Source organism: Hyla sarda, chromosome 5, assembly GCF_029499605.1.
Source record: "Hyla sarda isolate aHylSar1 chromosome 5, aHylSar1.hap1, whole genome shotgun sequence".
In the NCBI taxonomy this organism is placed as follows: domain Eukaryota; kingdom Metazoa; phylum Chordata; class Amphibia; order Anura; family Hylidae; genus Hyla; species Hyla sarda.
Window position 1 is genome coordinate 188,316,369 of NC_079193.1, and position 144,179 is coordinate 188,460,547.

The window sequence follows — 144,179 nt, forward strand, 5'->3', positions numbered from 1 at the left end:
ACATGAATTGTTCGCCACTATTTACCATTTATATATTTTTTATCTTGGTTTGTTAAAGTGAAAACAGTTCTTTTTTTTTTTTTTTTATTAGTGAAAATTATTTTAACTGATATTTAGGCATGTTAGATGTACAATATAATACCAGAAACTCCTACACCTCCCTGTGTGGCTTCCATTGTAGAACTGTAAGCATATCTGATGGAAAGACTAATTATTCTATGAGCATCTGTGATCCACAACATACTGAGCGCACTGAGTCATACCTCTAGAGGAGCCAAGAACCCATTGGAAGCCTTGCATAAAAACAACATTAAATAGAGACTGTGGAAAATGAAAGGTACTCCTGAATTAAGTATAATGGAGAAAGACATACAGATTATTATTCTGTGCTACTGTGGTTAACAGTGCATCCAAAGCAATTTGTGTAGACCTCAGATATACTGTACAGTAGTCTTTAAAGAGCTTTTTGCCTGAAAAAGGAAACATTTGGACATGACACATAATTTTTCAACAAAATATTGTGCATTTATGTATTAATTGTTTTTAGTTTTTATTTACTGTTGTAATCCTTGACATCTGTAAATTCAAAACATGTGGACCAATCATCTAGTATATGAATGTTCACATGCATTATGCTTGTATTTTTTTTTTTACTATTTATAACATATATCTATACCTAGAGCAACAAGAGAACAAATAAGCGTATGTAGATTGAAAATATTAAAATTTTTATTGAACATAAATGTATTAAGACATGACATTTAACCCCTTAAGGACTGAGCCCTTTTTCACCTTAAGGACTCGGCCATTTTTTGCAAATCTGACCACTGTCACTTTAAACATTAATAACTCTGGAATGCTTTTAGTTATCATTCTGATTCCGAGATATTTACCTAAAATGCTTGGTTTCCCTAAAGTTTTACATTTTTAAAAAGGGTAATAGCAGAAAATATCCTCCAAAATATGAAGCCCAATTTCTCCCGATTCAGAAAACACCCCATATGGGGGTGAAAAGTGCTCTGCTGGCGCACTACAGGTCTCAGAAGAGAAGGAGTCACATTTGGCTTTTTTGAAGGAAATTTTGCTCTGGGGGCATGCCGCATTTAGGAAGCCCCTATGGTGCCAGGACAGCAAAAAAAAAACACATGGCATACCATTTTGGAAACTAGACCCCTCGGGGAACGTAACAAGGGGTAAAGTGAACCTTAATACCCTACAGGTGTTTCCCGACTTTTGCATATGTAAAAAAAAATTAAAAAATGTACCTAAAATGCTTGGTTTCCCAAAAAATTTACATTTATACAAAGGGTTAAAGCAGAAAATACCCACCAAAATTTGAAGCCCAATTTCTCCCGATTCAGAAAACACCCCATATGGGGGTGAAAAGTGCTCTGTTGGCGCACTACAGGTCTCAGAAGAGAAGGAGTCACATTTGGCTTTTTGAAAGCAAATTTTGCTCTGGGGGCATGCCGAATTTAGGAAGCCCCTATGGTGCCAGGACCGCAAAAAAAAACCACATGGCATACCATTTTGGAAACTAGAGCCCTCGGGGAATGTAACAAGGGGTTAAGTGAACCTTAATACCCCACAGGCGTTTCACGACTATTGCATATGTAAAAAAAATAAAAACATTTTTACCTAAAATGCTTCTTTTCCCAAAAACGTTCCATTTTTAAAAAGGGTAAAAGCAGAAAATACCCCACAAAATTTGAAGCCCAATTTCTCCCGAGTACGGCGATACCCCATATGTGACCCTTAACTGTTGCCTTGAAATACGACAGGGCTCCAAAGTGAGAGCGCCATGCGCATTTGAGGCCTAAATTAGGGATTGCATAGGGGTGGACATAGGGGTATTCTACGCCAGTGATTCCCAAACATTGTGCCTCCAGCTGTTGCAAAACTCCCAGCATGCCTGGACAGTCAACGGCTGTCCGACAATACTGGGAGTTGTTGTTTTGCAACAGCTGGAGGCTCCATTTTGGAAACCGTGGCGTACCAGACGTTTTTCATTTTTATTGGGGAGGGGGGCTGTGTAGGGGTATGTGTATATGTAGTGTTTTTTTACTTTTTATTTTATTTTTTGTGTTAGTGTAGTGTAGTGTTTTTAGGGTACAGTCGCACGGGCGGGGGTTCACAGTAGTTTCTCGCTGGCAGTTTGAGCTGTTGCAGAAAATTTGCTGCAGCTCAAACTTGCAGCCCGATACTTACTGTAAACCTCCGCCCATGTGAGTGTACCCTGTACATTCACATTGGGGGGGGGACATCCAGCTGTTGCAAAACTACAACTCCCAGCATGCGCTGACAGACTGTACATGCTGAGAGTTTTAGTTTTGCAACAGCTGTAGGCACACTGGTTATGTATCACGGAGTTTGTGACCTTACTCAGTGTTTCAAAACCAATGTGCCTCCAGCTGTTGCAAAACTACAACTCCCAGCATGTACGGTGCATGGTGTAAGGTGACTGCTGGGAGTTGTAGTTTGCAACAGCTGGAGGCACACCGGTCGTGAAACACTGAGTTAGGTAAAAAAAAAACTCTAAGTTTCACAACCAGTGTGCCTTCAGCTGTAGCAAAACTACAACTCTCAGCAGTCACCGACAGCCAACGGGCATGCTGGGAGTTGTAGTTATGCAACCAGCAGATGCACCACTACAACTCCCAGCATGCACTTTAGCTGTTTGTGCAAGCTGGGAGTTGTAGTTATACAACAGCTGAAGGTACACTTTTCCATAGAAAAAATGTGCCTCCAGCTGTTGCAAAACCATAAGTCCCAGCATGCCCATAAGGGAATGCTGGGAGTTGTGGTGGTCTGCCTCCTGCTGTTGCATAACTACAGCTCCCAGCATGCCCATTTTGCATGCTGGGAGCTGTTGCTAAGCAACAGCAGGAGGCTGTAACTCACCTCCTGCTGCTGCTCCATCGCAGACTGTCCCTCACCGCCGCCGTCGCTCCTGGGGCCCCGATCCCAACATGGACGCCGGGGATCGGGGTCCCCAGCACCCGGGGTCGTCTTCCCGCACCCGCTCACGCCCTCCAGAAGAGGGGCGGAGCGGGTGCGGGAGTGACACCCGCAGCAGGCGCCCTGATTGGTCGGCCGGTAATCCGGCCGACGAATCAGGGCGATCGTGAGGTGGCACCAGTGCCACCTCACCCCTGCAGGCTCTGGCTGTTCGGGGCCGTCAGAGACGGCCCCGAACAGCCAGTAATTCCGGGTCACCGGGTCATTGGAGACCCGATTGACCCGGAATTGCCGCAGATCGCTGGACTGAATTGTCCAGCGATCTGCGACGATCGCCGACATGGGGGGGCATAATGACCCCCCTGGGCGATATGCCGGGATGCCTGCTGAACGATTTCAGCAGGCATCCGGCTCCGGTCCCCAACCGACTAGCGGTGGGGACCGGAATTCCCACGGGCGTATGGATACGCCCTGCATCCTTAAGGACTCGGAATGCAGGGCGTATCCATACGCCCTGCATCCTTAAGAGGTTAAAATCCCTAAAAGATATAACTATATCAGGTAAATCATAGACGGAGACTACTCCATCAGGTACAGTGCAGGAGGTCTAGGAAACATGTATAACAAACAATGTATAAGCTGGATAAAACATGCGACAAAAGAACACGTGAAAGAGGTACCCTATGTACTGCTAGCAACTAAGTCATTAGTAGTAGAGAATTTACAGCATTAAGATATATACAAGTATCACCTAGTGGGAGCACAACAAGACCTCCAGCATCGCCCAACGTTTTGCTTAATATGCTTCGTCCGGGGCGTCGGCACGCCCCGGACGAAGCAGATTAAGCGAAACGTTGGGTAATGCTGGAGGTCTTGTTGTGCTCCCACTAGGTGATACTTGTATGAACCTTAATGCTGTAAATTCTCTACTATTAATGACTTTGTTACTTGCAGTATATAGGGTACCTCTTTCACTTGTTCTTTTGTCGCATGTTTTATCCAGCTTATACATTGTTTGTTATACATGTTTCCTAGACCTCCTGCACTGTACCTGATAGAGTAGACTCTGTCTATGATTTACCTTATATAGTTATGTGGTAGCTTGGGTGGTGTATAGTGAATAGGGTGTAGCTGTGCAGTGATGAAAAGGTGTTGCATTAACCCTTAACTGTCGTGACCGCCACCCATCCCAGGAACGATAGGGAGGAATAAAGTATTGTCCACAGCCGGCATTGTAGTAAACTGGAAATAACTTTACTGCTAATTTTATGCAGGATGAAATCAGCAAACAGTCTTTACAAGAGGACTGGTAATTAGGCTCCTCACAGATTGGTTGGGACTTTGTAGGGAATAAGCTTTGAGGCTTGCTTTACACTGTTCCACTGAATTTAGGGGTTTGATTTAGGTTAAGTAGTCACGTAGAATTAGCTGAATTGGAGTTAGATAGACTCATGGTTATCAAGAAGCTGAAGAGATAGGCTTCAGGCTTAATTAGTCTTGTAGATTTGCACAGAGCTCCGCTCGCTTTCATATCCTGGGGGAAAGAGAGCGATGATTGGGTAACAGCGCCCTTATATCTGAAGGGGCAGGCTCAAAGCTTATTGGTTCCCCAAACCTGTCAGTCCTATCACAAAGGATTGTGGTACATCACATGACTCAATCACATGATCTGAAAGGTCCTTAACTTTAGCATAACACATTTACTATAGATCACATGACCTAAGGTCCTGTAAGTAACCTTTATATTATTAAATATATTAAATATATACAACAAATTTAATTTTTATGAGGTGACTGAGGGTTATCCCACTAAGAGAATCCTGACAGCACGGAGGAACTCAGACTATGGGGACTTACGACACAAGGTACAGGACCATGTCCAGTACCGGAACACCACAGTTATATCTTTTAGTGATTTTAAATGTCATGTCTTAATGCATTCATGTTCAATAAAATGTAAATATTTTCGATCTACATACGCTTATTTGTTCTCTTGTTGCTCCGTGTTACATGTGTAGGATCCTTTATAGTTGGCACTTTTTGTTTGCATATATTTACACCTGTTGGTCCAACTGCAAGTTCAGCTATGCTGCTTTCATAATATACTATGACGGATGCCACAGGTTTAAGACCATTGTGTTTTACTTTTTTGGCTATTTTATAGCAGAGGTAATCAAGGAATAAATGTCCTGGATATATATATATATATATATATATATATATATATATATATATATATATATATATATATAAACTATAGGCTTAGACACAGGAATTGTAAGCAAAGACACAGGAACATAGAAAAAAATAGAAGACATGATATCAAGAAGAGCTTGGCAGAAGCAGGGCTCGGGAGCAGGCTAGGTCAGAATCAGAAAACAACTTGGAAACAGACAGGAACAAACTAAAAAACAGACTTTGAACAAGTTAAAGGGGTATTCCAGGATTTTTTTTTTTATTTGACTATGCTACAAGGGCTGTAAAGTTAGTGTAGTTCATAATATGTATTATAGTATCTGTACCTTTGTGTGATGGTTTTCTCATAATTCTTCTGTGATTTTAACCCCAATATTTATTTTTAACAGCATACAAAATTACTGTTGTCTCAGATTTTTCCCAGGTTGCAATGCGGCCGAGACCTCACTCACTAGTCAGCTGATGACAGGGAGCCTGTCTGCTTCAATGGGTGGAGTGATCGCTTGGTGGCAGAGAGATCAATCTGCAACTAATGCAACAGCTGTAGGCACCCTGATTGAAAACCACAGGTCTTTTGAATGGCTGCAGCTCATTTATGTTTCAATGAGTGGGGTGGCTGATGTGTGGGAGGGAGGAAAATGGAATTATGGGATTTGTAGGCAAAAAAATAAAAACTCAAACAGGAAATACCAGTTCACAAAAAGCTAGCCACAGTGTTATGGTAATCTCACAACATAGACATTTAGCCCCAAGACAAGTGCAGATCCTTCCTAAGCATGTCCATTACTGTCTGCCAGGTACGGACTAAAATCACCTTATGGTGGATAACCCCTTTAACTTGAAGCAGAGTCATGGGATCAGACAAAGACTATACTTTTCTGACACTAAAGCAAAGACTGGTAGCAGTAACTTGGTAATAACATGAATGATCACTCCATTAGAACCATAAGAAGTAGATTCCACCTGTGGCGAATGTCCTTTATACTTGACCTATGCCAGCTGCAACAGCTTTGTTAGTTCGGGTAAAATATGCAGAAGAGTGGGAGCAAATCTCACAGCCTTGTTTCAGCATATGCCAAACATATTTAATGGGGTTACAGTCCGGTGAGTTTAACCCCTTTAGGACGGACCCATTTTTTACCTTAAGGGTACATTCACACATACAGGATTCTGCGCAGATTTGATGTGCAGGATTTGTAACTGTCGATTAGAAGCTGTGCTCAGTCATTTAGTTAACAATGAAATCTGCAGCAGAAAATACGGTACATCAAATCTGCGTACGTGGGAACTTACAGGGGTACTCCAGCCCTAAACATCTTATCCCCTATCAAAAGGATAGGGGATAAGATGTTAGATCACGGGAATTCCACCGCTGAAGACCCCCTGCAATCTCTCCTGCAGCACCCCCGTTTTTCTACTGCAAAGAGCATGGATCGCTCTGTGGCTGATGACGGGTGGTGCAGGGGATGGAGTATTGTGACGTTACGGGTGGACGCCCTCGTGATGTCACGCCCCCTCCCATAGACTTGCATTGAGGGGGCGGGGAGTGACTTCACGATACTCCGTCCCCTGCACCGCCCGTCATCAGCCACAGAGCGATCCTCGCAGCTAAAAAAACGGAATTCCCCTTTAATGACCAGGCTCTTTTTTTTACCTGACATGTGTTTTTTTAAATGGTAATAACTAGGGATGTCCCGATACTGATACTGGTATCGGTATCGGGGCCGATAATAGCTATTTGTATGTTATCGGGGACTCGTTTAATGTCCCCGATACCATGCCCGATACCTGCTGCCGTTCCACTGTCCCGTTCTTCCTTCCTCCGGGCCGCATCATGTCGTCCTATGGAGGAGCATGTGACACACACGTCACTCCGCCTCCTCCCTTGCGCCCGGCGTAACGCTACGGAGGAAGCAGAGTGACGTATATGTCACATGCTTCTCCATAGGACGACATGATGCGGACCAGGAGGACGGAAGAACGGGGCAGTGGAGCGGCAGCACCCGATCCGAGGAGGTGAGCTGCCTGCAAGGAGGGGGGCTTCTACTAGTGTCTACCGGGGCCTGCTGCTGTTTAAATGGGGGCCCCTGCTGCTGTCTAAACGGGGGGCCCCTGCTGCTGTCTAAAGGGGGGGCCCTGCTGCTGTCTAAAGGGGGGCCCCTGCTTCTGTCTAAAGGGGGGCCCCTGCTGCTGTCTAAATGGAGGAGGGCCCTGCTGCTGTCTAAATGGGGGAGGGCCCTGCTGCTGTCTAAAGGGGGGCCCCTGCTGCTGTCTAAGGGGGGGCCTGCTGCTTTCTAAAGGGGGGGGCCCGGCTGCTGTCTAAAGGGGGGGGGGGGCCCTGCTGCTGTCTAAAGGGGGAGCCCTGTTGCTGTCAAAAGGGGGGGCTGCTGCTGTCTAAAGGGGGGCCCTGCTGCTGTCTAAAGGGGGCCCTGCTGCTGTCTAAATGGGGAGGGCCCTGCTGCTGTCTAAAGGGGGGGCTGCTGCTGTCTAAAGGGGGGCCCACTGTCTAAAGGGGGGCTGTGGTCTACAGGGGGGCTGCTTTCTACAAGGGGGCTGCTGCTAATGTCTGCAAGGGGATACTACCTACTATTAAAGACAATCTTACAGCAGAGTCACCTGCACTAACTTGAATTTATAGGTAGATAGTGTAGGTGACCCGGTTTCTACCGCTGCTCACCATGTGGTCATAGGTCTCACCGCCAATGCAAATTCCCTGTTCTGTCCAATGGAGAAGAGAGAAATCTTGGCTCATATTACAGCAGCCGCCTCCATTGTACACAACAAGGACCCACATATCAGCAAGGTAAACAGCGCCAGAAACCGCGTCACCATGCTGTCAGATTCCCTTTAAAATTTAAGTACTCGTACTTGGTATCGGCGAGTACAAGAATTAAAGTATCGGTACTCGTGCTTGGTCTTAAAAAAATTGTATCGGGACATCCCTAGTAATAACTTTAGAACGCTTTTTCTGAGCAGAGTTATTCTGAGATTGTTGTTTCATGACATATTGTACTTTATAAAAGTGGTGCATTTTTGTTGACACATGAAGCATTTTTTGTGAAAAACTCCAAAATATTGTGAAAAACTGGAAAATTTCTGGTGTTTTTTTTTTCTTTTATGGTGATCACTGTGCGGTAAAAGTGATGTTATATTTATTCTGTGGGTCGGTACGATTATGGAGATACCCATTTTATATAGCTTGTTATGTTCTTTTTCCTCTTTCTGAGCAAAGTTCTTTTTTTCTCTTTTTTATGTTATCATGTTCGAACAGCCGTAACTTTTTTTATTTTTTATCCGACGCCAATGAGTGAGGGCTTATTTTTTGTGGGACAAGCTGTACTTTTTAGTGGTATCACTTTTGTGATACATGCTACCTTTTGTTCATTCTGCTATTTATATTAAAATTGGCAAATTTCTCGCTTTTTTTGTTGTTTTTTTACAGCGTTCCCTGTGCAGGATAATTTACATTATAGTTTCATAGTACACGTCATTATGGACATGGCAATACCTAATATGTATATGATTTGTGTTTTTGGCTTTTATGATAATACAAGGCTTTTACTGGGAAAGGGGCATGTTTTGTTTCTTTTACTTCATACTTTTATTGACAAACTTTTTTTCCCCCTTTTTCTTACATTTCAATTTTTTTTTTACATTTTACATTTTTACAATATGACCTGATGAGCTGCACACACTACAGCCTGTGTGATTCAGCCTCTGGCTGGATCTCACAGGCTTCCTTAGCAGGCAGACAGGAGGTCATTATCTGACCTCCTGCTGCCATAGCAATCAACGGAGACCCGCGATCGGTGAACTGGGGGAGCTCCCTCTCTCTGTCACCTGCAATCGGTGCTGCGGTCAGAATGACTGCAGCACTGAAGGGGTTAACTGTCAGGATTGGAGCTCCGCTCCTGACAGCTGCCCCTGCGAAGAGTGCTGGATCAGGCAGTAGATGAGCGTGAAGAGGAAGAGTTGTGGACACCATTACCACCAGAAACAGCCTTATCAGCATCGCTTGCTGGACCTGCGGCATCGCTGGAAGAGGATTGTGAGGAAGAGGAGTCAGAGGAGGAATGTGGCTTTGAAGAGGAGGAGGAAGACCAACCACAGCAGGCATCCCAGGGTGCTCCTTGTCACCTATCTGGTTCCCGTGGTGTTGTACGTGGCTGGGGGGAAGAAGATTATATCTTCCCTGACATCAGTGAGGACGAGGAAGGGGACATGAGTAGTTCAGCATCTGTTCTTGTGCAAATGGGGTCTTTCATGCTGTCGTGCCTGTTGAGGGACCCTCGTATAAAAAGGATGAAGGAGAACGACCTGTACTGGGTGTCCATGCTACTAGACCCCCGATATAAACATAAAGTGCCTGACATGTTACCGCATTACAGCAAGGCGGAAAGGATTCAGCAGGTCCAAAATAAATTAAGAAGTATGCTGTACACAGCGTATAAGGGTCATGTCACAGCACAACAGGGATCTAACAGGGGAAGAGGTGAAAGTAATCCTCCTCCTCCTCCCACGAACACGCCGGCAAGGACAGGCATGCTGTTGATGGAGGACATGCGGAGCTTTTTAAGTCCTACGCATCGCCACAGCCCTTCGGGTCCACCATCAGAGAACGACTTGACCGACAGGTAGCAGACTACCTGGCCTTAACCGCAGATATCGACACTCTGAGGAGCGATGAACCCCTTGACTACTGGGTGTGCTGGCTTGACCTGTGGCCTGAGCTATCCCAATTTGCGCTCAAACTTCTGGCCTGTCCTGCTTCAAGTGTCCTGTCAGAAAGGACCTTAGGTGCAGCAGGAGGTATTGTCACTGAGAAGAGGAGTCGCCTTGGTCAAAAAAGTCTGGATTACCTCACCTTTATCAAGATGAATGAGAGATGGATCCCGAAGGGACTGACACTGGGCGATACATTTGACTGAACAAGGCCTGATCAGATGAGCTGCCTTGGGCTAAAAATGGTCCACACGCTGCTGTATTTGAACTCTGAATGCCGCATGACTTGCGTGACTTATCTGCCACCAAGTAGGGTTCAAGCCGCAATGTTTTAGGGCACTTTCTGCATGGCAAAACAAACAGAAATTTTTCTGGCCACTGCTACAGCAGCGGCTGCGACAATACCAAATTTTCATCCATGTGTACATGCCTAATTTTTCTGGCCTCTGCTGCTGCACTTGTTATGGTGCTGCAATTTTTCTGGCCGCTGCTACAGCTGCGGCTACAACAATACTCAATTTTTCATAATCCATGTGTACATGCCTAATATTTCTGGCCTCTGCTGCTGCACTTGTTATGGTGCTGCAATTTTTCTGGCCACTGCTACAGCTGCGACAATACCAAATTTTCCAGCCAGGTGTACATGCCTAATTTTTCTGGCCTCTGCGGCTGCACTTTTTCTGGTGCTGCAATTTTTCTGGCCGCTGCTACAGATGCGGCTGCGACAATACCAAATTTTTCATCCATGTGTACATGCCAAATTTTTATGGCCTCTGCTGCTGCACTTGTTATGGTGCTGCAATTTTTCTGGCCGCTGCTGCGGCTGCGACAATACCCAATTTTTCATCATCCATGTGTACATGCCTAATTTTTCTGCCCTCTGCTGCTGCACTTGTTATGGTGCTGCAATTTTTATGGCCGCTGCTACAGAAGCGGCTGCAACAATACCAAATTTTTCAGGCATGTGTACATGCCTAATTTTTCTGGTACTCTCTGCTGACATCTCTGTCCATTTTAGCAACCGTGGGTATTAGATGTATGCTAATGGTAGCATGGTGGCTCAGAGGTTAGCACTGCTGCCTTGCAGCACTGGGGCCTTGGGTTCAAATCCCACTATGTGCTACCTCAAGGGGGGCTCTAACTATGTGCTGCCTAACATGGGGGAATCTTATGTGCTGCCTAAAGGGTAGCTCTAACTATGTGATGCCTAAAGGGTGCTAAAGCACATTATGCCAAACCATTTGGGAATGTTAGGTGATTTATGCCCTTTATGGATTAAAACCAGACTCAGCATCAACTATGTAATTTTCCATGGGAGTTTTGACATGGATCCCACTCCGGCACGCCACAGTCCAGGTGTTAGTCCCCTTGAAACAACTTGTAAATCACTATTGTGGCCAGAAAGAGTCCCTGTGGGTTTTAAAATTTGCCTGCCCATTGAAGTCTATGGCGTTTCGCCCGGTTTGCCGGTTCGCAAACTTTTGCGGAAAATGTTATGTTCGCGACATCACTGCCTATGACTGACTGCTGTACAGAGTAGAGGTCAACACATTTATTGATAGACATGTGGAATTCGTTTTGGCACGAATATCTAATTTACCGAATTTTACCGTTTTCGGGCATTCGGACCGATCCGAATGCACAAAAAGATATTTTGAACATTCCCGAATAGCCACGATAATATGAATAGCAAAATAACGAATGCATTCATTATTTACCGAATGCATGCGTTAAATAACGAATGCATTTGTTATCCGTAAACGGATTAATTCTAATTAAAGTAAAGAATTAATTCTAATTTTTTTATTGGTCCTTGCGCTAACACTGTTGCACTACACGCTTTCTGTTACTGTTACCAGGGTGCCTCCAGCTGCCAAATGCCAAATGCTGTCTGGGCATGCTGGGAGTTGCAGTTTTTTCATTCATAAAACCGCAGACTTAATTGGATAATTGCCTTTTAGAACGTTTGGGGTCCCAACGTTCTAAATGGCAATTATCCAATTAAGCCTGCGGTTTTATGAATGAAAAATGATCCCACGGCAATTACTATGCATGTCATTGACCTACTAACCCATTTCTGAAAAAAGCGAGCGGAATTTGAAAATGAATTAAAAAGCTTTGCGCTTGTTTGCCAAAGTGTGCCTCCAGCTGTTGCAAAACTGCAACTCCCAGCATGCCCAGACAGCCTTTTGCTGTCAGGGCATGCTGGGTGGGTGTTGTAGTTTTGCAACAGCTGGAGGCACCCTGGTAACAGTAACAGTGTTAGCGCAAGTGACATGACATGTTATACATAAATCACCTGACAATCAAACACATCGATTAAACACATCAATAATTCATACAGCATTCATTCATTCAACATTTCATTATGTATTAATAATAAATCACATAAAATTATATTATCTTACCTGTCTTCCAATGTTCCGATCTCTGCGGCTGCCCTCTTTTCCTGCACTTACACGCTCCCGATAATGGTCCCCTGCTTAAAAAAGATTTACCCGAATGTACCCGAATACCAAATGTATCCGAAAGAAAATAAAAATCTGAATACCGAATGTATCCGAAAAATCAAACCGAACACCCGAATACCGAATGTATCTGAAAAATCTAAACCGAAAATATTATCGAACCGAAAATTTTATCCAAAACAAAAAAACTAAACTAAAATTTTTCTTGTGCACAAGTCTATTTATTGACAGCTGATCATGATGCAGCCACCACAGGGCATTGCATTATTGTTCACAATATCTCAGGCACCAGCTGTTCCTAATACAGTGATTATTCAGTGTTTGTGGTCAGAGCTCATGACTCGTTGTGCGTACCTACCTCCCCTATAGCAAACCATAATTACCAAACCCCTTATCCTAACTATGCAGTCTGAATTGTGCCATAACTGCCGTGTATAGGATATACCTGAAAAAAGAGGGCATACCCTGTAAGTGAGTAACTAATAAATGTTTTGGGGAGGGCGGGCGGGAATGAAGAACCTGCGGTGTCATGGTGGTAGCTGCCGCGGGTTCTTATAGTCATCCCGCTCCTCCCACAAACTCAGGCAGACTACGTCTGCCTTACCACTTGTGGTCAGAGCTCATGACTCGTTGTGCGTACCTACCTCCCCTATAGCAAACCATAATTACCAAACCCCTTATCCTAACTATGCAGTCTGAATTGTGCCATAACTGCCGTGTATAGGATATACCTGAAAAAAGAGGGCAAAACCTGTATGTAAACAAAGATTTGTTTATTGCAACATTTTACATAACTAAGGATTGAAATGCATTTACCATCTCTTTGCGAGGGTTTGGAATATATCTCATGTAGCACCCAGATTTCCATCGTCCCATTTTCTTGATAACATGTGCTGGAACTTCGTTCTGAGAAGCGGCCGTAGCGGCACCAATTCTGAAAGAGTGCCCTTAAGGGCAGATGGATCACCTCCTAAAGGTCTAATGAGAATACGAAGATATTTAATAAACAGTGATGTGGTTAATGCTTCGTGCTTGAAAATTAATAGAGGTGCCTCAGGGCTACGACCTGAACCTACATTCATCAATGTATCAAACACTTTAACTGGACACCACTTATGAGATGTAGCAAAATACCATACGGTCACAATCTGTCCTGTCCGAGACGTTTTCGTATTAATAACGATAATTCATAATACTCTGCTACCTTCGTTAATTGTTTAACCTTCAGGTAAGGTCCATTAATGGTTCTGGCAGTAAATTTCCCCGGTCGTAAGAAACCATAATATGCCAGATATATGGCTACCTTCAAAGATAAACTATCGTGGAAGCCAAATGGGGATGTGTCTAGAACGTCTGATAATTTCCTAAAATGTTCCCCTGAAATAGGTTGCCTTACCGTGTTTCGTGGAACCTCACCTTTCTGAACACCCTTCAATACTGCCTTAATGAGAAGAAAACAATGAATGACTGTTAGGCAGAGTTAAGGATAACTTATGCTGAATGCCTGCTAAGTAACTCTTTATGGTATTGTAAGTAAGGTGCATTGTAGAGTGGCAAAACCCTATATATGCCAGTATGAAAGAAATTGAATGCCTCTTCCCTTCAGGATGATTAGCTTGAAATTTTTTGAATGAATTCCAAGCTACATCATAAATTCTCCGGGTATTAATCGATAATGAGTTAGTGATCAGATGTTATGCCGCATGGAAGTGTTCATTTAGTTCAGGATCAGAGAATGGTATGGGGGAACCTGAGCTCCCGTGATATCGGCCTCTGGGATCATCTGAAATAAACGTGAAAAGTTTTGTCTAGATGATGCGTCGGCAGCAATATTTTGAATTCCACTGATATGGGCACATGTGAAATTAAAGGAATATCGTAGTGATATCCACACTAAGCGTCTCGCTAGTGACATGATTATCGGGCATCTAGATATACCTTTTAAAAGAATTTCTACGGTAGCCATGTTATCAGAAACAAATAGTACTGTAGATTTCTGCCACGCTTGACCCCACAACTGAGCTGCAGCCACTATGGGGTACAATTCAAATAGTGTAGAGTTTTGTCTGAAACCTTCCAACTGCAAGATTTCTGGTGGCCAAGGACTGGAAAACCAATGCGTGCCCCATATTGCTGCGAAACCCAGTGTAGAGGCTGCGTCCGAGAAAACCATGGGTGACTGATCACACACTTTTGGAATAAAAAATGATATTCCATTCCAGTTGTCTAGAAAGGACTCCCACATTGCTAAGTCTGCCATTGCCTGTTGATCTAAGAAAATCATGCTATTTTGTTCAGGTGCTGATGGTAACAGACTTAGCATGCGGGAAATGAAGGTGCGTCCTTGTGGGATAATGCACATTGCAAAATTCAACATCCCTAATATGGATTGCAATTCTACTTTGGGAACGTGCGGATTATCCCTCAGCCTATGGATTGCTGCTTTGATTCTTTCCAATTTAACCTCTGGAAGTCTTGCCTCCATTTTTTGTGAGTCAAGCACAACTCCAAGGAAGGTGATGACTTTCGATGGGCCTTCCGTTTTAGTAGGAGAAACTGGGACCTTCAGTTGTTGGAAAACTGCCAGTAACAGGTCCAGATCTCTAGGCACTGAATGAGTTGGCTCAATCAACAAAAAATCGTCAAGGTAGTGTATAACAGGATGACAATTGAACCTATTTTCTAAGATCCAATGCAATGACTGGGCGAAACGATTGAACAGCCATGGGCTGCTGCGGGCCCCGAATGTCAATTTTATGGCAAAATAATACAAGTTCTGCTAGCAAATGCCATGCCACCTCCAGAGCTGAGGCAAGATAGGAAGGAGCTTGAAGGCATCTGATATGTCTGCCTTAGATAACCAAGCTCCTTGCCCCAAGCTGAGAATAATGGCTATGGCTTCGTCCACAGAAGAGTATTTTAAGGATAATTCATCTGCTGGAATTAATGAATTCAGGCTTTCAGGCTCGGAACTGCGGAAGAATGCGGGGCAGACAGGTCATACACCAGACGTTTTTTATTATTGAACTTTCCTGTGACTAAACCAATAGGACTCACTCTCCATGTATCAAAAGGGGAGTCAGAGAACGGACCAATAACAAATCCCTTCTCTACCTCCGCTTGCAAGAGGGATGACGCTGTTTCTGGATCTGCTGAGGCTGACAACAAATTACGGCATTCGTAGGTTACCTCTGGCAGGGTCACCAAGCCAACATGAAAACCAGATTTGAATCCGGAAATAAGAAACTGGACAAAATGTTGGTTCCGGGTGATCCTGCAGAAAAAGACCCAAGAAATCTGTGTCAATTACATCTAGTCAGGATTTTTCAGTTTTTTGAGAACAAGCTGTTTTGGGATGTGCTCTAAAGCAAATGGCGCAAATATGTAATAACCAGCATTGATTGAAGTTACAGGATGTAAAATTGAAATTATTACATATTTGGGATTTACCTTAGTAGCGTATGGGTCTCCCTAATTTATCCACCATACGGGAGACTTTTGGAACTTTAGCTTGACTGACCCCAGAAGTACTGGGGGTACTAGCGGCAGCTTCAGCGTTTAACGAAATGCACCATTCTGTGGTGTGGGAAGCAGACTGACATTTGGCGCAAACGGGAGTCTTTAGACCCGCAAAGTGATTGCAATAAATTTCAGTGTCTACTATGGCCCAGTTGATAGAATAGTTGAATTGACTTAAGGCCGCTGCCGCTTTGGCAGAAAAGGGCTTATGGTACTCATAAAATGAGTGTCCACCAAACTTATGGTATAATTCAGTAATCTTGTAAAGATATAGATCCAATTCTTCCCTTCTATCAGGTCTGGCCGTGCAGATGATATCGCGGTAAATGCTGAATGCCATTATGAATTCAGATAGAGACATTTTCCTATTCAATCGAACGTCCTTATATTTAAGTACCACCGATACATCACCACAAGCTATCGTTTTGTTCTCACTAAGATCATGTGTAGCAATGAGCAATGAGGCTAAATTAATATCTTTGCCATCCAATATATCTTTTTTATATGTGCCGTAATAAAATGAGCCGGTGCTATATTGGGAATGACTGAAGAAATACCTGGCATTCTCACTTGCGGCGTAGGTGGAAGTGACGTAGCTGGGGGTAATGTAGCTGGAGGTGATGTAGCTGGAGGTGATGTAACTGGAGGTGCCGCCACTGCAGAGTTCCTACTCTCCATGGCCTACATCCTAGACTGCATATTCGTCATATTAGATGTTAAGTTATTAATCATGGCATGTAGCTGTGTCAACGAGGTCTGTATGGTAGACATTGACACTTCTTCATTGTCAAGACCTGAAGAGTCAGCTGTAAGTAGCCTAAATAATTCTGCCTTTTGGGCCGATGCAGGAAAGGGAATTCCCCTCTTAACTAGTTCCGCTGTAAGTTTAGGCACCGTCCACGTTCTCAGAGAAGGGACACTCGCTTGATCGGATGTCCTTGCCACATTTTCCAAAACCGAGGCGGAGTCCTCTATGTCTGAGGCATGGGACATTCTGGAAAACAATCCAAACCAAGACCCATATAAGCCTAACCAAACCTTTATACCTAATACCTTAACTAACCGACTAATTGACCACCTTAAAAACACCCTTGACTCACCTTATGCTACTTACCTATGCACCTGGAAACAACAAATTGAAGCAACAGACATCCGAAGACGTGTTGGATATACATGACCTGTAAGCGTGACAGGCCTTGATCGACTACCGTGCCTGTGAGTTGTGCAACACAATGACTACCTAATATCCCAACATCTCCATGTACCACTTACTGAGTACGTGACTTATTTAACGTGATTCAGGTGCACCGATAAAATAAGTAATCACAACCTGAAGACGTGTCAGGTTCATGAGGTGATTACTTATCGTAAACAATATCTCTCTTACCCGGCAACTGGTGTGCTGTCCTATCCTGGAACTAGAATATGAAAATCCATCGTTTACCATAATAATATGACACTAACCACCTAAAATACTACCACCATGTCAAGAACATACCTTGCTGAGAACACACTACCAAGCTACAGCGGAGCTTAGAAAAGGATACTATCCGTACCACAATGTACCAGCTATAAAGAAATTAAATAATTAGCAAACTTAAGCGTATGCAGAATTTTTGCAAATTCTAGCCGTACCTACTGTCAGGATCCGGACTGGTATGCAGAGAGGACACTGGAGGTGGATCCTCTGTGTCAGTGAGGTGAACCAGGGAAACGTAATCTAAGGGGTTACTGGTTTTCACCAGAACCCGCAAAGCGGGATGGACTTGCGGCGGCAGGTAACCCCCAGGTTGTTCCACCCGATAGCGACTCAACCCCACTGACAGGCGCGGTACACAGCGACAAGGCAAGAGCAAGGTCGGACGTAGCAGAAGGTCAGGGCAGGCAGCAATGGGTCGTAGTCAAGGGCAACGGCAAGGGTCTGGATACACAGGCTTAGGATACACAAAACGCTTTCTCAGGGCACTAGGGAAACAAGATCCGGCAAGGACAGGAAGGGGAAGTGGGTTTTTATAGGAATGGGAGTGATTGACAACTGATTGGGCCAGGCACCAATTAGTGGTGCACTGGCCCTTTAAATTTCAGAGAGCCGGCGCGTGTGCGCCCTAGAGAGCGGGGCCGCGCGCGGGGACGTGACAGCCGGGGAACGGGACAGGTGAGAGGATTGGGATGCGACCCGCGGGCTGGCGCATCCCGCTACGCGGATCGCATCCCCGCCGGCAGTAACAGTGCAGCGCTCCCGGTCAGCGGGTCTGACCGGGGCGCTGCAGACAGGAGAACGCCGCGAGCGCTCCGGGGAGGAGCAGGGAACCGGAGCGCTCGGCGTAATAGTACCCCCCCTTAGGTCTCCCCCTCTTTTTGGAGCCCAGGAATCTGCGGACAAGCTCCTTGTCAAAAATGTTGGCCTCAGGTTCCCAGGACCTCTCTTCAGGGCCACAATTCTCCCAATCAATTAAAAAAAATATTTTACCTCGGACGATCTTGGAGGCAAGGATCTCTTTAACAGCGAAGACATCAGAGGAGCCAGAAACAGGAGCGGGAACAGTAACCTTGGGAGAAAAGAGGTTAAGCACAAGAGGTTTGAGAAGCGACACATGGAAAGAGTTAGGAATGCGAAGAGAAGAAGGAAGATGACGTTTGTAAGAGACGGAATTAATTTGATTCTTGATTTTAAAAGGACCGAGGTAGCGAGGACCCAATTTGTAGCTAGGGACATGAAAGCATATGTATTTGGCAGAGAGCCACACTTTGTCCCCAGGGAGAAAGACAGGAGGAGTTCTTCTCTTTTTGTCTGCATGTCTCTTCATTCGAGACGAGGACAGTAGGAGCGACTTTTGAGTCTCCTTCCAGATAGCGGAGAAGTCCCGGGTTCCTTTATACACGGCAGGAACTCCAGAAGAAGTGGGAATGGGGAGGGGGGGCAGAGGGTGACGGCCGTACACCACAAAGAATGGGGATTTGGTGGAGGATTCAGAGTCTTTGAAATTGTACGAGAATTCAGCCCAGGGCAGAAGGTCGACCCAATCATCTTGGCGGGAGGAGACAAAATGTCGCAAGTAATCACCAAGAATCAGATTTACTCTTTCCACTTGTCCATTGGATTGGGGGTGATAGGAGGACGAGAAATTTTATTTGATCTTTAATTGATTACAGAGAGCTCTCCAAAATTTTTACACAAATTGAACGCCTCTATCCGAGACGATATGCGTGGGAAGCCCGTGAAGATGAAAAATCTGCAGAAAAAATTGCTTTGCCAACTGTGTCGCAGAAGGAAGGCCTGGAAGCGGAATGAAGTGAGCCATTTTCGAGAAACGGTCAACGACCACCCAGATGACAGTGTTGCCATGGGATACGGGAAGATCTGTAATGAAATCCATGGCAATTTGGGACCATGGTTGCTCAGGGACAGGCAAAGGATGGAGGAGTCCAGCAGGCTTCTGGCGAGGAGTTTTATCCCGGGCACAAATAGTACAAGCCCGAACAAAATCAGTGACGTCACCCTCCAGTGTAGGCCACCAATACAGACGGGAGAGTAGCTGTAAGGACTTTTTAATGCCAGCATGACCAGCCAGGTGAGAAGAATGCCCCCATTTGAGAATCCTGAAGCGAAGGTGTGGAGGAACAAAAGTCTTTCCAGGGGGGGTTTGCCCCAGTGAGGCAGGAGCAGAGGAGACCAGGCACTAAGGTGGTATAATATGCTGCAGAGGGACTTCAGACTCGGAGGCATCAGAGGAACGAGAAAGGGCGTCAGTTCTGACATTCAGCGGGACGGAAGTGTATCTCAAAGTTGAAACGGGCAAAAAAACAACGACCATCTAGCCTAGTGAGGATTCAGACGCTGAGCGGACTGGATGTAAGACAAATTCTTGTGGTCAGTGTAAATGACAATGGGGTGTTTGGAACCCTCCAAAAGATGTCTCCACTCCTCGAGTGCTAACTTAATGGCCAGGAGTTCACGATCTCCAATAGAGTAGTTCTTTTCTGCCGGAGAGAAAGTCTTTGAGAAAAAACCACAAGTAATGTGACGGCCGGTAGCATTTTTTTGCAGAAGTATGGCTCCGGCTCCAACTGAGGAAGCATCTACTTCCAAGAAGAATGGTTTCAACGGATCAGGTCTGGACAAAACTGGTGCAGAGGCGAAAGCAGCTTTGAGACGTTTGAAGGCCTCATCCGCTTGTGGAGGCCACGACTTAGGATTAGCATTCTTCCTAGTCAGAGCCACAATAGGGGCCACAATGGTGGAGAAGTGGGGAATAAACTGTTGATAATAGTTGGCGAATACCAGGAAGTATTGGATAGCACAGAATCCAGAAGGGCGTGGCCAATCCAAAACCGCCGACAGTTTATCTGGATCCATTTGAAGCCCTTGGCCAGAGACTAGGTAACCTAGGAAGGGAAGACTGTTGCATTTCAAAGAGACATTTTTCAAATTTAGCGTACAGGTGGTTTTCACGGAGTCTTTGGAGCACTAGACGGACATGACGACGGTATTCCTCTAAGTTAGAGGAAAAAATCAAGATGTCATCCAAGTAGACCAGAACACAGGTATACAATAAGTCCCAAAAGATCTCATTAACAAAGTCCTGGAAGACTCCAGGGGCGTTGCAGAGCCCAAAGGGCATAACTAGATATTCAAAATGTCCATCTCTGGTATTGAGAGCGGTTTTCCACTCATCACCTTTACGGATGCGAATGAGATTATACGCGCCCCTTAAGTCCAGTTTGGTGAAGATACTTGCTCCGCGTAGACGGTCAAAGAGTTCGGAGATCAAAGGCAGGGGATAGCGGTTTTTGATGGTAATCTTGTTTAAACCGCGTAATGGGCGTAAGGATCCATCCTTTTTAGAAACAAAGAAGAACCCCGCTCCAACAAGGGATGAGGATTTCCGAATAAAACCTCTCTTTAGGTTCTCCTGGATATACTCTGTCATGGCTTGAGTCTCTGGGGCTGAGAGAGGGTAAATCCTGCCACGGGGCAGAGTGGTACCAGGAAGAAGGTCAATGGGACAATCATAAGGTCTATGTGGAGGTAAGACCTCTGCTTGCTTTTTGCAGAATACATCTGAATAGTCCAGGTAAGCCTTGGGAAGGCCTGGTAAAGAAGAAGCCTCAGGGGTTTGACTAGTGGAAGCAGATGTGAGACATCGCTTGTGACAAGAAGGACCCCAACTTTTGATCTCCCCGGTGGTCCAGTCGAGGGTAGGAGCATGATGCTGGAGCCACGGCAAGCCGAGAAGAACTTCAGAGGTGCAGTTAGGCAGAACGAAAAATTCAATTTTTTGATGGTGAAGTCCAATGCTCATGAGCAGGGGTTCAGTGCGGTAGCGCACAGTGCAGTCCAATTTCTCTCCTTTTACTGAAGAGATAAAGAGCGGCTTGACGAGACGGGTTACTGGAATACTGAACCTATTAACAAAAGAGGCCAAAATAAAGTTTCCTGCAGAACCTGAGTCCAAGAAGGCCACTGCTGAGAAGGAGGAGTTGGCGGAAGGAGAAATCCGCACAGGTACAGTCAGACGTGGAGAGGCAAAATTCACACCAAGTGTCGTTTCACCCTTGTGAACTAGGTGCGTGCGTTTCTCCTGACGCGGAGGGCGGATAGGACAGTCTTTTAGGAAATGTTCGGTACTAGCACAGTACAGGCACAAATTCTCGTTTCGGCGGCGAGTCCTCTCTTGTAGGGTCAGGTGAGACCGATCCACTTGCATAGCCTCCTCGACGGAAGGCACAGGAACAGATTGCAAAGGACGTTGGAAGAGAGGAGCCTGGGAGAAAAACCGCCTGGTGCGAACAAGATCCTTTTCCTAACAAAGTTCCTGGCGTCTTTCCGAGAAACGCATGTCGATATGGGTGGCCAAATGGATTAGTTCTGACAGATTAGCAGGAATTTCTCGTGCGGCCAGGACATCTTTGATGTTACTGGATAAGCCTTTCTTGAAGGTCGCGCAGAGGGCCTCATTATTCCAGGATAGCTCTGAGGCGAGGGTGCGGAACTGGATGGCGTATTCACCCACAGAAGAACTCCCTTGGACGAGGTTCAGCAAAGCAGTCTCGGCTGAGGAAGCCCGGGCTGGCTCCTCAAAAACACTACGTACTTCAGAGAAGAAGGACTGGATAGTAGCGGTGACGGGATCGTTGCGGTCCCAAAGCGGTGAGGCCCATGACAAGGCCTTTCCAGACAGGAGACTGACCACGAAAGCCACCTTAGACCGTTCAGTAGGGAATTGGTCCGACATCATCTCCAGGTGAAGGGAACACTGGGACTGGAATCCACGGCACTGTTTAGAGTCCCCATCAAACTTGTCCGGTAGAGACAGGCGGAAGCTGGGAGCAGCCACTCGCTGTGGAGGAGATGCAGGAGCTGGCGAAGGAGATGGTTGCTGCAGTTGCGGCATAAGCTGTTGCAGCATAACGGTCAGTTGAGTAAGCTGCTGTCCTTGTTGCGCGATCTGCTGTGATTGCTGGGTGACCACGGTGGTTAGGTCAGCGACACTAGGCAGCAGGACCTCAGCGGGATCCATGGCCTGATCTACTGTCAGGATCCGGACTGGTATGCAGAGAGGACACTGGAGGTGGAGCTGCAATACCCAGCCACCCTGGAGGTGTTTTATTTTAATGGCACATTCATGACCTATGCATCTCCAGCTGCTGCAGAGAATTCTATTGGGATGTTACTCCCTTTTCCTGATAAGCCACGAGCCAGTTGAAGCACGGTTCTCAGTGATGGATTAACTGAATCTGGATAGTAGACTAAGGCCTGGACTTGCTAACATTATACTTGATGGCAGCACTTGCTCATGTGTCCTTTGCTAGACCCCCCTTTCCCTATACCTAGGATGTTGCCTGAAGTCATTGTGGGTGCTATTTCATTCCCCCTTTTACCTTGCCCATTATAGGGTACTGCTCTTTGTATGTCATCCTTATTTTTTATCTATGATATGGTTCTTTATATTAGGGCTTTTGAGTCAAAGGGGGATTATATGGCAGGTGCTTGAAACATCATAATTTGATAGGGACTAGTCTCTTATTCATGTGTACTTGACAGGATTTCCTGCTTCTTTATTGTGTCCCCTTTTTCACCTTCTCTCCTTCCCCTCCTCCCTTATTTCTGTTACCTCATTTTCTCTCTTTCTTCTTTTTTCGGTGTCTTGACCTCCATCCTACTTTATTCTGTGGTGCTGGTGACCTTGCAACATGTGTCTAAAATAGTGTAGTTACTCGCCCTATCGGACAGCACTCCCATTTCAACAGCTGAGCCATATGGACTTGATGGTCTTTTGTTTTGTTTCTTTAGTTATAAACTGTTATTATATTGCATTCACTTAGTTGCTATTGAACTTCTGCAATGAATATTATAGTCCTGATTCCTGATAACCAGCAGAACATTCACGACCCACATGACATGCATATATCTGCCTCCATGAAAATTACTGCTTTTTCTCTCATTTACACTTAGCCTTTTATTATTATGCAAACCATGATAAGGGTCCTCTTATGGAATGTAAAAGGATTTTGTTCCCCAAACAAACACATTATCTAAAAAGCTTTCACTCAGATATAGTAAGACTGTAAGAAACACGTCTTGCAAAAAAGGATTTTACAGGAAGCAGAAGATATAGATAGGACATGTTTTAGGGTCACCCAGGGCCAGATTAAGGCTGCCTGGAAGACGGAGCACTTCATTATGATGCCCCCCCGACAGTTCCCCCACATTAGGTGCAGTATAGTTCCCCCGCATTAGGTTGGCTGTATAGTTCCCCCGCATTAGGTTGTAGTTCCGCCACATTAGGTTGGCAGTACAGTTCCCCCACATTAGATGCAGTATAGTTCCTCCACATTAGGAGCAGTATAGTTCCCCCACATTAGGTGCAGTATAGTTCCCCCACATTGGGTTCAGTACAGTTCCTCCACATTAGGTGCAGTACAGTTCCCCCACATTAGGTGCAATATAGTTGCTCCACATTAGGTGCAGTATAGTTCCCAACCTTTGGTGCAGTATAGTTCCCCCACATAAGGTGCAGTATAGTTCGCCCACATTAGGTGCAGTATAGTTCCCCCACATTAGGTGCAGTACAGTTCCCCCACATTAGGTGCAGTATAGTTCCCCCACATAAGGTGCAGTATAGTTCCCCCACATTAGGTGCAGTATAGTTCCCCCACATTAGTTGCAGTATAGCTCCCCACATCAGGTGCAGTATAGCTCCCCACATTAGGTGCAGTATAGCTCCCCCACATTAGGTGCACTATAGTTTCCCCACATTAGGTGCAGTATAGTTGCCCCACATTAGGTGCAGTATAGCTCCCCACATTAGGTGCAGTATAGCTCCCCACATTAGATGCAGTATAGTTCCCCCACATTAGTTGCAGTATAGTTCCTCCACATTAGGTGCAGTATAGTTCCTCCACATTAGGTGCAGTATAGTTCCCCACATTAGGTGCAGTATAGCTCCCCACATTAGGTGCACTATAGTTTACTGTCCCACTTCAGTATTCCGACCACTGCTCAACCGGTCCATGGGCCATAGCAGTAGGTCCTGGGACCGAAGGAGCGGAGGTCGGAACACTGAAGATGACGTGCCGCTGGTCACTTACCCTGCGTGCGTGTCCTCCTCCATGCTCCGCTCTGCTTTTCTCGTATGGGCACACGCAGGGACGTCAGTGACGCCCCTGCGTGCACTACTTCCTGGTGGCCCCTGCATTTTTAAAGTTTAAAGTTTTAAAGTAACGCGGGGGCCGCTGCAAAGAGGTAACCGCCGGGACACCCTTGTGTCCTGAAAAGATTTTTTGGGACACAGGGATGTTTTCCTTTTTACCCTCTCTCTTATGACCATAATGAGGAGGTACATTTTAAGCACATGATTTTGAAGCATAATGGACATAATGTGTGCAACATATCTCTCTCTCTCTCTTTATATATATATATATATATATATATATATATATACACATATATATAATCTCACCTAATGGTTAATCTTTTTTACTTTTTTTTTTTTTGCATACAATGTTCTAAGCAATATATTTAAAGTTGAGAACATAGATTTAGTTGTTGCCTGAAAGGAACTTATCCCCAGTGTATTTTTAAAACAAGCTGTTAGTTAGTGGTGATGACATATTACCATAATTTTGATGTTAACATAGCCTTAACCTCTTGGGGACAAAAGGCATATGCATACATCCTGCATCCCTTATCCTTAAGGACCCGGGCGTACCTGTACGCCCGTGGGAATTGCGGTCCCCACTGCTCGCCGAGCGGGGACCGGACCGGGATGCCTGTTGAAATCATTCAGCAGGCATCCCATGTCAACGTCTGGGGGGGGTCCTCAATTCTGATCAGCGATTTTCTGCGATTCCAGGTCATACGGGTCTCCGGTGACCCGGAAAATAAGGAGGATCCGGGCTGTCCAAGACAGCCCCAATCCCCCTGAAGGGATAGGAGTGAGGTGGCAGGGGTGTCACCCCTCCTATCCCTGCTATTGGTCAGTCAGAAGCGACCGACCAATACCAGATTAGGGACGGGGGGCTAAAGTTAGGTTTCTCCACTCTGCCCACCCACGGTAGTCTGGCAGAGCAGGGGTAATGTGCTGGGAGCGGCAGCGGATGTCCCCTACCTATAGCCGGTAGCGATCGGTGGCAGGTGGCTCCTCTGCAGCGACAATCCTGCAACTGACCCGATAAGTTGTTGCCTAGCAACAATTGGAGGGCCAAAGTTTGGATACCACTATACAGTTGCAAAACTACAACTCCCAGCATGCCCAGACAGCCATTTACTGTTTAGGCATGCTGGGATTTGTAGTTTTGCAAGATTTAGAGGGGTACAGTTAGGAGATCCCTGTGCAGTGGTCTCTAAACTGTAGCCCTCTAGATCTTGCAAAACTACAACTCCCAGCATGCCCACACAGCAGTTTGCTGTCTGGGCATGCTGAGATTTGTAGTTTTGCAACATCTGGAGGGCCACAGTTTGAAGATCACTGTGCGGTGGTCTCTAAACCGTGGCCCTCTTAATCTTGCAAAATTACAACTCCCAGCATGCACAAATAGCAAACGGCTGTCTCAGAATGCTGGGAGTTGTAGTTGCTTACCTTCAGCTGTTGCATAACTACAACTCCTAGCATGCCCTTCAGCGATCAGTGCATGCTGGGAGTTGTAGTTTGGCAACAGCTGGAGGCACACTGGTTGAAAAATACTGAGTTAGGTAACAGAACCTTATTAACATTTGACCGCTAAGCGGTCACTAAGACCCTAAATTTCCCACCCAATATAAAACTTAACGTTTAATGAGCCAAGATTAAAATAACCTCACACATATTGATCCATAATGCATTGATTGGCATGACACTGCATGCTATATTAGGTGAATTGAAAAAATAGATTGTGGCTGCAGTCCACAATCTATAGTGTGAGACAATTAAAATTCTAACACATTGCCCGCCCGCCCGACGTTTCGCCACAGGCTGTGGCTTTATCAAGGGCTAAGAGGCAAATGGCGTGCAAACAAGCCTTGCAGGGGTTTAAATAACCTCCTGTCTCTGACGTCATTGAAACATGTCACTTCCTGTATTATCATGACATCTCATTGGTCACAATCCCGTGCAGACTATTGATTGATCGCTTCCTGGCCAATAGAATTTAGACCAGGATGCATCTTGCTAAATTCACTTGATTGACAGCATCCTTGACCAACCAGCAGAGTCCATCCATACTTCTGAACTCCTCATTGGTACCGGAAGTTGTCCACGTATGTGCGCCATTAGTCCTGCGCTAACTGATAGATTCCCGGACCTCCGGTATGGACGCATGCGCAGTGCTGATGCGCAGAGGGACGTGCGCGAGTACTTAGTCATATACAGCCACTGACCAGGAAGCTGCGCGAAAGACATATGCGCCGGCACTTAGCCGCTTTTTACCTTCATTGCATTTTGGTTCGCACATGGCTATTGTAACTGTGATACACAATACAACCACTCAATGTGAACACACAACTGCGCAGCAGGAGTATCGTTAACCTAATTAGAGAACACTAATTAGTTACTATCTGGCGACAATGGGACAACTAACCTGGCAACGGTGGTATAAAACATCAAGTCAAGGGAGTATTATTCATAATACCGCTAAGATCATGTGATCAATAGTAAAAGATGACTAGTACTCGTCATATTCTGCATGGGTATAGTCATAATTAATATCATCAACGGAAGTTAATCATGAGTATAAATATTAGTAAAGGCTCATAAAGGCTCATAAAGGCTCTTCTGTATAGTATCGATTGTAAATTCAGCTTTTAGGGATTTACAAAAAACCTATAAACAATACTATCGGTCTTGGTGGGAGATTGCTAGTCTCGAAACATATCTTCAGCAAAAAATTGTTTACCGTGGCTTAAGAATTAATATCACCCCTAATTCACATCAAAACGAAACTGAATTCATACAAGGTTGGCAACAACTCCTAACTGAAAACTCCTTACGTATGTTACAATATCTATTAGATTTTGAGAAGGTTGCATTTACAAAAATTGGTACACAGTTGGAAACACAAATTAGTGAAATTCAAATATTTCAAACACAACCTGAGTATCCCTTATTAGAGCAAAAACTTAAAAAACATCTGGATAGTTTTTTAAGTGATATTAAAGAAAGGAAACATAGAAAATACGTACGGGACAAAAGGGATTTTGAAACAGGACAGATTTATTTAAAATCACAACAACAAGATTTTCAGGGTAATAGATATACAGATATTTCTGATTCTGAATACTCAGGTACTGAGGATAGTGCTAACGTCCAGAGTGGCCCTAAGAGGCTTCACCCTAGATCGAGATCTAGGAGCAATAAGAGACGTCAACCTTATAGGAAAAATACGGGCACTTTTAAATCTGAGAGTACCCCTAAACCACAAGGCCATCCACAACCATGCCCACCTTATACTACTCAAGGAGGTGGTCATCCCTCCATGCACTCACATGGATTATTATCCTCTGTTATATCCAATCCTGCAGAGGTACAAATGACCCCAATGATGACTGGTCCTATAGCAACAACAGCTGCCCCACGGGTACCTGGCATTCCAACGATTACCCATATGGGAGGATTACCACAGAATCCCCCTCATCCTTTTTTAGAACCAGGGGTCCAATTGAGGGATCGCGACAAATGGGGATACAACTCAATTCCCAGACAATAACTGATACTACCAGTGACCAATTGCAAATTTGTAACCTGTCATCCCTAGTTTTGAATGAACATCATTTGTCTGTATTACAAAAGGGGTTATCATTTACTCCTACACCACCTTGTAACATTTTCACTTGGATTAAAGATATAAATTTATTTGGCAGGAAGCTTGCCTTACATAAATTTCACAAAAACCTTGCTACTAATCCTGCTGTGAACAGACAACAAGACCAGCAAGTTGTTACTATGCTAGAACAGCTAGAAGAAGAAAGTGAGACAGGAATTGTTTCAGTTGAAGCTCCCTTTTCTAATCTTAAACCCAAGTCAATTTTCACACCATCCTTGTCACAATACTCTAATATCGATACTTTTGTCAAGATGGTTACACATGAGATCAGTTCCCTAAGGTCAAGGACTCCCCATATTCCATCTAATTTATCTATAGAAGAAATCCGAGCACTGGAGGAAATACAACAAAATAATGAGATTGTTTGCAAACCTTCTGATAAAGGAGGTAACATCGTCCTGATGGATAAAAGTTACTATAAGGCTATGGTAATGAGATTGTTGAATGATAAAGATACTTATCGTAAACTTGACCATAACCCACTTCAGGAGTTCAATCAGAATTTACGTACAATTTTACAAGAGGCAAGAACAGACCAATTGATAACAGAAGAAGAATTCAAATATCTCTTTAATCCATCGCCAACAATAGCTACCTTCTACGCCCTTCCCAAGGTGCATAAACGGAGTTCCCCTATCCCTGGCAGACCCATTGTCTCAGGGTGTGATAATATCACACAAAACATTAGTCACTATGTAGATCAGTTCTTGGCCCCCTTTGTTTCCTCCCTTCCGTCCTTTATTAAGGATACCAAGGATACTGTGAAGAAATTACAGGAGATCACATTCCCTCCAGGTACTCTCATAGCCAGTTTGGATGTAGAATCTCTCTATACAAACATCCAACATGAACAGGGACTTAATGCTGTACAATATTTCCTAACTACTAAAGGCCTTCAGTACACAGCACACAATCAATTTGTTTTGACTCTTTTACGGTTTCTACTCACTCACAATTTTTTCCTTTTTGATAGGCACTTTTATTTTCAGTTGAAGGGCACTGCTATGGGCACTCCTTGTGCACCGAATTATTCTAACTTATTCTTAGGGTGGTGGGAAGACACTCACGTTTTCTCTGACACTTTTCAAGAATTTAATTCTCACATTTTATTTTGGGGTCGTTATATAGATGATATATTGATTTTTTGGGACAGCACTACACAATTATTTCAATCCTTCGTTCAAGCACTTAACACTAATCATATCAATATGCACTTTACTTCTGAAATTCATGATAAATTTCTTCACTTTCTTGACCTCACTATCACCATCGATTCACTTGGTCACATTCACACTTCTATATATCGTAAACCCACGTCAACCAATAGTTTTCTTAATTGGAAGAGTTATCACCCTGTACCATTGAAGAGAGGTATCCCAATCAGTCAATATCTACGAGCCAAAAGGAATTGCTCTGATCCTCTTAAATTTCAAGAAGAATGTGATCTCCTGTATAGACGCTTCACCAATAGAGGATATCCCAAGAAAATCCTCCATAAGGCTTATGCCAGAGCTAGGGCTACTCCAAGATCTGAATTATTACGTGATCACAATTTGGCTAAAGACAATAGTGGCCAAAAGACCATTAGGTGTATCGGAACTTTTGATCAACACAATCAAAAAATCATGAATATACTAAAGAAATATTGGTCTATATTACAGGTGGACAATGACCTTAGGGAGGTGATCTCTACTCACCCCTCTATAACTTATCTTAGAGGACCTAACATTCAAAACCAAATAGTTAGGAGTTTTTATACAGAGGAGTCTGCATCCAGTTGGTTGAAATCATCAATCCAAGGATCACACCCATGTGGACGGTGCAATTTTTGTAAATATATGCCACGTTCAAAAGAATTCTCTAATCCGATTGATAATCGGAAATATCAAATTAGGGATTTCATTACCTGTCAGACGATGGGAGTAGTGTACTTAGCTACATGCAATTGTCCTAAAGTTTATGTAGGAAAGACGGTCCAACAATTGCGTAGGCGCATTTCAAAACATATAAGTACTATTAACACCTATCAAGATACGCCAATTGCTAGGCATATGAGGACTGTACACAATGATGCTCCCTTTGAATTACGTTTCTGTGGCATTACTCAGTGTAAACTGGGTCCGAGACGTGGCAATCTCAACACCAGACTGCTTCAAGAAGAAGCCCGATGGATTTGGAGATTAAAATCCCAAAGTCCAAATGGACTGAATGAAGGCTTCACCTATGCAGCCTTCTTGTAGGACAGGAATCATTCATTACAATCGATACTATACAGAAGAGCCTTTATGAGCCTTTACTAATATTTATACTCATGATTAACTTCCGTTGATGATATTAATTATGACTATACCCATGCAGAATATGACGAGTACTAGTCATCTTTTACTATTGATCACATGATCTTAGCGGTATTATGAATAATACTCCCTTGACTTGATGTTTTATACCACCGTTGCCAGGTTAGTTGTCCCATTGTCGCCAGATAGTAACTAATTAGTGTTCTCTAATTAGGTTAACGATACTCCTGCTGCGCAGTTGTGTGTTCACATTGAGTGGTTGTATTGTGTATCACAGTTACAATAGCCATGTGCGAACCAAAATGCAATGAAGGTAAAAAGCGGCTAAGTGCCGGCGCATATGTCTTTCGCGCAGCTTCCTGGTCAGTGGCTGTATATGACTAAGTACTCGCGCACGTCCCTCTGCGCATCAGCACTGCGCATGCGTCCATACCGGAGGTCCGGGAATCTATCAGTTAGCGCAGGACTAATGGCGCACATACGTGGACAACTTCCGGTACCAATGAGGAGTTCAGAAGTATGGATGGACTCTGCTGGTTGGTCAAGGATGCTGTCAATCAAGTGAATTTAGCAAGATGCATCCTGGTCTAAATTCTATTGGCCAGGAAGCGATCAATCAATAGTCTGCACGGGATTGTGACCAATGAGATGTCATGATAATACAGGAAGTGACATGTTTCAATGACGTCAGAGACAGGAGGTTATTTAAACCCCTGCAAGGCTTGTTTGCACGCCATTTGCCTCTTAGCCCTTGATAAAGCCACAGCCTGTGGCGAAACGTCGGGCGGGCGGGCAATGTGTTAGAATTTTAATTGTCTCACACTATAGATTGTGGACTGCAGCCACAATCTATTTTTTCAATTCACCTAATATAGCATGCAGTGTCATGCCAATCAATGCATTATGGATCAATATGTGTGAGGTTATTTTAATCTTGGCTCATTAAACGTTAAGTTTTATATTGGGTGGGAAATTTAGGGTCTTAGTGACCGCTTAGCGGTCAAATGTTAATAATATTGGATTTACCCTCCACTCATAGGTCCCCCTTGTTGCATTAGGTAACAGAACCTAACTCAAGAATTTTCAACCAGTGTGCCTCCAGCTGTTGCAAAACTACAACTCCCAACATGCACAGTCTGTCAGCGCATGCTGGGAGTTGTAGTTTTGCAAAATCTGGAGGTTTGCCCCCCACCCTCATGTGAATGTTCAGGGTACATTCACACGGGCAGGTCTACAGTGAATTTCCCGCTAGGAGTTTGAGCTGCGGTGGAAAATTTGCCGCAGCTCAAACTCCTAGCAGGAAACTCACTGTAAACCCCATCCAGTGTGAATATACCCTGAAAACACTACACTACACTAACACATAATAAAGGGTAAAACACTACATATACCAACCCTTGCACTGCCCCCTCCCCCCAATAAAAATGAAAAACGTCTCGTACGGCAGTGTTTCCAAAATGAAGCCTCCAGCTGTTGCAAAACAACAACTCCCAGCATTGCCGGACAGCCACTGACTGTTCAGGGATGCTGGGAGTTTAGCAACAGCTGGAGTCACCCTGTTTGGGAATCACTGGCATAGAATATTTTTGGTAGCGGAGGCAATTGTAAAACTTGCATCCGGGTCCTCCCCTATGCAAATCCCTAATTTAGTCCTCAAATGCGCATGGCTCTCTCTCACTTTGGAGCCTTGTCGTATTTCAAGGAAACAGTTTAGGGCCACATATGGGGTGTTTCCATACTCTGGAGCAATTGTGTTACAATTTTTTTTCTCCTTTTACCTCGTATGAAAAGGAAAAGTTGGGGTCTGTACCAGCCTGTTAGTGTAAAAAAAGAATTTTTTTTACACTAACATGCTGGTGTTGCCCCATACTTTTTATTTTCACAAGAGGTAAAAAGAAAAAGACCCCCAAAATTTGCAATGCTAATACCCCATATGTGGACGTAAAATGCTCTGCGTTCGCACAAAATGGCTCAGGAGTGAGAGTGCACTATGTACATTTGAGGCCTAAATTCGTGATTTGCACAGGGGTGGCTGATTTTACAACAGTTCTGACATAAAGCAAAAAAATAAATACCCATTTTTTACACATTAAAAAGTTTACATATGTTGGGTTACATAACTGTTCTTCAGTCCAAATACAATGCAGCAAGCCAACCCAAGTTTTAGGGTACGTTCACATGAGTGGATTTTGCAGCGGATTTTCCGCTGAATATTTGAAAGTGAGGGGGCTCTTCTCGGCTGTCCGCAGCAGATTTTCCGCGGTGGAATTTATGCTGCGGAAGATCCGCCGCAAGCCCCTGTAACAAGTGGCGCTACGGCCGGACATACTGGCCGTGAGCGCATCTTCTCCCGTGTCTCAGCTCGGCGGGGCTGGGATTCGCATTGTGGGACGCGCCCGCATGCGAGTCCCAGCCCGTCACTCACCTCCGTCCCTGGCCTCTGTCCCTCTGCTCCGACCCTCGCACCTCCGCCTTCTAGCGCGTGCGCCGGAGCTTTGAAATTTAAAGGGCCAGTGCGCCCGTAATTTGTATTTGCACCTGCACCTTTTTTTATAAGTTTTCCCTCCTCCCTAGCACCCACCCCTGCCGGATCTTTGTTTGCCTTGCGCCTTAGAGAAAGCAGTTCCCGTTATTCCTTGCCGTGTACCAGACCTTTTGCATTCCTAGACCCGCCAGCCTATTGACCTTCTGCTACCCTTCTGACTACGCTCCTGTGCTGCCTGCCCTGACCTCTAGCCTGCCTGACTACATCTTGCCTGTTCCTTTGGTACCAAGCTTCACCTCAGCCAACTGTGTGGTCGAGTCGTGCCAGGGGTAGCGACCTGGGTGAAAACCAGCAGCACCTTAGACCCCGCTCCCTGGCACGGCCCGCATCATCTGCCACACAGGTCCAGCGGATCTACTACATCACCTGTTCCAGACTACCGTGGTATTACGGATCTATTACTCCCTGGGTACCTGCCGTCTGCGGTGAGTCTTACAGCCCCATTGAAGTCAGTAGGGACTGCGGCGGATTTTCAGCAGCGTAAATTTCACAGCGGAAAATCTGCTGCGGACAGCCGAGAAGAGCCCGTCCACTTTCAAATACGCAGCGGAAAACCCGCAAAAAAATCCATTTGTGTGAACGTACCCTTATAGCCAACATGGTAATGATTATTAGATGACTGAAATGACAACCAGCTGGCAGAATGCACATGCACTACAAATGGTACTGAGCAGAAAAAGGGTATAGATGTTTTTTTTTCCTTCCACTCATCTCTTTAACCCCTTAAGGACGGACCCATTTTTTACCTTAAAGAGGTGCTCCAGTTGAAAACTTTTTTTTTTTTTTTAAATCAACTGATGCCAGAAAGTTAAACTGATTTGTAAATTACTTCTGTGGTGAGGGTGTGATGAGGGCAGATGGAATTACCCTAGGGGCAGATGGCATTAACCCCTTGTGTTCATGACGCCAGGACATGGTTTTACCTCCACACCACCCGAAGGTATACCGCTGGATACTGGGCTAGGCACGTGGGCAAATAATGACTCCAACGCCAAGTTATGGAACAACGGCAGCTTTACTGAGTCAGACAGATGTAACTACTTGGCTACGTCAAAGGAGGTGACCAGTTACTTTAGAGACCACAGGACTCGCTATTCTTTTTCCTTTTCTGAGCAAAATTCTTTTTCTGTCATAAATTTTCCAACAGCTGTAACTTTTTTATTATTCATCCGACGACATTGCAAAAAAATTCCAAAGTCCAAAATAGTGCATTTTTGGTCACTTTTTATATCATGAAAAAATGAATAAATCAATAAGTCCTATCAATGCAAAAATGATACCGTTAAAAACTTCAGATCACGTCGCAAAAAATGAGCCCTCATACCACCCCATATGCGGAAAAATAAAAAAGTTATAGGGGTCAGTAGATGACAATTTTAAACTTATACATTTTCCTGCATGTAGTTATGATTTTTTCCAGAAGTACGACAAAATCAAACCTATATAAGTAGGATATCATTTTAATCGTATGGACCTACAGAATAAAGATAAGGTGTCATTTTTACCGAAAAATGTACTATGTAGAAACCAGAAGCCCCCAAAAGTTACAAAACAGCGGGTTTTTTTTCAATTTTGTCTCACAATTATTTTTTTCCATTTCGCCGTAGATTTTTGGGCAAAATGACTGATGTCATTACAAAGTAGAATTGGTGGCGCAAAAAATAAGTCATCATATGGATTTTTATCTGCAAAATTTAAAAAGTTATGATTTTTTAAAGGCAAGGAAGAAAAAACGAAAATGCAAAAACGGAAAAACCCTCGGTCCTTAAGGGGTTAATGTCATCCCGTCATTTAAAATTTGTATGACTATAATTAGAGATGAGCGAACTTACAGTAAATTCGATTCGTCACGAACTTCTCGGCTCGGCAGTTGATGACTTATCCTGCATAAATTAGTTCAGCTTTCAGGTGCTCCCGTGGGCTGGAAAAGGTGGATACAGTCCTAGCAGAATCTTTCCTAGGACTGTATTCACCTTTTCCAGCCCACGGGAGCACCTGAAAGCTGAACTAATTTATGCAGGATAAGTCTTCAACTGCCGAGCCGAAAAGTTCGTGATGAATCGAATTTACTGTAAGTTCGCTAATCTCTGACTATAATGCAAAATTCATAATTGAGTTATTACCACACGACATTAGTGCCGATCACACTGCACATTGTCAATATTCAACGCCTGTAATGCTTCAAATAGTCTGCCCAGTCGCTGAGCGAGTACTATGGCAGCCAGAGGTCTTTACTAGACCTCCGTGCCTGCCATAGTAATTCTGCTGATACAGTCTACCTCAAACAGGCTGTACCAGCAGAGAACCGATTTAACTAATCAATACTATGCAGTAGCATACCATTGACCGGTAAAAGTAATGACTGCTTATAAACATCCCCTAGATGACCATAAAAAGTGTAACATAAACAAATGTTAATATAAAAAAGCCCTTCCCCTAATAACATTTCTAATCATCCCCCTTTTCCCATTTTCAAATAACATAGTGTAAACAAACTACATTTTTCAAATGCATTTTTTCAATTTCGGAGTATATATCAAATGAAAGGTGTTCTTAAACAGTGCAATTAGTTTAAAAATATGAAAAATGGCCCGAGAGGGAAGGGGTTAAATATATAAAATTAAGATATTAAAATTGGCCTGGTTGTTACAGGGTTAATAGGAATAAAAAAGTTACTGGATGTCTTTACATATAACAAAGATCCTTCAATGATTTCGTAGTAAGGGAGGCATTTACAGCAGGATCCAACTCACTGGTCTAGATTTGGATAATCTTCTTGGCAATTTTTTGTAGGAAATGTGGACAAGCTAATTATAAATAATAAGGATTTGGCAGTTTAGAATAGTACAGTAAACCCTTGAAAAACTGCATTGTAACAGATATGTAGCAGATAAGTGCCATAGTGCTATCAACAAAATCCTTACATGACTCACAAAGCAAATGACAATCATTCACTTTTTGGTATTTTTTCCCTGCCATGACACATGGAAAGTTTATATCTATACCACATTAAGGTTTACAGAAATAATAGGTCCTGATAAATAATCAATCAGTATTAATATTTTCTTACTGAAAATTGGTGACCTGATACATTATTTTCTACATTGCTAAATACTCAAGAAAATAGAATAAGTATCAGTTGTTAAATAAGGAGCTGACCATATCTACAATGGCTTTCAGACAAAGTAGAGTGGCCTTTGAATATGCGAACCTGAATCTTTTCTCTGCAGCTTAAATGATTCCCGCAAAGTGTGCATAAAGCATCAAATGTCACAAATTGATTTCTGCCATAGACTTATTAAAAATACAGCTTCTTGAATGGGCAGCGATCAATATGTCTCCTAAGGAGAACGCTCCCAACAGAGATAATACTGTAATTGTCTAAGCTTTATTGAACTGTTAATTTCAGGAGCATTTCGGAGTTGATATACAATACTTTCATTGAAATGACCAATTATCAATATCAAATGTATTATCTATTCCATCCACAGGCCGGGTTATTGTGGCCTTAATATGGCTGCAACACCCAGACTCCCAGAGGTTCTACTAAAACAAACCTTAAGGACACAGCCCATTTTGGCCTTAAAGGGGTACTCCGCCCCTACACATCTTATCCCCATCCAAAGGATAGGGACCTATAACACAGCGCACACTGATCTTTCACATTGATCAGTGGTTTCTCATAAGAAACCACTGATCAATGATTCTGCCGCTTGACTGCTCATGCCTGGATCTCAGGCACTGAGCAGTCATTCGGCGATCGGACAGCGAGGAGGCAGGTAGGGACCCTCCAGCTGTCCTGTAAGCTGTTCGGGATGCCGCGATTTCACCGCGGCTATCCTGAACAGCTCCCTGAGCTAACCGGCATGGTTTCACTTTCATTTTAGACGCAGTGTTTAACTTTGAACGCCGCGTCTAAAGGGTTAATAGCGCGCGGCAGCGCGATCAATGCCGCACGCTATTAGCCACGGGTCCCGTATTATAGATCAGGAGCGGACTCAGGGTGTACAGGTACGCCCTGGGTCCTTAACAGGTTAAAGGGGTACTCCGCCCCTAGACATCTTATCCCCTATCCAAAGGATAAGGGATAAGATGTCTGATCGGGACCACCGCAATCTCAGCTGCGGCACCCCTAGACTTGCATTGAGGGGGTGTGGCCGTGACATCACGAGCGGGCCGTGGCTATGACATCACGAGCCTCCAGCGCTACATTTGATGCTTGCCACTGCAGCAGGGAGATATCGGGGGTCCCCAGTGGCGGGCCCCCTGTGATCAGACATCTTATCCTTTGGATAGGGGATAAGATGTCTAGGGGCAGAGTACCCCTTTAAGGTCACTATTTCTATTTGAGGAGACCAGTACTAAAAATTAAGCATTAAAGGGGTAGTCTGGCAAAAAACTACTTATCTCCTATTCACAGATTAAAGGATGAGTGTTTGATCATGGGAGGTCCTACCGCTGGGACCCCGGTGATCTCCTGCTCGGTGCCCCAGCTCTCTGAGAGGAGAGCGTTCGAGATGCCCGATGGAGCACATGCCATCTGTAGCACCTGTTCCTATCAGAGAGACAAAACACTGGTCAGGAGATCACAAGAGGTCCTAAAGGTCGGACCCCCCCATGATCCGACCCTTATCCCCTATCCAAAGGATAGGGGATACGATTTTTTTTGATGGACTATCCCTTTAAAAGTTAGGAGCCCTGTAAAGAGATTTTGTATTCAGGCCCCTATCTATAAGTTATGTCAATGATTAAGGAAACAACTGATGATTAAAGATGGAGCCTACAGAAAGGAATATTTATAAATGGTACATGATACAAGTGGCATTGTGGTTATTAATATTGTTATATTTTTTTTTCAGTACTTTTTTTTTTTTATTGCCACCACATATTACAAAAAAAAAAAAGAATACAATATTTTATACAAATTTTTTCTTTTTTTTTCTTTGCCGGCGCCGATAGCCAGGGGGAGAGAAGTGGCGCCGGCAATGGGGCAGCGGCTCCGATAGCCAGGGGGAGAGAAGGGGCAGTGGCACCCATTGCCGGCGCTGCTGCCCTGTTGCCTCCCCCATCCCCGGTTGTATAATTACCTGTTGCCGGGGTCGGGTCCGCGCTGCTTCAGGCCTCAGGTGTGCGTCCCCTGCGTCGTTGCTATGCACTGCACGGCGCGGCGCATGACGTCAGGGGGAGAGAACGGGCAGCGGCACTTTCCCTGGGCACTTTCCCAGGGGAAAGAAGCAGCGGCAGCAGGGCTCTAGACCCCAGGAAAGGCAGGGGGAGAGAAGCGGGCAGCGACGGCCTCTCTCCCCCTGCCTTTCCTGGGGGTGTATCGGGGTATACACATGCACACACACGCACCCTCATTTTAGCAAGGATATTTGTGTAAAAAACTTTTTTACCCAAATATCCTTGGTAAAATGAGGGTGCGTGTTATAGGCCGGTGCGTGGTATACCCCGATAAATACGGTAATTTTATTCTAATCTTCCAACTTTTCTCAACTAATTGTATAACTTCTCCCCAAAATTTCTTTATTTCTGGACATGTCCAAAGCATATGCAACAATCCTGCCTCTTCTTGCCCACATTTTGAGCAGGCACTCGAGTTCTTTTTACCTATTTTATGCAAAAAGAGAGATGTATAGTACAGCCTATAAACTATATTAAACTATATCACCCTATTATTTGCATTTAATGGAATAAAATTAATTCTTTTGTGTATTTTTCCCCACTGTGCTTCTATCTCACCCAATTCTTTTTGCCATATTTTTCTACTGTGATGATTTCTCTTTAATATAGAAAATTTATTAAGTGCTCTATATATCTTTGACAACTCTTTTTTTCCCATCTCTGTATTCACCATCTTATCAAAAAAACTACCTTTTACTATTTCTACTTTCTTCCCCTTATCTACCGTATCTTTTACTATACCTCTTAATCTCATATATTCAAACCATGTCCCAACCCCAACTTCTCTACCCTTTTTTAACTCTTCCCATGTTTTAATCTTCCCTTCCTTATATATATATATATATCCCCTATTTTATTCACCCCCCATTCTGCTAGTGTTCGAAATTCTAATCTATTTATTTCCTCTACTGTGTTTTTATTATTCCAAATGAGGGCTATATCCAATATCCCAGTTATTCCCACCTCCCTCTTTACCATTTTCCACGTTCTTTTCAAGGCAGCTATTGTTATACAGTTTTTCCATATTTTCTCTTCTAATTGCCCTGACTCCAGTAACTGGTAAATATCATCATATGATCCTCTACATCGTTCCATCAAATACTCAATCATATGAGATCTCCTCCAGTCCCTAATAAAGTATAATTGGGCGGCTAAAAATACTTTTTCACGTCTGGAAACGCCATTCCCCCTTCTCTTCTGGGTAGACATAAATATTCTATCTTAATCCTCACCCTTCTTCGGTCCCATATCAAGGCATTGAAGATTTACAACATTCTTTTAAAAAAAATTTCATCACACCAAATGGGTGAAGCACTACATATACATATAATATTTTCGGCAACATAATAGTTTTAATTAATATCATTCTTTCTGCTTTAGAAATTTTTAAGTCGCTCCATATTTTAATTTTCTTTTCCATGTTCTTTATTAATGGTTCTAGGTTTAATTTATAATGATCTTCTAATTTACCTGAGATTTGTCTACCTAAATATTTAAAGTGCTCGTCTTTTTTTTAAATATTTTTATTTCGTTTTCTATGAATATATTATTCTCCCCCAATGGAAGGAGTACTGATTTGGACCAGTTTATTTCTAATCCTGAGAAACTCCCATATTCCTTGATAATCTCCATCACTCCGATCAGATCCGACTGTTTTTCCCAAAAAAGCAGGATATCGTCTGCATATAAGGATATTTTGTCCTCTCTCCCCCTTGCACCAAACCCGCCAATCTCCTTCTCCTCTCTGATCTTAACAGCCAAAGGTTCCATGCTCATAGCAAACAGCAAGGGGGAGAGAGGGCATTCGTGTCTGGTGCCTCTTGAGGGCGAAAATTGCTCCGATAATTTCCCATTGATCGATACTCTTGCCTTAGATTCAGAGTATAACAGTCGGATCATGTCTATATATGTTTTCCCAAAGCTGCATTTTTCTAATACTGCCCACAAGAACTTCCACTCCACCCTGTCGAAAGCCTTAGTGGCATCTAAAGACAGGATGGAGTGGGATTCCCCGCCCTGTAATTTTCCCATATCTATATTCGTAAGGACTCTATATATATTGGGTCGGGCAATTCTTCCCGGGATAAACCCGCACTTATCTTCCTGAATTAACTCTGTGATATTACTCTGTAATCTAATGGCTAATGCTTCGGCGAAAATCTTGATATCCGTATTTATTAACGATATGGGTCTATCCGACCCCATATCCTCTTTATCTTTTCCCTCTTTCAGGATCAATATTATAACTGCTTCCCGCATTGAGTCCGGTAATTATCCGGTCACCATGCTGGTCTCAATCACTCTATGTAATGCCCGGATCAAAATTCCGCCAAACCTTCTATATACCTCAAAGGGTAGTCCATCGCTTCCAGGTGTTGTATTACCCCTAATCTGATCTAGAGCTTTATTCAGTTCTATTCTAGTTAATGGAGCATCTAAGGTTTGTTTTTCCATTTCGGGGAGTCTAGGGAGTTCCATTTGGTCCAAATAATTTTGCGTTTCCTTTCTTTCCTTATTATATTCAGATCTATATAATAACTCATAATATTCTCTAAATTCCCTTATTATTTCCTTTTTTTCTATACACCAATCTCCTTCTTTATTCCTTATCACAGAAATTCTTTGCTTAGTGTGTTGATTTGAGACAATTGCCATCAAATACTTGTTAGGCTTCCCTGCCTGTACAAATCTTTGCTGGCCTTGAAAAATCAATTTATTTTTACTCTTTTCCAACATATATTCATTAAATTCATTTTGTAGCTTATTTAATTTTTCCTTACACTCTTCTGATGAATTTTGTGTATATTCCTTCTCTGTATCCCTAAGATTACTTATTAAGCCCTCCTCTTTTGATTTAAACTCTTTTTTTTCCCCACTTTATTGCTCTTACTATTTCCCCTCTTAGGTAAGCTTTACAGGTCTCCCAGACAACCGGGTCACTTGCTGTGCTCCACTTGTTTGCAAAAAACTCCCTCAAGTTTTTTTCTATTGTGGCATTCTCTATCAAATTTAACCAGTGAGGGTTAATTTTCTGGAACCCATCTCTTACCCCTTTCTCTGTTTTTATCAGTACTTCTAGAGCCGCGCGGTCCGACAGACATCTAACCCAATAATGTATTTAAACTAGAGTCATTTCCCAGACATATATCTATTCTGGACATAGTCTGACAGGTCTTGTTCCAACATGAATATTCTTTCTTTTGAGGGTTGTAAATCCTCCAAATATCGCTGAGTCCCAGTTCATTACATACTTTCGCCAGGGGGGTGCAATCCACCTCTCCTTTACTCCCGCTTACCCTCCATCTATCTAGCCTCTAATCTAGAACGCAGTTCATATCCCCCATGGCAAACACAGGGCATTCTCCGCAACTCACACAAAAATCAAATAGTTTAAGAAGGACCGCAGATGAGAAAGGCGGCGGTATATATACAAATGCTAATACACATCTTACATTTTCTAGTCTCCCATATAAAAAAACAAACCTCCCCTCATCATCTACCCTTTTTCTAATTAATTCCCAATTTAAGTTTCTACGGATTAACACCATACCACAGCCTTAACAGTCATCTGCGGTCATTCTCTTACAGTCCAGTTGAACACAATAAACACCGTAGTGAGAAGGAAGAGAAAAGGAAAAATAAATAAATGAAAAATAAATTGAAAAAAAATATCCCCTTTTTTTTTAGAAAAAAAAAAAAAACTTCCCCAGGGAAAAAGTGGGAAATTTACTCCATGTAGTAGAAAAAATAGTCTGTTCCTTTTTCCTGCTGTCTGAATAGGTTTGGCTGCTAGGTTTCCTTCTGGATCTTTTGTTTTTGAGTTTTTTTTTTATTTTTTTTTAGCTTTTTTACCACATCTAAATAATTCAATAACTAAATTGTAGTCATGGCTCAGAATAGTGGTAAACGGCGTTTAGTGTGTGTGTGTGTGTGTGTGTGTGTGTGTATGTTTATTAAAATTTTTTAACACAGTTTTTTCTCCCTAAATGTACTTACTCTTTTTTTTTTTTTTTTTGTTACTTCTTCTACAGATCCGTGTATCCTGTGGACTCCTTCGGATTTGGTGGACGACTTCGACGACCAGCGTTTTTCTTTGCTTGATGTTAATAAAATGGTTAACGAGGGCTTGTGGGGGAGTGTTTTTTTGTAATAATTTTTTTTAAAACCTGTTGTGTTTGTTTTTTTTACTTTACTAGACAGGCTTAGTAGTGGAAGCTGTCTTACAGACGGAGTCCATTACTAAGCCGGGCTTAGCGTTAGCCACAAAAACAGCTAGCGCTAACCCCCAATTATTACCCCGGTACCACACGCCACAGTGGTGCCGGGAAGAGCCGGTACCAACAGGCCCGGAGCGTCAAAAATTGCGCTCCTGGGCCTAGGCAGTAACAGGCTGGCGTTATTTAGGCTGGGGAGAGTCAGTAACAATGGTCCTCCCCCACCCTGGCAACATCAGGCTATTACTGTTTGGTTGGTATTTGGCTGAGAATAAAAATAGGGGGGACCCTATGTGTTTTTTTTAAATTTTTAATTATTATTATAATTTTTTTAAACGCATAGGGTCCCACCTATTTTCATTCTCAGCCAAATACCAACCAAACAGTAACAGCCTGACGTTACCAGGGTGGGCGAGGACCATTGTTACTGGCCCTCCCCAGCCTAAATAATGCCAGCCTGTTACCGCCTTGGCCCAGGAGCACCATTTTTGACGTTCCGGGCCTGTTGGTACCGGCTCTTCCTGGCACCCCTGTGGCGTTGGGTACCGGGGTAATAATTGGGGGTTGGCGCTAGCTGTTTTTGTGGATAACGCTAAGCCCAGCTTAGTAATTGCCTCCGTCTATAAGACAGCTTCCACTACTAAGCCTGTCTAGTAAAGTAAGGAAAAAACACAACAGGTTTTAAAAATTTTTTATTACAAAAAACACTCCCCCGCAAGCCCTCCTTAACCATTTTATTAAAATCAAACAAAGAAAAACGCTGGTCATCGAAGTAGTCCACCGAATCCGAAGGAGTCCACAGGATACACGGATCTGAAATGAGAAGAAGAAAAAAATGGGTTAGTACATTTATTATCACCTGCTCACCCGCATGACTACAACTGCCAGCATGCCCTTACAGTAAGGACATGCTGGGAGTTTTGAGGTGCAGGAGATGTGTGGGCAAGTGACAAGCTTGTCCCCTGCCCCCAGCTGCAGGACTACAACTCCCAGCATGCGCTTTCAGGAAGGTGGGGCGGAGGCCGGGCACATTGTTTCCCAACCTGGGAGTTGTAGTTTTGCAACATCTGGAGGCACCGTGGTTGGGAAACACTGTTTTAGGCCAGTTTTTCCCAACCAGGGTGCCTCCGGATGTTGCAAAACTACAACTCCCAGCATGCCTGGACAACCAAAGGCTGTCCAGGCATGCTGGGAATTGTAGTCTTGCAACATCTGGAGGCACCCTGGTTGGGAAACACTGTTTTAGGGCTTGGGCAACTTACCGGCTTCCGTAGGATCCAGCGCATTTTGCAACAGCTGGAGGACTACAGTTTACAGACCACAAACCAGTGGTCTGCAAACTGTGGCCCTCCAGCTGTTGCAAAACTACAACTCCCAGCGTTGGCTGTCCAGGCATCTCCCGCCCCGCACGACTACAACTGCCAGCATGCCCTTACAATAAGGACATGCTGGGAGTTTTGAGGTGCAGGAGATGTGTGGGCAAGTGACAAGCTTGTCCCCTGCCCCTAGCTGCAGGACTACAACTCCCAGCATGCCCTTACAGGAAGGTGGGGCGGAGGCCGGGCACAGTGTTTCCCAACCTGGGAGTTGTAGTTTTGCAAAATCTGGAGGCACCCTGGTTGGGAAACACTGTTTTAGGCCAGTGTTTCCCAACCAGGGTGACTCCAGATGTTGCAAAACTACAACTCCAAGCATGCCTGGACAGCCAAAGGCTGTCCAGGCATGCTGAGAATTGTAGTCTTGCAACATCTGGAGGCACCCTGGTTGGGAAACACTGTTTTAGGGCTTGGGCAACCTACCGGCTTCCGTAGGATCCAGCCCCGCACGACATTGCCGCAAGACACTGCCCACGCCGCTCAGCTCCCGCTGCTACAAGACTACAACTCCCAGCGTGTCCTCACTGTAAGGGCATGCTGGGACTTGTAGTCTTGCAACAGTTAGCAGACAGATGGGAGTTGTGTGGCGCTGGCAGGTGAGAGGGGTGGGATGTAAATCACTGCAGTGTCCCGGTAGCGCAGTGAGGGTAGCGGGGAGAAAGTATGTCGGAGCCCGGGCGGCAGTAGCTTTTCCTGCTCCATGTTGGAGCTGGAGTAAATTTTGTCAATTTTTAGGGCCGTTGCGACAGTTTATTGCGCAACTGCGACTGTCTCAGTTAATAAATACCTGACCACTGCAAGTCAAAAAAGAAAACTTGCGTAAATCAAGCGGGGAAAAAAATTTGCCAGAGAAAGTCGCATGAAAAATAGGGTAGGCGCAATTGCGACAATTTTACGCCAAAAATAGTCAGAAAAAAATGACTAAACCCCTTAGTAAATGCCCCTCATTGCTGATACCTCTTTACTGACCTCTATTGAGTACGGATGATTGCCCTTTCCTTGTATGCTGCCTATATCCAGTGTTGTAATGGTTTTTGGACTGATCCTGACCCCAGATTGTTACAATGTTAAAGCAAAGAAAACGTACAATAAAAAATATATGGCAGAATGAACAAAACATAAACCTTATGTGATACACAACGTACATGTATGTCATGTGCTCTCGGGGTCTATAAAGGATGCGCTTCATAGCCAGTGGTTGTCAGTAGAGGTGCACCGAAATGGAAATTTCAGAACCAAAACGAAACCGAAATAAAAAAATGTCCGGCCGAAATCGATACCGAAAATGACTTCTACCCGTCTTCTGGTAAAATGCAGCGCTCCGCTCATTAGATTAGATTCCCCCACATTAGATTGCCAGCTCCCCCACATTAGGTCGGGAGTTCCCCCACATTAATAGGGAGCTCCCCCACAATAGTAGGCAGCTCCCCCACATTAATAGGCAGCTCCCCCACATTAATAGGCAGCTCCCCAACAATAGTAGGCAGCTCCCCCACAATAGTAGGCAGCTCCCCCACATTAGGTCAGCATTTCCCCCACAATAGTAGGCAGGTTCCCCACAATAGTAGGCAGTTCCCCCACAATATTAGGCAGCTCCCCCCAACAATATTAGGCAGCTCCCCCCACATTTGTAGGCAGCTCCCCCCCCACATTAGGTCAGCAGTTCCCCCACAATAGTAGGCAGGTTCCCCACAATAGTAGGCAGTTCCCCCACAATAGTAGGCAGCTCCCCCCAACAATATTAGGCAGCTCCCTCCACCAATATTAGGCAGCTCCCCCCACATTTGTAGGCAGCTCCCCCCCCCCCCACAATATTAGGCAGTTCCCCCCAACAATATTAGGCAGCTCCCCCCACATTTGTAGGCAGCTCCCCCCCACATTAGGTCAGCAGTTCCCCCACAATAGTAGGCAGCTTCCCCCCACCCCACAGACATACAGCTTCCAGCCATATATAGTGTATGGCTGGAGGCTGTATGTCTGTACTGCTGCCCCCACAGTGTTCCGATCACCGCTCCTCCGGCCCGGGGTCACATCTACTGCTATGGCCTATGGACCATAGCAGTAGGTGCCGGGACCGGAACACTCAAGAAGATGACGCGCCGCCGGTCACTTACTAGGCCCCGGCCAGCGTGCGTTCTCCTGCGACGATCCTGCGGTCCTCCTGCTCTCTATGGTTGTACTCTCGGGACGTCAGTGACGTCCCGTGCATACGACCATAGAGGCGGAGAAGCGAGGGACCAAAGGAGGATCGCAGGAGGACGCCGGGGAATGGTGAGTGACCGGCGGACATCCTTATGTCCCGAAAAGATTTTTCGGGACACAGGTATGTCCGGGATAGGAATACTTCTTTTTATGTGCCCGGGCCGGCTCCCGTGTGTGGCTGCAGGCGGGGGCCGCCCAGAGCATATAAAACCTAATACTGTATACTAAAAACCAGGGGGCCTCAAGCTGTTGTGAAACTACAACTCCCAGCATGCCCGGACAGACTTTGCCGGTCCGGGCATGCTGGGAGTTGTAGTTTCACAACAGCTGGAGGCCCCCTGGTTTTTAGTATACAGTATTAGGTTTTATATGCACTGGTCGGCCCCCGCCTGCAGCCACACACGGGAGCCGGCCCGGGCACATAAAAAGAAGTATTTCTATCCCCGAGAGCGCCCCCCCCCCCCCAGATGTTGCGCCTGGTGCGGCCGGCCCCCCCTGCACCCCCCACGCTACGCCTCTGGCAGTGTTTGTAACTTGTGCTGTGGGTGGGCAGGGGAGGTGGGTCATTATCGGCACATTTTTTGTTGTTTCGGCATTTCCCCGAAATAGCTATTTTCGGCCGATATGTATTGGCCGCTGATATATCGGTGCATCCCTAGTTGTCAGCTGCTATCAGCATCCAGCATTTACTATTAATGACAGAAATCAGCAATCATGCTTATTGTCTGTCATTTATTTTTTTATTGAAAGCCGAGGTACGTGCTCTCAAATCACCCAAGTGCAAGTAAAAAGTGCAAGTGTTCACACAAAAAACCGTGCACGAGGATGCGGTCTATCGCAAGCCCTTCTCCGAAAGGAGAGAGGCCCCCCAACAAACCAAACCCTTCGCCTCCGGGCCAAAAGGCACCTGCGAGGTTCCAGGTACGATGTCCCCTTTCGCCGAAGCTACTCAGGGACCGAAAGTGTTCCCGGCAAACAACTAGGCGTTAACCAGGTTGTCACCAAGGAACCAGTAAAACCGGTTTGGCATCCTACCGAAACAGGATGCCACGGGGTATAGCAGGGTGGTGAGGAACCTAATGGCCACACACACCTCCCCTAGACCGGCAGGAGGGACACCCAGAAGGGCTACCGCACCCTACCAAACCCAAGTGAACAAACGAACACAAAAAGTGGACACAGTGACAAAAAAATAAATAAATAAATAAGTGGATGTGCGCAGTGTGTAATACTGCCCAGACATGTCTGTCATTTAACCCTTTAAATGCTGCACACTATTCCAATAGTGGCATTTAACAGCAAAAATGAAATGTGCTGGTGGGTCCAGGGGTCTGACTGCCACGCTCCTAGTGCGATCAGCAGGCAGGCGATCAATTAATATGGCCAGCAATTTTAAGCTTTTTTTTTTAACCCCTTAAGAACAATGCACGTATATTTACATCCATTGCCTGCTCCTGTTATATGAAGCAAGCTCATAAGCTGAGCGCGCTTCATACCCGGTGGGTCCCATTTGCTGTCAGCAACCAGGACTCACCGATCGAGCTGATGTCCGGTATTAACCCTATAGATGCCGTGATCAAAGTTGATTGGGGCATCTAAAACGGGAGAAAATACATCCCGGCTAGCTCAGCAGGCTGTTCAGGATCGCCAGGGTGAAATTGCGGCATCCTGAGCAGCTGAGAGGACGGCAGCAGGGCTCTTACCTGCCTCCTCGCTGTCCAATCTGTGCCTCGATGCTCCAGCCAGGCTCTGCAGGCTTGAGCAATCGAGCACAGATAACACTGATCAATCCTATGCTATGGCATAGCATTGTTCAGTGTATGCACACTTAGGATTGCATATAATAGACTCCTATGGGGATTAAAAAAAAAAAAAATGTATAAATGTGATTTAACCCCTTCCCTAATAAAAATTTGAATCACCCCCCTTTTCCCATAAAAAAATGTAAACAAAAATAAACATATATGGTACGTGTATAAATATCTGAACTATAAAAATATAATGTTAATTAAACCGCACGGTCAATGACGTACACATAAAAAAATTGTGTATTATTGGTCACATTGTATACCCTAAAAAGCGAACAAAAAGGCCCATCAAAACAAAAATGGTACCGATGAAAACTTCAGATCACACCGCAAAAATTGAGCCCTAATACAGCCCCATACACGAAAAAATTAAAAAGTAATAGGGGTCAAAAGAGGACATTTTTTTAACATGCTAATTTTCATACAAATAGTTAAAAGTAGTAAAACTAAATAAAACCTACAAAGGTTGGGTATCATTTTAATTGTATGGGCCTACAGAATAAAGATAAGGTGTAATTTTTACCGAAAAGTGCTCTGCATAAAATCGGAAGCCCCCAAAAGTTACAAAATGGGATTTTTTTTTTCAATTTTGCCCAACAAAGATTTTTTTTTGTTTTACCGTAGATTATGTGGTGAAATGATTGATGTCTTTACAAAATACAATTGGTGGCGCAAAAAACAAGCCCTATATAGGTCTGTAGGTGCAAAATTGAAAGTGTTATGATTTTTTGAAAGTGAGGTGGAAAATAGGAAAGTGCAAAAACAAAAAAAACTGTGGTCCTTAAGGAGTTAATGTTTTAAATTTTTAAAAGTAATAAAATAAAACAAAACCTAAATCAATTGTGTATAACTGTAATCTTTTTGCCCTCCAGAATGAAGATAGAATATTTTGTAAAAAGGAAACCCTCAAAAATTTGCAAAATGACACCGTTACTTTCAATTTCACCTCAGAAATATTCTTTATTTTTATTTTTTTCAGTAAAATTGGTCCTACAGAAAAGTAGACCTCATATAGCCCTGTGGGTGGAAAATTGAATTGAACTATGGCTTTTTGGAGGTGAGCAAGGAAGAATGTAAATGCAAAACTGAAAAGGGGTTAAAGGGTTAATGTTTGATAATTTCTTTATTTTCAGAACCATGTACGGTTTCTCTGTGGTGTGAAATTGCTACATTATCACAATACAATTCTGTAGAATTAATCGCTCAGAAAAAATTGATGCCAGTTAATGGTTTAGCAACCATCCTGACCTCATTAATAAAAGAAACTGCTGAAGTTTGCAGTAAGTTCTGAACATCCAAATGAAAAAAACAAATTATTAAGAAATATTCCACATTGAAGAAATGCTAATAAACAAAGTTGGCTAAATTAGTTTGTTGGTGTATCAAGATGTAGATTATGTAGGACACTGTACTCCTGCACTGAACCACTGCCAACATTCTCCCACACATGGTACTGTAAGTGTCCTTCAGTTCTAATGTTTCTAATCAACACATTGAACCCAGGTAGTTATCTCTTACTAAATATTGGACACTCAGTCTGTATTTAGTAAATACAGTGTATAATTAGAAAACTATAATGTGGATACTAATAATAATAATAGGTAATAGTTTAAAGGGGTTCCGGTGAAAAACAATTTGTTTCCTTATCGACAGGATAGGGGATAAGTGTCTGATGTCGGCGGGTCCAACCACTGGAACCACCCACGATATCCAGAACAGGGCCCTGGCTCTCAAAGAGAGTGTGTGCTGCAGACATCTTCAGTGCTCCCATAGAAATGAATGGAGTGCTTGTCATCTGTAGCATGCATTCTCTCAAGGGGTCTGGGCTCTGTTGTGGAGTCCCAGCAGTCGGACCCCCTGAACTGTGCCAAGTATGACAAGGCGCCACATTTGTTTTCAGACTACAGAATGGCATAGGCTATGTACAGCAGGTGACATAAGTATTGAACACGTCAGCATTTTTCTCACTAAATATTTCTCTTTAAAGCGCCACACCTATCCTCTCTTTGCAGCACAGCGCATGCGCCCCGTTCCTATAGTACTGCACCTGCGCAGTGACCGCATAGGCAGTGTGAGTGCTCGCTCTGTCAATGCAGGGCAGTGGCGCGCACAGGAGGGGCGCATGCGCTGTCGATGCGCTGTGTCTTACAGCATAGCGATCCCAGCGCGGAAAGGAGAGGATAGGCGTGGTGGCGGCGGGGCTTTGCGAACCCCAAGCCACGCCTATCTGACTGTGCCTGACTGCTGGATAAATGTGTTTTATAAGTTATAAAAGAAGGAGGAAACCCCATAAAGGTATGGTTACACTCACGTTATGGACATCTGTAACAACATTGTAGTAGTCTGGGGGGGCTAAAATCCCATGACCGTTGCGCTTTAAGACAACAGTACCTGCTAATTCCAGGTCTTTGTGAAGCTCTCCACAAGTGTCCTTGGCTCTTGGACAACTCTTCTGATTATTCTTTTCACTCCTCTGTTAGAAATCCTGGGAGGAGCACCTGGTCAAGGCAAATGTATGGCAATATGATTGTGTTTTTACTTCGGTATCATGCCCCCAACAGTGCTCACTGGAACAGTCAGAAGCTTAGAAATGTGCCTGTAACAAGCCATCCTTATGTTTTGCAACAATTAAGTTGCAAAGATCTTGTGACAAGTCTTTGCTTTTACCCATCATGAGATGTGTCTTGTGTGACACCTTGGCAATGAGAACTTTTTGTAGGCCATCAGTTAATTTGCACTGACAAGGGGATGGATTGCTTTTTTATTACTGATAGATTTCAAATGTTGCCTTGGCTTTTCAATACTTTTTTCCCTGTGTCATTTCACATTGTTATACAAGGTAGCTGGTTGTATCGGCACTGAAGCGCACTGTAGAGCTCCTTTATAACTGCTGGTTATTTAAACAAGTGGTAGATGCATGGTGTCACAGATACTCCGCACAATTGACGTGGTGCTCTTTCTTAATGTAGCAAGGCATATAAACATACTCGGTAGAAAGAAATAGAAGGCACTCACAGTTTTCGTTGCTGCGCAGGTTTTCTTTATTTCGGAGTGCTTAAAATATCCATGAATCCATATGCAGGACGGCGGAGCAGGATCAGGTTAAAACTGTGGTTTTACATATGGATTCATGGACATTTTAAGCACTCCGAAATAAAGAAAACCTGCACAGCAACGAAAATTGTGAGTGTCTTCTATTTCTTTCTACCGAGTACGTTCACATTATTATACGTAACTTTATTTCTGATCTTACTGTTTGTTTTGGTTTCTTTGTATGTATGAATTACTTGGGTTGTTACCAAAATTTGGTGAAAATTGCATGTTAAAGGGGTTTTCCAGGAAAAAAACTTTTTATTATGTATCAACTGGTTCTAGAAAGTTAAACAGATTTGTAAATTACAAATAAAGAGAAATGTCCGGCACTGCTACGGCTGACAATTAGGCTGGGCGGATCAGGGTAAGAGGTCCAGAAGAACAGTCTATGGAAGTGGAGTGGTGCTCTGACTGGTGTGAACAAGTGCAGCAATCCAACAGTAAAGAAGTATGGAAACACAATCGGCACTCACCGGTCTTCTCCAACAAGGTAAATCCTTTAATGCAAAATACTCACATATACAATGAACAATGGGGGAGAGGGATCAAAGTGCAGGGGGGGTAAAAACCTCCGGCGACAGATTCTGTTTCGCCCGCTAAACGAGCTTCATCTGGCCATGTCACTGAGGACTGGATACCGGTTCTTATACAGGTAAGTAGGCAGTCCCAATCACTCAGGACCGCCTCCATACCACGGCGTGTAGGGAGGGACTGGTTTAGTCTCTCACCATTGGCTATAACTCGCCATTCTTAATACACGTCGGTAGGGCTGGTATACATTTAAAATACATAATCTCACACTAAGACAACTGTGCATAAACATAAATCTTGTATTTTAAAACATGTATCTTAAAAGCAAGGCGCATAATCCACCTTCTCATTTAAGCCAAGAGGGCCGGCCGCAGATGTGTGAATGATCCAGTAAGTCTCCCTCTGGAGCAAATACTGATCAAAGTTAACTCCTGGTTTGCACTTAACCCTCTCGATGCCAGCAAACTTTAGATGGTCTGTTCTTCCCCCGTGGGCTTCCATTACATGGGCAATTAAGCGTGGAGCTCCTTTCAGAGTATGGAACAAATACCAATGCTCTCTGATCCTAGCATTAAGCTGTCTAATGGTTTTGCCAATGTAATAAAACCCACAGGGGCAGAAGACCGCATAAACAACATACTTAGTTCTACAAGTTATTAAATCAGACACTGTATGAGTGACAGAGCCCATTCTGTTGGTTTTTAACTCTGCATTGTATCTGCAGAAATTGCAGGACTTGCAGGCAAAATTACCTTTTGGGGTAGATTCTTCTAACCAATTAAGTTCTCTTTTAACAGATCCAGTGTCACGTTTCTTCAAACAATCTCCTAAAGTTCTATTCTTTCTAAAAAAAATAAATGGTCTACTAGTGGCAACTTCTTTAAGCTCCAAGTCACTTTCAACTAAGTGCCAGTTGCATCTAATGGCACGTTCTAAAATTGAATTAAGGGGGAGAATTCTGAAAAGTAAATGTGAACCGTCTTTTCTCTGGATCTAACTTTTTCTTATCTTTGTTTTTCAGCAACAATTTTAGCTTTATTCCTCCCCTCTCTAATTAACTGCATGGGATAGCGTCTTTCCACCAACCTATTTTGTAAGTCTTAGTTCCAGTGACAGACTCACTTCTTTCCAAGGGCTTGAACTTTGGTCTGATAGAAAAATTTGAAATAGACTTGGCTAAGTCATTAAGGGACATTAATTTATACAAGTTTTTTTGTAATAAAAATTCATCCAAGCATGCAGAGTGCGTGGCGGATATGCCTGTTCAGTCCCACAATTTAAGTTTTTTTCCCAAAGAATGCAATCAATTAGAAGTGGAGTGTCTAGAGATGCTAGCATGTGAATTTGGCGAGTCGGAAACTGTTGTGTCCTCAGAATCTGTACGGTTCACTAAAGGGAACAAAATGCAGTTATTCAAGATGTAAAATCTATCATCTACAATGAGTCTCCATCTAATCTTTCTAAATTAGAAGAAGAGGCTTTGTTTAAATTAAAGAATAGAGAAGATTTGTTAGTAACAAAAGCCGAGAAAGGAGGGGCAGTGGTCCTCATGTATAAAGATATGTACTTACGCGAGGCTGAGAGGCAGTTAAGTGATAGGTCCATATATACACCCCTAAAAACCGACCCTACGTCTAAAATACTCTCTAATCTTACATCCTTTTTGCAAAAATCAGTAGAAAGAGGAGCACTCTCTGAGAAAAGGTTCATAAGGGGCAGCTCCCACCCCCGGGACAACCTATTGTCTCGGGTGTGGGATCTGTCACCGAGCACCTGTCGCATTACTTAGAGTGGTTACTATGTCCTATGCTGACTAGCATTCCAGCTTACATAAAAGACACTCTGCACCTTCTACAAATGATGGATATTTTAACGTGGGAACCCACTTGGCAGTTATGCTCCATTGACGTTGTCAGCCTGTACATCCGTATCCCACATGATACGGGTGTACAGGCTGTGAGAGCTAGTCTTATGAGGTCTAATAAATCTCTAGAGTCTGTGGATTTCGTTACAGATGCACTTACCTTTGTGTTAACTAACAGTACCTTTAAGTTCGAGGAACAGTGGTATAGGCAGGACACCGGGACGCCGATGGGGACCCCGGTGTCCTGTACCTATGCTAATCTCTTCCTAGCGGAATTTGAGAGTGAGCATATATACTCATCCACTATCCCGTACATTGGTTACATAAAATTCTATTCTAGATATGTTGATGATGTTCTGTTGGCATGGGCTGGAACTGAGGACCAGTTTGTCGCTATCGTCGCATATCTCAATGCGGGGAATTCTATGAACTTGTCTTTCACTTCCTTTTTTGGAGGGTCGTCTATTGAGTTCTTGGATGTGCGGTTAAAAGTAGAACAGGATAGAGTCGTTAGTGAGGGATATCGAAAAGAGCTGTCAAGGAACACCCTTCTTCACTATAATAGCTCGCATCCAAGCTCAGTGAAGAAGGGTGTTCCTTATGGCCAATTTATCCGTTTGAGGCGCAATAATACCTCTGAAGTCACATATGACACACAAGCTGATGATTTACAAAATAGGTTGGTGGAAAGACGCTATCCCATGCAGTTAATTAGAGAGGGGAGGAATAAAGCTAAAAAAATGAAGAGAATTGTTGCTGAAAAACAAAGATAAGAAAAAGTTAGATCCAGAGAAAAGACGGTTCACATTTACTTTTCAGAATTCTCCCCTTAATTCAATTTTAGAACGTGCCATTAGACGCAACTGGCACTTAGTTGAAAGTGACTTGGAGCTTAAAGAAGTTGCCACTAGAAGACCATTAATTTTGTTTAGAAAGAATAGAACTTTAGGAGATTTTTGAAGAAACGTGACACTGGATCTGTTAAAAGAGATGGTCTGTTCTTCCCACGGGGGAAGAACAGACCATCTAAAGTTTGCTGGCATCGAGAGGGTTAAGTGCAAACCAGGAGTTAACTTTGATCAGTATTTGCTCCAGAGGGAGACTTACTGGATCATTCGCACATCTGCGGCCGGCCCTCTTGGCTTAAATGAGAAGGTGGATTATGCGCCTTGCTTTTAAGATATATGTTTTAAAATACAAGATTTATGTTTATGCACAGTTGTCTTAGTGTGAGATTATGTATTTTAAATGTATACCAGCCCTACCGACGTGTATTAAGAATGGAGAGTTATAGCCAATGGTGAGAGACTAAACCAGTCCCTCCCTACACACCGTGGTATAGAGGCGGTCCTGAGTGATTGGGACTGCCTACCTACCTGTATAAGAACCAGTATCCAGTCCTCACTGACATGGCCAGATGAAGCTCGTTTAGTGGGCGAAACAGAATATGTCGCCGGAGGTTTTTACCCCCCCTGCACTTTGATCCCTCTCCCCCATTGTTCATTGTATATGTGAGTATTTTGCATTGAAGGATTTACCTTGTTGGAGAAGACCGGTGAGTGCTGATTGTGTTTCCATACTTCTTTACTGTTAGATTTGTAAATTACTTCTACTAAAAAATATTAATCCTTTCAGTACTTATGAACTGCTGAAATTGAGTTGTTCTTTTCTGTCTAAGTGCTCTCTGATGACACGTGTCTCGGGAACTGTCCAGAGTAGAAGCAAATCCTCTTAGAAAACATCTTCTACTCTGTGCAGTTTTCGAGACAAGCAGAGATGTCAGCAGAGAGCACTGTTGCCAGACAGTAAAGAACAACTCAACTTCAGCAGCTGATAATTATTGGAAGGATTAAGATTTTTTAATAGAGGTAATTTACAAATCTGTTTAACTTTCTGGAGCCAGTTGATATATATATATAAAAAAAAAATTTTTTCCTGGAATACCCATTTAAAAGCACCTTTGGAAATATATTAAGTGAGAAATATGGTGACATATTCAATACTTATTTCACCTAATATATATACTTTGCTTTTATAAAACCACAATGCTTTTAAATAAACAAATACTGAATGGCCACTTTATTAGAAATACCAATCTAATAGTGAGTTTGATCTCCCTTGGTCCTTTGGTGTGTTTGATCTCGGAGTTAAAGGTGTACTCTGGTGGAAAAGAAAAACAATTCTCATCAACTGGTTTCAGAAAGTTATAGAGATTTGTAAATCGCTTCTATTAAAAAAATATTAACCCTTCCAGTACTTATCAGCTGCTATATGTTTCAGAGAAAGTTGAGTTGATCTTTTCAGTCTGACCACAGTGCTCTCTGCTGCCATTTCTGTCCATGTCAGGAACTGTCCGAGCAGGAGAGGTTTGCTATGGCGATTTGCTCCTACTCTGGACAGTTTCTGACAGTCTGGAGTGCTAGGGGGGGTGCAGCCTTAGCCAATCATAGCTAATCTCACACTGAACTGCTCTGGGCTGTGTGTAGCAGAGTGGGGGAGGAGGTTCTCCCCTGTATGGCTTCAGATGATGTCATGCCTGCTGGGGAACACCCCTTCCCAGTCTGTGAATCTGAGACTGAGCAGAAAATACAGAGCAATATCATGATAGAAAACAAAAAAATATTTAAAATAAAGGCAGATACTCTTAAAAAAATGTAAAATAGGTAAGCATTTAAGAATTAATGGTAAAACATTCATGATAATGCCTACCGTTGTTCATTATCAACAATTATGTATGTTGAATACAAATACGTTCTTCAAGTAACACACATTTTGCTATAGAAAAAAGATGGATGCATTTTGGTATTTGCAGTGAACATTGCTGTACAGAGATTCATTCATCATTACTATAAAGACAGGTGCACTGGGACATGTAGTCTTTTGTATGTATATATCTATCACAGCTCTGCTGTCCAGGCAATCTCTACAGAAAAGCCACTGCTTACCAGAGCTCTGTCAATAGTTATTTGTTGCTTGCACCTTCCTAACTAGCTTATCTCTTGCTAATAGTAATTCTTGGAGCTACTGGTGCAGCAGGATGTGAAGAGATAAAATACATCAAATGCCAACCTAGGGGACCTCAATCTTATCAGGATGTGCAGGCTGTATCTCCTTATTATTCCGAGATTACAATTAACCACAATAATAAGAATTCATTTCAATTTAAGTCAAGATTTAATTCCATATGTGTTTTATTTCATAAAATATTACAATTCCTGCTTGTTAACAATAATAACAACATTAAAGGGGTTATCCATGAATAGAAAAACAGAGCTAATTTCTTTCAAAAACAACTCCCTGTCTGTTCAGATTGTGTGTGGTTCTGCAGTTAAGTTCCATTGAAGTGAATGGAGCCAAGTTGTAATACCACACCCAACCTGGAGACAGACGTGAAGCTGTTTTTGAAAAAAAATTTGCTCTGTTTTTCTATTCCTGGATAACCCCTTTAACCACCCAGTGCTGTAGAAGGTTTTGACAGATTTATTTCCACCTCCTGCCATACAATTTGTATTTATTAATGGCACAGTTTAATGTACACTATACTGTAGATGGCCAATATGTAATTACCGTAAAGGGAATTCCTGTATATGACATTTTTTATATCTTGCTCCAAAAATAAAAATTGCAACACCGCTGCGGCCAGTGATTGGTTTAGCAGATCCTATTCTGTTTTCTCATATCGTAAGCAGGGAGAAAAGACAAGCAATGGGGGACTATGGGGAACTTACCCAAGGTCCAGCAATATATATATTTTTCGCTATCCAAGAATACTCGTCTATACATTAGATATTGTCCATTATAAATATCATGAGATTTCCTTCTGCCAGAGTATATGTATGATATCTGAACTAACTCTATATCAGATGATAGATTTGCAACACAAGTTCATCGCTGTTATGCTTGTATTTTTATTGTATGTAGATTCTTACATTAGCTTATAATGCTTGATTAACCTCTCTATAATCTTGGTATATTCATAGATAATTAATATTCATACATATCATTGTTTTATTTACTCGTTAATGTTTTTTTCCTTTAACCAATAAACCTGCATATTTTTATAATACCTGTGTATTATTTAATATTGCTAAACTACCTCCTCAGCGTTAACATCATCTCATACTGGAACTTAATGGGAGAGATTTATCAATCTTTCTGAAAACCTAGTTGTCTGGTTTTCCCACAGTAACCAATCATAGCTCAGCATTCATATTTTAACGAGCTTTGGTAAAGTAAAAGTTGAGCTGTGATTGGTTGCTATGGGAAAAACCAGACGATTAGGGTTTCAGGCTAGTTGATAAATATGGGCCAATATCTGAGAATCTGTCTGCTCATATGTGAATTGTATAGATTATAATTGTCTCTGTTTTGTACACAGAGAGTGAGTGCTATTCACTGCCTATGGCCTGACCTCACTTTCTGAGTATGGTCTCCTGCTAGGAGACCCAAGTCTGTGCTTTTGAATGTGGTATGGACCAGAAGGGAAACCCCCAGTGGCCAGATTTATAAGGCCATGAAAGTGACATAAAAATAAAAAAAATTTTACAGGGAGTAAATTACAAATCTTATTTATTTTACCTACTGTATTATATGCAAAAAATATAATTTTAATGACAGGTTCCATTTAAGGAGTTGCTTCAGCCAAAACTAAACATACATAAACTATTCAACATCACAATACAAAGAGGTCTGTAGTTTAACCATATTTTTACAACTGTTTACTACTAATATTTATATCCCTATAGAAAGACATTTTTCAATCAACTTGCAAAAGAAATAAACAAAGCATCTCATTCTAGTTCTCAATATATATATATGCCACTCACCACTCCTGGATTTTGGTGGAGGTGTAGCGTCGATGAGATAATTCTCTGTTTCCGAGGAGGCGACACCCGTACAACGGAGTCTAGCCGCTATGGGGAAGCCGTTCCTCCAGTCTGTTCGTCCCGCTCTCGGTCAGCGCTGTCACCGCTTGCACCCGGTGGCGTGTGACGTCAGTGCACGCGGTCAGCTGGTTGCAGATCAGCTGACCTCTGATGGTATCAGGCACCTAGGATGAACCGGAGGGTGTCCGCCCGGGATTTCTGGATGGGAAGATTCAGATTAGCACAGGTATCGCTGGTCTCTTTAGTTTCAATCCAGATATTTAGAGGGTCTGCTGGTTCCTATAGTCCTTCTGCCGCCTTGTTCATGGTATGGCAGATTTAATGGAATCAGTAGTGATGGTAATAGTCCATGCAGTGGCCTCTTCCCAAATTAAGGGATCTCTGATGCACAGTTTGGAAGATGCAGGTGGACCGCACCTTGGTGTGATCTCAGTGCAAGAATAATACACAATAAAAGTGTTTTATTCTTGCACCGAGATCACACCAAGGTGCGGTCCACTGACGTCACACGCCACCGGGTGCAAGCGGTGACAGCGCTGACCGAGAGCGGGACGAACAGACTGGAGGAACGGCTTCCCCATAGCGGCTAGACTCCGTTGTACGGGTGTCGCCGCCTCGGAAAAAGAGAATTATCTCACCGACGCTACACCTCCACCAAAATCCAGGAGTGGTGAGTGGCACGAAGTGCCAAATTTTCCTTCTGATAGGATCGCTGAATCTGGACATGTCTCTATAGATTGGATACAATTTTATGTTACAGATCCGGATTTGGATTCATTCTTTGTGGCCATATGAATATTATTTTACAGGAGTAGTTACATCTATTGGATCAGATACATTTGTTTACAGGATAAATTGAACTGAACTGAATTGTTACACACATAATTTTGCAATAATATATTTGGGACAATACATCATTTATTCTGATAATTTTGATCTATAGGTCATCTAGTTTGTGAGATCATTTTTTATAGCAGGTGGACTGAATTTTTAGTATCTACATTTTATCTGTATCTTTCATTATTTATATTATACTGATATTGGGATTCTGGATTCTGGAGTCAGCCTATTAACCACAAGGGCCCTGTGGGGGCAGATTTACAGATATTGCATATCTATGTCTACTTATCTCATTTCATCTTATTTTATTAACATATTAAATAGTTGATTATATAATACTAGTTGGCAGTTTTTATATGACTTAGTGTCGAATGTCTATTGCACACTCATTACAGATGATAAGACACTGAGGACTAAAAAGTGTTTTCTTTGATCCACTTTTGCTTTTTTAACCCTTGAGTGAGGGTTACTTAGTTAACCTCGTGCCTTTTGCTGTGAGCTCCACTTGTCCTTTTCCATTTTCTGAAATATGTTTTTGTATGTCTTTCAGTATATGCAAAAAAAATTTATTTACGCTAACAACTTAAAATAAATGGCAAGAAACTGTTTTTGTGACTGTGTTTTTTCTACATTTTGAATGTTTTTGTTAATAGCATGATTTTTGACACAATTTTGGAAAATTTTCTCCAAAAAAACTATAAAAATGCAGCAAAAAATGCAATGTGTGAACACAGCCTCAGGGTAGTTGTGTAACTACTATATATCCTGCTGAAGTTTGTCATTAACCCTTCAGGTGCCGTGATCAATCCAGATCACAGTATCTAAAGTATTGTTGAGGTGTACACACACACATCGGACCACCCGCGGTGCAATCACAGTGGTCTGATGTGTTAAGATGGCTTCACTCACTTGCTTCTGCATTCTTCTTCTCTGGTCTGCCTTTTAGCTGAAAACACTGATCAGTGCTATACATATGCATAGCACTATTCAGTATTTGCAGTCCAAAGATTGCAATAAAAAGTAAAATATAAAAAAATTAAATAAAAAGGTTGCTTTTTTTTTTTATTAATTACTCCCTCCCATACCAGATTTAAAAAAAAAACTCTATGTCTGGACAATCCTTTTAAATGGGTCCCTATCAATTATTCCTTTATATTGAGTTTGAAATTATTAGCCCAACATCATTCTTCCATTTTATGTATGCACCTTGGCTATGCAACAGAACCTTAGATTTTTTTAAACTCTGCCAAAGACCAAACCATTTCATAGTCTTCATAACCTGTTGAGTATCTTTCTCCACATGGTTCAAACAGCAAAAAATCATCTGTGAGCATAGCTATTTTATTTATTTCTCTCCAATTTATATATCACCTAAATATTGTGCATTTTCAAGTATCAGGCAGAGAGTTCAATTGACATTTTAAACAACAGCAATGACATGCCCTTGTCTGGTTCACTTAGATGAAGTCTTAATCTTTCTGATATCTGGTCCTGAAAGTTAATCAATATGTTATGTGTATCCCAAAATAGTACTATTGAAAAACACAACTCGTTTTGCAAAAACATGAACTATGTCAACAAAGATATACAAATGTATGGATTTCTGAATGCAGAGATGCAAACTCTATACTGAGGAGGAACTGAGAAGGTGCTATCAGTAGCCAGGACTCACTGCTAATGCAGACATCAGTGATTTTGCTTTACTCTTTAAAGGGGTACTCTGGCGCTAAGACATCTTATCCCCTATCTAAAGGATAGGGGATAAGATGCCTGATCGCGGGGGTCCTGCCGCTGGGGACCCCCGTGATCTTGCACACAGAACCCCTTTACAATCAGTCACCGTAGCATGTTCGCTCCGGGTTTGATTACTGGCGATCACGGGGCTGAAGAACTGTGATGTCATGACCCCGCCTCCGTGTGACTTCACGCTCTGCCCCTAAATGCAAGCCTATGGGAGGGGACGTGACAGCTGCCATGCCCCCTCCCATAGGCTTCATTGAGGGGGCGGAGCGTGACATAACACGGGGGCAGGGCCGTGACATCACAATGCTCCGGCCCCGTGATCGCCAGTAATCGGACCCGGAGCAAATATGCTCCGGTGACTGATTGTAAAGGGGTGCTGTGTGCAAGATCACGGGGGTCCCCAGCAGCAGGACCCCCGCGATCAGGCATCTTATCCCCCTATCCTTTAGATAGGGGATAAGATGTCTTAGCTCCGGGGACTGATTGTAACAGGGTGCTGCGTGCAAGATCACGGGGGTCAGGCATCTTATCCCCTATCGATGCGGGATCTACAACTGTAAATTACATATGCCCAGGAGGACTGATCAGGACCTCCACAGTGCAATCCTTGGGTCCAGATCAGCTAAGATGATGGCTGCAGGTCCCTCATCTGCCTCTGTAGCCTCTGTGCTGTTCGGTGATCCCCTTCTTGTACAGGCCAGCTTGTACAGGCTACATCATTATACTGACCTACAGAATTAAGATAACATGTCATTTTAATCTTAACCTAGACTTTGTGAGGTCTTAGGCGAAACTCAATCATGAGGCCCCTGCAGCGTACACAGTGTATTCATCTCCACTCACCAGTGGTGCACACAGGATTTTCTCACGGGTTGGGGTTTAAAAACATAAAATAATACCTCCACATTAGGACAACATATTAATACTGCAGTGACTAATACCATCATAGTGTTATCATTTAAAAAACAAAATACAGAGACCAATATCACCACCATACAGGGGACACATAATTGCACTACACCATGACCACTGCCTTCACCATCATATAGTGACAGGGTAATACTGCTGTACTAATACTGAATAAAACCACTATTCACCAGCCAGTATCACCAATATCACCACTATACAGGGGACAAATAATTGCACCACACCATGACTACACATGACTATAATATAGTGACTGGATAATACCTCAATATTGACACTGAATAAAAGCTACTATACACAGGTCAGTATCATCAATAACACCACTACACAAGGGACAAATAAATGCACCACACCATGACTACCATTATCACCATAAAGTGATGGGATAATACTACTATACTGAATAAACCCACTGTATACAGACCAGTATCCCCAAAAACACCACTATACAAATGACAAATAATTGCACTACACTATGATTACACAATACCACCATATTGTGACTAGATAATATCAACATACTGATAGTGAATAAAAATCTCTGTACACAGACAGTGGTGACCTCGGCTCTTCACAGGCTCTGCAGACCAAATAAGTAATGACATATAGTTACAGGTGACGTCTTCTCTGATCAGAGTCATTCACTTTCCTTTTCCTTCTCCATCCTCTACCGTCATGACGATTTCTTCCAGCCACAACTCATCCCCACAGAACTTGCCAGACAAATATTTTAGGCTGCACACTTTTCCAGCACCTATAGCGCTCTATACAGTAATAATAGCCCCTTGGTGTCCCACATAGTAGAGTGGGTAGATAAGTGGGTCGGTGAGAAGAGTGGGTAGGTCCCCCCATTATGTAGTTAGGTCGCTCAAATAGGTAGACAGATCTTTTCACTTTGTTCCTCCCATTACACAGGTGCCTCAAATAGGTAGGTGCCTCCATTAGGTAGGTCCCCCTGTAGGTAGTTACTTCCTGTAGACAGTTGCAGTCCCCTATAAACAGAACTTGCACCCAGTAGGTAGGTCCCTCTGTGGATAGTAGCCCCCTGTATATTGCTTCACCCCCCTCCTGCATATAGTAGTAGCAGCCCCCTTTACATATTAGTAGTAGCAGCAGGCCTTTAGGTTGTAGTAGTAGCCCCCTTTAGCTAGTAATAGTAGCAGCTTTAGCTAGTAATAGTAGCAGCCCCCTTTAGGCAGTTAAAGCAGCAACAGCCTCCTTTAGGTAGTAAAAATAGCAGCAGCAGCCCCTTTTAGGAAGTAAAAGTATCAGCCTCTTTTTGGTAGTATTAGTAGTAATGGAAGCCCCCTCTTTACAATAGTAAAATAAAAAGCCAAATAAAGATGCTCACCTAGCTCTTGCGTAGTGCACAGCGTGGCCTCTCTTCTCCTCCGGCACATGATGACGTCACTCATGTGCCAGAGCGCAGAAGAAGGACTCTCTGCCTCTTGTGGTTGCCTGCATTATGCGGTCGGCCACATGAGTGAGTGATAGGGCGAGGAGCCAATGGCTCTTGGCTTTGTCAAAACAGCCGAGCTGCCCACATTTAACTATACGTGCATCTTTAAGATGTGTTTATAGTTAAATGCGTCCCGGCCCGAAACTGCAGAGGGGTGATGCATACATTGTGCACATCATCACTCATTTAGGGGGGTAAGTTAGGCCCCCTCAAGCGCGAGACCTGAGGAGGCTGCCTAACTCACCTAATAGGAGAGCCGCCTCTGCCCAGCACAGGTGCTTTTAAACTTATTATACTCCCTCCCAGTCCTAAAGTTATAAAACTTAATATACTCCCTCCTAGCACTGGGGTCTTTTAACATGTAATACTCCCTCACAGCCCTGAAGCCTTATAACTTAATGATACTCCATCCCAGCGCTGGTGCCTTATAACTTAATAATACTCCATCCCAGCGCTGGTGCCTTATAACTTACAGTATAATACTCCCAGGCATTATAAGTTATAACGATCTATAAGTGTGGAAAAGGGGAGGCACAATTCAGATCTTTGCTATGGGGTGCTGCAAATTCTAATAAGGCCCCTGGCTTTAAGATTGTAGTTATGGTATATTTACAAGCCAAGTCAATTTTTGTGGTGATTTTCACATTAATGCATTGAAAATGCCACACTGTTGATCGCCTAAATATCATTGGTAACAGCTTACAGTATTCATGGCAACAAATGGTTAGCATTTTAGGATAGAGGATAAGTGTCTGATTGTGGGAGGTCCGATCTCTGGGATCCTCTGTGATATCCTGCCCGACGCCCTGGCAGCACGCGCTCCATTTATTTTTATGGGATTGCTGGAGATGCCCGAGTTTAGCGCTCGGGTCTCTTTGGCGCTCGCATAAAGAATAAATGGAGTATGATGCCAAGGATTCTGTGGATAAGTTGTTTTTTGCTGGACTTCCCCTTCAAGGCTAAAAGGCATCATTGATAATAGTCTTCAGACAAAGCGTTTCTCTATTCCGATGATCATTGTAAAGGATATGAGTAACATTTGGTCATTATAGTCATTCAACATGGGACAGAGTAAAAATTCTAAACGTTCCCATCCTTTATACAAGATCAGATACAGCAAACCATGTACTTAATTAATAAGTCCCCAGAAAACCTTTACATAAGTTGTGCATTGTACATACTGTAATGATTCCATCCAGATGAATATATAGTAGGTAATGACACCTCTTAATCAGCAAACAGTACATGCAGGATGAATAATGATGTCTTCATCTAGTGTAATAGAGCAGGAGATGTACCCGCAACAATCTAACAAGAACAGGAAGTATAGACAGATTGGAATGATAACAGCCAAATTACAACAATCTGATTCATAGAAATGATCCTGCTGTTAAATCAAATATAAATGATATTACAGCATGATTTCCCCACAGAAGTGAAAGTCATTTGTAAAGTCTAATACAGTGGTCTGCATCCCGTGGCTCTCCAGTTACAGCTCTCCACATGTGGATTTCAAGGCATGCTGAATGTTGTAGTTTTGCAACAGCTGGAGAGCCGCAATTTTGAGATTACTGGTCTAAATGATAAATTGCTTGCATAACATCCCTGTGGAAGCTTTACTTCTTATTCTTTATTTAAATGGAACAAGAATACTACAGCATTGAGCAACTATTAATTTAAATCAGTGTGAGAACCTGTGAAGCTTCCTACTGAGCCAGCAGGGAATTCTGGGGGAAATTGTGAGCTCAGCAGCTGTATTCATCTGTGAATAGGAATGTACATGGATCAGTACAAGGTTAGCAAATGTAATAAAGGTTACTCAAATACTTGTGAAAATGACATGTATATATTAAAGGGGTACTCCAGCCCTGAGAAATCTTATCCCCTATCCAAAGGATAGGGGATAAGATGTCTCACCGCGGGGGTCCTGCCGCTGGGGACCCCTGCAAACTTGTATTCGCCACCCACCTGTTTGAGCTGCATGCCGCGGTGCCAGCTCACAAACAGCCAGGTGGCGACCACGTCTCCGCCCCGTGTGATGTCACCCCCCGCCCCCGCTATGCAAGTCTATGGGAGGGGGCATGACATGGGGGCGGACTCATGACGTCACGATGCTCTGGCCCCGTGGTCGCCACCCACCTGTTTGAGCTGGCGTGCAGCTCAAACAGGTGAGTGGTGAATACAAGATTGCGGGGGTCCCCAGCGGCGGGACCCCCACGGTGAGACATCTTATCCCCTATCCTTTGGATAGGGGGTAAGATGTCTCAGGGCCAGAGCACCCCTTTAAATCCCATGCTCACAAGTTATCCCCCTATCCTCAGGATAGCGGATAACAAGCTAATCGGCGGGGGTCCAACACCTAGGACCCTCTCCAATCCTGGGAGCAGAGGCTAAGGCTATGTTCACACCACGGAATTTCCACACGGTATTCTGCATTGGAATATGTGTCACGGAGATTTCGCTCCTGCAGAGTCCCATTGAATGGGATTCTGCTGCGCTGTGCACAAGGCGGAATTTCCGGCACGGCACAAAAATTCTGAATTTGTGTTGCATGTATTTTAATCCTGCATCATATGTACAGCGCCCTGGAACTAAGGGTGCTCCAAAAAAAATTTCTATATGTATTATGTATTTACACACAAAAAAAAATTCATGTTGGTTTGTTTTTTTTAAATGGCTCAAAATATCTGCTGTCAGTCACAAACTTTTTACAAAGGCTTGTACAGCTGCTACATCATGTAAAAAATTTTGAAATTTTGGTGCAATTAAGCCATTGTGCAAAAACTAGCATCTTAAAAAGACAAGAAAAATGTTCCACCAATAACGATAAATTCCCCCTTTACTGTATGTATACATTAAATATATTATCCTGATCATAATTGTATCACAGTTTCATCCTCAGTTTCTTGCTTTCCAGACCTTACAAAAAAAACTAATTTTCCTTCTGAATATAATGTCAGGTCGGATGGCAGGAAGCGCTATCCACTTTAAGTTAGTCTTTTTAGCTAATCTCTCATATTCCGCTTCAGTAATTAGAATTTGCTTTAAAAGCTCTTTTGTTTTTAGTCTTTTCTGTATGATGTAAGATATCAGCAGAAAATGTCTTTTTTTTCTCCAGTAAGTGTAGCAATACTTAAATGTAAAAATGTGGACTTGGAGAATTTAAAGCGGCTTTGTCTACAAAAAGCCAGTATAGGGCCATATTGGTAGTTGTTAACAGAACCCACACACACAATAGCTCAGGAATCTGGATATGGACAGTTGTGCTATACTTATGTAAACCACGAAACAAGTAAAGAAAGATGGCAACTCACTGCTCCATGAACACAGGTACCTACTTTATTCATAGCGTGCAAACAAAACCTTGCGGCAGCGAGGAAGAGTTGCCATCTTTCTCTGCTTGCTTCATGGTTTACATATGTACTCACGTACTGAGCACAACTGCAGGAAGATATTAGTGCACATTAGGGTTGCACGATATGGGAAAAATGTGCAATTGCAATTATGGAGGTAAATACTGCGTGAAATCCCTCTATTTCATGTCCAATCTCCTCATTTCATAAAACCAACTTGTCCAATTTCATGTTCATTGACTGAACATAAAATAGAGGGGATTGGATATGAAATGGGGAGAAATTAGCTTAATTATTCCTCTGCATTTCATGTGCCTGGTAGAGATGTCGCGAATTGTTCACCGGCGAAAAGTTCCCGGCGAACTTAGCATGTCCGCGTTCCGGGCGAACATATGTGAAGTTCGATCCGCCCCCTATACTTTAACATTGCGGTAAAGTTTGACCCTGTGAGTCAGAGTCAGCAGACACATTACAGTCAATCAGCAGCAGTCCCTCCCTTCCAGACCCTCCTACCTCCTGCACGGACGCCCTTTTACCTTCATTCGGCATGCTGCAGGCTTAGAAAGTGGAGGGACAGAGAAGCTGCTCCTGCTGTAATAGGGAAAGCAATAGCTAGGTTGCTGCTAGATGGGGTATTCAGGGTCCAGTTTACTCCTAAAGCTGGTTAAAAGGGGTACTCCAGTGTAAAACTTAAGTTCCTTCAAGCAACTAACTACAGAATTAAAAGGGCTATAAGTTCAGTCCGTGTGTCTTGCAACAGCTGGAGGCACCCTGGTTGGGAGGAAACCGCTGGTTAAAAGGGGTACTTCGGTGTAAAACTTAATTTCCTTCAAGCAACTAACTACAGTATTAAAAGGGCTATAAGTTCAGTCCGTAGTGCAAATCACCCTAGTGCAAATCACATTTGGTGTGACAGTTGTTCAAATAAAAAATACCTTTTTTGGCTGTGAAATAAAACCAGTCAGTTCACGTCACAGTTGTGAGTTTTTTTGCCTGCAGGGCTAATTGTGGCACCCTAGTGCAAGTCACATTTGGTGTGACACTTGTGCAAATTAAAAAAAAAATACCTTTTTTGCCTGTGAAATAAAACCAGTCAGTTCACGTCACAGTTGTGAGTTTTTTTGCCAGCAGAGCTAATTGTGTCACCCTAGTGCAAATCACATTTGGTGTGACACTTGTGCAAATAAAAAAATATATACCTTTTTTGGCTGTGAAATAAAACCAGTCAGTTCACGTCACACTTGGGAGTTTTTGGGCCTGCTGGGCTCATTGTCACACTAGTGCAAATCACGTGTCGGTTGACAGTTGTGTAAATTAGAAAAAAAAATACCTTTTTTGGCTGTGAAATAAAATCAGTCACTTCACTTCACACTTGGGAATCTTTTGGCCCTTAGGGCTCATTGTCACACTAGTGCAAATCATCTTTGGGGTGACCGACCATAGTGTAAATTTAAAAAAACAAAAACCTTTTTTGGCTGTGAAATAAAATCAGTCAGTTCACTTCACACTTGGGAGTTTTTGGGCCTGCTGGGCTCATTGTCACACTAGTGCAAATCATATGTGGTGTGACCGTAGTGTAAATTTGAATTTATTTTTTATTTTTTTGGCTGTGAAATAAAATCAGTCAGTTCACTTCACACTTGGGAGTTTTTGGGCCTGCTGGGCTCATTGTCACACTAGTGCAAATCATATGTGGTGTGACAGTTTTGTAAATTTAACAAAAAAAATGCAATTTTGACTGTAATAGATTGAATAGCAGTTAGTTGTCTGCAAGCGTGTGTATCAGGCCTACAGTGTCTACTCTACATCTACGTCTGTCAAGGACATGTTTGAGCGTAAGATGCCAATGTCACATGGTCACCCCCTGTCCCGGCGTCTGACAGTTGGCTTGTCTGAACTCATAGCCCGCCAGCTTTTAAAAAATGTATTAAATTATTTTTTTTTAATTAAAAAATTTATTAAAAAAATTAAAGAAAATAGCAAAAAAATTTTTTAGCTATTGGGACACTGCAGTGGAAGGTACCCGGCCAAAATTTCTTTGCACAAAAGGCAAATCCCCAACCGGTATTCGATTGTGCAACAGGAAGTAATGGCATGTCTGGCACACAGTGTTGGGGCAAGGGTCCATCTGACCACTGATACCTGGTCTGCAAAGCATGGTCAGGGCAGGTATATCACCTACACTGCGCATTGGGTAAACCTGGTGACGCTGTGCAGGGTTGCCGCAGTGGATTTTGAATGAAGACGGGCCTCTTGAAGCTTAACTCTGATTGGCTGTTCGGGATGTCGAGTGAGCCAATCAGAGAGGGGACGTATGAGTTCAGGTTGCAAGTCTTTGCCGCTGATGGCGGCCGGATGTCTTTCAAATCTTTCAGCCAATCGCTGCTGGGCAGGTCCGGGCGGCGACCAATCACGTTAAAGACGTATAATTCCTCTTTGGGGGATTCCTAGAGGCATCGGCGGCAAATCCTTTTTGAAGAATTCGACCAATCGCTGCTGGGCAGGTCCGGGCGGCGACCAATCAGGGATGAGACGTGTATTTCCTCTTTGGAGAGTTCCAAGAGGCATCGGCGGCAACTCTTTTTTGAAGAATCCGACCAATCACGTTCCGTCTGAGTAAGGTGGCGACCAAGGATGACTTGCATGACTTATCCGCCACCAACTATGGTTCAAGCCGCAATGTTTTAGGGCACTTTCTGGCTGGGAAACAAACAGAAATTTTTCTGCCTGCTGCTACAGCAGCGGCTGCAACAATACCAAATTTTTCAGCTATGTGTACATGCCTAATTTTTCTTGCCTCAGGGGCTGCACTTTTTCTGGCCGCTGCTACAGCAGCGGCTGCAACAATACCAAATTTTTCAGCCATGTGTACATGCCTAATTTTTTTGGTACTCTCTGCTGACATCTCTGTCCATCATGCCAGTGAGCCATGATCCAACACTATGGAATTCAACACTCCTAGTGTTCGACCGCCTGCTCCAACAAGAAAAAGCCGTTAAGGAATATTTGCATGACCGGGGTGCTAGGACATCATCTGTGGAGCTGGGAATTTTTTTGCCACGTTACTGGATGCTCATGCGCAATTCCTGTAGGCTCATGCATCCTTTTCAGTCGCACCAAAGGCAACATCAGCGACATCATACCATTTGTTTTCCTCCTGGAGCGTGCCCTGCGAAGAGTGCTGAATCAGGCAGTAGATGAGCGTGAAGAGGAAGAGTTGTGGTCACCATCACCACCAGAAACAGCCTTATCAGCATCGCTTGCAGGACCTGCGGCAACGCTGGAAGAGGATTGTGAGGAAGAGGAATCAGAGGAGGAATATGGCTTTGAAGAGGAGGAGGAAGACCAACCACAACAGGCATCCCAGGGGGCTCATTGTCACCTATCTGGTCCCCGTGGTGTTGTACGTGACTGGGGGGAAGAAGATGATACCTTCCCTGACATCACTGAGGACGAGGAACGGGACATGAGTAACTCGGCATCCAACCTTGAGCAAAAGGGGTCTTTCATGCTGTCGTGCCTGTTGAGGGACCCTTTTATTTTGAAAAGGATTGCTTTGTGTTTTTCACCATCCTGCATTATAGAGTCTTCTGGACTTTATGATAATTTAAACTTGAATTTTCAAGAGTACTAACCATTACACAAAGGAACGCTTGTTGCGTGTGATTTTTTAACTTAAATGTTCAAAAGTAAAATACAGAGAGGGAAGAACTGTTTTTTATTTGATGAAAATTTTTATTTAGAAAATAATTTCTTTGTGTGTTTCTCCATCCTGTATTATAGAGTCTTTTGGACTCTCGGATATGCCCTTGTTCTTATTTTTCAGCCATGTGTACATCCCTAATTTTTCTGGCCTCTGGTGCTGCACTTTTTATGCGGCTGCAACAATACCAACTTTTTGAGCCATGTGTACATGCCTAATTTTTCTGGTACTCTCTGCTGATATCTCTGTCCATTTTAGCAACCGTGCATATTAGATGTATGCTAAGGGTAGCATGGTGGCTCAGAGGTTAGCACTGCTGCCTTGGGTTCAAATCCCACTATGTGCTGCCTAAAGGGGGGCTCCAACTATGTGCTGCCTAACATGGGGGGATCTAACTATGTGCTGGCTAAAGGGGGGATCTAACTATGTGCTGCCTAAAGGGGGGCTCTAACTATGTGCTGCCTAACATGGGGGGATCTAACTATGTGATGGCTAAAGGGGGGATCTAACTATGTGCTGCCTAAAGGGGGCTAAAGCACGTTATTCCAAAGAATTTAGGAATGCTAGGTGATTTATGCCCTTTATGGATTAAAACCAGACTCTGCATCAACTATGTAATTTTCCATAGGAGTTTTGCCATGGATCCCCCTCCAGCACGCCACAGTCCAGGTATTAGTCCCCTTGAAACAACTTTTAAATCGCTATTGTGGCCAGAAAGAGTCCCTGTGGGTTTTAAAATTCGCCTGCCTATTGAAGTCAATGGTGGTTCGCCCGGTTCGCGAACATTTGCGGAATTTCGCGTTCGACAACCGAAAATTTTATGTTCGCGACATCACTAGTGCCTGGACTGATATAGTGTAGTCCCTGTACTCTCCTGTCCTGGTAAAGAGTAGTCCATGTACTCTCCTGGCCTGGTATAGTGTAGTCCCTGTACTATCCTTGCCTGGTATAGTGTAGTCCGCACACTCTCTTGGCCGGCCTGGTATAGTGTAGTCCCTGTACTCTCCTGGCCTGGTATAGTGTAGTCCGCATACTCCCCTGGCCTGGTATAGTGTAGTCCACGTACTCCCCTGGCCTGGTATAGTGTAGTCCGCACACTCTCCTGCATTGTTGCGTTGCTCTTTTGTGCAGCGCAGCCACAAGGAAGGGAACACTGGGAGCATGTGTATTCCTTTACGGACCAAGAAGGGGGTTTGTCAAGAGGGGATTTTTTTTTCTCTTTTCTTCCTATGATTAAAATTGTCCTCTTCTGACCCTTATATCTCTTATTTTTCCATATACCGGGCTGTATGAGGCTAATTTTTTCCGCCACAATCTGTAGTTTGTATCGGTACCATTATTGTTTTGCATGTAATTTTTTTCTGGTTTATGAAGTGACCAAAAATTTGCAATTCTGTTATTTGTTTTTCTGTTTTTTTTACGTTTACGCTATTCACCGTGCGTTTTCCTTAGTTATATTTTAATAGTTCTGACATTTGCGCACGCAAGTTTGCGCACTATGCAAGTTTAAGGCTGTCCAGGCCTGCTGGGAGCTGTACTTTGGAAAACAGCCATGGGGACTATTAGATGCAATCTTGTGATTACAGACACTGAACAATGTTGTGCCTTAGGAGCCCATAGCACAGCACTGATCAGTGTTATCAGCGCTCCATTACTACTGGCTGCTGACACTGCCAGCATCATTAGAGCGCCGATCGGACGAGCCGAAAGTGGGTAGGGAACCTCCACCCCTTTTACCGCAGGTGTCCAGATCAGCTCCATTGAGCTACCGGCACTTGATTTCGGCAATTTAGATGCCGCAATCAACTTTGAGGCGCCTAAAGGGTTAATGCCGGACATCACCATGATCGGTGATGTCTGGCATTAGCCAGTATGAAGCGAGCTCAGCTCCTGTAAAAATCAGAGTGACGTTAGGGATTTTTTTTTTAGGTATACCTATGAAAATGATAGGCCTCAAATATTTTTTTTAACCCCCTTAACGTCCTGGTGAGGTGGTATTTAAGGCACCAGGACGTACATTTACATCCTATACATAACCTCGAGCATCGGAGCGATGCGCGGCAGGTCCCGGCTGCTGATAGCAGCTAGGAACCCACCGTTAATGGAGGACATCCACAATCGTGCAGATGTCCACCATTAACCCCTCAGATGCCGTGATCAATACAGATCACGGCATCTGCAGAAGTGCGGCACTTAATGTGGACGATCTGGTCATCTGTAATGGCGGACAGAGGTCCCCTCACCTGCCTCCGTCCGTCTCCAGGCGTCTTCTGCTCTGGTCTGTGATGGAGCAGACCAGAGCAAAAGACAGCCTATAACACTGCTCAGTCCTATGCATAGCACTAAACAGTATTAGCAATCAAATCCCTATGGGGACTATTAAAGTGTAATAATAAAAAGGTAATAAAAAAAAAAAAGTAAAAAATAAAAGTAAAGAAAATCCCCTCCCCCAATAAAAATGTAAGTTGTCCGTTTTTCTCTATTTTACCCCCAAAAAGTGTAACATTTTTTTTTAAATACATATTTGGTATCGCCACGTGCGTAAATATCTGAACTATTAAAATATAATGTTAATTATCCCATACGGTGAACGACGTGGACGTAAATCTTTTAAAAAAGTCCGAAATTTCTGCTTTTTTTTTAATAACATTTAAGTAAAAAAAATTTAAAAAAAAATGTATTAAACGTTTTATATAGGCAAATGTGGTATCAAAAAAAAATTATAGATCAATGCGCAAAAAATTAGCCCTCATACCGCTGCTTATATGAAAAAATGAAAACGTTTTAGGTCAGCAAAATAGAGGGGTTTTAAATGCACTAATTTGGTTAAAAAGTTTGAGATTTTTTTAAGCTGTATAATAATAGAAAAGTATGTAATCATGGGTATGATTTTAATCGTATTGACCCACAGAATAAAGAAAACATGTCTATTTTACCGTAAAATGTACAGCATGAAAACAAAACCTTCCAAAATTAGCAAAATTGCGGTTTTCTTATAAATTTCCTCACACAAATAGTATTTTTTTTTGGTTGCGCCATACATTTCATGGTAAAATTAGTGATGTCCTTACAACGGACAACTGGTTGCGCAAAAAACAAGCCCTCATACTAGTCTGGATGAAAATATTAAATAGTTATGATTTTTAGAGGGCAAGGGAGGAAAAAACGAAAACGTAAAAATAAAATTGTCTGAATCCTTAAGGCCCAAATGGGTTGAGTCCTTAAGGGGTTAAGAGGGAGAATATATTACTTATATAATTTTAAATCACAAAATATACTGGCTTTAGCATGTTTTTGCTTGAAATATCCCTAACAGGAAGTTTTGTAATCCTTCTATTGTCAGCATTGTGTTGTCTTAACAGCTCCCTGATTCCTCCATCCCCTACTATCTCAGGGGGCTTGGCTGGAACTTGTCACTGAGCTCTAGCCCTGACCCCTCATAGCAGCCATTACACAAGTGAGCTTGTCTCCTTAGCGGGCATGCAACATACGTATATGACAAGTGTTGTTAAAGATGCATAGCATTAACAAATATTCAAGGGTAGACTAAATGGACCAGGTGGTCTTTTTATGCAGACATTCCGTTTCTATGGTAAATGTACAAATTAGCTAAAAACTATTTAACAACAACTACATTTAATGAAAACAGTACATGGAATGGAAAAAGTATACATTAACCTAAATGAAAATAAATCAAAGAGTATAAAACAGGAAAGAATACAATGCAAAATATTTAAATATCTTTATATGGAAACACGAAAACATGAAGAAATATTTTTAAGTGGAAACATAGCGGCACAACAATTTTTTTCTTAATTTTAGTGTTGTATGGGTTCATACAATACAACGTAAACTGAGCGACCCTCCAAAATAATTTAATTACACAGAACTGTACATTGTCTTTCAGCACCTTTCACTCAATATTACAGATGGCACATATTCCCAGTTCAACCCCTTTAAATTGCAGGTAATGTAACCTATGGGAAATATCCATTATGTCAAGAGCTCTTCCAGCAATATTCTTATGCACTTGTCAATGCTGTACAAGGCTAACATGATGATTTTCTGACTGTAGGTTCAGTTCATATCACATGAAATTGAAGCACAGTTATGAAGGCGGGTGCTCTTCTCCTCGGATAGCCTTGTATTTAGCCATATCTTCAGGAAAAACCTTGCTCAATTCTTGGATTAAAAGGCTTTTAAATTTCTGAAGAAATATATTAAAAAAAAAAAAAAATAAAAGAAGATTAAGCAACACAAAAATATAAGCGATATGTGTAACTGGAAATTCAGTATATTAAAAAGCAAACGGTTTACTTTCATATAAAAAAGGGGCTGGCCCACAGAATAGGGGATACATTGATACATTGTATAATTTCTGTGGGAGGAGAAAGGGGGCCGCTAAGTGCTGGAACATGAAATCATAAAATTGGGGTGAGTGTGCACGCATGACCACTGCTCCTTTCACTAAAAGACTGACGAAGATTGTCGAGTACAGTGCTCCAGTAGTTGACAGTCTATAAAGCAGTGTTCATGCATGTGCACTACTGTTCCATTCACACAGGGGACTGCTGTTCTGATGACAGACAGGGGTCCCAGCTATCAGACTGAGATAAGTATTAGTGGGCAAAGCCATGTAATTTTAAAATGACTGCAAACTTGGGTAGATTCATCAAAATGGGAGCACTGCGCGACACTATGGCCGACATTTATCATTTTCTTTAGACTGTTTCTTGGGTCTATAAAAGGTACAAAAAAAAAGCGCAAGCAGGGTTTATTTGCACCTTTTTGTTTACACATTTCCACTGATTTTGGCAATACACATGATATGGAAGGGTTTTATGAACTGCACCTTTTTGTGAAAAGGCGCAAAAAAGGCGCAAAGCCACTGAAAAGTCTCTAAAACTACACCAGCCCAGACATGGTGTAGCTTTTTGGTGTATGTGAAGAGAGAAATTTCAGAAGATGTGACCTGCACAAAATATATCAAATGCTCTGTGACCATTTAATACATTTGGTGCTCCTACACATTACCAGCACACAAAAAAAGGTGTAGAAAAATGCTTCACTTACACCTACAATGATAAATGCCGGCCTATTAGTCAAAACAAACAGCAGCTGCAAAGTTCTTTGGTGTATTTAACTTGATCATGCACTTCATATTTTAAGTGGCTAAGCAGACGCTAGGCAATAAAGTCGATTTTTGGGAGTCAGGCAAGTCAGAAATAGAAATATAAGTTAAAGGGGTTGTTCAGGGAAAAGTTTTTCTTTTTTTTTTTACCTGGTCAGAAAGGGGATAAAAAATTAAAAATGTTAATACACGGGTCTCTTACCTTCCCTTCTATTGTGCCGCTGCTGGTATAATGGACCACCGTTCCCTACTACAATACCAGACAGTAGAGAACAAAGCTCTGTTATACCAGAACAGCGATAGAACTGTGTGTCTCTTTTTTTTTTACCTGACCAGGAAGGGTTTAAAGGAGTATTCCAGCAAAAAATAATTTATCCCCTACCCAAAGGATAGGGGATAAGTTATAGATCGCGGGGGGGGGGGGTGGGGGGGGTCCAAGCGCTGGGGCCCCTGGGATCTCCTGGACAGGGCCTCGGCAGTCTGCAGGAAGTGAAGTTTCATCCCCAGCAGAAAGCCGCGGCAGACACGCCCCCTCCATGTATCTCTATGTGGTACATGGAGGGGGCGTGTCGGCTGCCACGTCATGTGGGGACGGAACGCCCCCTTTCCAGAATACTGCTGCGGCCCTGTCCATGAGATCCCGGGAGGCCCCAGCGCTTGGACCCCCCGCGATCTATAACTTATCCCCTATCCTTCAGATAGGGGATAAGTTATATTGCACTACAGATGTCCTTTAATTTATATTAAAAAATAAATAAAACGCACATTTTCACCGGACAACCTCTTTTAATCATATTCGTTTCAATAAAGGTAGGTCCAAGCAGACCAAATTATGTCTTCTCTCTGTGAACGACAGACAGAAGCATTGACAACTGACCGCTCAGTAGAAACACCAGATCTGCTAAATAAATATTATATGATAAAACAAGCGGATATAAAAATCTTCTACTTTTAAATATGTGCTTATATTTTATACATCTTGTGCAAACTCAGCATTCAATAGCCTCTTAGGTGATTTTGTTTCATTGCTAAATAGTTACTGACTAATGTCACTATCCTGTTGCTGGTGCTGCAAATGGAGAAATAACAATACATTGATAAGTTATGTTAAAATATAAGATAAGAGAACATTTCTATCTAAAAATAGAGAGAAGCATTATTATAACTGGATCCAAAGAGAAGTATAACACTTTCCCATTACTTTTCTTTATAAATCTCTTTGCAGCCGGATGCTAAAACCAGAGGCGGGCTCAAGTTACCAGCTTACCTTCATTGTATCTATCTTCCCTTTAACATGCTCATTTTTAGCTAATGCTCTTTCCAAACATTCTTTTGTATAAAGCTGAGGATTTCGGCCTTGATCAATGTAGCTAGAAGAAAAAAAAACAAGTCAGATGTATAACTCTTGAGCCGATACACTTCCTAATAACAGCCTTTAACGTCAACGCAAAATGATTTTCATGTTTGTTTTTCAAGCTTTCTAATGGCTTTTTACAACAAAACAATAGTGCAGCTGCAGGCAAGGATGACAGCAGAGGGTATAAAAAACTAAAAACAGACGCATACAGCATTTCAAAGCAATTTAAGCCATAACATATTTACAGATCTTATGCAACAAAAAAGGAATTAAAAGAGTAAATCAAACAAATAAGGCAAAGCTTACCTCGCGTATTTGATAGTGTTTTACAGGAACATAAATAAATACTGGAGCAGTCAGCCCACTAATTTATTTATATTGCGCTGACATATTCTGCACTGTACAGTTTCGGTTCCTGTCCACATTGGGCTCACAATCTAACTTTAATATGTTTTTTGGAGTGTAGAAAATAACCAGGGTAGGAAATACCCATGCAATCCACAGAGCAAACCTACACTCTGCAGATGTTCCCCTGGTCGGATATAAAACCCGGAACAAGTGCTGTAAGTTAACAATGCTAACCAATAAGCCACAATGCTACCGGTACTGGTGTAAAGGAAATATGGAGCAGCTGTTGATCACAACCAATCAGCTTCCAGCTCTTAAAAATAAAAGAAGCCATGTGACAACACCTACACATATGCTTTGTACCTGCATGAATACTATCCCATTGAAAGGTTTCTCTTTTGTTCTATTTTTGCAAATGTTACAATAGGAAATGTAGAAGTACTACTGAAAACCTCATATTTCTATAGCAAGGATAGATCGCAGGGGGTCTGACCGATGGGACTCCGAGAATCTACGGAGACATCTCCCTGAGAACGGAGTGTGTCGACCCCTGCACAAGATATATATATTACTAATAGAATGTTGTCACAAATCGAGCTGGATTCAGGATGTTTTGGCTTGACATACAGAACAGGAAGTTGTGTAGACCTTTCATTTTCAGTGTGGTATTAACTCAGCTGTTACTGGCTCCTCCCTCTGTCCAGAAATGACTCATTCTGCCTACAGAGTGATGTCTCCACCTCTAACCAGCCCCTACATCCTAGTTCACCATGTTCAGGTCAAATGTAAATTTTTATTGGGATGGTTGGGGAAAAATGGGCAGTGTTTACAGTAGGGATCGACCGATATTGTTTTTTAGGGCCGATACCGATAATCTGTGGAGGTTAGGGCCGATAACTTATACCGATATTCCGGTATAACTTATCGGCTATTTATCCCCCTGCGACACCGCTGCAGATCATTGATTTAAAGCGGGCACTTTAAATTAATGAACTGCAGCGGCTTTTGCGGTGCCATAGACTGCTGCCGCCACCCGCTTCTCTCCCCCTGCCTGTCCGGGGTCGTCCTGAGTCCTATCACCACCACCGCCCCCACCACCGCACCGCTCCGTGCCCCCTACCACCCCGCCGCGTCGCACCCCCCATCGCACCGCCCCGGCACCATTGCCTCCCCCATCCCCGGTTTTATAATTACCCGTTCCCGGGGCCAACTCTAAATCTGGCTCCGGTGGCGTCCTCCTGAGCCGTTACGTCACTCGTCATTGCGCACAGCGTAACACAGGACTCAGCAGGAGCCAGAAGTAGCATGGACCCCGGGAACAGGTAATTATAAAACCAGGGATGGTGGAGGCAATGGGGCCGGGGCGGTGGGGGGTGCGACGCGGTGCGGCGGGTCGGTGGGGGCATTACCGGATTATCGGCAAGGTAATTGCTGATAACGCCCAAAATCGTGATTATCGGCCGATAATATCGGCCAAACCGATAATCGGTCGATCCCTAGTTTACAGCATGTTTCCTTGTTATAAACAATGTCACAAACAGGAGCAGACAGAATAAATACACCTGCAACTTCACCGATTGTGCAATAGTCTGCTATAAAATAAGATGTTCTGCAACAGCTCTGCCAGGGGGAATTGGAAGGAGTGCTGTGGGAGGGTATAGGCAGGGTGGGATTCACTGTGTCAAAGAGATGAGGGAAAGGAAATGTATTCTGGGGATTGTAGTACTGAGCAACTGCTCTTTGGGTGGCTTCAGAACTGGGGCAGACAGGTAAGAAATGCTATATGCTTCTGCAGAATTTGTTTCCCCCTGACCCTCCTTTAACTTAGCTTCTGCTGTAAGACAGACATCATGCACACAGAGTACAAAAAAAAAAAATGTTATGCAGACTAAGATATATTGATGTCACTACACCAGGTCATTTAACTGACTAAAAATGGTAGTAAGTGCCACAGAAAACATCAATCCTGGCATCATAGGTCACACTCGAATCCCACACTCTTGTTTGGTGTTACATTAAATTGACCTATGTCTTTTCTTAATGTTGAACTTCTTGTCACCACAAAAACAAAATGTGTGATTTGATTACTTTGGTGAGTGGGTTTTTCTACAAACATTTTGTCTTTGTGGTGACAAGAAGTTCAACATAAAGAAACGACATAGGTCAATTTAATATAACACCAAACAAGAGTGTGGGAATCGAGTGTGACCTATGATACCAGGATTGGTGTTTTTCTGTCACTGACATTTTTAGTAACAATTAAATGACCTTGTGTAGTTACATCAATATATCAGAAGGCTGGTTATATTTAATTCACCACATTCCATCAAGTATAATCAGATGGTGGTTTATTGTGTCACGATTGTTTTTCACATTTTTAGTCATGAGAAAGAGTGACTATAATCGAAACAAGGGTCATTAAGGGCTGTGAAAAATATTAAAAAATTTGACCTTGAACTATATATTCTATTGCTGTGAAATAATGCAGACTAAGGCATTGCTTCCAGAAAGACAAGAGTATATGAGGGTGGTGTAATATTTAGCTACTGGCATTTTCATATTGAAGCCTGCAGAATTATGAATGCATCTCTACATACGATACAGGCTGTAACCTAGGACAAGTTAGGCTGCTTTTACACTATAAAAATACCTCCGTTATAAAAATCCTGGAAATCAACCATTAGAAAATACCATTATAATCTAAGGGATTTTTCTAATCGCTGTTTTAACCAGTTAATGCCCGTTATTAATAACGGCCGTTATTTTGTGACGGGGAACGAACGGAAGAAATAGTGCATGCACTATTTCTCACGTTACTATCGCCCATCACAAAATAACAGCCGTTATTAATGACGGGCGATAAGGGGTTAAAACGGCTATTAGAATGATCCCATAGACTATAATGGGATTTTCTAACGGCCGTTTAACTGCAGATTTTCAAGATTTTTATGACGGAAGTTCATTACAGATTAATTTTTATAGTGTGAAAGGGGCCTTAAAGGGGACATTCAGAGGAATACAATAAAATAAAAAATAAAAAGGCATAAAAAAATAGAACTATATATATTACAAATACACACACAAAATGTCCAACAGTGCCCACGTCATCGCCGATCTCCACTTCTTGGCTCCATCTCAACACATAGAAATGCCTCCTTAGCCAACTACTAAATCAGGTAATCGTTGCTGACCGTGATTGTCTGAGGAAGCAGTTCCTCCCATTTACAGCAGTGACAGGTGAATTGCTGACATCAGTACAGTTCCTTGTTATTTTCTACCCAGTTTGCCTCAGCTTTTTTCATCCCACCAATGAATCCATTCGGGTATGCTCACATTGAGGATTCAGAGCGGAATTGAAGAGAAATCATTTTGGTCAGGAAAATCCATTGCCATTTTCTCGCTTGCGCAGAATTTGGGAATATTGCAGGTGACCCAGCTATTATAGGGATACTCCGCTGCTCAGCATTTGGAACTGTTCCGAACAGTGGAGCCGGGAGTCGTGACATCATATCCCCACCCCCTCAATGCAAATCTATGGGAGGGGGCGTGACTGGGTTTCTAATCTATTGGAATAGGTACATGATACCAATACTGTAAACAATGCCTACATTTTATTGATAAGTACAAATCATTCAGTCATATAGCAAGCTAGCTATAGAATTATATGAAAGGAAACCTTATAAGAAACTTACTCAAATACTTCCAAGGGCACAGTTATGTCATGAAGCTGCTGACGACACTTGTCTATATCCTGCAGGCCAGTGATCATGAAATTCCTGGAGGGTGAAACAAAAACAAGGGATTATTGAGCAAACAATGATGTCTCCAAATATCAAGCCATGGAGTTGGCTGCTTACTAAGCCCCCCCTTAGCGGATACAAGTTTAGGGAAGTTGGCCTCATTTCTATATCTGCTTCTATAGACACTACTTTCAGTCAACTATCTAAGCAACATTTAGTGGAGTCTGGAGCCACCAAAAATTGAGGGGAAAAATGTGGAGAAGAGAAATTGTGAATTTGCAAACATCTGCTTATTGATATTTGACACTAGTATTCTACCACTATTCCATGTTAGGATATGCCTGCAGTGATCTCAATTGTCAGGGCAGGTGATCATAACCCTTGGTGAAGCACTGGATAAGGACCAAAGATCGAAAGGCTGAACAGATGGTAGAAGCTTGATATATTAGTAAAGTGTATGATATTATCTGCAGCAACCTGAAACATTATTTACAGCTTATAACCAGAGCAGAGAAATCAAAGTCACTGCAGATTTTTCACATACAGACACACACACTACAGGTCTTGACAAAATTAAGAGACTTTCCAAATAATTTGCATTAAAAGGTTTGCTACTCTAGAGTCTGTATCGCCTTCACATAGCTGGCTGTCCAGCTGCTTCCAACAGCACAAAGCCCTGGTTGCCTCAGTTCTTTGCATTTTTTTAATTTTTTATTTTTATTTTTACTTTGTCTACCTGCCAATACAACTATGCACATGAGCATAATACATCAATCCTGCTTGATGTACTCTGTAACAAATTAATAAAAACTGAACTCTAGCCATTATCTTTGTGCTTGTTTTTTTATTCAGTTTTATATATTTTTAGATACAGTCATGGCCGTAATTGTTGGCACCCCTGAAATTTTTCAAAAAGGATTGCAGTAACACATGTTTTGCTATATACATGTTTATTCCCTTTGTGTGTATTGGAACTAAACCAAAAAAGGGAGGGGAAAAAAAAGCTAATTGGATATAATGCCAAACCAAACTCCAAAAATGGGCTGGACAAAATTATTGGAACCCTTTACTTAATATTTGGTTGCACACCCTTTGGAAAAAATAACTGAAATCAGTCGCTTCCTATAACCATCAATAAGCTTCTTACACCTTTCAGCCGAAATGTTGGACCACTCTTCCTTTACAAACTGCTCCAGGTCTTTTTCCGTTTTTGCATTTTCATTTTTTTCCGCCTTAGGCTGCTTTCACACTATAAACTTCATCCGTTTTAAAGATCCGTTTGATGTTCCGTTATGAAAACCCTGAAAATCGGCCATTAAACATCCGTTAGAAAATCCCATACGTCCGTTAGAAAATCCTATTATAGTCTATGGGATCCGTTATAGTCAGTTATTAATTAGGGACGTTATTTTGTGACGGAATTTACTATCTTCTTCAGTCTCCCATCACAAAATAACGTCCGTAATTAATAACTGACTATAACGGATCAATAGACTATAATAGGATTTTCCCTAACGGAAGTATGGGATTTTCTAACGGATGTTTAATGGCCGATTTTCAGGGTTTTCATAACGGAACATAAAACGGATCTTTAAAACGGATGAAGTTTATAGTGTGAAAGCAGACTTACCTTTAACTCCTTGGGGACGGAGCCCATTATAACCCTAAGGACGGGAGCATTTTTTGCAATGCTGACCACTGTCACTTTAAGCATTAATAACTCTGGAATGCTTTTACTTTTCATTTTGATTCCAACATTGTTTTTTCGTGACATATTCTACTTTATGTTAGTGGTAACTTTCCAAATTCCAAAATTTGATGGAAAAAATTGAAAATTTAGCATTTTTCTAACTTTGAAGCTCTCTGCTTGTAAGGGAAACAGACATTCCAAATAAATTACGGTATATACTGATTCACAAATACAATATGTCTACTTTAGGTTTGCATCATAAAGTTGACATGTTTTTACTTTTGGAAGACATTAGAGGGCTTCAAAGTTCAGAAGCAATTTTCCAATTTTTCACAAAATTTTCAAAATCGAAATTTTTCAGGGACCAGTTCAGTTTTGAAGTGGATTTGAAGGGCCTTCATATTAGAAATACCCCATAAATGACCCCATTATAAAAACTGCACCCCTCAAAGTATCCAAAATGACATTCAGTAAGTGTGTTAACCCTTTAGGCGTTTCACAGGAATAGCAGCAAAGTGAAGGAGAAAATTCAAAATTAAAATTTTTTACACTCGCATGTTCTTGTAGACCCAGTTTTTGAAATTTTGCAAGGGGTAATAGGAGAAAAAGCCCCCAAAATTTGTAACCCAATTTCTCTCGAGTAAGGAAATACCTCATATGTGTATGTCAAGTGTTCGGGCGGGCGCAGTAGAGGGCTCAGAAGGGAAGGAGCGACAATGGGATTTTGGAGAGTGAATTTTGCTGAAATGGTTTTTGGGGGCATGTCACATTTAGGAAGCCCCTATGGTGCCAGAACAGCAAAAAATAAAAACACATGGCATACTATTTTGGAAACTACACCCCTCAAGGAACGTTACAAGGGTTCTGGTGAGCCTCAACACCCCACAGGTGTTTGACGACTTTTCGTTAAATTCGGATGTGTACATGAAAAAAAAAAATTTTCACTAAAGTGCAGGTTTTTTCCCCAAATTTACCATTTCTACAAAGGGTAATGGGAGAAAAATCCCCCCCAAAATCTGTAACGCAATTTCTCCCGAGTACGGAGATACCCCATATGTGGCCCAAAACTGTTGCCTTGAAATAAGACAGGGCTCTGAAGTGAGAGAGCGCCATGCGCATTTGAGGCCTGAATAAGGAATTTGCAGTAGGGGTGGACCCGGTTACAAGGATGGGGCTTGTCTCCACCAAAACCCTACAGCAGTGTTTCCCAAACAGGGTGCCTCCAGCTGTTGCAAGACTCCCAGCCTGCCAGGACAGTCTATGGCTGTCCGGCAACACTGGGAGTTGTGGTTTTGCAACAGCTGGAGGCGCCGTTTAGGAAACACTGCCGTATGGGACGTTTTTATTTTTATTGGGGGGGGAGGCGACGTGTAGGGGGTGGATGAGTAGTGTTTTACTTTTTATTATTCGTTAGTGTTTTTAGGGTACATTCACACAGGCAGGGGTTCACAGTAAGTTTCCTTGAAGGGAAACCCACTGTAAACCCGCCCGTGTGAATGTACCCTGTACATTCACATGGGGGGGGGGGGGGGGGCGCCCCAAACCTTCAGCTGTGGCAAAATGACAACTCCCAGAATGCACTGACAGACCGTACATGCTGGGAGTTGTAGTTTTACAACAGCTGTAGGCACACTGGTGGGGAACCACTGAGTTAGAAAACAGACTAGCTCAGTGATTCCAACCCATGTGCCTCCAGCTGTTGCAAGACTACAACTCCCAGCATGTATGGTCTGTCAGTGCACTCTGGGTCTTGTAGTTTTGCAACAGCTGGAGGCACATGGGTTGGAATCACTGAGTTAGGAAACAGACTCTAGCTCAGTGTTCCTACAGCTGTTGCAAAACTACAATTCCCAGCACGGCCAGTCAGGGATGCTGGGCATGTAGTTCTGCAATATCTGGCCCTTCAGATGTTGCAGAACTACAACTCCCAGCATGCCTGGACAGTCTGGGCATGCTAGGAGTTGGTTATGCAACAACTGGGGAAGAACAGTGGCCTCCAAACTGTAGCCCTCCAGATGTTGAAATACTACAACTCCAAGCATGCCCAGGACTATCCAGGCATGCTGGGAGTTGTAGTTCTGCAACATCTGAAGGGCCAGATATTGCAGAACTACACGCCCAGCATCCCTGACTGTATGGGCAATGGCATGCTGGGAGTTGTAGTCTTGCAACATCTGGAGGGCTACAGTTTAGAGACCATCATATAGTGGTCTCCAAACTGTGCCACTTCAGATGCTGGGAGTTGTAGTTTTGCAGCTTTTAGAAGGCCACAGTGAAGATCACTTATCGCGATCTTCACTGCAGCCTTCTCAGCCGCACTTTCCGGCCGCCGCTCCTCCTGCTTGCGCCGCTGCTCCGGGATGCCGCCTCCGAAGGTCCGGGTAAGCCAGGCCATGCTCCCCCCCTCTCCGCCCGTGTTCCCCCGCTCTGTACCGACTTCCGATCAGTGGTCAGAGCGGGGGAAATGAACTCTAACCCCCCCGCCCCCCTCCTGCCATTGGTGGTCAGCCTGACCGACCAATGGCAGGGGATAGGAGGGGGTGGCAACACTGCCACCTCGCTCCTATCCTTTAGGCTGGTCGGAGCTGGCTCTGACAGCTCCGATCAGTCTTCTTTTCCGGGAGATCGGGTCACCAGTGACCAGATTTGCCCAGATCGCGGCAAATCGCAGGTCTGAATTGACCTGCGATTTGCTGCGATCGCCGATATGGGGGGGGGGGGTTAGATAGCAGCAGTCATCCCGGTCCGATCACCGCCCGGCGAGCGGCAGAGATCGGAACGCGAATGCATACGCCCTTCGTCCCCAAGGAGTTAAAAATCATAACTCAAAATTTTGCACCTGAAAATCTATATGATGGCTTATTTTTTGCGCTACCAATTGTACTTTGTAAGGACGTCAGTCATTTTACCCAAAAAATGTACGGCGAAACGGAAAAAAAAATAATTGTGAGACAAAATAGAGAAATAAAACCCCCCAAAAAACACCATTTTGTAACTTTTGGGGGTCCCGTTTCTACGCAGTACATTTTTCGGTAAACATGACACCTTCTCTTTATTCTGTAGGTCCATACGATTAAAATGACACCCTACTTATGTACCGTATATGCTCAAGTATAAGCTGACGCCCCTAATTTTACCCCAAAAACCCAGGAAAGTTATTGACTCGACTATAAGCCTAGGGTGGGAAATACATCATCCACCTGTCATCATCCGGACCCCCGTCATTAACACGCTCATCATTAACACCCTCGTCATCATCACCCTGTCATCATCCCACCCCCCCCCCTTCATCATCCCCTTGTCATCATCCCATCCCACCCCCCCTTCATTATCACCACATGTTATCAGCCCCTCCATCATCACCGCTTGTCAATGTCTGATTTAACAATGGTCTTCAACCTGCGGACTTCCAGAGGTTTCAAAACTACGTCTCCCAGCAAGCCCGGGCAGCCATCGGCTGTCCGGGCTTGCTGGGGAGTTTGTAGTTTTGAAACATCTGGAGGACCGCATGTTTAAGACCACTGCAGCCTTCGACATCATCGAGCCCCCCACCCCTCTCACCCCCTTTAGTTTTGTACTCTCCTCCGCTCGGCGGGACATTAGGGTGCGCTGGTCCGGGCCATCTGTGTTGCAGGGACTGTTCGGTGGGGAGGGATAGTCGTTCCGGGCTGTCCATTTTCACCGGGGGGCCCTCTTCTCCGTGCTTCGGGCCCGGAATAGAGACGTTGCCTTGACGACGGTGCACAGAGACGTTGCTCATGAACGTCCCTCTGTGTCGTCATCAAGGCAATGTGACTATTCCGGGGCCGGGCCCGAAGCGCGGAGAAGAGGCCCCCCCGGTGAAGATGGGACAGCCCGGAACGACTATCCCTCCCCATCGGACGGTCCCTGCAGCACAGATGGCCCGGACCAGTGCACCCTAACGTCCCGCCGAGCGGAGGAGAGTACAAAACTAGAGGGGGTGAGAGGGGGGGGGGGGGGGGGGCTGGATGATGTCAAAGGCCACAGTGGTCTTCAACCTGCGGACCTCCAGATGTTTCAAAACTACAACTCCCAGCAAGCCCGGACAGCCGATGGCTGCCCGAGCTTGCTGGAAGTTGTAGTTTTGGAACATCTGGAGTTCCGCAGGTTGAAGACCACTGAGGGCAGAGAGTTCACTCGAGTATAAGCCGAGGAGGGGTGTTTTCAGCACGAAAAATCGTGCTTATACTCTGCTTATACTCTACTATATACGGTAGGTTTAATTTTGTCGTACTTCTGAAAAAAATCATAACTACATGCAAGAAGATTAATATGTTTAAAATTGTCATCTTCTGACCCCTATAACTTTAATTTTTCCACGTATGGGGTGGTATGAGGGCTCATTTTTTGCGTCATGATCTGAAGTTTTTAGCGGTACCATCTTTGCATTGATAGGACTTAGTGATCGCTTTTTATTCATTTTTTCATTATATAAAAAGTGACCAAAAACGCACTTTTTTGGACTTTGGAATTTTGCCATTGACCGTGCGGTTTGATTAACAATATATTTTTATAATTCGGACATTTCCACACACGGCAATACAACATATGCTTATTTTTATTTACCCTTTTTTTTTTTAAATGGGAAAGGGGGGTGATTCAAACTTTTATTAGGGGAGGTGTTAAATGATCTTTATTCACTTTTTTTTTTTTGCAGTGTTATAGGTCCCATAGGGGGCTATAACACTGCACACACTGATCTTTTACATTGATCAGTGGTTTCTCATAGGAAACCACTGATCGATGATTCTGCCGCTTGATTGCTCATGCCTGGATCTCAGGCACATAGCAGTCATTCGGCGCTAGGACAGCGAGAAGGCAGGTAGGGACCCTCCGGCTGTCCTGTAAGCTGTTCGGGATGCCGCAATTTCATTGCGGCGATCCCGGACAGCTCCCTGAGCTAACCGGCATTGTTTCACGTTCACTTTAGACACTACATTCAACTTTGAACGCCGCGTCTAAAGTGTTAATAGCGCGTTATAGAACGGGAGTGGACTCATGATGTACCAGTACATCATGGGTCCTTAAGGGGTTAAGGTGTTCCACAGGTGTTCAATGGGATTTAGATCTGGACTCATTGCTGACCACTTCAGAACTCTCCAGCGCTTTGTTGTCATCCATTTCTGGGTGCTTTTTGACGAACGTTTGGGGTCATTGTTCTGCTGGAAGACCCAAGATCTCAGACGCAAACCCAGCTTTCTGACGCTTGGCTGTATCTCAAGTCCTCAGACAGTTCTCTTTTCCTCTTTCTGTTGTCCATGCTCATTGTGGCTCACACAGCCACACAATGAAAAGACTAAGTGAACTTCTTTCCTTTTTATCTGCTTTCAGGTATGATTTTTATATTACCCACACCTGTTACTTTCCCCAGGTGAGTGTAAAGGAGCATCACATGCTTGAAACACTTATTTTTGCATAATTTTGAAAGGGTGCCAATAATTTTGTCCAGCCCATTTTTGGAGTTTGGTGTGACATTATCCCTCATTTACTAAGAAAATCGGGTTGTAAGTCTATGTTACTTTCTTACCCGATTGCTTTTTTCCCCTGGTATTTATTATTATGTCGCATCCTGTTTGTCGCACGTGGGTTTTGTTGGTTTTGGTTTCCAACTCCTCTGAGCCGTCGGGAAAAAATCCACAACAATTCAACAAATTTGGGTTGGAAACCTTTATAAATACGTGGGAAACCCCTTTTTCGGGTTTGGGAGAATCCACATCGGGTCCGTCGGGAAAAAAAAAGTCTCATCGTGTCGCCGACTGGCTGCGACATGGCGAAAGATGCGACAAAAAACCCCGACAAAAGAGGTCGGTTTAGAATAGTAAATGAGGGCCATTATGTCCAATTAGCTTTTTTTCCCTCCCTTTTTTGGTTTAGTTCCAATACGCACAAAGGGAATAAACATGTGTATAGCAAAAGATGTGTTACTGCAAACCTTTTCTGGGAGAAATACCGTATTTATCGGCGAATAACACGCACTTTTTAGGCTAAAATTTTTAGCCTAAAGTCTATGTGCGTGTTATACGCCGATACCCGCCCCAGGAAAGGCAGGGGGAGAGAGGCCGTCGCTGCCCGCTTCTCTCCCCCTGCCTTCCCTGGGGTCTAGAGCCGTGCTGCCGGCCCTTCTCACCCCCTGGATATCGGGCGCCGCTGCCCGTTCTGTCCCCCTGACTATCGGTACCGGCGCCGATAGCGAGGGGGAGAGAAGGGGCAGCGGCACCCATTGCCGGCTCCGCTGCCCCATTGCCTCCCCCCATCCCTGGTGGCATAATTACCTGGGTCGGGTCCGCGCTGCTGCAGGCCTCCGGCGTGCGTCCCCCTTCGTCGTTGCTATGCACTGCACGGCGCGGCGCATGACGTCAGTGCGCCGCGCATAGCAACGACGCAGGGGGACGCACGCCGGAGGCCTGCAGCAGCGCGGACCCGACCCAGGTAATTATGCCACAGGGGATGGGGGGGAGGCAACGGGGGCAGCGGCGCCGGCAATGGGTGCCGCTGCCCCTTCTCTCCCCCTGGCTGTCGGCGCCGCTTCTCTCCCCCTGGCTATCGGCGCCAGCAATGGGGGCGCCGGGTACCGATAGTCAGGGGGGACAGAACGGGCAGCGGCGCCGATAGCCAGGGGGAGAGAAGGGGCCGGCAGCACGGCTCTAGACCCCAGGAAAGGCAGGGGGAGAGAGAAGCGGGCAGCGACGGCCCTCTCTCTCCCTGCCTTTCCTGGGGGTGTATCGGGGTATACACGCGCACACGCACCCTCATTTTACCATGGATATTTGAGTAAAAAACTTTTTTTACCCAAATATCATTGGTAAAATGAGGGTGCGTGTTATAGGCCGGTGCCTGGTATATCCCGATAAATACGGTACTTAACTTTCTTGAAAAATTTCAGGGGTGCCGACATTTACGCCCACGACTGTATTGAGGGCCAGATTTTTCATGATGCATTAACCTGTTAAAGGAGATATCCAGTGGTGAAAAACGTATCCTCTATCCTAAGGATATGGTATAAGTTTCAGATCGCTGGGGGTCCGACTGCTGGGGCCCCTGCGATCTCCTGTACAGGGCTCCCGATAGCCCACGGGAAGGGGGCATGTTGACCACCGCACGAAGAGGCAGCTGACACGCCCCCCTCAATACAACTCTGCCATAGAGTTGTATTGAGGGGGGGGTGTCGGCCGCCGCTTAGCGCGTGTTGACCACCGCACAACCTGGCCAGCGAGCCGGGGCCCCATACAGGAGTTCGCGAGGAGCCCCAGCGATCTGAAACTTATCCCCTATCCTTAGGATAGGGGATAAGTTTTTCACCACTGGACTACCCCTTTAAGGACTGGGACAGTTTTCATTTTTGCAATGACCTTTCATTTTTCCATAACATATGCTCCGAATCTTTAAATGGGCACTCTCAGATACAATAACTTGATATGTTATAAAGCATACAAAAACAATATATGTTTTGCAATTGCTTTCATCAGAATATTTTCAGTATTTCATACTTAAAAAGTCAGTCAAAAAAGTGGCCACTAGGGGTCCCCCCTGCCTCCTGGGACACATAGCAGTCCTGCAGTGTCCAGTGGTCATCGACACATCATGGACACCATGAGTGATTAGGCAAAAGGAGATACAAGAAAGGGAGATGAATTGCGCTGCCACAAGATGTATGTATAAGGTAAATTTATTGCCGACAAAGGATCCACGTAAAGCGTTTCAAAGCCTCTCCGTTTTTTTCGTCAGGTGCGCCTGCCGAAAAAGCCAGAGCGGCTTTGAAACACGTTGCGTGGATCCTTTGTGTGCAATAAATTTGCCTTATACATACTTTTTGTGGCAGCGCAATTCATCTCCCTTTCTTGGATCTCCTTTTACCTAGATTTGCACCTGGAGGATAGAGATATATATATATATATATATATATATATATATCTCTCTCTCTCAGGCCGTACGAGGGATCATTTTTTTGGGCTGTAATTGGTTGGTTTTTTTTATCAGTACCATTTTAGTATTGAACAAATTTTTGGATCACTTTCTACTTCATTTTTTCTGGGATATGATGTGAAAAAATAATATGCAATACTGGGGTCTGGTATACATGTTTTTTCCTATGGAAAACAGGGGTGGAAACAATTTAAGCTTTTAATATGGAAGGGGTTAATGTATGTTTTTTTTTTTTAAACATTATTAAGGTTTGTCTGTATTTTATTAACACTTTATTAGTCTTAGTAGGGATGTCTCGATACCCATACTAGTATCGGTATCAGGGCCGAAATCAGGTATCTGCATGGTATCAGGGACTCGTCTAATGTCCCCGATACCAAAACAGATACCGGTGTAGTGCTTCGCTGCCCCATCCTCCGGTTCGCATCCCTGCCGCAGCCCCATTCTCATCACTGCCGCTGCCCCGTTCTGCCGTCCGCATTATGGCATCTTTTGGAGGAGCATGTGACATACACGTCACTGATTCCTCCATAGCATTATGGAGCATAAAAACTGTTATTTCCTGTTTTAGTTTTCTTTCTTACTTTCAAATCCCATAATTCCATTTTCCTCCCTCCCACACTTCAGCCACCCCATCCATTGAAACATAAATGAGCTGCATCCTTTCAAAAGACCTGTGGTTTTCAATCATGCATTAGTTGCAGATTGACCCCTCTCCCACCAAGCGATCCCTCCACCCATTAAAGCACCCATAGTGAGTCAGGTCTCGGCCGCATTGTAACCTGGGAAAAATCTGAGACAACAGTCATTTTGTATGCTGTTAAAAATAAATATTGGGGTGAAAATCACAGAAGAATTGTGAGAAACCCATCACACACAGGTACAGACACTATATTATGAACTACACTAACTTTACAGCCCCTGTAGCATAGTCAAATAAAAAAAAATAATCCTGGAATACCCCTTTAGGGTCTATTCATACATACAGTATTCTGCGCAGAATACTGTACGTGTGAATAGACCCTTGATCTATTGAAGAAATTCCATCGCACTAGAAAATACTTGGTTACTGCATGCCGTGCAGTTATGTCTTGCTGTGTATTATTGCGTTGTATGTTGATTTATGTAACTAGCTGTAATATGGAATAATCTTATGTCCAGTTATAGTTACATAGTTAGTACGGTTGAAAAAAGACATACGTCCATCAAGTTCAACCAGGGAATTGAAGGGTAGGGGTTGTGGCGCGGTATTGGTGAAGGGATGGGATTTTATATTTCTTCATAAGCATTAATGTTGTTTTGTTCCAGGAATGTATCTAACCCTGTTTTAAAGCTGTTAATTTTTCCTGCTGTGACCAGTTCCTGAGGTAGACTGTTCCATAAGTTCACAGTTCTTATGGTAAAGAAGGCGTGTCGCCCCTTGAGACGAAACCTTTTCTCCTCCAGGCGGACGGAGTGCCCCCTTGTCCTTTGGGGGGGGGGGGGGGGGGGTTTGACCTGGAACAGTTTTTCTCCATATTTTTTGTATGGAAATATAGCAGTAATCTTCACGTATACACTGTCATCCCCTATCATTTGACATAAGGGGAAACATGTCGGGAACTGGTGCGATTGACCCATGGGAAGATCCCTAATGTTGGGATTCTGTTTGCTGTGTGTTTTACTAATCATTGCTTTGGTATATTTTGTATGTTTGTAATGGGGTTTTAGAATATTTTGTAATAAAGATTTAACCTGTTAACGACCATGGATGTCTATACTTGTCCATGTGCCGTTAACGGGGTATGACACGGGCTCTCGACTTGAGCCCCCGTCATATCGGCGGGCCCCCAGCTGATGGCCGGCGTTAATAGCCGACATGCGGCCGGCTATTAACCCTTTAGACCGCCTCTGTCAAAGTTGACAGTGACGTCTAAAGGTGCCTTTATCCCATCCCTGGTGGTCCATTGGGTGGATCGCCCCCCAATACCCCCCCCCCCCCCGCAGCGTGATCGCAGGGGGGGGGGGGGGGGTGATCCACTGCTGAGGTAGCCTGTGGGCTTACCTCTCCTGTAGTGCCAGCTCCTGCCCTCAGAATGATAAATTCCATAGAACCACATTGATCTGTATGAGGAATCTAATGATTGCTCCTAAAAGTCCTCTAAGTGGACTAAAAGTGTAAAAAAAGGTAATTTTATTTTCTTTTATCTAATACTATGTAACGTATGTTGTTTCTTGGTACGGATGTCCTGATACTAGTATTGATATCTGGGCCGATACTCGGCATTTGCATGGTATCAGGGACTCGTTTAATGTCCCTGATACCATGTCCGATACCCGATTCTGTGCGGCCCGGCTCCGCTGTCCCGTTCTCCCGATCGCATCATGGTGTCCTATGGAGGAGCATGTGGCAAACACGTCACTCCACCTCCTCCCCTGTGCCCAGCATAACGCTACGGAGGAAGCAGAGTTACATGAAGGTCACATGCTCCTCCATAGGACGCCATGATGCAATCGGGAGAACGGCACAGCGAAGCGGCAACACCCGAGGACAGTCGCGGGTGAGCACTGTCTACAAGGTGGGGGCTGATGTCTACAAGGGGGGGGGGGGGGAGGGGCGGGGCCGCCCGTCTACAAGGGGGGGCGTGCCCGTCTACAAGGGGGGGGGGGGCGTGCCCGTCTACAAGGGGGGGGGCTGCTGCCTGTCTACAAGGGGCGGGGGGGCTGCTGCCTGTCTACAAGGGGCGGGGGGGGGCTGCTGCCTGTCTACAAGGGGGGGGGGGGGGCTGCTGCCTGTCTACAAGGGGGGGGGGGGGCTGCTGCCTGTCTACAAGGGGGGGGGGGGCTGCTGCCTGTCTACAAGGGGGGGGGGGGCTGCTGCCTGTCTACAAGGGGGGGGGGGGGCTGCTGCCTGTCTACAAGGGGGGGGGGGGGCTGCTGCCTGTCTACAAGGGGGGGGGCTGCTGCCTGTCTACAAGGGGGGGGGGGGGGGCTGCTGCCTGTCTACAAGGGGGGGGGGGGGCTGCTGCCTGTCTACAAGGGGGGGGGGGCTGCTGCCTGTCTACAAGGGGGGGGGGGGCTGCTGCCTGTCTACAAGGGGGGGGGGGGGCTGCTGCCTGTCTACAAGGGGGGGGGCGGCTGCTGCCTGACTACAAGGGGGGGGGCGGCTGCTGCCTGACTACAAGGGGGGGGGGCGGCTGCTGCCTGTCTACAAGGGGGGGGGGCTGCTGCCGGTCTACAAGGGGGGGGGGGCTGCTGCCGGTCTACAAGGGGGGGGGGGCTGCTGCCGGTCTACAAGGGGGGGGGGCTGCTGCCGGTCTACAAGGGGGGGGGGGGCTGCTGCCTGTCTACAAGGGGGGGGGGCTGCTGCCTGTCTACAAGGGGGGGGGGGGCTGCTGCCTGTCTACAAGGGGGGGGGCTGCTGCCTGTCTACAAGGGGGGGGGGCTGCTGCCTGTCTACAAGGAAGGGGCCTGCTGTAAGGGGGACAAGAGGGAGCACTGTCTACAAGAGGGGGTCTGTTGTCTACAAGAGGGGTGGCGCTGCTACTAATGTCTGCAACTAAAAGCTAAACGTTAACAATAAACATTTTCATTTAACAGCAGATGTGTAGACATTTTTTTTCCCCCAAAACTTCAAATGCACGGAATATCGGTATAAGTTATTGGCCTGAAAGTTCACAGGTTAATCGGTATCTGCTCAAAAGAATATCAATATCGGTCGATCCCTAATATAAACATAATAAACATATGTGTTATCACCGCGTGCGTAAATGTCCAAACTCTAAAAATATATTGTTAATTAAACCACACGGTCAATGGCATATGCGGAAAAAAAAAATTACAAAACAGCATATTTTTCGTCACTTTTTATACCATAAAAAATGAATAAAAAGCAATCAAAAATTCTGATCAAAACAAAAATGGTACCGATAAAAACTTCAGATCACTGCACAAAAAATGAGCCCTCACACCGCCCCGTACACAAAAAATTATAAAGTTAAAGGGGTCAGAAAATGACAATTTTAAAGTGTTAAAAATTTCCTGCATGTAGTTATGATTTTTTCCAGAAGTATGACAATATCCAACCTATATAAGTAGGGTATCATTTTAATCGTATGGACCTACAGAAGATAAAGTGTCATTCTTACGAAAAATGTACTACATAGAAACGGAACCCCCCAACATTTACAAAATTGCGCGTTTTCTTCAATTTTGTCGTACAATTATTTTTTTTTTTTTCATTTTTGGGTAAAATGACTAATGTCATTACAAAATAGAATTGGTGGCGCAAAAACAAAAGCTCTCATATGTTTTTTTTGGGTGCAAAATTGAAAGGGTTATGATTTTTTAAAGGTAAGGAGGAAAAAACAAAAATGCAAAAACAAAAAACCACTTGGTCCTTAACCCCTTAACGACGCAGGACGTATATTTATTTTCTGCGCCGGCTCCCGCGTTATGAAGCGGGATCGCGCCGCGATCCTGCATCATATCGCTTCGGTCCCGGCGCTCATCAACGGCCGGGACCCGCGGCTAATACCACACCGCCGATCGCGGCGATGTGCGGTATTAACCCTTTAGAAGCGGCGGTCAAAGCTGACCGCCGCTTCTAAAGTGAAACTGAAAGTATCCCGGCTGCTCAGTCGGGCTGTTCGGGACCGCCGCGGTGAACAGCTGATCGGACACCGGGAGGGCCCTTACCTGGCTCCTCGGTGTCCGATCGACGAATGACTGCTCCGTGCCTGAGATCCAGGCAGGAGCAGTCAAGCGCCGATAATGCTGATCACAGGCGTGTTAATACACGTCTGTGATCAGGATGAGAGATCAGTGTGTGCAGTGTTATAGGTCCCTATGGGAGCTATAACACTGCAAAAAAAAAGTAAAAAAAAGTGTTAATAAAGGTCATTTAACCCCTTCCCTAACAAAAGTTTGAATCACCCCCCCTTTTCCCATAAATAAATAAAACAGTGTAAAAAAAAAAATAAAATACATATGTGGTATCGCCGCATGCGTAAATGTCCGAACTATAAAAATATATCATTAATTAAACCGCACGGTCAATGGCGTACGCGCAAAAAAATTCCAAAGTCCAAAAAAGCGTATTTTGGTCACTTTTTATACCATTAAAAAAATGAATAAAAAGTGATCAAAAAGTCCGATCAAAACAAAAATCATACCGATAAAAACTTCAGATTACGGCGCAAAAAATGATTCCTCATACCGCCCTGCACATGGAAAAATAAAAAAGTTATAGGGGTCAGAAGATGACATTTTTAAACTTATACATTTTTCTGCATCTAGTTATGATTTTTTCCAGAAGTGCGACAAACCCTATATAAGTAGGGTATCATTTTAACCGTATGGACCTACAGAATAATGATAAGGTGTAATTTTTACCGAAATATACACTGCGTAGAAACGGAAGCCCCCAAAAGTTACAAAATGGCGTTTTTTTTTTTTCGATTTTGTCGCACAGTGATTTTTTTTTCCGCTTCGTCGTGCATTTTTGGGTAAAATGACTAATGTCACTGCAAAGTAGAATTGGCGACGCAAAAAATAAGCCATAATATGGATTTTTTGGTGGAAAATTGAAAGGGTTATGATTTTTAAAAGGTAAGGAGGAAAAAAACGAAAGTGCAAAAACGGAAAAACCCTGAGTCCTTAAGGGGTTAAGGCCAAAATGTTGCTTTATTTTGGTAGTTTTGTTTAGATTAGCTAACGGAGACATTTTGGTCCACGTTTTCTGGAGTCCAGTGTTGGCCTCATTCTGCAAAGATCGGTGCAGAGACTTAGCTCACACTTGGCGGTGCAGTTACCAAGGCAACCATATGACACCCAGCAAGTTCTGTGCATCAGTCCTGGTCGTTGGAATCACATTTTTTGCAGCCTAAACGGATGGATGGCTAAGCGCTTGGAGTGGCTTTCAGCCAATTCTGTAGTTTGGCGCATGCCTATATACTGACCGCAGGGGTGGCGCTGCCCGCTCTTGGGATGCGATCACACACATCCGTATAAAGACAGGATGGAGGGGAATCATATTAATTACTAAGGAGAATAAGCACATTGGTTGGGTGTTTCCCAATCAGGGTGCCTTCAGCTGTCTTGGCATGCTGGGAGTTGTAGTTTTGCTACAGCTTGAGGCACGCTGGTTGGGAAACACTAGTCTACAGCACAGACAATACAAGTCACCCTATAACCGGGACTGTAAACCTTTTATAAAGGCTGGGGCAGGAGTCTGCACACTATGCCCACCACCACTCACAGCTTCTGGTTGAGGCCAGCCTGGCTGCTCGGCTGGAAGTCGCTCACGATGATGCCCAGCTGTCTTATGTTCTCTACGAACTTCTCCAGGTGCTCCTCCAAGTTATCAAACTTCTCCGCCATATTTGCAGCGTCTTGTGCGCTTCTTCCGCTTTAGCCACTAGAAGTCGACCATGCTCCTGTCATCCGCTCTCCGCACCGTACAACTACTGTGTCCGTAAACACACAGCCCGGCCAGCTCCGCTTCCGAGCTCCCGCTACTTCCTGTCTAAGCCCCGCCCCTGTATTCTCAAAAGAGAAAGAAGACAGACAGTCACGTGACCAGCGCGTACAGATCCCGGGCGTGCGCACCGCTTCACTCTACCAGCTTCCTTCAGCTGCTGCAAAACTACAATTCCCAGCATGCCTGGACAGCCAAAGCCTGTCCAGGCATGCTGGGAGTTGTAGTTTTGCAACAGCTGGAAAAGAAACACCTTGGTTTGCACACACTGCGCTACGTATTAACCGAATATTATTACTGATATTGGATAAGTTATTATACAGAAAGAAAAAAAAACTTTATGTTTTATTTATTTTTTAAACACAAATTCTTATAAGCCATTATGTTTGTGAGAAAGCTTGAATACTACCAATGTGGCCATTACTGTGGCTCCTGGTTAGTGCCAAGTTTTTATAGGGTCTTCAATAGTGCTCCAATATGTGGTGCTATAGGAGCTGGTAATGTGGGGACATACTAAAAGGAATGACACAATGGAATGCCCATACACCTAAAGGACAACTGTAGTGGTACAGTTTTCTATATGCCCGGGCCTCAAAAATAAACTCATACATACCTTCCTACGAGCCCCCGTTGGTCCGATACAGGCCTCACGGTCCAGCAGTACTGACGTCATTCCACTTCCACGGGACGCCGCAAAGCCGTCGGTGTATCACCGGCCGTAGCGATGTCCCGCCCCGGCTGGTGATAGGCTGAGCCGACTGTCATGTAAGGAGCTCTGGCCGGCTTCTTACATGACAGTCGGCTCAGCCTATCACGGGGCGGGGCGGGACATCGCTGCGGCCGGTGATACGCCGACGACTCTGCGGCGTCCCGTCCCCAGGAAGTGGAATGACGTCAGCACTGCCGGACCGTGAGGCCTGTGCCGGACCAACGGGGGCTCGTCGGAAGGTATGTATGTTTATTTTGTTTATTTTTGAGGCCCGGGCACGGGCATATGTAAAACAGTACCACTACAGTTGTCCTTTAAGGGTGCATGCACACCACGTTTTTCCAATACAGTTCTCGTATCAGGTTTTTGATGAAAATCGGATTCCTCAAAACCAGACTAAACTGCATTAAAACATGTGTACAAATTTCAATCTGTATACAGTTAAAAAACGTATACGGTTCGAAAAATGATGTCCGGTTGCATCCGTTTTTTAAGAAAAAACGTATACGTTTTTAACTTTTCACTCCATTTTGAATAAAGTTTCACTTGTTTGATTGAAATTCCAAGAAAAAAAAACTGTGCAAAGTCAAAAACCGTATGGTGACCGTATAAGACGCAAAACGGACTAAACCAGATGATGCATTTACAATGTTAAGTCAATGCATACGGTTTTCTATACAGTTCCATACAGTTTTTAACTTGAAACCGTATACGGGAACTGTATCTGAACCCTATAGGAGCTATAACACTGAAAAAAAAGTGGGAAAAAAAGTTAATAAAGGTCATTTAACCCCTTCCCTAATAAAAGTTTGAATCACCCCCCTTTTCCCCATAAAAAAAAACCAGTGTAAACAAAAATAAAAATAAACATATATGGTATCGCCGTGTGCGGAAATGTCCGAATTCTAAAAATATAGCATTAATAAAATTCAAAAAAAAATTCAAAAGTCCAAAATTACATATTTTTGGTCACTTTTTATATCATGAAAAAATCTATAAAAAGTGATCAAAAAGACAGATCAATAAAAAAATGGCCCATGCGCGGAAAAATAAAAAAGTTATAGGGGTCAGAAGATGACAATTTTAAACGTATAGATTTTCCTACATGTAGTTAGGATTTTTTTCAGAAGTACAACAAAATCCAACCTATATAAGTAGGGTATCATTTTAACCATATGGACCTACAGAATAAAGAGAAGGTGTCATTTTTACCAAAAAATGTACTGTGTAGAAAACGGAAGCCCCCAAAAGTTACAAAATGGCGTTTTTTCTTCAATTTTGTCGCACAATGAATTTTCTTTCCATTTCGCTGTGGATTTTTTGGTAAAATGACTAATGTCACTGCAAAGTAGAATTGGTGGTGCAAAAAGTAAGCCATCATATGGAATTTTATGTGCGAAATTGAAAGCGTTATGATTTTTAGAAGGTGATGAGGAAAAAAGGAAAATGCAAAAACAGAAAAACCCTGCATCCTTAAGGGATTAAAATTAAGATTGAGTGGGATTATAATTGGTTTCTATGAAATGACAAGTGGGTGAAAGAATGAAATGCCCATAGAATATCATGGGAAGTAAAGTATGAGCTCATTTCCACGTAAATCTGTGTTATTTAGGAAATTAACCTTTACCGCAAGTGTTCCCCGGGTAGAGTAGCACATTGTAAAATGAAAATTACCTGGAATTATAGCTGTTTTCTATAAAAATGCAAAGGTGAATGACAAAATGGAATGCCCATAGACCTGTGGTCTCCAACATGCGGATCTCCAGATATTGCAAAACTACAACTCCCAGCATGCCCGGATGTCCATAGACTATAATGGGAAGTAAAATGTGAGCTCATTTGCACGTAAATCTGTGTTATTTAGGAAATTAAATTTTACGACAAATGTTCCTCTGGTAGAGTAGCACATTGTAAAATGAAAATTACCTGGGATTATAGCTATTTATTATAGAATGCAAAGGTGAATGACAGAATGGAATGTCCATACACTATAAGGGTATGTTCACACTACAGTGTGTGAACGGAATCTCCGCTCGCTAAATTTAGCGAGCGGAGATTCCGTTCACACACTGTAGTGTGAACATACCTTTATAGACTGGTAGCCGGCGACGGCGGTAGGACTGTGCGGCACTGAGCTGTCCCCATTGACGGCTATGCAGTGTTCGCGGACTTCCGCGTAAAGAATGAACATGTTCTTTCTTTGCGCGGAACAATTTCAGCGACGGAATTGTTTGCCGCTGAAATTCTGCAGTGTGAACGGGTCTCGCGGAGACCCATTCACACTAATGTTAAGTTCACACCGTGGAATTCCGTTGTGTGAACATACCCTAAAGGGGAAGCAAAATTTTATGACATTTAACATATCAAATAAATCTTTAGCGGGCATATTCTTCAAATGTAGTGGTATTATTTAAAATTAAGATTGAGTGGGATTATAATTGGTTTCCATGAAATGATAAGGAGGATTATACAATGTAATGCCCATAGAGTATAATGGGAAGTAAAATAAGAGCTCATTTCCACTTAAATCTGTGTTATTTAGGAAATTAAACTTTACCACAAGTTTTATTTAGGAAATTAAACTTTACTCCCAGGGTAGAGTAGCACATTGTAAAATGAAAATTACCTGGGATTATAACTGTTTTCTATGGAATACTAAGAAAATGGCAGTATGGAATGCCCATGGACTATAATGGGAAGCAAAATGTGATTTGGTGCCTAAACAATTTAACATATCAAATTAATCTGTAGCACAAGTGTTCCCCGGGTACAGTAGCACATTGTAAAATTTAAATTACCTGGGATTATAGCTGTTTTCTATGGAATGCAAAGGTGAATAACAAAATGGAATGCCCATAGAGTATAAAGGGATGCAAAATTTGATGTGGAATCTGAACCATTTAACATATCAAATAAATATTTATCAGGCATACTCTTCATATTCAGTGGGATTATTTAAAATTAATATTGAGTGGGATTATAATTGGTTTCTATGAAATGACAAGGGGGATGACAGAATTGAATGCCCATTGAATGTAATGGAAAGTAAAATATGAGCTAATTTGCATGTACCGTAAATCTGTGTTATTTAGGAAATTAAACTTTACCACATGTGTTCCCCGAGTAGAGTAGAGCATTGTAAAATTAAAACTAACTGGGATTATAATTGTATTTTTTATAGAATGCAAAGGTGAATGACAAAATGGAATGCCTGTAGACTATAATGAGAAGCAAAATTTAATGTGGAGCCTGAACCATTTAACATATCAAATAAATCTTTAGCAGGCACACTCTTCATATTCAGTGGGATTATTTAAAATTGAGTTTGAATGGGATTATAATTTGTTTCTATGAAATGTCAAAGGGAATGACACAATGTAATGTTCATAGACTATAATGGGAAGAAAAATATGAGCTCATTTCCACGTAGATCTGTGTTATTTTGAAAATTTTACTTTACCAAAAGTGTTCTCTGGGTAGTGTAGCACATTGTAAAAAAAAAAAAAAAATGTACCTGGGATTATAGCTGTTTATTATAGAATGCAAAGGTGAATGAAAAAATGGAATGCCCATAGACTATAAGGGGAAGCAAAATTTGATGTAATGTCTTAACCATTTAATTTATCAAATACATCTTTAGCAGGCATATTCAGTGGGATTATTTAAAATTGAGATTGAGTGGGATTATGATTGGTTTCTATGAACTGAAAAGGGTAATGACAAAATGGAATGCCCGTAGACTATAATGGGAAGCAAAATGGGATTTGGAGCCTAAACCATTTAGCATATCAAATTAACCTTTACCGAAAGTGTTCCCCAGGTAGAGTAGCACATTGTAAAATAACAGGAGAATGACAGAATTGAATGCCCATAGACTATAATTGAAAGCAAAATGTGATGTAAAGTCTAAACCATTTAACATATTAAATAAATCTTTAGCGGGCATACTCTTAATTTTCAGTGGGATTATTTAAAATTGAGATTAAGTGGGATTATAATTGGTTTTTATGAAATGACAAGGGGAATGACACAATGGAATGTCCATAGACTATAATGGGAAGCAATATTTGATTTTAAGTATGAACCATTCAAAATATCAAATACATTTTAGGGGTACAGTCCCACATACCACTTACGCAGCCTATTTCAAGCTGCGCAAAATCATGCTGCAGCGGGAAATATGCTGTGTAAACCCCAAACACCATACACATAGGGCTTTCTGGTGGCAGCCCTGTGTGCAGTGAGTTTTGGAAAGGGGACGCACACCGGCATGACTGTAATGCACAGCCCCGCCTCCAAAACTCACTGCACACACAGGGCTGCTGCCATATAGCCCTGTGTGTATGGTGATCGGGGATAACGCATCGTATTTCCCGCTGCAGCAGCAGATTTTTCGCAGCTTCAAATAGACTGCGTAAGCGGAATGTGGGACTGTACCCTTAAAATGTATCTGATATGTTAAATGGTTCATACTTTAAATCAAATTTTCCTTCCCATTATAGTCTATGGGCATTCCATTGTGTAATTCCCCTTGTCATTTTATAGAAACCAATGATGATCCCTCTTAATCTCAGTTTTAAATAATCCAACTAAATATAAAGAATATGCCTGCTAAAGATTTATTTGATATGTTGAATGGTTCATACTCCACATCAAGTTCTGCTTCCCATTATAGTCTATGGGCATTCCATTTTGTCATTCACCTTTGCATACTAATGTATATTGCTATGGCTATGGCATAGCATTACTGTTACGCCAAGCGCTCCGGGTCCCCGCTCCTCCCCGGAGCGCTCGCTACACTCTCCTCACTGCAGCGCTCCGGTCAGATCCACTGACCCGGGGCGCTGCGATACCGCCTCCAGCCGGGATGCGATTCGCGATGCGGGTAGCGCCCGCTCGCGATGCGCACCCCGGCTCCCGTACCTGACTCGCTCTCCGTCAGTCCTGTCCCGGCGCGCGCGGCCCCGCTCCCTAGGGCGCGCGCGCGCCGGGTCTTTGCGATTTAAAGGGCCACTGCGCCGCTGATTGGCGCAGTGGTTCCAATTAGTGTTATCACCTGTGCACTTCCCTATATCACCTCACTTCCCCTGCACTTCCTTGCCGGATCTTGTTGCCATCGTGCCAGTGAAAGCGTTTCCTTGTATGTTCCTAGCCTGTGTTCCAGACCTCCTGCCGTTGCCCCTGACTACGATCCTTGCTGCCTGCCCCGACCTTCTGCTACGTCCGACCTTGCTTCTGTCTACTCCCTTGTACCGCGCCTATCTTCAGCAGCCAGAGAGGTTGAGCCGTTGCTAGTGGATACGACCTGGTCACTACCGCCGCAGCAAGACCATCCCGCTTTGCGGCGGGCTCTGGTGAAAACCAGTAGTGACTTAGAACCGATCCACTAGCACGGTCCACGCCAATCCCTCTCTGGCACAGAGGATCCACTACCTGCCAGCCGGCATCGTGACAGTAGATCCGGCCATGGATCCCGCTGAAGTTCCTCTGCCAGTTGTCGCTGACCTCACCACGGTGGTCGCCCAGCAGTCGCAACAGATAGCGCAACAAGGCCAACAGCTGTCTCAACTGACCGTTATGCTTCAGCAGTTACTACCACAGCTTCAGCAATCATCTCCTCCGCCAGCTCCTGCATCTCCTCCGCAGCGAGTGGCCGCTTCTGGTCTACGACTATCCTTGCCGGATAAATTTGATGGGGACTCTAAGTTTTGCCGTGGCTTTCTTTCCCAATGTTCCCTGCACCTGGAGATGATGTCGGACCAGTTTCCCACTGAAAGGTCTAAGGTGGCTTTCGTAGTCAGCCTTCTGTCTGGAAAAGCCCTGTCTTGGGCCACACCGCTCTGGGACCGCAATGACCCCGTCACTGCCTCTGTACACTCCTTCTTCTCGGAAATTCGAAGTGTCTTTGAGGAACCTGCCCGAGCCTCTTCTGCTGAGACTGCCCTGTTGAACCTGGTCCAGGGTAATTCTTCCGTTGGCGAGTATGCCGTACAATTCCGTACTCTTGCTTCAGAATTATCCTGGAATAATGAGGCCCTCTGCGCGACCTTTAAAAAAGGCCTATCCAGCAACATTAAAGATGTTCTGGCCGCACGAGAAATCCCTGCTAATCTACATGAACTCATTCACCTAGCCACTCGCATTGACATGCGTTTTTCCGAAAGGCGTCAGGAGCTCCGCCAGGATATGGACTCTGTTCGCACGAGGCGTTTCTTCTCCCCGGCTCCTCTCTCCTCTGGTCCCCTGCAATCTGTTCCTGTGCCTCCCGCCGTGGAGGCTATGCAGGTCGACCGGTCTCGCCTGACACCTCAAGAGAGGACACGACGCCGCATGGAGAATCTCTGCCTGTACTGTGCTAGTACCGAACACTTCCTGAAGGATTGTCCTATCCGTCCTCCCCGCCTGGAAAGACGTACGCTGACTCCGCACAAAGGTGAGACAGTCCTTGATGTCTACTCTGCTTCTCCACGTCTTACTGTGCCTGTGCGGATGTCTGCATCTGCCTTCTCCTTCTCTGCTGTGGCCTTCTTGGACTCCGGATCTGCAGGAAATTTTATTTTGGCCTCTCTCGTCAACAGGTTCAACATCCCGGTGACCAGTCTCGCCAGACCCCTCTACATCAATTGTGTAAACAATGAAAGATTGGACTGTACCATACGTTTCCGCACGGAGCCCCTTCTAATGCACATCGGACCTCATCACGAGAGGATTGAACTTTTGGTCCTTCCCAATTGCACTTCTGAAATTCTCCTTGGACTTCCCTGGCTTCAACTTCACTCCCCAACCCTGGATTGGTCCACTGGGGAGATCAAGAGTTGGGGGCCCTCTTGTTCCAAGGACTGCCTAAAACCGGTTCCCAGTAACCCTTGCCGTGACTCTGTGGTTCCTCCCGTAACCGGTCTTCCTAAGGCCTATATGGACTTTGCGGATGTTTTTTGCAAAAAACAAGCTGAGACTCTACCTCCTCACAGGCCTTATGATTGTCCTATCGACCTCCTCCCGGGCACTACTCCACCCCGGGGCAGAATTTATCCTCTGTCCGCCCCAGAGACTCTTGCCATGTCTGAATACGTCCAGGAAAATTTAAAAAAGGGCTTTATCCGTAAATCCTCCTCTCCTGCCGGAGCCGGATTTTTCTTTGTGTCCAAAAAAGATGGCTCTCTACGCCCTTGCATTGACTACCGCGGTCTTAATAAAATCACGGTTAAGAACCGCTACCCCCTACCTCTCATCTCTGAACTCTTTGATCGCCTCCAAGGTGCCCACATCTTTACCAAACTGGACTTAAGAGGTGCTTATAATCTCATCCGCATCAGAGAGGGGGATGAATGGAAAACGGCATTTAACACCAGAGATGGACACTTTGAGTATCTGGTCATGCCCTTTGGCCTGTGCAACGCCCCTGCCGTCTTCCAAGACTTTGTTAATGAAATTTTTCGTGATCTTTTATACTCCTGTGTTGTTGTATATCTGGACGATATCCTGATTTTTTCTACCAATCTAGAAGAACACCGCCAGCATGTCCGTATGGTTCTTCAGAGACTTCGTGACAATCAACTTTATGCCAAAATAGAGAAATGTCTGTTTGAATGCCAATCTCTTCCTTTCCTAGGATACTTGGTCTCTGGCCAGGGACTACAAATGGATCCAGACAAACTCTCTGCCGTCTTAGATTGGCCACGCCCCTCCGGACTCCGTGCTATCCAACGTTTTTTGGGGTTCGCCAATTATTACAGACAATTTATTCCACATTTTTCTACCGTTGTGGCTCCTATCGTGGCTTTAACCAAAAAAAATGCCGATCCCAAGTCTTGGCCTCCTCAAGCGGAAGACGCCTTTAAACGGCTCAAGTCTGCCTTTTCTTCGGCTCCCGTGCTCTCCAGACCTGACCCATCTAAACCCTTCCTATTGGAGGTTGATGCCTCCTCTGTGGGAGCTGGAGCTGTCCTTCTACAAAAAAATTCTTCCGGGCATGCTGTTACTTGTGGTTTTTTTTCTAGGACCTTCTCTCCGGCGGAGAGAAACTACTCCATCGGGGATCGAGAGCTTCTAGCCATTAAATTAGCACTTGAGGAATGGAGGCATCTGCTGGAGGGATCAAGATTTCCAGTTATTATTTACACCGATCACAAGAACCTCTCCTACCTCCAGTCTGCCCAACGGCTGAATCCTCGCCAGGCCAGGTGGTCTCTGTTCTTTGCCCGATTTAATTTTGAAATTCACTTTCGGCCTGCCGATAAGAACATTAGGGCCGATGCTCTCTCTCGTTCCTCGGATGCTTCTGAAGTTGAACTCTCTCCGCAACACATCATTCCTCCTGACTGCCTGATTTCCACTTCTCCAGCCTCCATCAGGCAAACTCCTCCAGGAAAGACCTTTGTTTCTCCACGCCAACGCCTCGGAATCCTCAAATGGGGCCACTCTTCCCATCTCGCAGGTCATGCGGGCATCAAGAAATCTGTGCAACTCATCTCTCGCTACTATTGGTGGCCGACTCTGGAGACGGATGTTGTGGACTTTGTGCGAGCCTGCACTATCTGTGCCCGGGATAAGACTCCTCGCCAGAAGCCCGCTGGTTTTCTTCATCCTCTGCCTGTCCCCGAACAGCCTTGGTCTCTGATTGGTATGGATTTTATTACTGACTTACCCCCATCCCATGGCAACACTGTTATTTGGGTGGTCGTTGATCGATTCTCCAAAATGGCACATTTCATCCCTCTTCCTGGTCTTCCTTCAGCGCCTCAGTTGGCTAAACAATTTTTTGTACACATTTTTCGTCTTCACGGGTTGCCCACGCAGATCGTCTCGGATAGAGGCGTCCAATTCGTGTCTAAATTCTGGAGGGCTCTCTGTAAACAACTCAAGATTAAATTAAATTTTTCTTCTGCATATCATCCTCAATCCAATGGACAAGTAGAAAGAATTAACCAGGTCTTGGGTGATTATTTACGACATTTTGTTTCCTCCCGCCAGGATGACTGGGCAGATCTTCTACCATGGGCCGAATTCTCGTATAACTTCAGAGTCTCTGAATCTTCCTCCAAATCCCCATTTTTCGTGGTGTACGGCCGTCACCCTCTTCCCCCCCTCCCTACCCCCTTGCCCTCTGGTCTGCCCGCTGTGGATGAAATTTCTCGTGATCTTTCCATCATATGGAGAGAGACCCAAAATTCTCTCTTACAGGCTTCATCACGCATGAAGAAGTTCGCGGATAAGAAAAGAAGAGCTCCTCCCATTTTTTCCCCTGGAGACAAGGTATGGCTCTCCGCTAAATATGTCCGCTTCCGTGTCCCTAGCTATAAGTTGGGACCACGCTATCTTGGTCCTTTCAAAATTTTGTGCCAGATTAATCCTGTCTTTTACAAACTTCTTCCTCCTTCTCTTCGTATTCCTAATGCCTTTCACGTTTCTCTTCTTAAACCACTTATCATTAACCGTTTCTCTCCCAAATCTGTTCCTCCCACTCCTGTTTCCGGCTCCTCGGACATCTTCTCCGTCAAAGAGATTCTGGCATCTAAAAAGGTCAGAGGGAAAACCTTTTTTTTAGTGGATTGGGAGGGTTGTGGTCCAGAAGAGAGATCCTGGGAACCTGAGGACAACATCCTAGACAAAAGTCTGCTCCTCAGGTTCTCAGGCTCTAAGAAGAGGGGGAGACCCAAGGGGGGGGGGTACTGTTACGCCAAGCGCTCCGGGTCCCCGCTCCTCCCCGGAGCGCTCGCTACACTCTCCTCACTGCAGCGCTCCGGTCAGATCCACTGACCCGGGGCGCTGCGATACCGCCTCCAGCCGGGATGCGATTCGCGATGCGGGTAGCGCCCGCTCGCGATGCGCACCCCGGCTCCCGTACCTGACTCGCTCTCCGTCAGTCCTGTCCCGGCGCGCGCGGCCCCGCTCCCTAGGGCGCGCGCGCGCCGGGTCTTTGCGATTTAAAGGGCCACTGCGCCGCTGATTGGCGCAGTGGTTCCAATTAGTGTTATCACCTGTGCACTTCCCTATATCACCTCACTTCCCCTGCACTTCCTTGCCGGATCTTGTTGCCATCGTGCCAGTGAAAGCGTTTCCTTGTATGTTCCTAGCCTGTGTTCCAGACCTCCTGCCGTTGCCCCTGACTACGATCCTTGCTGCCTGCCCCGACCTTCTGCTACGTCCGACCTTGCTTCTGTCTACTCCCTTGTACCGCGCCTATCTTCAGCAGCCAGAGAGGTTGAGCCGTTGCTAGTGGATACGACCTGGTCACTACCGCCGCAGCAAGACCATCCCGCTTTGCGGCGGGCTCTGGTGAAAACCAGTAGTGACTTAGAACCGATCCACTAGCACGGTCCACGCCAATCCCTCTCTGGCACAGAGGATCCACTACCTGCCAGCCGGCATCGTGACAATTACATAGTGAGATCGGCGATCCACTCATATAGTCTGGCTAAGCCAAGCTACATCACTGGATAGGCAAATGGCAGCAGGTAAGGGGATCCTCCACCGCCTTTTTAGCTCACTGAATTGACTTATCAGAAGCTTACAAATGGAAATGGTAGATTTTAAGGTATTTTTCTCACATTGAATACTTATAAAGGATTATATTCCTATAGCAGACTTATATTTGGAGTGGCATCTACCCTTGCAATCTGAAGAAAGAGCCATGGATCTACCTATTACACTATCTGAAGTAGAAACAACAATAAAATCCCTCCCAAAAGATAAATCTCCGGGGCCTGATGGGTTTGCCAGTCATTATTATAAACAATTTAGGGCCATCCTTTCGCCATATTTGAGAGTTTTTTTTCAAGCAGCGCTAGAAACTGGTACCTTTACAGCTGAAAATTCCCAAGCACAAATTATTACTTAACCCAAACATGGAAAGACCCCTAATGTGCCCCAAAATTTTGAGGCTATCTCATTGCTTAACCAGGACATAAAAATCTACGTAAAAATATTAGAGTCCCGTATAGCTAATATACTTCCTCATCTGGACCATGTGGACCAAGCGGGATTTGTCCCATCCAGACAAACATATTTCAACACCAGAAGGATGCTGGGAGTACTACACCATGTTTCTGTTAGAGGGACACCCATGTTGGCATTGGCCCTAGACGCGGAGAAGGAGTTCGACCGCCTTCGGTGGTCGTTCGCCTTCTCCGTCCTCCAACATATGGGGTTTGAGGGGTCAATTGTGACGGCCATAGAGTCGCTGTATCATAATCCTACGGCTAAGACCTTTGTGAATGGGGCATTATCTGATAGTTTTTCCCTAACAAACGGCACTAGACAGGGGTGACCTCTGTCCCCTCATATTTGTGTTGGCCATGGAGCCTTTGGCTCAAGCAATACGAAGGGATGCGCGGATTAGAGGGGTGGAAATAGGGGGAAGGACACATACTATTTCTCTCTATGCAGACGATGTTTTTCTGTCCCTAACAGATCCAGAGAAGTCGTTGGAAGCAGTAATGGAAATAATCTCCAACTATGGTAGACTCTCCTACTACCATTTAAACTCATCTAAGACCCAGGCCTTCACAATTAATATGTCCCCACAACAAATTGTTCTTTTTAAATCCACATACCCTTTTGACTGGAGAGATAAGGGGATTGATTATCTGGGCACTACATTAGCAGCATCTTCATCCTTATTATACAAACTAAACTATGATTCCCTCCTGGAGGAAGTGCAGAAGGAGTTGGAGGATTTCTCTAAAAGTGAGATTTCATGGACCGGCAGAATAGCCACTTTTAAAATGTTCGTTCTCCCGTAATTTTTGTATTTGTATCACACCCTGCCTGTTGCTCTGACAGACAAATTCTTCACAAAGGCCCACTCAATTCTTTCTCAGTTTGTCTGGGGTTATAAGAAACCACGAATAGCACGACATATTATGACAAAAACTAGAGACACAAGAGGATTGGCTATGCCAGACCTAAAACTATATTACATAGCGACACTAGCATCTATGCTTAAGGGGTGGGTACAACCTGATAGTGACATACCTTGGATACATCTTGAACAGTCCTTAGCATCACCTTATCTATTGAAGGATCTACTATACTTATCGTTTTGGAACTTACCTTTACCTAGAGGCCTGGGTCCAACGGTGACAGCAGCACTTGGGGCATGGCATTCATTTCACAAAATATCTGACTCGGGTACCATACCCAACATCTCATCCAAGTGGTATAGCTTCAATAGCAGATATTTTTCTCAACGAGACACTATTACCCTTCCAGGACATTTGTACTAAATTCTCCCTACCTGCTACTGACTTCTTTAAATACTTACAAATACGCCATTTATTGCAGGGGATGTCATTGTCGGGTCTCAGGATGGATAGACTTGCCTTTCTATATATAACACGGGCCCACAGGGGCCTTAATCCCTTCTATAATGCCTTAATACACCATACCTCCTTTGTAAAATCCCACCCTCTTAGAAGCTGGGAGAGGGACCTACAATCCTCATTTACTGCAGAGGAATGGCAGGGAGCCTTTAAAATATCACACTTATACTTAAAATGTTCTTCAAATGTTGAGTCTGTTATGAAAACGACTTTGAGATGATATTACACCCCAGATCGTTTGGCCCTTATATACCCATCGATTTCTTATAACTGCTGGAGGGGCTGTGGTTGCAGAGGGTCTCTTCTGCATGTATTGTGGATGTGTCCTAGCATTCAACAGTACTGGTTACAATGTAAGAAACTGTTGAGAGAAATATTCCCCTGGCCAACCTAATGGTCTCCCCAATTAGTACTCCTCTTGATAGGGGTGGATAATATTCCTCTAAAAGGAAGGGCATTATGTGCAATTGCTAAAACTGTATTACTCCGAAATTGGAAATCAGCTGAAGTCCCGAACTCAGAAGACCTACTTGCGGCAATTGGACTTGTCACGATTCGGCTAGCTGGAGGTGGATCCTCTGTGCCAGAGAGGGATTGGCGTGGACCGTGTCGGTGGACCGGTTCTAAGTTGCTACTGGTATTCACCAGAGCCCGCCGCAAAGCGGGATGGTCTTGCAGCGGCGGTAGCAACCAGGTCCTATCCACCGGCAACAGCTCAACCTCTCTGACTGCTGAGATAAGCGCGGTACAAGGGAGTAGACAAGAGCAAGGTCGGACGTAGCAGAAGGTCAGGGCAGGCAGCAAGGATCGTAGTCAGGGGCAACGGCAGGAGGTCTGGAACACAGGCTAGGAATATACAAGGAAACGCTTTCACTGGCACAATGGCAACAAGATCCGGCAACAGAGTGCAGGGGAAGTGAGGTATAAGTAGGGAGTGCACAGGTGAGGATACTGATTAGGCCTGCTGCGCCAATCAGTGGCGCAGTGGCCCTTTAAATCGCAGAGACCCGGCGCGCGCGCGCCCTAAGGAGCGGGGCCGCGCGCGCCGGGACAACACAGACGGGGAACGGGTCAGGTACGGGAGCCGAGATGCGCATCGCGAGCAGGCGCGTCCCGCATCGCGAATCGCATCCCGGCTGGGAGTAATATCGCAGGGCACCCAGTCAGCAGGTCTGACCGGGGCGCTGCGAATGAGAGAACACTGCGAGCGCTCCGGGGAGGAGCGGGGACCCAGAGCGCTCGGCGTAACAGGACTTACATGTACATATGAGAAAATTATTTATTTTGGGAATTACACTTACCATAAATATCTCTGTAAGTGGCACTACTGGCTGGTATCTCCGTACGACCAGAAGACACAATCCAACTCTGTAGTGTGATACGACAACACTTACTAATAGGCCAAAAACAACTATGTCTATGTACCTATAGAGAATACTATTATAATCATTCACAGACTTGCAAAAGTTACTTTTCAGTATGATGTTTATCTAATAGTCCTTGTCATAATAATGATAAGATAATGAGTGATTATTCACCAATGTTGATTTCACTGTTTTAATGTTATATTACTGTGTACTATTGTTACAGTATCATAACGGTTGCCGGGTATACCTGGCTTGTTTGTACTTTTCTTGAAAAACCCAATAAAAACAAATTATTAAAAAAAAAGAGCCATGGATCAAGTATAACAAGGTTGTCCAGAGACCCAGTGCTTTTTGGATGACATTATATGTTACAGGAACAAAAAGTGAGGCCCAGCACAAAGGGACAGTAAAAGAAGAAACTTTTATTGTTTCTGCCCATAAATGATACACACATCGGGGAAGAGAAGCTGAGACGTTTCGGAACTGCCTTGTCCAGGTTTAATTGTTTTAGTGAGTAGAGGTGGGTGCTGTGATTTGGACACTGACATTATAGTTACAGGAAAAACTAATGAGCTGCAGACACTACAGTCTGTGCGATCCAGCCTCTGGATCTCACAGGCTTCTGTAGCAGGCATACAGGAGGTCATGATCTGACCTCCTGCTGCCATAGCAACAAACATTGACTCACGATTGTATTGCGGCGCCGCCGTTGGAGAACAGGGGGATACGTCCAATTGCACGAACGTGTCGGATGATTGGACATATGCATACGTCCTATAGCGGGAAGGGGTTAAAGTGTACCTGTCGTCAACAAAAACTTTTTATATAATGTAGATAATACCATTACATGTATATTTGTAATATACATTGGTTAAAAATTGTGTATATTTTTGGGTGAAAAAATGCTGTCCCTGCTAGTATTGTCTGTGTGTCTCTATGAGGAGTCCAAAAACAGTAAGTGATGGTAGGACTAGCAGGCATCTGTGCAAACTCCTGGCTTGTCAATCATCCTGATGTATGCCAGGAGCATGTCACAGAGCCCCAGTGCACACTGTCCTGCTTTTTCTTAATGCACAGAGCCCTTCTTGTCTACCCTCACTTCCTGTATTTGGATTCCTTATAGAGACACACATGAAATAGCTGCAGGGACAAAAATATACACATTTTTTAACCAATGTATATTAAAAAAAAATATATATGTATATATATATATATATATATATATATATATATATGCATTATCTACATTGTATAAAAAGTTTTTGTTGACGACAGGTACACTTTAATTCTGAAGAACTAAATTATGATAGAGAGGCCCTGTACCTTGCTTCGGGTGTAAAACTATTTAAATAATGTTTATATAGGAGAAAATGTATTCCTTCTACTGACCATCAACCCCATGTCTCTATTTTAAACCCAAAAAAAGGTATTCCATTAACAGCTCCTGTACGTTTACAAAGATGGGCATTATTTCTTGGAGGATCTAAAGATAAAATTGAGTCTAAGAGGACATATATGCACGACAATGCTGAGGATTACCACATATATCAGCGTATAACACGCATTTTTCAAACTAAAATTTTAAGCTCAAAGTTTATCTGTGTGTTATACACAATAAACTCTTTCTGGCCCAGCAGAAGCCACTGCCATTCAAGATCCGCTGCTGCCCAATTCCCATGTCCCTCCCCATCCCGGGCTTTTATATTTACCTTTCCTGTTGGCGTGCTCCTGCAGGCTCCGGCATCGTTCTGCGCTGTCGCTGTGCACTGCGCCCTGACGAGTGACGTCGCGTTGAGGACGTCACTTGTCAGTGCGCAGCGACAGCGCAGGACACCACCAGAGCCTGCAGGACCACGCCCACAGGACAGGTAAATATGAAAGCCAGGGATGGGGAGGGACATGAGAATGGGGCCGCTTTAAATCATTGAACCGCAGCGGCTTCTGCGGGGCCAGAAAGTTTTGGGGGGTATAATTGCATTTACATGCAGCCTCATTCTAACAAGGATATTTGGGTAAAAAAACTTTTTTACCCAAATTTCCTTAGAAAAATTAGGGTGCGTGTTATAGGCCGGTAAATACGGTATCTAGGCTGCCATTACCAGACACAGCTTTACAAGAAACCTTAAATAATACAGCATCACTGTTACGCCGAGCGCTCCGGGTCCCCGCTCCTCCCCAGAGCGCTCGCAGCGTTCTCTCATTCGCAGCGCCCCGGTCAGACCTGCTGACCGGGTGCGCTGCGATATTACTCCCAGCCGGGATGTGATTCGCGATGCGGGACGCGCCCGCTCGCGATGCGCATCTCGACTCCCGTACCTGACCCGTTCCCCGTCTGTGTTGTCCCGGCGCGCGCGGCCCCGCTCCTTAGGGCGCGCGCGCGCCGGGTCTCTGCGATTTAAAGGGCCACTGCGCCACTGATTGGCGCAGCATGCCTAATCAGTATCCTCACCTGTGCACTCCCTACTTATACCTCACTTCCCCTGCACTTCCTCGCCGGATCTTGTTGCCATTGTGCCAGTGAAAGCGTTTCCTTGTATGTTCCTAGCCTGTGTTCCAGACCTCCTGCCGTTGCCCCTGACTACGATCCTTGCTGCCTGCCCTGACCTTCTGCTACGTCCGACCTTGCTCTTGTCTACTCCCTTGTACCGCGCTTATCTCAGCAGTCAGAGAGGTTGAGCCATTGCCGGTGGATACGACCTGGTTGCTACCACCGCTGCAAGACCATCCTGCTTTGCGGCGGGCTCTGGTGAAAACCAGTAGCAACTTAGAACCGGTCCACCGACACGGTCCACGCCAATCCCTCTCTGGCACAAAGGATCCACCTCCAGCTAGCCGAATCGTGACAATCACATGGGTTGTTTTCTCAATGTGAAAATCTTTCATTGACTGCAGAACAGATTCAGAAAGAGACTAGGAAGGACCCCATTCTTTCTCAAGTTTATTTAGCTACACTACGGGGATGGAGTTATGAGCACAGGTCTCAGCTCCTATTCATGACCAGAGATTACACTAGGCAGTGGTTGTTTAATGTGGGGAATTAGAGTCATTGTTATGTGGGGAACCAGAGCAGTGCTCGCGTCATGCACAGAATGATAGCAGGCGGGGACCTGCCGGTAATAGCGGACATCAGCGATCGCGCTGATGTCCTCCATTAACCCCTCAGATGCCATGATCAATACAGATTACGGCATCTGCAACAGTGCTGCTATTGAAATGGCTAATCTGATCGCCCGCGGCACGGCCGTGGGGGTCAGATCAGCTAAGATGGCAGTCGGAGGTCCCCTCACCTGCCTTCACTGCTCTCCCTGAGTTTTCTGCTCTGATCTGCCTTCCAGCAGACTAGAGCAGAAGATCGACGATAATACTGATTAGTGCTATGTCCTATGCATAGCACTGAATAGTATTAGCAATCTAAAGATTGCTATAGATAGTCCCCTATGGGGACATAATGAGTTAAAAAAAAAAAAAGTGAAAAATCCCTTCCCCCCCAATAAAAATGTAAATCACCCTTTTCCCCAATTTTACTCAAAAAGCATTAAAAAATAATAATTATTGAACATATTTGGTATCAATGTCTGGTGCGTAAATGTCTGATCTATCAAAATATAATGTCACATTCACAAATTTTTTTTTATAAAAAGTGAACAGTCACATATACACAAAAGTGGTACTAAAAAAAAAACTACTGGTCATGGTGTTATACACTTTTGTGTATATGTGACTATTTGTTCACTTTTTATAAAAAAAAATTGTGAATGTGATGAGTCAGAGGTGGTCAAAATAGGGCGATTTTAACCCCTTAAGGACCGAGGGTTTTTCCGTTTTTGCATTTTTGTTTTTTCCTACTTGCCTTTAAAAAATCATAACTCTTTCAATTTTGCACCTAAAAATCCATATGATGGCTTATTTTTTGCGCCACCAATTCTACTTTGTAATGACATCAGTCATTTTGCCCAAAAATCTACAGCGAATCAGAAAAAAAATCATTGTGAGACAAAATTGAAAAAAAAAAACCCTATTTTGTAACTTTTGGGGGCTTCCTTTTTTTACGTAGTACATTTTTCGGTAAAAATGACACTTTATCTTTATTCTGTAGGTCCATACGATTAAAATGATATCCTACATATATAGGTTTGATTTTGTCGTACTTCTGGAAAAAATCATAACTACATGCAGGAAAATTAATACGTTTAAAATTGTCATCTTCTGACCCCTATAACTTTTTTATTTTTATGCGTATGGGGCAGTATGAGGGCTCATTTTTTTGCACTGTGATCTGAAGTTTTTAGTGGTACCCTTTTTGCATTGATAGGACTTATTAATTTTTTCATATACATCTGTACCATATCATCCAGCTAACAATGGTTTCACTGAAAGATTCATCCAGAGTATTAAAAAAGCCCAACAAGCTATGTCAGGGTAAAGTCTTATTTTGTCTAAAAAACGTACTAACTTTTTATTTGCTTATTGGAATGCAAATCATTCTATTACAAATCAGCCGCAAGTTAAATTGTTTTTAGGTTGTTCTTGACGTTCAAGATTAGATCTTAGACCAGATCTCAGGAGAACTGTGCAACAAAAACAACTACAATTAATGGACAGATTCGCTCACAGAAGAATATGTCAGATTGATGTAGGGCACAGTGTTCTGACAAGAAATTACAATGGAGAACAAAAGTGTATACCTGGAAAGATCATGACACAAACTGACCCACTAACTTACACATTAGGTCACTACCAGCGTTATCTAAAATTGTATCAATCAACCAGCTGCTGTAGACATGCTACGTTCTGTGCCTGCCTTATGTTTATCCATGTTTCCCTCTGCTGCTGTTGCTGTTGATTATTATGCCTTGTTTTGTCAGTAATTTCCCCCTCCCTCTCCTCCTCCATATTAGTAAAGCAAATGATTAGACTTAGCCCATTCTTGTGTGTTTTTATTTGGCTAACACTTAATATATCTGACTGAAAACACTACAGTAATAAGTTTCCCAAGCCCCCTGTGGACGGTGACATCTAATGTGTTCTAAATATCTTACCGCACTGACTTTTTAATTTTAACACCTTCTCTTTCTGTGTTAAGCCTGCTATGCTGCAGAATGGAGCTCCACTATTCAGCATAACAGCTGTGTTAGCGGTTATTGCCCATGTAGAGGAGAGCCGTTATACTGCAGAGTGGAGCTCCATTCTGCACCATAGCAGACTTAGTACAGAGAGAGGAGGTGTTCCAATGAAAAAGCCTGCGCGCATAGATCTTATGAACACCGTACATCACTGTGCACTAAGCAGGCTCATTACTATATCCAGTAGACTGAGGATTACCAAAGAATGCAGACACAGACAGGAGATTTGTAAGTATGATTTTCATCAGTGTCACATGCACTATGACCCTGTACCAAGAGGTTAGTGTGGGTGATACTGATGACAGATTCCCTTTAAAGGAAATCTGTCACCAGTTTCACCTGCACTAACCTGTCGTTACCGACAGATAGTGCAGGTCACACTGATGACAATGGTACTCACATTGTCCCGTTCCGTGGCAGGGATCTCCGGTAATCCTGTCCGTTAGCTCCAGCTCCGTGCACCCAGCTTGGGGCACAGGTGGACCTTAGTGATTTGACCGCTGCTGCAAGACCCAGCAAAGAGCAGCAGCAGCTTGGGGCATGGGCGGAGCTCAGTGACGTCACCGCTGATGCTCCCTGCTGGGTCAAACTGCTAGAGAACAGCAGCGGTGACATCACTAAGCTTCGCCCGTGCCTGGAGCTGGAGCTAACGGACAATATTACCAGAGATCCCTCCCACAGAACAGGAAAAGGCTAATACCGTGCAGATGACACTGATGACAGATTTCCTTTAAAGGAGTTATCTATCCTATAAGAATTGCTGAGAAATTCTCTGTAGTGGCCATTAATATGAAATCAGCCTCCAAAATTATATAACAGTGAGATCCATGTGGTCCCAACAAACTTTAGACAGTCCCACCGAAAATAGCTGGTTGAAATGACTAGACTTACATGTATAGTGAGAGGGTTTAGGAGTAAGAGAGTGTCCGAGATAAAAGGACAGCTGCATAAGAGATGTGTTTGAAACTGTGTGAGACTATTCATGTCTTGTGCCTCATTGATGGGAAACATTCACTTCTGTAACATTCACTTCTATAATTTTATCGACTGGATTTGTGCTAGTTGCCAACAGGGCTCAAGTCCTGCAGGAACACATTGGAAACAGAGTTCCTGCACTTTTTCCACAGCAGAAGCACTGTTTCCATAAGCAGGAATCCTGCAGGACCAGCCCTTAAGTATAAATCTTAGGTGAGTTCCCACACTTTGTTTCCCAGAACATGACCCCTGGTTGCCAAGTAAAAGTCTTGAGTAACTGAAGATGTCTGTGCACCTGTGTGGGTTTCTCAAAGCCTACTGACTGTCTTTCCCCCATCACAGAAACTGCAAGTCTGCCACCTGCTGCAACAATATCATCTCAACCCATGCCCCCAACATGCTCAGCAAGGGAGTGTAGTTAGGTGTGTATTTACTCTAAGTGTGAACACTATCTGTGTGGTGAACTAAAGTAGGCCAAGTTCAGATGTGTCGGAGCTCCAATTGGGAAGCGCCATCTGTCAAAGCGTCCGTTCTGGAAAAACTGACCTGGACGGTACGTTACACGAGGTACACAGTCGGATCCCACTGACTTTAACCCCTTAACGACCAAGGACATATATTTACGTCCTTGGCCGGCTCCCGCGATATAACGCGGGGTCACTCGGTGACCCCGCGTCATATCAGGTCGGTCCCGGCATGTATCTGATGCCGGGACCCCGGGATAATAGCGCGCAGCAGCGATCGCGGTGCCGCACGCTATTAACCCTTTAGACGCGGAGTTCAAAGATGAATGCCGTGTCTAAACCGAAAGTGAAAGCTGCCCGGCTGCTCAGCGGGGCTGATATGGACTACCGCAGTGAAAATGCGGTGTCCCGATCAGCTGGGACATGAGCGAAGGTCCTCTTACCTGCCTCCGGCGTGTCCCCTCGGCAATTGATTGCTCCAAGCCTGAGATGCAGGCTTGAGCAATCGACCGCCGATAACGCTGATCATTGCAAAGCTATTGCTTTGCAGTGAACAGTGCTGGGAATCAGTGTGTACAGTGTTATAGGTCCCTATTGGACCCATAACACTGCAAAAAAAAAAAAAAAAGTGTAAAAAACCCTTTCCTTAATAAAAGTTCAAATCACCCCCCTTTTCCCATAAAAAAAACCACCATGTAAATAAAAATAAATATAAACATATGTGTGATCGCCGCGTGCGTAAATGTCCAAACTATACAAATATATCATTAATTAAACCGCATGGTCAATGGCGTACGCGCAAAAAAATTCCAAAGTCCAAAGTAACGTATTTTTGGTCGCTTTTTATATCATGAAAAAATTTATAAAAAGCGATTAAAAAGGCAGATCAATACAAAAATGGTACCGCTAAAAACTTCAGATCATGCCGCAAAAAATGAGCACTCATACCGACCCATATGAGGAAAAATAAAAAAAATTATAGGGGTCAGAAGATGACAATTTTAAACGTTTAAATTTTGCTGCATGTAGTTATGAATTTTTACAGAAGTACAACAAAATCAAACCTATATAAGTAGGTATCATTTTAACCGTATGGACCTACAGAATAAAGATCCGGCATCATTTTTACCGAAAAATGTACTGCGTAGAAACGGAAGCCCCCAAAAGCTACAAAATGGTGTTTTTTCTTCAATTTGGTCGCACAATGATTTTTTTTCCTTTTCGCCGTCGATTTTTGGGTAAAATGACTGATGTCACTGCAAAGTAGAATTGGTGGCGCAAAAAATAAGCCATCATATGGATTGCAAAATTGAAAGGGTTATGATTTTTAAAAGGTGAGGAGGAAAAAACGAAAGTGCTAAAACGGAAAAACCCGTGGTCCTTAAGGGGTTAATGTCATCTGTCTGGTGTCTGTTTATATGTAGAATTTGAGCATTGAGGTTTGTTGTTTTATCATGCTTAAAGCATACCTGTCATATCACAGAAAAATAATAATTCTTATATGTTACTCACTAGTTCATGCAGATTCTTTACATATTTTTTATGTGTCTAGCTTCTGTATTTGGATGACAATCTCCTCTGTTTTGCTGCTCACTTATTCTGACATTCACTTTTCAGAACGGGGCATGTACGGGTAAGCACTGAGCTTGTCCTCACTCACCATGCATTCACCTCTTCCCAGAGTCTGCTGTGCTGGGTCTCTTCATCCAATCACTGCAGGCTGCTTATAGCCCCTCCTCTCTGTTTTCAGACAGGACAGGAGTGAGCACAGAGGAGTGCTAGTCCCACCCTCACTTCCTGGATTTTGTCCTAGCCTGTGATTCAGATGATGCTGCAGCTGGGCAGGATTATGTCCTAGATGGTATGGGGACCCCTAGTGGTCTTTTTTTATAGGCCATGATTTCTATAAAAAGTTGATAATTTTTTATGAAGTATATTAGAAAGGTTAATGTTTTGCCAAGATGTACAACACATAAAAAGTTTTTCAATTCTCACAGTGCCCATTTAGCACATGCATTGTTTACGAGGCAGCAACCTACAGCCATGTTCTGCTCTTGATGGTAAATAAATTGTAAAGTAAAACAGCACGCTGCTACTACAGCTATAATGCCAGCTCACCTGTTCGCAAGTATTCCTCATGTACAGACAGCCCACACGTCACATAGGCAGCACGTCAAGATAAAGAAGCAAAGTTTCAGCACGATGAATCTTTTTAAATAAAATTCTGTATTTTATATAAAAAAATTGCCATTATAAACTCGTCCAGTAAAAAATAAACATCTTACTTGTTTTGTCTTAGCTCAGCCTTAGGGTGCATTCACACCACGTTTTTCCGGTACAGTTCCTGTATACGTTTTCAATGTGAAAACCGTATGGAACCGTATTGAAAACCATATGGATTGACTCTCCATTGAAAGCGGTATGCCAAAAGAGGCATCAAGTTGTGTCCGTTTTGCATCCTGTACGGTTTTGTCCTTTTTTTTTTTTCCCATACCCAAAACCGTAGCCTACCAAAAAGTACCCAAAAGAAAAACAGTACTAAACCGTATATGTTTTTTTCTAACATGGGAGTCAATGGGAACCGAACAGAACCGTATGTGCGTACGGTTCCATCCTGTTTGCACCATACGATTTTTGACTTTGCACAGTTTTTTTTCTTGGAATTTCAATCAAACAAGTGAAACTTTATTCATAATGTAGTGAAAAGTTAAAAACGTGTAAGTTTTAAAAAAAAACTGATGCAACCGGACATCATTTTTCAAACCGTATATGGTTTTTAAATGTATTGCAAAAACAGGGTGTGAATGCACCCTTAGTCATAGACATAATCTTACTGTGTTCCATACAGAATGATCAGCTGATCTGTGATGTCAGTTTACAAAATTTATGATGAGCATTTATGATAAGCGACTTTTCAGTTTTTTGCATCTTCGCGCAACAACACTAACTGAGGCGCAAATCTACACCAGCCCTGATTTGGCTTACAAAACTGGCTGTGGACAGCATTATTAAAAAGTTGCACATTTTGTCGGGTTAAAAAGTCGCAGAGGAGGCACCATACAAAGTGGAGTACTGAGATAAAAAATGTGATCAGCACCATATTTATCACATGCGCTGTAATAAATTTGGTGCAGGTACAGTTTTCTCCACACAAATAATAGGGTAATACGATGTACGTATGTACATCGTATTACCCTATTATTTGTGTGGAGAAAACTGTACCTGCACCAAATTTATTACAGCGCATGTGATAAATATGGTGCTGATCACATTTTTTATCTCAGTACTCCACTTTGTATGGTGCCTCCTCTGCGACTTTTTAACCTGACAAAATGTGCAACTTTTTTATCTCTTATGGGACACCAATAGAATATATATTAGCTTACCTATTATTTGTGTATTATTTGTATTTTACAGTAAAAGTAAATCTAGTATCTACTGGTATAAACTCTACTTAGAAACCCTTTAGTGATTGCAAATAGTGATTTGTAAAAAATAAAAAAGGCAATAAATGTGAAAAAGCCCCTCCCTTAATAAAAGTTTAAATCACCCCCCTTTTCCCCCATTTTTCAAATAAAATAAAGCTACAAAACAAAACTAAACAAAGATACTTAGTACAAACATATATGAAATGAGGGGATTGGACATAAAATAGGGGGGGATTTTACAATTTGGATATTATTTTGCAATCGCATATCTAAATCACAATATTTACCTCAACAATCGCACATATTCCCCAAATTGTGCAGCCCTACTCTATATTATAGAAAGCACATGCATAATATCTCATGTGAGACACTAATTGAATAGACAGTAACTCACCTATCATTTGTGTATTATTTATTTTTATTTTATAATCAAAGAAAAGCTAGTATCTACTTAGAAGCCTTTTAGTGATTGCAATATGTGGGTCAATCAACGCACAGACAAGGAATACTTTAGAGAACTAATGCATCGAATGTGAACAGGAGCCAATAATATGTACCGGTCAATATATGTAAGTAAGAATTAAGGACCCCCTGCAATCTTCTGTACACGCTCCCTCCATGTATCTCTATGGGAGAGGCAGAGATGCAGCATTCATGCAACCCCGTCTCTCTCATAGAGCTGTATGGAGGGAGTGTGTTGTCGACCTTAGTAAGGTCGATGATACGCGCATTAGTCGCGCAGAGTCGGGGGTAATGCCGGGTCAGAAGATAGCGGGGGCCCCAGCGGTCGGACCTCCCGTGATCAGACACTTATCCTCTTTCCTGAGAATAGGGGATAAGTGTCTATGGCTGCAGTACTCCTTTAAAAGAACATTATTGATGGTTGTTTAAAGAACAAATGAAGCAGACATACAAGAAAGACAAAAATTATATTTTTGTTACGTCATATAGCCAACAGTTTAGTAATATTAGAAAAGTTATCCAAAAGTATTCACTGATCAAAACAGATTAAAGATGGTATAAAGGTGGTAGCCAGAAGAGCACCTACTTTACAAAACACCTTATATCCAAGTTTGATTTAAAGGGGTTATCCACCATAAGGTGATTTGAGTACATACCTGCCAGACAGTAATGGACATGCTTAGGAAGGATCTGCGCTTATCTTAGGGCTAAACAGCTATGTTTTGAGATTACCATAAAGCTGAGATTATCTTTTTGTGAACTGGCTATTTCCAATTTGAGTTCATTCCCTTAAACTACAAGTCCCATAAATCTTTGTTTTTAAGTGTGAGGTCCCTTTTAACCCTCCCCTACATCAGCCACCCCACTCATTAAAAAAAAAACACACTGGTGATCCTTTCCATGCAATAGACCAGTGTTTTCTAACCAGGGTGCCTCCTGCTGCTGCAAAATACAATTCTTGCAGAATGATCTTCCCACCAAGCGGTCACTCCATGTATTGAAGCTAAGACAGGCTCCCTCTGAACACTTGACTAGTCTCGGGCCGCATTAAAACCTGGGAGACTACACTCATTTTGTATACTGTTAAAAATATACATTGGGGCAAAAATTCATAACAATTGCGGGACCAGCATAAAATACAAATACAGACATTATATTATATATCATTTTTATAGTATATTATGAACTACTTTAACTTTACGGCCACTGTGGCATAGTGAAATAAAAATAAATCCCGGAATGCTCCTTTAAACTAAAATGTAGAAACCCACATGGCTATCCCACTTTGGAAACTTTGTGGACATTTTAGATGTATAGCATGTCCATATATGCAGATAACTACGGAATTTAGATTGTACCACACAAATAAAAAAAAATAAGATGCCTAGCTACTTAGACAGAAACTCTGTATTTGTGACCTGTAACCTATGCAAAAGACAACATGTAGGTTAGACGAGTAATCCACTAAAAGCTAGACTTAGAAGACACTATTATAATATACTAGCAATTACTCTATAAATATTTCAGCATTTTCAGGCCATTTTAAGAATGTACATGATGGTGATAATACAGGTTTAACTTTTATGTGTATTAAAAGGGTGCTCCGTCCATCCAGAGGTGGGGATAAGAGAGAAAAACTTTACGCAACTGTACGCATGTTTTGGATGTTCACACTGGAAATGAGATAACCATAATAATCTGCTGCAGGTTACCTGCAGCTAAAATTCTACTTGCAGATTTTCCACTGCGGAATTCCACAAGCATAATTTCCCCAGTGGAAGATCAGCAAGTGGAATATGTTTCTGCTTATTGACGTCTACAAAAATTCTTCTGAATTTCAGCTGTGGGTAACCTGCAGCAAATTATTTACATGTGAATGTACCCTTAAACAGGATCTGATATTAGTATTAACAAGTAAAGGTTTAATATCCCATAACAGCTAAAAAAAAATATCAGCTTACTATTAGTATAACTGGGAACATCAGTTCAGATTAAATGTGACAGGTTTTCAGAGTGAGAGGAATTTTCTTGCTTACATATATTGATTGGTACACACTATAGGCTCCTGTTCAGAGTGGAGCAGTTAGTGCAGCAGTTCTCTAGTGTATATTCTGTCTGTATGCATTGATTGACACATGCTGGGTGGATATTAATAGTGGGAATCAGACAAACAGTAGGACTATGCCCTAGACAGGATCTCATATTAGTATAAGTGAAGGTAGAAAGCAACAATATGCCTTACCAGTTATAAAATATCAGTTTACTTACTATATCTTACTTAGGTAAATTGACTGGTAGATGTTTTATAGAGTACCTGTCACCAAACTAAACTTTTAATATATTGTTCCTTATGTAATTATACTTGCTGTTAAAATTCTCAACCTTTATGTGTTTTTAATGTGATTGAAAAAAACAGCCACTAGGTGGCTCTGTTCTGCTCCCGGAGGCAAGTCAAACAGTTAGTTTGGTCTCCTCCCGGCCTTGCAGGAGACCAAACTAAAACAGTGTGTGCGGGGCATGGCAAGGCACAGATCTCGCAGGCTTCAGTGACTTTGCGCCTCTTGGGGAATAGTGTTGCTCGCGAATATTCACAATTCAAATTTTATTCGCGAATATCGCATATTCACGAATTTGCGAATATTCGCGAATATAGCACTATATATTCGAAATTACAAATATTCTCTTTTTTTTCTCCACAGTACACATTACAGTGATCATCCCTCTCTGCTTCCAGCATGTGTGGTCTAAAGAAGGTTCTAATATTACTGTGTGAGACCGCCAGGCGAATATTCGCATATGCGAAAATTTGCATATGCAAATATTCGCGAATATTGATCCCTCCCTTCTGCTGCTTCTATCAAGTAACACTGGTATACTTGCTATAAAGTTCATAAATTTTCACATATGCGAATTTTCGCTTATGCGAATTTCCGCATATGTAAAAAAAATGAATACGCGAATTTAGCGAATATATGACGAATATTCGTCCATATATTCACGAAATATCGCAAATTCGAATATGGCCTATGCTGCTCAACACTATTGGGGAACACCCACTTTCTCCTGCCGGGAGCTCACACAATGTGAGAAAGGGGAAAGATATGATACAGAAGGGCAGGAAGGATGTTAGGAGTAGTTAGGGAATATAATCGGAGTTTAGAAAATATGGTTTGATAACAGGTACTCTGTAGTTGTTTAGGCCCCTGTTTACATCAGATGCATTAATTCTCCAGAGTATTCCTTGTCTGTATGAGTTGATTGACCCACATATTGCAATCACTAAAGGGCTTCTAAGTAGAGTTTATACCAGTAGATACTAGTTTTACTTTGATTATAAAATAAAAATAAATAATACACAAATGATAGGTGAGCTAGTGTCTATTCAATTAGTGTCCCACATGAGATATTATGCATGTGCTTTCTATAATATAGAGTAGGGCTGCACGATTTGGGGAAAATGTGCGATTGTGGAGGTAAATATTGTGATTTAGATATGCGATTGAAAAATAATAACCAAATTATAAAATACCCCCAATTTTATGTCCAATCCCCTCATTTCATTTATGTTTGTACCAAATATGTTTGTTCAGTTTTATTTTGTTGCTTTATTTTATTTGAAAAATGGGGGAAAAGGGGGGTGATTTAAACTTTTATTAAGAGAGGAACTTTTTTCACATTTATTGCCTTTTTTATTTTTGACACTTTTTTTTCACAATTTAGTATTTTCACCATAGTGCAGTGTTTTGGACACAATGGGGGAGATTGATCAAAACCTGTGCAGAGGAAAAGTTGACCAGTTGCCCATAGCAACCAATCAGATCACTTCTTTCATTTTTCAGAGGACTTTTCAAAAATGAAAGAAGCTATCTGATTGGCTGCTATGGCATCTGGTCAACTTTTCCTCTGCACAAGTTTTGAAAAATCTCCCCCATAATGGGCCTTATTTACTAAGCTGAAACTGACAAGTTTTTGTCTGGTTATTTTGCCTGAGACATGTCTGAGACATGTCTGCACCAGTGTGCGCCATTGTGCGACAGTGTGCGCCTGAAAAACCCGACAAACCCGAAAAAGGGTGTGGTCTGTCAGAAAAGGGGGTGTGGTTGGTCAAAGGGGGCGTGGTTTCACAACCCGACCGATTTACTATGGAATTCACAGAAAATCCTGTGGGTAAATGGCTGGAAATATCGACCTAGAAAAAGCTGGTCAGAAAATGTTCCCGACTTTTCCCAATAGTAAATAGAGAGGAATCCTGCATGTCTGAAACAACTTTTCCCACTAGTAAAAACCCGACAATCTTAGTAAATGAGGCCCAATGTGTCTCCAGTTGTTTCAAAACTAGAATTCCCAGCATGCGGCCAAAGGCTGTATATGCATGCTGGGAGTTGTAGTTTTGCAACAGCTGGATGCACACAAATGCAATCTTGTGATTGCAGACACTGATCAATGCTGTGCCATAGGAGCCTATAGCACAGTATTGATCAGTGTTATCGGCGCTCCATTACTACAGGCCGCTGAGGCTGCCTGCATTATTGAAGCACTGATTGGACAGGACAGAGGCCGGTAGGGATCCTCTGCCCATCCTTTCAGTTGATCAGGACTCCTCGAGTTTTGTCGCGGGTTTCCCGATCAGCTCCACTGAGCTACCAGCACTTGATTTTGAGCATTTTAGACGCTGCAATTAACTTTGATTTTCAAACGGCAAAATCGTTATATATCGCAATTAGGAAAAATCCATATGTAAACGATGTATAGCCATGTTTTTGTATTTTTGTATGTATTTTCCTCATGAGCTTTTATTTTTGTCATGTGCTTATGTAACACAGTGTAAATGTGGGTCTGATGTGTTGTATGTCCAATAGTTTGGCCTCCAATGAGTTAATTTATTGGCTGTAATAATTTTGTATACCGACATCACAGATCAGCTGATTATTCAGACTGGTTTAAAAGTCTGTATGTAACACAATAAGATTATGGGGAATATTAAGGATTGTGCACCGCTTTTCTGGGTGCATTTGTCGCACGAATGGCAAATTTGCACAAAAACGGTGGGACTTTTCTTCGAGGGACTGCATGATTCTGCTCAAAGCAGATGTTCTACAAGGTTTTGTGTTTTCCCTTTGCTTTGCTTTGCTTTGCAACACCACAACAAACATGGCCTAAAAAACTACCTTTGGAACGCACTTTCAAAAATGTGCTAATTTTTTCCACAACTGTGACATTTTGTGCAGAAAAAGTCACAGAGCAGAGTAGGAAACATACCATATATACTTGAGTATAAGCCACCCCGAATATAAGCCGAGACCCCTAATTTCACCCCAGAAACCCAGGAAAAGTTATTCTCGACTATAAGCCTAAGGTGAGAAATACATCATCCCCCCGTCATTAACACCCTCATCATGATCACCCTATCATCATTCCCCCCTTCATCATTACCGCCTGTCATCATTCCCCCCTTCATCATTACCCTGTCATCATCCCCCCCTTCATCATCATCCCCCTGTCATCATCCCACACCCCCCCTTCATCATCACCACCTGTCATCATCCCCCTGTCATCATCCCACACCACCCCCCTTCATCATCACCGCCTGTCATCATCCCACACACCCCCTTCATCATCACTGCCTGTCATCATTACCCTGTCATCATCCCACACCCCCCCTTCATCATCACCGCCTGTCATCATTACCCTGTCATCATCCCACACCACCCCCTTCATCATCACCGCTTGTCAATGTCTGATTTAACAGTGGTCTTCAACCTGCGGACCTCCAGATGTTCCAAAACTACAACTCCCAATATGCCCAGACAGCCATCGCCTGTCCGTGCATGCTGGGAGTTGTAGTTTTGAAACATCTGGAGGTCCGCAGGTTGAAGACCACTGCCCGGGCCTTCGTCATCATCCAGACCCCATCCCCCCTTCCCCCCTCCTTTAGTTTTGTACTCACCTCCGCTCGGCGGGACATTAGGGTGAGCTGGTCCGGGCCATCTGTGCTGCAGGGACCGTCCGGTGGGGAGGGATAGTCGTTGCGGGCTGTCCATATTCACCGGGGGAAGCCTCTTCTCCTCGCTTCGCACCCGGCCCCGGAATAATGACGTTGCCTTGACGACGACGCACAGGGACATTCATGAGCAACGTCCCTGTGCGTCGTCGTCAAGGCAACGTCATTATTCCGGGACCGGGCCCGAAGCACGGAGAAGTGGCCCCCCCCCCCCCGGTGAAGATGGACAGCCCGGAATGACTATCCCTCCCCACCGGACGGTCCCTGCAGCACAGATGGCCCGGACCAGCTCACCCTAACGTCCCGCCGAGCGGAGGTGAGTACAAAACTAAAGGGGGGGGAGGGGGTCTGGATGATGACGAAGGCCCGGGCAGTGGTCTTCAACCTGCGGACCTCCAGATGTTTCAAAACTGGGAGTTGTAGTTTTGAAACATCTGGAGGTCCGTAGGTTGAAGACCACTGAGGGCGGGGAGTTAACTCGAGTATAAGCCGAGGGGGGTGTTTTCAGCACGAAAAATAGTGCTGAAAAACTCGGCTTATACTCGAGTATATACAGTACAAAATAATGATTTATTGTTTTTTTACTTATGTGTGCAAAATTTATCAACCCCTGTGATAGTATGATAAATATGTCACATATAAGCAAAACCAAAGCCAAACATAATGACTTCACAACTCACTTTCCTAAGACAACAATGATAAATCTCCCCCTATATCTAAGCTAAGCTGAAACACACAAGGTTACATTCCCATCACTATTTTGCCACACTGTTTTGCATCAGGTTGTTTTTTTTTTTTTTGCATAACGTATGTGACAAAACTGTATGCAAGCGCGTGCTATAAACTTAAACTGCACACAGTTTTAAACCGTATGCGTTTTGAATTTAGATGTCCAATTGCATCAGTTTTTTTAAATTAAAACTTTTTTAAATTAAAACTTTCTTGCAATAAAGTTTAAATTGTTTTATTGAAAGTCCAAGGAAAGTAGAGGTGGTTTGCATTTGCAAGAAAAAAACATATCCCAAAAACCGTATGCCACCTTAGACTTATCTGTTTTTCATTTACAGTGGTCCCTCAAGTTACAATATTAATTAGTTCTGGGACGACCATTGTATGTTGAAACCATTGTATGTTGAGACCAGAACTCTATGGAAACCTGGTAATTGGTTCTAAAGGCACCAAAATGTCATCCAAAAATAGGAAAAAGTGAAACTTAAAGAAAAATAAGTAGAGAACTAATATAGATAAAGCTAATTCTTACATATAAAAGTAAGAAATATCTGCTGGGAGCTGTAAATCACTGTCTATGTCAGTGTTTCCCAAGCATGGAGCCTCCAGCTATTGCAAAACTACAACTCCCAGCATGCCCGGACAGCCAAAGGCTGTCCGGGCATGCTGGGAGTTTTAGTTTTGCAACCGCTGGGGGCACCCTGCTTGGGAAGCACTGGTCTATGTAGAGGACAGGAGCTTCTTCGAGGTCCTGTACAGTACAGGCAATGTCCTAAAAAAGTAACATGGAGTCGCCCTCACCTGGTGTCCAAAGGAGCAGGTAACCCTGGTACAGGTAAAGTGTACAGAGCATGTAATACCCATTGTACTGTAGGGGGCGCTACCAGACACCAGTCAGTGCATACGCTTCAGTAATACAGGTGTTTTACCAGTAAATTGCCCATTCTGATTGGTCAGTTCTTCCAGCTATTGACACATTTCACAGATCTGGACTGTCTGTAACATTGTATGTTGAGTCTGGTTTCAACTTACAATGGTCCAGAAAAGATCATTGTATGTTGAAACTATTGTATGTTGAGGCCATTGTAAGTTGAGGGATCACTGTACTTCACTGTAAAAAAAAAAGATATACTGTTCATATACAGTTTTTAAACAGGACACAAAACCGTATTAGACTTCGATTTTGTGTACAGTAAAAAAAAATACACATAAAACCATACACCACCAAAAACGTGCACAACCAGATACTTATTGTTGCATAAGTTTTTGCATGGGAGGTCTATGTAAACTGTTTTCTATACGATTGTACGCGGTTTTCCTATACACAAGCGTACATCAAAATCGTGAAGTGAATTTTGAATAAATAAATACAGCATTTTATAAGTAATTCATCGTGCTGGAACTGTTTCTGTAAAGTGTTAATTGAGGTGTCTCACCATCTCAAGCATAATACTAGAATAAAATGCACATCACTAGGTTGTATCAGCTAAGTAATTCCAAGTGCACGTTTCATTAAACGCAAGGTCATCCTGTGAGGTTATTGCTTCATATTCCGGAAGAACTCTTATTAATTTTTCAGTACGCAGGCCTTATGGAGGCATTGCTGCCCGTAAGTGTGAATTTAATAAGTCTACCTTTTTTTGATCTGATCTGCTTCTATGACTGTGGTTCTTTTATTGATAGAGGTTGTGAAAATGTTTCTTACCATCCAAACATAAAGTATCGAAACTTTCAGTGTAATGTACTCAGGCAGGTAATACTGTCTTCAAAGTAAAGGTTTGATTTAGAATAATATAGCATGAACAAAATCAGTCAATAGACCTCCTTTACAATGACACTGCTTTTATATTATAATTCCTTTAAGCTTAAACATACTGTATACTATTATGTTTTATTTTTATATATTTTATGTGCGTAATTGCACAGAAGCCAAAATCTAGGTTTCGTTCAGATGCATTTAAAGGCTTTATTCACCATTTTAACCAATATTAAAGCTCTAATTAATATCAAATAAAAAAGCAACTTTAAATTATTATTTTTAATTAAATATACCCAACCCTTTTGTGTCAACATCTCCTATACAGATCTTTATGTCTCCATGGTTACGTACTACATGCAAATGCTGCATGGTCATATTGCAATTATACTACATGCTTGTTAGTAAAGGACAGAAGGAAGGGTCTATATCTGCAAGTGGTTACATATATTTTTTTCTGTGAACTTCTCAATTGCAACAATATTGTGGTTTTAAAAGGAGCCTATCCCTAGATACATGCTGTCCGAACCACAGGCAGCATGAAACACTAAAATGACAGGCTACCTCTGTAGAGTAATATGAGTCATGAGTCCCTATAATAATACATTTCATAACTCAAATCATTTAGGGCTCATGCACACACCATTGCCAAAAAGAATTAAAGTTTTGCCCCATTATTCTGCACTAAATACCCCATAATAAAAATGTAAAAACAGAATGTTAGTATTTTTTTTGAGAATTTGTTAAAAAGAAAAAAAAAATTATTTTGCAGGAGCTTATAGGGATTCTCCATCCCAAGACATCTTACCCCCAATCTAAGGATAGGGGATAAGATGTCTGATCGCAGGAGTCCCTCTTCTGGGGACCTCTGCGATCTCGGCACCTCAGACATCCGATGCACGGAGCGAACTTCACTCTGTGCCGGATGACTGGTGATGCGGGGCGGAGGCTCATAACGTCATGGCCATGCCCCCTCAATGCAAGTGGCTTTGAGGGGGCATGGCCGTGATGTCACAAGCGGGGCGTGGCCGTGACGTCACCAGCCTCGGGCGCTGCACCCGATGCTCCAAACCACATTGCTCTCTGCTGACATCTCTGTCCATGTCAGGAACTGTCAAGAGCAGGATAGGTTTGCTATGCTGATTTGCTCCTCTTCTGGCCAGTTGCTGATATGGACAGAGGTGTCAGAAGAGAGCACTGTGGTCAGACAAAAAAGAAATTCAAAAAGAAAAGATCGTATACTGAAGAGTTTCAAAAGACAGGCCCTACTGAACCTCTGTACTATTTGTCAGTGTAGGAAGCAATAGCAACCGGACCTATGGAAGAAATGCAGCTTGGCAGTGCTCAGAGCAAAATCAAAGTCCAATAACAGGTGCGTATGAGTAAAGGAACGGAATTCGGCAACTCACCACTGCTGCAATAATGAAGCCTTTATTCCAAAGTTACTTCAATATCGAGGGTGAGGGAGGGCAGCGTGAGAGCCAAGGGGTACCTGTGGTAGGACAGCGCAGTTTTGTGCTGGACTGGCAATTCTTCAAGCCACGCAGGTACTTGCTCAAACAGGCTCTCCTGCTAAATAACCCAGGTGAGCAAAACTACCGGGGCGGGGATGGGGCCGGTTCACAAGCCGGTATACATGTGCAACATAATAGCAACAGATGAACAAGGAATAAACATATACATAAACAAAATAGTACAACAAACATTATAAAAAGACACTTCAATCTTGCCTATCGTTCGACCAGCCGGTCCCAAGGCACTAAGCTTGATAATCCACCGGGATTCCTTTTGTAATAGTGTACGATGTCTATCTCCTCCTCGTCTTGGGACCTTCACTGCTTCTAATCCGGCAAATCTAGTACACTGGCCATTGCCCTTGTGGACTTCTTTTATATGGGAAATAAATCTGTCACTATGGAGCGTAAATGTTTCTGTATCCTTATAAAAAGGCATCTCTTTGTCTTACCTATATAATAGAGTCCACAGGGGCATATAAGCGCATAGACCACATAAGTAGTGCGGAATGTGATCAGGTATGGAATAACCCGTTCATAGCCACTGATGTTGAGCGTGCAGTATGAACAGTGTCCACAGGGTTTGTTACATTTGGGAATGGTTTTAGTAAAGATGCTATTCCCTATTCCTGGTTTCTAAGACTTAAAGGGGTACTCCGATGGAAAACGTTTTTTTTTTTTTTTTTTTTTTTAATCAACTGGTGCCGGAAAGATAAAACAGATTTGTAAATTACTTCTATTAAAAAAATCTTAATCCTTCCAATACTTATTAGCTGCTGAATACTACAGAGGAAACTCTTTTCTTTTTTGAACACAGTGCTCTCTATACAGTGGTCTCTAAACTGTAGCCCTCCAGATGTTGCAAAACTAGAACCCCCTGCATGCCCAGACAGCTGTTTGCTGTTTGGGCATGCTGGGATTTGCAGTTTTGCAACAGCTGGAGGGCTACAGTTAGGAGATCACTGTGCAGTGGTCCCTAAACTGTGGCCCTCTAGATCTTGCAAAACTACAACTCCTAGCATGCCCACACAGCAGGGAGAAATTGTGCTACAAATTTTGGGGGGCTTTTTCTCCTTTTACCCATTATGAAAAGGAAAAGTTGGGGTCTACACCAGCCTGTTAGTGTAAAAAAAAATAAAACATTTTACACTAACATGCTGGTGTTGCCCCATACTTTTTATTTTCACAAGTGGTGAAAGGAAAAAAGACCCCAAAATTTGTAACGCAATATCTCCTGAGTATGGAAATACCCCATACGTGGGTGTAAAATGATCTGCAGGCGCACAACAGGGCACAGGAGTGAGAGTGCACTATGTTCATTTTAGGCCTAAATTGACTGCACAGGGCTGGCTGATTTTACAGCGGTTCTGACATAAACGCAAAAAAATTAATACCCACATGTGACCCCATTTTGGAAACTACACCCCTCACTGAATGTAACAAGTGGTATAGAGAGCCTTAACACCCCACAGATGTTTGACGAATTTTCATTAAAGTTGGATGGGAAAATGAAAAATGTTTTCCCTAAAATGCTGGTGTTACCCCAAATTTGTAACCCCATTTCTTCTAAGTAAGAACATACCCCATATGTGGATGTAAAGTGCTCTGCGGGCAAACTACAATGCTCAGATGATGAAGGAGCAACATTGGGTTTTTGAAGAGAAAATTGAAGGCCACGTGTGTTTACAAAGCCCCCATAGTGCCAGAACAATGGACCCCCCCCCCCCACATGTGACCTCATTTTGGAAACTACACCCCTCACGGAATGTAATAAGGTGTACAGTGAGCATTTACGCCCCACAAGTGTCTGACAGATTTTTGGAACAATGGTCCGTGAAAATGAAAAATTAAATTTTTCATTTGCACAGCCCGCTGTTCCAAAGATCTGTCAAACGCCAGTGGCTTGTAAATACTCACTGCACCTCTTATTAAATTCTGTGAGGGTGTAGTTTCCAAAATGGGGTCACATGTGGTGGGTCCACTGTTTTGGCACCACAGGGGGGCTTTGTAAACGCACATGGCCCCCGACTTCTATTCCAAACAAATTCTCTCTCCAAAAGATCAATGGCGCTCCTCCTCTTCTGAGCATTTTAGTGTGCCAGCAGAGCACTTGACGTCCACACATGGGGTATTTCCATACTCAGAAGAAATGGGGTTACAAATTTTGGGGGTCATTTTCTCCTATTACCCTTTGTAAAAATGTAAAATTTGGGGAAAAACCAGCATTTTAGTGAAAAATGTATATATTTTTTTCATTTACACATCCAACTTTAACAAAAAGTCATCAAACACCTGTGGGGTGTTAAGGCTCCCTGGACCCCTTGTTACGTTCCTTGAGGGGTGTAGTTTCCAAAATAATGGGCCATGTGTTTTTTTTCTGTTCTGGCACCATAGGGGCTTCCTAAATGCGAAATGCCCCCCAAAAACCATTTTAGCAAAATTTGCTTTCCAAAAGCAAAATGTGACTCCTTCTCTTCTGAGCATTGTAGTTTGCCCGCAGAGTATTTTACGTCCTAACATCGGGTATTTCCATACTCAGAAAAGATGGTGTTACACATTTTGGGGGGCATTTTCTCCCATTACCCTTTGTAAAAATTGTAAATTTGGGGAAACAACTGCACTTTAGTGAATAAAATGGTATGCCATGTGGGTTTTTTTCTTCTGTTCTGGCACCATAGGGGCTTCCTAAATGTGACATGCCCCCCAAAAACCATTTCAGCAAAATTCACTCTCCAAAATACCATTGTTGCTCCTTCCCTTCTGAGCCCTCTAGCCCCACAGAGCACTTCACATACACATATGAGGTATTTCCTTACTTGAGAGAAATTGGGTTACAAATTTTGGGGGGCTTTTTCTTCTATTACCCCTTGTAAAAATTCAAAAACTGGGTTTACTAGAACATGCGAGTGTAAAAAATGAAAATTTTGAATTTTCTCCTTCTCTTTGCTGCTATTCCTGTGAAACACCTAAAGGGTTAACACACTTACTGAATGTCATTTTGAATACTTTGAGGGTGCAGTTTTTATAATGGGGTCATTTGTGGGGTATTTCTAATATGAACACCCTTCAAATCCACTTCAAAACTGAACTGGTCCCTGAAAAAATTCCGATTTTTAAAATTTTGTGAAAAATTGGAAAATTACTGCTGAACTTTGAAGCCCTCTGATGTCTTCCAAAAGTAAAAACATGTCAACTTTATGATGCAAACATAAAGTAGACATATTGTATATGTGAATCAATATATAATTTTTTTCCTTACACCAGAGAGAGTCAAATTTAGAAAAATGCTAAATTTTAAATTTTTCATAAAATTTGGGAATATTCCACCAAGAAATTATGCAAGTATCGACAAAAATTTACCACTAACATAAAGTAGGATATGTTATGAAAAAGCAATCTCGGAATCAGAATGAAAAGTAAAAGCATCCCAGAGTTATTAATAGGGATGCACCGATATATCGGCGGCCGAAAATGGCTATTTCGGCAAAATGCCGAAACAACAAAAAAAGTGGCGATAATGACCCACCTCCCCTGCCCGCCCACAGCACAAGTTACAAACACTGCCAGTGGCAGAGGCACTCGTGGGGGGTGCAGGGGGGGCCGGCCGCAACATCTGGGGGGGGGGTTGCGCTCTCCGGGATAGGATTAGGAATACTTCTTTTTATGTGCCCGGGCCGGCTCCGACCAGAGCATATAAAAACTAATACTGTATACTGAAAACCAGGGGGCCTCCAGCTGTTGTGAAACTACAACTCCCAGCATACCCGGACCGGCAAAGTCTGTCCGGGCATGCTGGGAGTTGTAGTTTCACAACAGCTGGAGGCCCCCTGGTTTTTAGTTTACAGTATTAGTATTTATATGCTCTGGTCGGCCCCCGCCTGCAGCCACACACGGGAGCCGGCCCGGGCACATAAAAATAAGTATTACTAATCCTATCCCGAACATCCCTGTGTCCCGAAAAATCTCACTCACTCACCATTCCCCGGCGTCCTCCCGCGATCCTCCCGCGATCCTCCTTCGGTCCTTCGCTTCTTCGCCTCTATGGTCGTACGCACGGGACGTCACTGACGTCCCGTGCGTACAACCATAGAGACGCAGGAGGACCGCAGGATCGTCGCGAAAGAACGCACGCCGGCCGGGGCCTGGTAAGTGACCGTGTCATCTTCTTCAGTGTTAGTGTGCACTGTATATGGCTGGATGCTGTATGTCTGTGGGGTGTGGGGGAACTGCTGACCTAATGTGGGGGGGAGCTGCCTACAAATGTGGGGGGAGCTGCCTAATATTGTGTGTGGGGGGGGGGAGCTGCCTAATATTGTGTGTGGGGGGGGGGAGCTGCCTAATATTGTGTGGGGGGGGGAGCTGCCTAATATTGTGTGGGGGGGGGAGCTGCCTAATATTGCGTGGGGGGAGGGGGAGCTGCCTAATATTGTGTGTGGGGGGGGGGAGCTGCCTAATATTGTGTGGGGGGGAGCTGCCTAATATTGTGTGGGGGGGGGAGGGGGAGCTGCCTAATATTGTGTGTGGGGGGGGAGCTGCCTAATATTGTGTGGGGGGGGGGAGCTGCCTAATATTGTGTGGGGGGGGGAGGGGGAGCTGCCTAATATTGTGTGGGGGGGGGGGAGCTGCCTAATATTGTTGGGGGGAGCTGCCTGATATTGTGGGGGGGGGGGGAGCTGCCTAATATTGTGGTGGGGGGGAGCTGCCTAATATTGTGGGGGGGGGCTGCCTAATATTGTGGGGGGGAGGGAGCTGCCTAATATTGTGGGGGGGAGGGAGCTGCCTAATATTGTTGGGGGGGGGAGCTGCCTAATATTGTTGGGGGGAACTGCCTGATATTGGGGGGGGGGAGCTGCCTAATATTGTTGGGGGGAGCTGCCTAATATTGTGGGGGGGGAGCTGCCTAATATTGTTGGGGGGAGCTGCCTAATATTGTTGGGGGGAGCTGCCTGATATTGTGGGGGGGGGGGGGGCTGCCTAATATTGTTGGGGGGAGCTGCCTAATATTGTGGGGGGAGCTGCCTAATATTGTTGGGGGGAGCTGCCTAATATTGTTGGGGGGAGCTGCCTAATATTGTGGGGGGGAGCTGCCTAATATTGTGGGGGGGGGAGCTGCCTACAAATGTGGGGGGAGCTGCCTAATATTGTGGGGGAGCTGCCTACTATTGTGGGGGAACTGCCTACTATTGTGGGGGAACTGCTGACCTAAGTGGGGGGGAGCTGCCTACAAATGTGGGGGGAGCTGCCTACAAATGTGGGGGGAGCTGCCTAATATTGTTGGGGGGAGCTGCCTAATATTGTGTGGGAACTGCCTACTGTTGTTGGGGGGAGCTGCCTACTATTGTGGGGGAAATGCTGACCTAATGTGGGGGAGCTGCCTACTATTGTGAGGAACCTGCCTACTATTGTGGGGGAACTGCTGACCTAATGTGGGGGGGAGCTGCCTAAAAATGTGGGGGGAGCTGCCTAATATTGTGTGGGAACTGCCTTCTATTGTTGGGGGGAGCTGCCTACTATTGTGGGGAACCTGCCTACTATTGTGGGGGAAATGCTGACCTAATTTGGGAACCTGCCTACTATTGTGGGGGAAATGCTGACCTAATTTGGGAACCTGCTTACTGTTGTGGGGGAGCTGCCTACTGTTGTGGGGGAGCTGCCTACTGTTGTGGGGGGCTGCCTACTGTTGTGGGGGAGCTGCCTACTGTTGTGGGGGAGCTGCCTACTGTTGTGGGGGAACTCCCGACCTAATGTGGAGGAGCTGGCAATCTAATGTGGGGGAGCTGGCAATCTAATGTGAGGGAATCTAATCTAATGAGCAGAGCGCTGCATTTTACCAGAAGACGGGGAGAAGTCATTTTCGGTATCGGTTTCGGCCGGACATTTTTTTTAATTTCGGTTTCGTTTCGGTTCTGAAATTTCCATTTCGGTGCACCTCTAGTTATTAATGCATAAAGTGACAGTGGTCAGATGTGCAAGACATGCTCGGGTCCTTAAAGGGGTACTCTGTCGCTGAGACATCTTATCCCCTATTTGCAGGCAAAAAAAAACTCAAACAGGAAATACCAGTTCACAAAAAGCTAGCCACAGTGTTATGGCATTCTCACAACATAGTCAGTTAGCCCCAAGACAAGTGCAGATCCTTCCTAAGCATGTCCATTATTGCCTGCCAGGTACGTACTAAAATCACCTTATGCTGGATAACCCCTTTAAAGTCTGAAGTTAGGGTACATAGTCTAAGTTCCTGCACGCTCCTGCAATAGATCTATATCACTTGAACAGAACAGGCAACTGGACTGTCCCCTGGGCCTTGAACTCTTCACAAACACCATAGTGCATGTTTTTACATACTACCATAGTTGTGTGCTATCTGGGCTTCAAAGCTGAAGCCTTAACCCCTTAAGAACCAAGCCTATTTTCACCTTAAAGGGGTACCCAGCGCTAAGACATCTTATCCCCTATCCAAAGGATAGGGGATAAGATGCCTGATCGTGGGGGTCCCGCCGCTGGGGACCCCCGTGATCTTGCACGCACAACCCCGGTTACAATCCCCCGGTTACATGTTTGCTCCCGGTCTGATTACTGGCGATCACAGGGGCCGGAGCATTGTGATGTCAAGGCCCCGCCCCCGTGTGATGACACGCTCCGCCCCTTCAATGCAAGCCTATGGGAGGGAGGATGACAACATGCTCCGGGGACTAATTGTAACCGGGGTGGTGCGTGCAAGATCACGGGGGTCCCCAGCGGCGGGACCCCCACGATCAGGCATCTTATCCCCTATCCTTTGGATAGGGGATAAGACGTCTTAGCGCCGGGTACCCCTTTAAGGTGAAAATAGGCTTGGTTCTTAAGGGGTTAAGGCTTCAGCTTTGAAGCCCAGATAGCACACAACTATTGTAGTATGTAAAAACATGCACTATGATGTTTGTGAAGAGTTCAAGGCCCAGGGGACAGTCCAGTTGCCTGTTCTGTTCAAGTGATATAGATCTATTGCAGGAGTGTGCAGGAACTTAGACTATGTACCCTAACTTCAGACTTTAAAGGGGTTATCCAGCATCAGGTGATTTTAGTACATACCTGGCAGGCAGTAATGGACATGCTTAGGAAGGATCTGCGCTTGTCTTGGGGCTAACTATGTTGTGAGCTTACCATAACACTGTGGCTAGCTTTTTGTGAACTGGTATTTCCTGTTTGAGTTTTTTTTTTTTTTACTACAAATTCCATAATTCCATTTTCCTCCCTCCCACACATCAGCCACCCCATAACATAAATGAGCTGCATCCATTCAAAAGACCTGAGGTTGTCAATCAGGGTGCCTACAGCTGTTGCATTAGTTGCAGATTGATCTCTCCCACCAAGCAATCGTTCTACCCATTGAAGCAGACAGGCTCCCTGTCATCAGCTGTGTGTCCGGTCTCGGCCGCATTGCAGTCTGGGAAAAATCTGAGACAACAGTCATTTTGTATGCTGTTAAAAATAAATATTGGGGTGAAAATCACATAAGAATTGTGAGAAAACAGTCACACAAAGGTACAGACACTATATTATGAACTACACCAACTTTACAGCCCCTGTAGCATGGTCAAATAAAATAAATTCCTGGAATACCCCTCTAAAATGCAGGGACTATTTAATCTAAGATTTTTGCATGCTAAAATGGACATCTAGTCTGAAAAATATGTTGTAAAAGTTTTGTATATTATATTCAGAACAACAAACCACAAAATAAGGTTACAGTGGGGCAAAAAAGTATTTAGTCAGCCACCAATTGTGCAAGTTCTCCCACTTAAAAGAGATGAGAGAGGCCTGTAATTCATCATAAGTATACCTCAACTATGAGAGACATAATGAGAAAAAAAAATCCATAAGATCACATTGTCTGAATTTGAAAGAATTTATTTGCAAATTATGGTGGAAAATAAGTATTTGGTCAATAACAAAAGTTCATCTCAATACTTTGTTATATACCCTTTGTTGGCAATGACAACAACCAATGAGGTCAAACATTTTCCGTAAGTCTTCACAAGGTTTTCACACACTGTTGCTGGTATTTGACCTATTCCTTCATGTAGATCTCCTCTAGAGCAGTGATGTTTTGGGGCTGTTGCTGGGCAACATGGACTTTCAACTCCATCCAAAAGTTTTCTATGGGGTTGAGATCTGGAGACTGGCTAGTCCACTCCAGGACCTTGAAATGCTTTTCACAAAGCCACTCCTTTGTTGCCAGGGCAGTGTGTTTGGGATCATTGTTACGCTGAAAGACCCAGCCACGTTTCATCTTCAATGCCCTTGCTGATGGAAGGAGGTTTTCATTCAAAATTTCACCATACATGACGCCATTCATTCGTTCTTTTACACGGATCGGTTGTCCTGGCCCCTTAGCAGAAAAACTGCTGCAAAGCATGATGTTTCCACCCCCATGCTTAACAGTAGGTATGGTGTGCTTTGGATGCAACTCAGCATTCTTTTTCCTCCAAACATGACAAGTTGAATTTTTACCAAAAAGTTCTACTTTAGTTTCATCTGACCATATGACATTCTCCCAATGCTCTTCTGGATCATCCAAATGTTCTCTAGCAAACTTTAGATGGGCCCAGACATGTACTGGCTTAGACAGGACACATCTGGCACTGCATGATTTAAGTCCCTGGTGGCATTGTGTGTTACTGATGGTAGCCTTTGCTACTTTGGTCCCAGCTCTCTGCAGGTCATTCACTAGGTCCCCTTGTGTGGTTCTGGGATTTTTGCTCGACGTTTTTGTGATAATTTTGACACCACGGTGTGAGATCTTGCGTGAAGCCCCAGATCGAAGGAGATTATCAGTGGTCTTGCATGTATTCCATTTTCTAATAATTGCTCCCACGGTTGATTTATTCACACCAAGCTTCTTGTCTATTGCAGATTCAGTCTTTCCAGCCTGGTTGTCACGATTCGGCTTCCAGGTAGTGGATCCTCTGTGTCAGCGAGGGATTGGCGTGGACCGTGCTAGTGGACCGGTTCTAAGAGGCTACTGGTTTTCACCAGAGCCCGCCGCAAAGCGGGATGGTCTTGCTGCGGCAGTAGCAACCAGGTCGTATCCACTAGCAACGGCTCTACCTCGCTGACTGCTGAGAAGGCGTGGGACAGAAGGACTAGGCAGAGGCAAGGTCAGACGTAGCAGAAGGTCGGGGGCAGGCGGCAAGGTTCGTAGTCAGGATGGGGAGCAGAAGTTCAGGTACACAGGCTTTGGACACACTAAACGCTTTCACTGGCACAAGGCAACAAGATCCGGCAAGGGAGTGCATGGGAGGAGGTCAGATAAAGGCAGGGAGCAGGTGGAAGCCAATTAAGCTAATTGGGCCAGGCACCAATCATTGGTGCACTGGCCCTTTAAGTCTCAGAGAGCTGGCGCGCGCGCGCCCTAGAGAGCGGAGCCGCGCGCGCCAGCACATGACAGCAGGGGACCGGGACGGGTAAGTGACCTGGGATGCGATTCGCGAGCGGGCGCGTCCCGCTGTGCGAATCGCATCCCCAACGGCCAAGACAGTGCAGCGCTCCCGGTCAGCGGGACTGACCGGGGCGCTGCAGGGAGAAAGACGCCGTGAGCGCTCCGGGGAGGAGCGGGGACCCGGAGCGCTAGGCGTAACACTGGTGCAGGTCTACAACTTTGTTTCTGGTGTCCTTCGACAGCTCTTTTGTCTTGGCCATAGTGGAGTTTGGAGTGTGACTGTTTGAGGTTGTGGACAGTAGCATTGAGCACCAATATTCGTAAAGTTAATTTTTATCGTGAATATTTAGAATATAGTGCTATATATTCGTAATGACAAATATTCTTTTTTTTTCACATGCACATTTTTATGCTAATTTTATGCTAATTTCCCATGCAAATTTTCGCATTGAAAAAAAAGTGAATAAACATTGCGAATATGCAAATTTCGCAAACATTGGACGAATAATCGTCAATATATTCACGAAATATCACAAATTCGGATATGGCCCCTGCTGCTCATCACTAGTGGACAGGTGTCTTTTATACTGATAACAAGTTCAACCAGGTGCAATTAATACAGGTAATGAGTGGAGGACAGAGGAGACTCTTAAAGAAGAAGTTACAGGTCTGTGAGAGCCAGAAATCTTGCTTGTTTGTAGGTGACCAAATACTTATTTTCCATCATAATTTGCAAAAAAAATTTCCTTTAAAAATCAGACAATGTGATTTTATGGATTTTTTTTCTCATTAAGTCTCTCATAGTTGAGGTATACCTATGATGAAAATTACAGTCCTCTCATCTTTTTAAGTGGGAGAACTAGCACAATTGGTGGCTGACTAAATATTTTTTTTTTGCCTCGCTGTATGTAGTTTATAATGTACAGTAAACATAGTAACAAAAAAAAAAACAATGGCAGTATTGCTGTGTACTGTCTTTCCACCTCCCCACCAAAAATGTATATGTTACAATATGTGCTTTCATACTGCTTACATTGTCAGTCAAGTTATGACTTCTAAAATGCAAAGATGTGTGGAAAAAAATGCTATTAAGAGAAAACTTTGGGCTTTTAATTAAGGAATTAAAGGGGTTATCCAACATAAGGTGATTTTAGTATGTACCTGCAAAAAAGTAATGGACATGATTAGGAAGGATCTGAGATTATCTTGGGGCTAAATGGCCATGTTGTGAGATTACCATAACGCTGTGGCTATCTTTTTGGGAACTGGCTATTTCCTGTTCCTTCTTCAACTATAAATCCCATAGTTCCTTGTTTGTAAGTTTGAGGTCACTTTTATCCCTCACACACATCATCCACCCCACCTATTGAAACACAAAGCGCTGCATTCAATTCAAAAGACCAGTGTTTTCTAACCATGGCACCTACAGCTGTTGCAAAAATACAATTAGTTGCAGAATGATCTCCCTCCCACCCAGCGGTCGCTCCACCCATTGAAGCAGGACAGGCTCCCTCTCATCACCTGACTAGTGATGTAATGTCTTAGATTCACTACAACCTGGGAAAACCAGGTTGAGAAGACAGTAATTTTGTATGCTGTTAAAAATAAATATTGGGGCGAAAAATCACAGAAGAATTGCGAGACCACCATGAAATACAGGCACAGACACTATTTTATGAACTACATTAACTTTACAGCCCCTGTAGCATAGTAAATAAAATAAAAAAGCCTGGAATACCACTTTAAAGAAATACTGATCTTATTATTTTTAAAGGATATATTTCTACCGCTTGCTGAACCAAAAATCTGAGGCTATGTTCACTTGGCAGATGCGGAATGGCTATGAGGAATTCTGCAGGAAGCAGAGCTGAAGCAGAGTCCCATTGATTTAAATTGGATTCTGCACATGGCAGAATTATTCACACGGAATTTCTAATTCCAGTGTCCGCAAAAAGAATAGACTTGTCTATTCTTTCTGCGGATTTCATTCAGAAATGCATTTCCATCGAGTGGTCCTAGCACCTGCCAGATTATTCATATGTGCGGAATGTCTGCCTAGGTTTTCCATGTGGACATTCTGCACATTTTCGTCTGTGTGAACCCGGCCTAAAGAGGTTGTCTAGAATGCTTCACTTTTGGCTATGGGCTGTGTCTGGTATTTCAGCTTATTTTCCTTCAAATGAATAGGTTTTTACTACAATTCCAGACACAACCTATGGACAAGAATAGAGCCTTCTCTGTGAAAAAGAAGTCCTGGCCTGCATGACAATATTTAAAGGGGTACTCCAAGGGAAAAAAATTTTTTTTTAGATCAACTGGTGCCAGAAAGTTAAACAGATTTGTAAATGACTTCTATTAAAAAATCTTAATCCTTCCAGTACTTATCAGCTGCTGAATGATCCAATGGAAGTTCTTTTCTTTTTGAATTTCTTACTGTATTACCACAGTGCTCTCTGCTGACACCTCTGTCCATGTCAGGAACTGTCCATAGCATAATAGCTTTTCTTTGGGGATTTGCTTCTTCTCTGGACAGTTCCTAAAACAGACAGAGGTGTCAGCAGAGAGCACTGTGGCCAGACAGAAATGAAATTCAAAAAGAAAAGAACTTCCTGTGGATCATACAGCAGCTGTAATGTTAATCATTACGTCTACAATTAAGTAAAAATCTTTTGTATTGTTTGCTAATGGTAAACATGCTTAGACTAAGCCTCAAGTGATCAGAATGATTGAACATAGAGGTCATGTTTTTTTTTTTGTTTTTTTTTTTTAAATGGCATGAAGAAAACAGTTTGAATGATTATAATTTTCATTTTAGGACTCTCCAAATTTGTAACTATTGTGTAGCAGTCAAAATTCTCTGCCTACGGGGCTGAATCATTACTTTTTTGTGACAATTTAAATACAAGATTATACAGCTTCTATTATGATTGTCCTTAGCATGGATTCCAAAGCTGATTGCTTACATTCACCACAAAACAACTCAAATGTTCTAAATGTGTTGGTGGAGACTTGCAAAAACAAGTGTTAGGCTGGGTTCACACTACGTTTTCTC

At 43.6% G+C, this 144,179-nt stretch overlaps 1 protein-coding gene across 1 annotated transcript; it reads right to left on the reverse strand.

The window, feature by feature from the left end:
- Positions 1-73,747: 73,747 nt before the first annotated feature.
- On the reverse strand, positions 73,748-96,912 carry MED10 (mediator complex subunit 10). Its single transcript, XM_056520918.1, has 4 exons — positions 96,637-96,912; positions 80,717-80,800; positions 76,587-76,689; positions 73,748-74,395 (listed from the first exon to the last, which is right to left on the reverse strand). Exons 1-4 carry the CDS (start codon positions 96,756-96,758, stop codon positions 74,297-74,299), a joined length of 408 nt encoding a protein of 135 aa, XP_056376893.1. The 5' UTR covers positions 96,759-96,912; the 3' UTR covers positions 73,748-74,296.
- Positions 96,913-144,179: the final 47,267 nt, after the last annotated feature.

What these genes read in the sequence shown, in the direction of transcription:
- MED10 (XM_056520918.1), bottom strand. Translation starts at nt 96,758, where the DNA reads ATGGCGGAGAAGTTTGATAACTTGGAGGAGCACCTGGAGAAGTTCGTA. An exon ending in GCTGGCCTCAACCAGAAGCT is followed by an intron (nt 80,801 to 96,636) that starts GTGAGTGGTGGT and finishes TTCACCCTCCAG; the next exon opens with GAATTTCATGATCACTGGCC. An exon ending in GGAAGATAGATACAATGAAG is followed by an intron (nt 74,396 to 76,586) that starts GTAAGCTGGTAA and finishes ATATTTCTTCAG; the next exon opens with AAATTTAAAAGCCTTTTAAT.